General features: G+C 36.0%; 4 protein-coding genes and 1 non-coding gene across 6 annotated transcripts; 3 read left to right on the forward strand and 2 right to left on the reverse strand.

The window, feature by feature from the left end:
* Positions 1-4744: 4744 nt before the first annotated feature.
* On the reverse strand, positions 4745-4906 carry LOC129255152 (U1 spliceosomal RNA). The gene has a single exon (XR_008583848.2). It is a non-coding gene; the product is annotated as a U1 spliceosomal RNA (small nuclear RNA).
* A 1926-nt stretch (positions 4907-6832) lies between these two features.
* LOC129282840 (uncharacterized) lies at positions 6833-14285 on the forward strand. Its single transcript, XM_064095801.1, has 5 exons — positions 6833-7014; positions 8823-9221; positions 10073-10271; positions 10666-10734; positions 14030-14285. The coding sequence occupies exons 2-5, from the start codon at positions 8829-8831 to the stop codon at positions 14080-14082; spliced, it is 714 nt and encodes a 237-aa protein (XP_063951871.1). The 5' UTR covers positions 6833-7014; positions 8823-8828; the 3' UTR covers positions 14083-14285.
* A 536-nt stretch (positions 14286-14821) lies between these two features.
* On the forward strand, positions 14822-52035 carry LOC129254546 (copper-transporting ATPase 1-like). Of its 2 annotated transcripts, XM_054893009.2 has the most exons (20): positions 14822-14864; positions 15424-15792; positions 23498-23878; positions 26547-26713; positions 27556-27717; positions 28874-28953; positions 29674-29824; positions 34264-34497; positions 35578-35827; positions 36645-36769; positions 37654-37803; positions 38608-38805; positions 40644-40829; positions 41982-42138; positions 42684-42842; positions 43250-43392; positions 45493-45696; positions 47099-47216; positions 48325-48427; positions 48998-52035. In XM_054893009.2, the coding sequence occupies exons 2-20, from the start codon at positions 15687-15689 to the stop codon at positions 49038-49040; spliced, it is 3117 nt and encodes a 1038-aa protein (XP_054748984.2). In that variant the 5' UTR covers positions 14822-14864; positions 15424-15686; the 3' UTR covers positions 49041-52035. The 2 variants fall into 2 exon arrangements, with proteins under 2 accessions (XP_054748984.2, XP_063969648.1); XM_064113578.1 differs by lacking the exons at positions 14822-14864; positions 15424-15792 and adding an exon at positions 17617-18585.
* Positions 52036-53972: 1937 nt separating this feature from the next.
* Positions 53973-72769, forward strand: LOC129273556 (eosinophil peroxidase-like). Its single transcript, XM_054910615.2, has 13 exons — positions 53973-54342; positions 57785-57909; positions 58733-59399; positions 59726-59922; positions 60544-60711; positions 61202-61429; positions 62705-63079; positions 64414-64637; positions 66044-66156; positions 67414-67599; positions 68130-68305; positions 70349-70442; positions 71898-72769. Exons 1-13 carry the CDS (start codon positions 54308-54310, stop codon positions 72013-72015), a joined length of 2706 nt encoding a protein of 901 aa, XP_054766590.2. The 5' UTR covers positions 53973-54307; the 3' UTR covers positions 72016-72769.
* A 3765-nt stretch (positions 72770-76534) lies between these two features.
* LOC129282830 (glutamate receptor ionotropic, kainate 2-like) lies at positions 76535-103625 on the reverse strand. The gene is made up of 17 exons (XM_064095565.1): positions 103607-103625; positions 103186-103446; positions 101995-102200; positions 100815-100868; positions 98558-98614; positions 96643-96831; positions 95455-95616; positions 94488-94604; positions 93336-93440; positions 92674-92865; positions 92067-92225; positions 90246-90417; positions 88348-88825; positions 87748-88018; positions 84193-84258; positions 80282-80351; positions 76535-79618 (listed from the first exon to the last, which is right to left on the reverse strand). Exons 1-17 carry the CDS (start codon positions 103623-103625, stop codon positions 79605-79607), a joined length of 2592 nt encoding a protein of 863 aa, XP_063951635.1. The 3' UTR covers positions 76535-79604.
* Between the last annotated feature and the right edge of the window lie 40554 nt (positions 103626-144179).

Genomic DNA, 144179 nt, shown 5'->3' on the forward strand with positions numbered 1-144179 from the left:
CAGACAGAATGCTGCTAGAGAATAAGCATTTGCAGTTTTGCAGTATACGGTATCTGATAATGGGTCAGTATACAAAATTATTGATGCACAAATATGAGTGCATCGGTATAGGTTTTGTGAGCATAAGGTATTAAACTAAGGAACTGTTAAACGGGATCGGACTAGTTTCCATAGTTACTACATGCTCACTAGTCCTACCGATGCACGAAAAAACCTGTTTTATAGAATGGTGGAAATTTCGGGCTAAAAAATGGTTGCATTTTTTAAAACAACTATGCATAAGTAATTACCGACGCATTGCTATAGCCATGCATGCATCTGGTAAATTAGCCATTCATAAGTAATCATTACCTGACGAATGGCAAATTTACCAGCTGGCCATGCATGTGTCGGTAATTATTATAATGTGTGTGATATCCATTCTATAATAATTATGTAATGTGAATTTATCGGTGTTGATAAAAAAAGAGACTGTTGATTCCAAAGGTTATTCCCTTTTAAATTATACAGGAAAGGCTTACGAGATGAACACTTTTGGTTTCTATGGTGAATAAGTAGACATAATAATATTGGATTATTATTTTGTCCACTTATGATTTTACTTCCCCTTATAACTTCATCTCTAAATTAAATCGAGTCGGATCCTGCACACTATTACTTGAAGAGTTAAAAAAAAATATTGTTCTTAGAGTATACGCTGATTATCACATCTCATACAAATCTTCATTTCACTCATGTTTTGAAGTTAATTAGTTAATTATTGTAATGTTTATGTTTATTCGACAATGACATACCGTTGCATTTTGTTTCAATGTGTTTATTGTTTCGTTTATTAAATTTCATTCATCTACACTCACCCTAAAATACATTATTTTTAATTTTATCATGTACAATGTAACTTATATCTGTTCAAATGTTTGTACATGTATTTATTATTTTGTTCATGATTTATAATTTATTGTTTTATGTTTTTCAACTTTTATGCACGGACTTGCTGAAAAACAGCCTTGCGGCTGATAGCAGGTTTTTTATCCCGTATTTAAATGAATAAAACAAACAAACAAATAATTATCATACACAAGAAAACACACTTAAAAAACAAAAGCAAAGACAAATCATACAATATCACAATAATATACATCCAAAAAGTGTGGATTAGAAATTAATCGTATTGATTATTTCGTATTTTCATGAGTATGCATCCAATTTCTTCGCGTTAATCTTTCTTAACGATGGAAACTTATAATCTATTTCTTAATCTTTTTTTTATTTGATGAATATTAAGATTGAATTCAAATATCCCAGGTCTAACTTTTATTTTTAAATGTCTTTTCACTTTCGACTCATTTATTTATCAATTTGTTTATTTTATTCATTTATTTTATTCATTCATTAAACAAAAGGCAAACAAAAATAACAAATGAAATTTCCACTTGACTTATTATGGGCAAATGCCCCTCTTCTCATTCCCACGTTCGATGTCTATTGTGTTGAAAGTTGCAAGGTCATGTTAATGGGCCATAAAGGTCTTTACAAATACAACATTTTTTTTTTTTTTTTTTTTTTTGCGGGGGGGGGGGGTGCAAAATGGTTATGCTGACAGATATATCGAACTGCTATTGCAGGGGTCGAGGGAACGATTTCCTAAGAGTTGGTTACTGGTTTGTTAAGTAAAAAATTACAAGCTAAAAACCCACAGAAAAAGGTCCTCACTCCCGAATGAATTAAATTTTTGTAGAGAAAATTGTTAAGCCAAAAAAAAATGTATTCTCTCCAAAATAAAGGTGTTTTTGTCAAACCACTTTCAAAAAAGGATATGACCTATGTGTTAATTTGGTAACTGAAGCCTAATGATACATTATAACATACGAACAAAATTTCCAGGGGGTGCCGTTCACCTATAAGGTCCTCTTCTCAGGGCCACGTTCAAATGCCTGTCATCTTCTCAATTTTGTTGGCACGTTTCAGTAAGATGGCGCTCTTCACTTACGGTTCTGAAACTGGCCGGGTGCCATGGCCGAATGGTCTCAGGCGACCCACTATAATTTATGAAAGTCAGGGGTTCGATTCACGACACAGCCAATGGCCGATGCATTTTTTATCTACATTTTCCATTTATCTTGCATCAAATAAATGAAAATACTTAATGAATTAGTTACTGAAGCCAGTACGTGCGTTGTGTGTAAACGTCTCTCCCCTGTTTCATAGATGCAGGCTATGTTATAGTGGAAAACACTCCGTCCCTCGGATAGGACGTTAAATGGAGGCCCGTGTAGAGGAGAATCACCACCTTTGCACGTTAAGAACCCACTGCACTATTCGAATAAGAGTAGGGGGAAACCCCGGTGTAGTGGTCCAACTGCATTCCCCCAACCAGTTATATCGGGAGGAGAGACCTGCGGGTCACAGTTCTGTGTGCGCGCCCTTAGGCGACCCAGATTGGCTGGCTCCTCCAATGCGCCTTTGAATGTCTTTGACAGATATATGGCGCTATACAATTTGCTGTGCATCATCATCATCATCATTTCAACGTATGCACGTATATTTTTTTATTTTTTGTTAGTTGACTTGTTATTTGTCTGATATTACATGTAGCCTTAGACCGGACGGCCAGACCCGATAAACAAGATTATGTTTTTTCTATATATAAAGTAATATCATAACTAAGTGGTTTGACCCATTTATTTCCTCCATATAATCTATAATCAGGTTAAATCTAGACTATTGCTAATAACGACACGATTCAAGCCTTTACATGCTTTAGTTCCTTGGTAGCTCAATATGATCGTCCTCCAAAAACATTAAAAAAAAAAGTACTATACGCATGATCGATTTTTTTTTTTTTTTTTGGGGGGGGGCACTTACATTGACGAATGGATACCATGCGCGACCAAAAAACACGTAAAAAGGATCTCTCTTTTCAAGATAGGGCGCGTTACGTATACGTAACGTAATAAGGGTGTCAAAAACACTAAAGTAATAAAAAAGGGGTATCTATTTCGTTAGGAAAGCTACGTGTGTAAGGTCAGATTTGCGAGGGTATAAAAAAATAAGACTAAAATGTGTTAGAAAGGATGTACTTTTTGCCCCCAACTGCCGTGTTTAGAGTACGATTTGCGCGAGGTGTGGCAGATGGTGGGGCCGTAATAAACCCAATGATTTTAGGTAAAGGTAAAACCGACGACCAACGTCCGTGACATAACAATTAATATCGCTGTACTTGTTTAGGGGTTCAATTCAGGGAATATAATGTACTTGCCAAGAGTGTCGTTTTGTTTCCAATACTTGTTAAGGGTAGAGTTTCACACGCCAATACTTGTTAAGGGTAGAGTTTCACACGCTAATACTTGTTAAGGGGTGCATTTTTAGAATATGGAAAATACTTGTTTAGGTTGCTTTTCGAGATCCCATGGTCGCGCATGGTATCCACTCGTCTTGTGTCATTTTTTTGTGATATAATTCTTAGACAGGGGCGGCTGAGCGCAGTTGAAGGGGGGGGGGGGGGGGCACAGGGAAAAAAGGGCACCTTTTCTTTTGAAAAGGCACTATCCTAAAACAAAGAAAAAATGATTTTATCTACAATGGCGTAATGGGGAAAAATTTTATAATGAAAAATCAAATTTTGTGATAGATTGGGATAGATTTTGACAACTAATATTCAGAAAATGATATTATATTTCACCCTTCTCTCTTTCCTTTTCTCTTTGTTTTTCTTGGTCGTGAAAAATTTGGCGAGGCCCCCCCCCCCATCTATACGCCTCTGCTTTTCTACCCCACTCGTATGACTCATGAAGCTTAATGCACGTAGAATTATCCTTACAAGTTTTGTTATTGTACTGAGAATATTGTTTTCTTGTTTCGAAGGGGCACTTGCTCACACATAATACGGGTACTTCTCAATGGGCACAGAACACGTTCGTGAGGGACACCTTGCTTTGGTAAAAAGGGGGCTCTGATTCGAGACAGGGCACCTACTAGAAGGGACGGGGGCACTTGCTCGTCACATAAAACGGGTCCTTCTCAGGTGAAAGGGGCACAGAACACGTTCGTGAGGGGCACCTTTCTTGGGTAAAAAGGGGCACTGATTCGAGAAAGGGCACGTACAAGAAGGCAAGGGGGCACTTGCTCACACATAAACGGGTTCTTCTCAGGTGAAAGGGGCACAGAACATGTTCGTGATAGGGCATTTTCGGTAAAAAATGGCAAAGATTCGAGAAATGGCACTTTCTAACACATAAATCGGGTCCTTCTCAGGTGAAAGGGGCAGAACACGATCGAGAGGGGGCATTTTTGCTATAAAAAATTGGCACTTATGCAAGAAAGGGCACTTGGTAAAAAACGGGTCCTCCTCAGGTGAAACGTGCACAGTACACGTTCGTGATGGGGCATTTTTCTTGCATACTGAAAAGGGGACCCCAGGATCGCCGCCCCTGTTTATTAGAATTATTATGAAAAATATGCCCCTAAAAAGGAAGAATAGTTTTATACCGAAAAACAGGCTACCCCTAAAGAAGTACGGTGATTTTTCACATATTATTTGAATTATGAAGATAACAATACGATATTTCACGATAAGAATTTCATGAAGAAAGGAATAGATATTTATTTAACTGGAGGGAGTGATTAATGAAGGCAAGTACTCGGACCAGGAATTATTTGTACGATATGTTAAAATGTTTGAACTTTTATATCTTATGTGGTAGATTAATAAATGTTGCGGTATCCTTTGTTCAGTGGTTTGTTGTAGGAGATAGCGCGAACGCAGATCTCCGCTACCATAAATTATACGCCCGAGTTCCCCACGTTTGGGGGAATCGCAAGGTTCAGCAAGCCGGAGTGCAAAGGCAAGCCTCGCCCTGGGGGTGCATCCTTCTTGATCAATGCGACCCCTGCGCCAGGTAAGTATGTTTGGAGATGGCTTCTAAAATATATCAAAAATACAAATGTGTGCTTTAAAACAGTTACAAAAATGCATATGCTGACTTTTGAAACTGCTTTTGCATATTTGTCGAAAGGTTTTTTTATATTTGTTTTATGGTGATAATGTAAGCAAAACCTAATTTTTAACTCCTGCAGTAATTTAAACTTTGATTACTTGAGATTTACTGTTAAAAATACGAATTTACTCGCAAAATATGGTTCATCTTGTCGAAGAGCGTGCCAGATCAGAAAAGCTTTATGAATATTCATCACAAAACAATCACGTGTCAGTACTGTTCACACTCCCGCAGTGCGCGTCGCTCCAACGGATCCGATGGATATATTTGTGCGAACGGACCGTCCAACCCGGAAAACGTATTCATTATGAGCAATAGCCTGAAAGAAAGTATGGTGTGCTGGAACAATTTTATTTGTCGGGTTGGGCAACTATACTGATTTTACACATCAAAGCCGCCACAATGAAATAATTTTTTCCATTTTATTCGGATGAACGAAGTAATGCTGTACTGACTTTAAGGCCTTCAACAGTAAAAAAAATACCTTACAAGACACATATGCATGTAAAAAAATGTACCAAAGTCATTGTATAGATTACGTATGTACAATCCATTGCGATGCATGATCTAATAAATACCATACCACACTCAGGGGCCGCGGAACCGGGGGGGCTGGGGGGGCTTCAGCCCCCCCACTTTTTTCCAAAACCATGTACAAAAACGTGAAATTGACCATATGATTGTGATTTTTAGCATGGTCAGCCCCCCCCCACTTTTGGCTCAGCCCCCCACTTTGAAAACCGTTCCGCGGCTGTCACCATAACATCATACAGGTTTCATGACATTTGCTCCGGCGACAATTGCTCCGATGGAAAATATGCACATTAAGAAAAACATGAAACCTATAACTTCCTAAACCCTAATCCTAATCTTAACATTACTTCTGAGATATTGAGACCGGAGCAGTTGTTGCAGGAGCAGATGTCGTGTCACCATCAACAAATCTCTTGCCAAAGTATATATTTGATTTGATTTATTTATTTCCACATTCCTATAACAGAAGCATATACAACTAATACAAGTGTAATCATTTTTTCTTAGCATAACATATCAATAAGCAAATGACATAATTAATAACATATGCATATATACAATCTAATTGAAATATATTTATACCTGATAAATTTCTTTTTTTTATTATTATAAAAAATAGCAGAAAAAAATCATATATATACATATTTCGACATAATACATTTTGAAATGTGGGAGACCTTCATCTTAAGCTTAGAGCTTGAAATTGATAAAGGCCTCAAAGGAAGGGGAAGGAAAATCAGATAAACAGTGCAATAAAAGAGACTTATCTTTTATTGCACAAAATAATATACATATATATAGGCCTGGTGCCTTTATTGTTTAATCATTCCACCCCAATTAAAATTCTAAGAAATACTTGATATTGTTTAAAAACTGATATTATGATAGAGTTATTTGAACAATATAATATGAGTATTATCCTCATTATTATTACTATTATTATAAATGCTTTAAAAATGAAGAAGAAGAAGAAGAAGAAGAAAGAAAGAAATAAAGAAGCCCGAATGATTGGGGGAAATTCGATTCTAAGGGGGCTATATTAAAAATTGAAGAAAAAAAAATCTTGTTTCTTCAGTCGATTTTGTGAAATATGTGATCTATCAGGTTGGTTGGTTCGGGTTGGTTCATATCTTTGTGAGGCCATAAAATTCCAAGTAATCGATGGAATATGATTCGTAACGCTGTTCGTGTTTTAGTGTGTCAGGTGATTCATGTCAGGTGACCATACTGTGACGTATTTGAAGTCATGTGATAGATCACATGATCTGATGTTGACGTGAATTTCAGTTTCGCTCCGATCGATCCTGTACTGTCGGCATGCAATGCCAAACGGCGCGGTGCATTGTTCGTTCGAAGGCGTTAATTCTAGAAAACCTTTCGGGCGGCATCATCCTTCCGGACGGAATTGTGAATCAAAATTACGCATTCGCAAATGACTTCGGATTCTTAGAATTTTTCTGTGGAGAAAAATATTATCAAACAGGTATTTTAGAAGTAAATATTTAATAAAATTATCTGCAGTAGTCTAGTGTAATGTGTAAATAATACAAATTACAATGCAATTGTTTGAACTTGAAAGTTGAAGGACAAGGTTATATCAATTCTGCTGACCGACGATACTGTATCTGGCATTCTGGGGATGATACTGTTAGATATTGTTAAATAATCCCCAGAAAAGACATTAATTCTTGTCTGGTGAGGGAGACTTTCATGGACTTGAGTCTTTCACTCTTTGTAAGTCATTTATTAATAGTTTTAATTTAATTAATACTACTAGATCTATGGCTATGCTACATCATGTACATGTAATGTAGTTATAACTTATATGTGAAACCGATTTTTCATGATCATTGTATTTGTACTGGTACTTGTACTGCCTATGGTCATGTACCTCAAATGATGTTCGTGCAGGCTCCACTCCACTCCCGCTACACAACGCTCTACCTACCTGAACATCAAGGTCCAAAACTCGCTCTGAATACTTCGAGTGGAGTATTGCGCATGCAATGTGCGAGGGTCTGACTAGCCAGGCGGCTTCTAGAGAGTAAAAATCATTTACTAACGTAAGGTTACTCTCATACGAAGCCAGGCCTTCTATCTCATAGACCCACACAAAGGACCCACGTTGGGGAAGTACAATAAGAAACAAGATGGCGGCGTAAACATCGGGCAAGTCTCTTCCGTCTTTTCACAATATTTTTTCATTTTTTTGATGAATTCTTGTTTTAAAAATAACAACGAGAGCGTAGAAATGTCGGAAATGAAGTTTTATCCCATGTACATGATTTAGAGCTAGATCTTTTAGAAGGAAAGTAGAAATCTCGGGGGTGAAAGTTTCAGGTTTTGGCTTTCTTTGTGTGGGTCTATGAGATAGAAGGCCTGGCTTCGTATGAGAGTAACCTTACGTTTGTAAATGATTTTTACTCTCTAGAAGCCGCCTGGCTAGGTCTGACATCATTCCACGACATCAGTAATTTCAAAATGTGTTACTTGGCAGCATGATGTTTCGAAGAAGCCTTGAAAAAAGAAAATAAATTAAAGTCATAATATTGATCGAAATCAACATTCATTGTCCTTCAGCCATGTTCATGTATTTGCATTAAGATTAATCCAGGAAACTTGTATCAAGGTTAAACTTTATAAAGGGTAAACTTTATCAAAATGATCAATTAAAACATTTTCGTAACTGCTTTGGGAAGTGAATTTCCCAGAAGATAATTGTTTCCTGTCTGTCACAGGAAAGAAAACAGCATTGTTCAAATCATGGAGAACTTGGAAATGGAGGCAGTGTATTTTATTTTTATTCGTGCTTGCTGATTTCTGTCAAATCATTATTGAATGACTGTGGATTTTGCAACCTTGAAAGGGTAATTTTAATTCTTTCAGTGTTATTAACACTCTTTTCTGCACAATAGCTTTGAATTCTTTATTGACAAGATTGTTATAATGACACCATTCACACCATAGTAGAAGGTTAATTGCAATAAAAATGAACATTATTGCTATATATGATGTTAAACTGATGTATATGGTCTTTGAGTCATTCATCAGACAGGATGTGTGTGAATATTTCATATTTGCAAACGGGAAGAAATGAGAAGGGGAAATACCTCTCTAAATAAATGTTTTCCTCATTAATTTCATGTACAGTACTATTGCTGGCAATATTGTGTTGGATGTTTTATACTACTTTCTGTATACAGTTGATTTCCTCAGAAGTTATTCCCATTTTTTCTTAATACTTAATGATGGGATTTCATGTTTTGCTTTCCCTTTCATTTCTTTCCACAGACAAAGATGGCTTCCTCCATCGCCATTGTGAAAGTGCCTAACATGAACTGTGAGCTCTGTCGTAGAACAATTGAAATTGAACTTTCCAAGATTCCAGGGGTTAAAGTTGTCAAGAGTTCATTGCCAGCCAGGGTCATCAGAGTCACCTATGACGACCAATTGATTGGTCATGATGTCATCACTGATGCCATTGATGAGCTGGGTTATATAGTCGGCAAAGTTGAGTCTTTTGCCAGTCCAGTTTCAACCAATGTTCGATCAAGGAATGAGATTGCTCCTGCTTCACCTGTGTCTGAAAAACCCGATGATAAAATTTCTGCTGTAGCCAACTTTCAAACAGAATTCAAGGAGAATGAAGTAGAAGCACCTACATGTGACACATTTAATTTGATTATCAAGGTATGTATTCCCTATCTCGATGTGATGACATATTTTACATCACCTTATCAATTAGAAGTTTGGTAAGGATTTGGCAAAATAAAGTTTTAAATTTTAAATCTAACTGATTATAACCTTATCTCATTCTTTTTTCTTCTCATTGAATTCAGGTTTTCTCAATACAATATTTTCTCCATTTTTTTCCTGTTGAGTTTAGAATTTATAGCTGAATGTGATTTGTATATTTATTTTGTCACTAACAAAAAGGCTTAAAAAGTATAAGTCTTCAAGTGAAAATGCAATTACATAGTTCTTTGACTTTAGAACTGCTTGTAGCTAAATCAGTACTTTTTATTAGATGCCTTCTCTGGATTTGCATTTCAAAACAAAAATATACAATATAGTTTGTATTTTTTAATTGTTTATATTATAATGCTCCTTGATATTGGAAATCATTATGAAAAAAAAATCTATGTTATGAATTGTGCGTTTATTTTAATATGTCAGGACCGTGATGTAAACTTTGAAAAGTAATATGATTATCCTGATTTAATATGTTTTAAATCCTTGAATAAATAAATGCATAAATGAACAAATAAAAAAATATATATTATAAGTAAGGATTGATAAATGAATGGGTTTATTGAGTGATAGATAGTGGATAAATGAATGAAAATGAAAAATAATGAAAAAGTTAATGTGAATGAGAAAATGAACAAACAAATGATTAATGAATGAACGAATGATAGAAAATTTTGCAATTCAATAATTAGTATTTTATGAAAGTAATAGCCTACATCATACCGATAAGATTTTGAATGGATTATAACTAGCAGCTTGTTTACTTATCAAAATTGATATTGCTCCTTTAGGTTGAAGGAAAGGTCATAAGGGGAAATCAGTTGCCAGCTTGCATCTTGGAGAAGGTTCGCGAGTGTCCTGGGATCATGAATGCAACAGTCAACCAAGAGGGCACCCTAACAGTGGTCCATGATCCGGGAAGAAAGAGCATGAAGAAATATGTGATGGATCTCATTGCCAAGCTGGGCTATGGGTCAGAAGGAAGCATAGGTAAGTAGTCATGGGTAATCATAATCAAGCATTTTTGACAAAATGTGGAGCTCCTACCATAAATGCACATCCATGTCTCCTATCTTTTTTACATGTAGACTGATAAAGACTCTTTAGACTAATTTGTTCATTTAGTTTTCTGCTTAAATCATAAAATACAATTAATACAATTACTTAAATACAATTAATTTTGATTTCAGAATAGGTTGGGCAAGGTCGAGTTTAGGAGATTAACAGAGAGAGAGAGAGAGAGGGAGGGAGGGAGAGATGGACAGAGAGAATGAAAGAATGGAAGAAGGGATGGGGGATGCATGAAGTAAATACAATAAATACATTAAGATGAAGATTTATTTGAATAAATATTTGTGGCGAATTGCACCTACTACATTTCAAGCTGGCATGTCTAGACAGAGCAGAAGAAAACATGAGAAAGGAACGACTGAGGAACTGCAGAATTTGCTTGGTAAATTGATTCATTTAAATTTCACTATCAATGTCAGTTGATTTGTCATATTCCACCTGATGGAATTACACTCCTGATTTTGACTTTGTCTCCAGATCATGTCACGTCTTTTGTCCTGATAGTACACATACAGTATCATTTAGTATACGAGATGGTGTTATTTCTTTAAAAATATATTACAGTCATGTTATTCATGTCGATGTTTTCCAACTGGTGTTTTTGGTCACTAAATTTTACTCATTCATATTTTCTTCATGTTTTCATGTTTTTAAAATTGGGTTTTGGTGTGTTTTGGATTGTATTTCTTCATTTGTTTTTACTTCACTTTATAATTATGATTTTCATCTGTTAATTATGTTTTGTACAGTTTCAATTTAATTTTACTTTTGCTTTTACACATTGTGATATGAATGTTCAATATTTTTAATCAAGAATACAAGTGGCATGTTGGTTGTTTGGGTGTATTTGTGTTTCAAATGTAGTCTAGATTTCATGCATGGTTTTTGTGCATTTTTTTTAGGGCATACATATGAGAATGTTTGAAAATGCATAATTTTCAATTGAGGGAGAGTGAAGCAACCAGGCTAATTTTAAGGATTTCTACACTTTTGGTGGAATTTGTTACAAATTTGCAAGAGGAGTCTCCTGTCCCTGCTGTATACAGCCACAGTTTAGAGCAAAGTTTTTAAGAGGGGGTGGGGGAGGCTAGAATCCTGAATTTTTCTTAGTATTTGTGAAGTAATCACATGCATGTGGATAGTGACTAAAAAAAGGCTAATATATGAAGAGTTTCGTTCCAAAAGGAGCCTAAATCCACTTTTAGCATTTTTCTGTAAATCATGTTTTTTTAATTCACCACTTTCCCTTGTCCACAGCTGTTTTATTTTGATATATACACTATAATAGTACTATCATCTTAGATTAAATCATGTTTTAAAAAATCAAGCATTCAATATAAATTTTTAAGACTTTTTTAATTTCATTTTTCACGGATTTACATGTAGCTGCTTTTCGAATAAAACCTTAGTTGAAGGTTCCCTTTTTTGCCAATTTAAACATGTTTGATATTGGAAATTGAACACAAAACATAGATATTGGTAGAAGAGTACATTTTACACCACTACTACCACCACTACTACCACTACTACTACTACAACTACCTACTACTACTACTACTACTACTACTACCACCACCACCACTACAACTACCTACTACTACTATTACTACCACCACCACCACCACCACCACCACCACCACCACCACCACTACTACTACTACTACTACTACTACTACTACTACTACTACTACCACCACCACCACCACCACTACAACTACCTACTACTGCTATTACTACCACCACCACCACCACCACCACCACCACCACCACCACTACCACTACCACTACCACTACCACTACCACTACCACTACCACTACCACTACCACTACCACTACCACTACCACTACCACTACCACTACTACTACTACTACTACTTCTACTACTACTACTACTACTACTACTACTACTACTACTACTACTACTACTACTACTACTACTACTACTACTACTACTACCACCCAGAGGCGTCGATCCTGAGGGGGCAGGGGGGGGGGGGCGATCGCCCCACCAATGAAAATATTGGGGGGGCAAACATATCGTTTTGCCCCCCCCAATAATTCCGCATGTGTAAAAAATAAAATAAGATTGTAATGTTACACAGAAATCAGCAAGCGAGATCGAAATACACAACTCGTTCTTTATTTAAAATCATGCTCAAAATGTCCGCTTTTCAGATTGGAATATAACATTTTTCAGCTCGTGCTTTGCGCTCGCATAATTTCTGTAGCAAAAACCCATACTTTTCATGATTAATAGGTGAATAGAATGTCCCGTTTTCAGTTCTAAGCCTCAAAATAACTCGCGGTTCTATTTGCAATAATCTTTTGTTGGATATATATCTTGTTCTTAATTAAAAACGTCCATTAAACTCAATTTTTTTCTGATCAAAATATCAAAATTTTCAGCTCGCGTTTCGCGCTCTTATATATTGTTTTTTAGATACCCATCTTAATCATTGGTACCAAAAATGCATAGAATATTAAGCTTGCAGGTCAGAATATAAAGAAATTTCACCTCCGGCTCTCGGCACTCGCATTATCTGTGTAGTGAGATATGTATCCTCATGACAAACAGTCCTAAACAGGCACCTTTTTCCTGTTATCAGATCAGTATACAAAAAAATTTCAGCTCGCGCTTCGCGCTCGCATTAATTTGTTGGTGAGATATGTGTCTCTATCTCATGAGTCATATACATATTTATATATATATATATATATATATATATATATATATATATATATGTGTGTGTGTGTGTGTGTGTATAGATATATATATAGGCATATAAGGGTGTGTGTGTGTGTGTGGGTGAGTTTGTTTGCTTTGTGTGATCGAGCGCCTTTGGAAAGTTGATTCATGATTTTGCCCCCCCAATCTGAAAAATGGATCGACGCCCCTGCTACCACCACTACTACAACTACCTACTACTATTACTACTACTACTACTACTACTACTACTACTACTACTACTACTACTACTACTACTACTACTACTACTACTACCACCACCACCACCACCACCACCACCACCACTACTACTACTACTACTACTACTACTACTACTACTACTACTACTACTACTACTACTACTACTACTACTACTACTACTACTACTACTACTACTACTACTAATACTACTACTACTACTACTACTACTACTACCGCCACCACTACCACCTCCACAATCACCACCACAATCACCACCACCACCACAACCACCACCACCACCACTACCACTACTACCACTACTACCACTACTACTACTACTACTACTACTACTACTACTACTACTACTACTACTACTACTACTACCACCACTACTACAACTACCTACTACTACTACTACTACTACTACTACCACTACCACTACTACCACTACAACCACTACTACTACTACTACGACTACTACTAATACTTCTACTACTTCTACTACTACTACTACTACTACTTCTACTTCTACTACAGATGTATAGGAAAATGTACATGAATTACAAATTCGTCAAAACAAACAAACATCAGATGATAACAAGGCACAAAGTCCAGGTTTTGATATTCAGTTTTTAATGATTAGGATGTGTGGAGAATATAGCAGTGATGTTTCCTGTTTGGATGATTTCAATGATTTTTTATGTTTTAATGATTTCAATGAACCTTAAATTAATCTGCTGCAATTTTACAGTGTTTGGAAAACAGACAAAAAGGCTCTGTTTCTTCTTTCTGTTTCCTGATTGACAATGCGTATGTTCGGCGGAAATTCCAGGATTTTATGAAGACGACTCAAAAAGGAGGGAAAAAAATCACTGACGCAAACTCAAAAGCAAATACTGCTCCACCAATAATCCCATAGGTAAAACAAGCAATAAGGGTAATTATTTAAAATGGAATGGGGGAGGGGGAAAGGATTGTCAGAAAAAGTCAGGGCATAATTACAATTTTAGCTAGGGGGGGGGGGGTATGAACATGCTCCCTGTATCCCCTGGATTTGACATGAAAGAAAATGGATTCTGAAAAAATCTGAAGCTATGAGTCTGATCTTGTCTTGGTTTTATCCATCCAAAGAAAATTGATTTTAGAGTGATGTGTTTGCTGGATGATACAACTTGACGTCTGCAGAGTCAGATTTGACTCCAACACAAGGTGTCATCTGGGACTCAAGTCAGTTTGATTCAAAGCGTGGATGGAATTGACTTCCTGCTGGTGGAGTAGAACTGAGTTAGATTTGACTCTGTAAAAAATGACAATGAAAAGTGAAATTTTGTACTTTTGTTTTGTGTGTCCTTAAAAAACAAGATTCCTTGGAAGTTGGAACAAGCCCCCCATCAAGTAAAAAAAAATATGAAGAAACATAGATGTGAGAAAAGGACCAGCTGTGCCATTTTACTAAGACTAGTTTACTTAATTGATATGTGTAGAAAGAGCAAACAATGAAACACAATGTAAGAGCTTTTGGACTTGTTTGTTCAAAGGAATCAGTGGTGCATTGGACTCTGGATCTGTTAAGGCACAATGCACATGTAAGCCTTCCTGGAGTGAGTGGAGAGAACGAGCTATTAATTTGAAAAACGTGCCTCTATAGCTGTGCACAGCAACTTTAACATAGGACAAAACTAATAAAGGAATACTGGATTTATATTTGGACTTTAAGTGCTTTTTTCGATGATGGTATCCACTTCTACATTGGATGTGTGTGAAATACAGAATGATGAACATTTTGGTTTTAAGTATTTACCTGATGTGAGCTGAGAGTTATTAAACTGAATAATAAATTCCAATTTGACCTTTTATTTCTCATGAATAAGGAAGGAAGACAGGAAACCTTGCCTAAGTTACATTCTGTTTTTAAAATGTCGGCCATTCCATATTTTTAACAATGTGCAGCATTTTATGTAAACTAGGCCAAGTCCTTCATAACTAGATCAGGTCCTTGAGTTGAGGCATGGTTCTTATTTTTGAGTCTGTAGCTACTGCATACTGAGACCATCTTCATTCTAAAAGTCCAGACTCGGTCCATTAAACTAGATCATATCATTCGAGTTGATACATGGCTATTCACATTGGGTCTTCATGGTCTAGGTTAGGTCCAGGAGAAAGAGATCATTCCTACGTTCAGAAAATCCAGAACAAGTACTAGTAACTAGATCAAAATCTCCTTACGCTTTAGTAATAAATCCATAAATCTCTCAATTGTAATATTTCCAACATGACAAATAATGCAGCTAGTTGGTCTTGACCATGGTTTGTATGAACACAACTTAGCTTCGAAGTCTGATTGTGGCCATTCATGAACGTAAACAGAACACGGTGACAGTTTGTGGATTATTTGAAATTTGATAAAGATGCCCTTGCATCGGCAAGCCTGTACACCAGAGAACATTTTAAAGAAAGACAAAATGAAAACGAATACTCAGGGATATGTGACACTAGTTGATGTCAATATTAATGGTAAGCTGTCTCAATTTTTTGGATCAATTTTTGCAATCTCTTTTCTAAAATATATTCCTAGCATTTAATATGTTGGCAGTATTAAATGCTTTAATACATGTCAGTTTACATAGTAGGCCTACCTATATTATTTTCATGATTGAAATTCAGTTTATTGCTGGTGATATATATGCAATTGTTATGCTCTGATTTCATGATGTATGCAAGAAAAGGGATTTCCCACGTTATATGGTTTTTAATTTTGAAATTGGGCAACATACATATAGACACATATAAATTGCTATTTAAATACAATTTGTGAAAGCTGATTTTATGATATGGCCTATGTTACATACACATATATAACTGTCAAGTTATTTGAAGAGAGTCCCATAAATTTTTTTTTGCTCTAGACCGGGTAGACCAGGGATGGATCTAGGTAGAAATTGAATGCACATTTGGCAAAGTGGGTGGGGCACATACCCCCTGTGCCCCGTGGATCTGTGCATGCATGCTCCAGACACAACCAGATGCTCCAGGTTACTGAACCTGTATGTGTATAAATGTATATTCAATTCATTTATATGATGCTTACTGATAATGTGTAGATCATAGAATCATAAAGTTTGGTATTAGTTTCTGTTAAAGCATGACTAAAGCTTCCAAAAGTTCGATATTGGGACATAATTGGACTATCATCCTAATATTCCAAATATCATTTTCCATTAATTGATCCATCTGAAAATTTGAATTCAACAGTTGATCACATTTAGCATCCATGATATTTTGTATTTTGGTTGAGAAGTGTTTTATATAAGGAAAAACAAAACAGAGCTTATTCCAAAAATTTGCTTTATTCTTTCCTCAATATGTTTATCATGATGTATTTGGGTGTTGAAGAGATACAATTAATAGTGGCAATAGGGGCAACTCAACTCGTGTAAAATAGCATATAGCTAATGGTCATTACCAAAAATAAGCACCTCTTTTTTTTTACTTGCTGTATCGTACAAGTTCCACTCATTGTAGTCTGCAAATTCAAACCACTTTTAACAAACCAGAGGAAAATGCACCTGGGAGTAGAGTTTGATTGCCCTGATTTTCTTTGAAAGTGGAAAAAAGTTAATAGAATTACTGAATATGGAATTTTTTTTCCTGCATTGACAGCTGCAGTGCATGTGTAGGCCTGAAGTATAATGGGAACGACCCATTTCTCACTATCTCACTCAGATTTTTCACTAAATTTTAGGCCCTACAATTTCATGATATGCTTTGTACATATCATGGAAGAACAGGAAATTGGAAGCTTATAAACACTGAGAAGTGACGTGCATAGAATTTGCATAATTTTTAGAAAAAGGAATACTGGAGTCTTTACCTTTAACCTGTGGTTTCAGAATTTAGGGGAGGTGCGATAGCTCAGTCGGTAGAGAGGGGGTTTCGGGTTCCGGTGACCTGGGTTCGATTCCCAAGTGGTGCGCTAGTGCCCTTTGGTAAGGCATTTATCCTCATTACCAGGTCCCTCGGAGAGGACCTTAAGTTGTTGGTCCCCTGGTTGCTTGCTCACAGGCATTCGTGCTTTCTTAGCAGTCAGGTAAAAAACCTCGGTATAACAATACATGGAACTCTCACAGGAGGTAAGGTGAGAATATACTTTGATAACAGAAACCAAGGCGGTGTTTGGGGCAGGCCCAGGCTTTTGATTGGGAGAAACTTTATGCTTCTCAAGTTCATAGGTTAACTCGGGGAAAAACATAATCCAGTGGCACTACTTTCCCTCTCTCATCAGCTCTTTCTTTAGTTGGTCCTGGAAAGCTTTCAATCACCTCTTTCAAAGAAGTTCTCAGTCAGCAGGGGCTTGCAGGGAGAATCAAACATTCATTTGATTTTGGGGCAGTTGAGCGAAAAAATCGACCTCAGATGGTGCCTATTCGTATGGATTTTGGATGTATTTTTATGAGGTGAACTCTAGGTGAATTAGAGAATTCTCTGTCGAGAACTGACAATGGCAAGTTTGAGGTTGGACATTGGTCATTCCCGCAATACAATGGATACTGGAATATTATGAGTAAATGAGCAACTGATGGCTAGTAGACCAAAAGCTTCATTCTCTGTATATTGGTTGTTCCGCTGAACTACAGTAGGTTAGCACTACTCGCCAATGGGGATGATAGTAAAATGTCAGAAATCATTAAATAAATCTCCAGAAACGACGGTTATTCCTGTCTACTGATGGCTAGTGTATATTGACAATTAACGAAGGTCAAAATTCTCTAGTAATATGTATCGTGAGAACTTGATAAGTTCTATTGTTTCTACAGAAGAAAAACATCCTACAAAGCTGGAATTATGACTTTCAGTGTTGTGAGTTAGAGCTGCTTTTAGATGTTGACGCGTTCATATTAATAAAAACTGGGAACAAGAAATATATTGACAATAGCCCTGGAACCAGTATTTCATCTTATATTGCTGATATTGTGAGCTTGAATGCTTGGGAAGAAAACTTCTTGAGCAAGTTCTATGAGATGGTGACTCTTTCATAATAAAGATGCTTTTATCGAACTTGAACTTGGAAGTGTTAGAAAGCTCTCTGTTTAAGTTTATATGAGAGAAAAAAAATGCACTGTTTATCTTTCCAGAATTGTGTAAAGAATTATTTTTTTAATAGAGCTTTTGTGCATTCCATGCCATTGTCTACAACTCACCTGTGAGATTCATGTTTAAATGTTCCCCATTTATTGAAGGAATACCAAGTATTGAGGGTCAGCATGAAGAAAGCTAAAAAAGGATATGTTGCACTTGGTGGAATCAATCGTAAGTTCAACTAAAAGAAGAGTGTTTGAATGATAAGCTTTGTTTTCTTTTGATATTTGAACACTACTACTACAAATGTATTTAAAAGGAAAATGTGCATGATTTACAAATTCGTCAAAACAAACAATAGATGAAAACAAGGCACAAAGTCCAGGTTTTGATATTCAGTTTTTGATGATTAGGATGTGCGTAGAATATAGCAATGATTTTTCATGTTTGGATGATTTCAATGAACATTAAATTAATCTGCTGCAATTCTACAGTGTCTCTCTTTTGTTTGAGATGGAAAAACAGACAAAAGGCTCTGTTTCTTCTTTCTGCCCTCACTGATGGGGAAAGCTAGAGTGTGCAAAGCTTCAGTTTAACTTAACCTCGGCTCCTGTGAGTTTCGTTCTTAATTCAAATCTGTCATGTACATCCTTGTATTTTCTACCCCTCGCTTTTCCCCGAGTCTTTATTTTGTTGTTAGCATACATGTGTAAAGAATTATTTTTGAATAGATCTTTTGTGCAGTCCATGCCATTGTCTACAACTCACCTGTGAGATTCATGTTTAAATGTTCCCCATTTATTGAAGGAATACCATGTATTTAGGGTCAGCATGAAGAATGCTAGAAAAGGATATGTTGCACTTGGTGGAATCACTTGTAAGTTCAACTAAAAGAAGAGGGTTTGAATGATAAGCTTTGTGTTCTTTTGACATTGACTAAGAATAACAATGGCTTGTTTGCACAATCATATTTGTGACAGGGTTATGGAGGTTTAAACATCTCAGATTATGGAGTGGGGTCGTGCCACTCACCTCTACTTTCAAACAAAATTACCTGGGAATGTGTCTTTTTTGCTTTTTTCCTCATCCTTTCTTTGTCAGTTTTATCCCAAGTGTAGCGCAACTCCCTCAAGTAAGCCCCCAATCAAGAAATTGTCCACACAGAAATCTAGACCTACATATACACTCGGAAAGCACAAAGTTTGAACACAAAGTTTATGATTTTCAGGAATTTCTAGTAATTAATTTGTTCCTACTTTTTGGCTGCCAGGGTTGACAGGTTTGATTTTTTTTACATTTAATTTTGAAAGTGAAAAATCTATATTTGTTTGTAGGTCAATGTCTCCAATGTTTTTAACAAGTTATCCTGTCCGCACTCCAAATTCTGACACTCTGTACTAATCTTAAGGGATAGTTTTTAAACAAAAACAGCAACAAAAAGTATTCTTTAAAACTAATAAAAGGTCAGTTAATAAATACACTGGCACCAGATTTTCAAGATTGATAACAAATCAGGGTCTTATTACATAAGACTTTTTATAATAAAAGAATGCACAATTTCTGTAAGAAATATCAGCCAATCAGCTTTAATGATTTCAGTTATATAGCTTTTAACTGTTATTGCAAATTTATTGTTATAACAAGTTTTATGAAACAGGGCCCTGTTGTTCCAAAGCTGAGAGCTAAAGGAAGCAATTGGGAAATACCTATTTAACCCACAATTATGATTCTTTGGAAGTGATTGCACCTCCGATTTCCTTCCGACGAAACTGCAGTTAACCTTTAATAGGCCAACATCATGGAATTTCCTCTGTTGAAGATATATAGTTTGACTTATCAAAAGAAAAATAATATTGAAATCCTGGAATTGATATCTGACACATTAGATCTCAAAATTAAGTTTATCTGAGTGACTTATTAAACCCAGGGGGGAGGGGAGGGGGTGTCACAAAAAAGAGGTAGAAATAGGGTTTTTTTCGCGGGGAGGCATGGAATGATTTTTGCGGATGCTGTCCACTCTTCAATGGCAGTGCCCCCCCACCCTGTGCATTGATGTCCTGCTTTAAGATGTCCTTATAATATAATTCTGCCATTCTTTTTGTTGTAAACATGCACTGTGATAATCAATTTTAATTTTCTTTGTTGTGGGACACACTGTATACTGTCTGAAATGGAGGTGGAATAGAAAAGACTAATAATTGCAAACTGACACATGAGTGCGCACTGTGGACATTAATCTGAAGATTCTGAATATTCTATTCAATAATTTTCGATTTAGAATTTCATAAGAGAGCATTCAATGATTCACAATTGGGAATCCCCCTTGTTTACAGGTTGATGGCTGAAAACAGGAATGAGATAGAGGAAGAATGAGCTATCTCTGAGGAGGAAATACATGTTGGAAAGTTGTGGGTTTAACTTGATGACAATTAATGTAGGGAATACTTGTCAAATATTTGCTCTAGAAGGGAGTACCATGTGGTACTGACAGATGGAACAGTATAATCTGGAAATCATAGGAATCATGCCAAAGATGTTTGATGGCAGCAAACTGATCGAAAGTGATTAAACGCAAAATTATTTTTGAAATATCTCCTGATTTTTCCTGTCATTCAGACATTTGAGTTTTTTTCCTATATTTATTTCTGTAAAATCTCAAAGGATATGAGATCAAATCCTTTGAGATTTGAAAATCCTTAGGATTCAATGTAAATCCCTAATTTAATTTCTCCGTTCTTACAGTCAATCTGGTGTAATTTTTATTTTGTGCAATTATGAGTTCTACTGATTACACTATAACTGTAGCTGTGAAGAAAAAAAATGTTTAAGGTCCTTCCAAAACTATGTGCTCTAATATTAAAAAAAATGTTTTTGTATTAATGTGTTTATGTCCCTTTTTTATACTACTTTATTCAAAGTCTTTGAAAATTCTCCATTTAACCAATATATTGAACACTTCACAGGAATATGCTCTATTGCACTCTTTGAGATTTGTCATCATTGTTTTATTGCATGGTATTAGGCTTGAATCCCCACTTCCAGATTCACAATTTTAAAATAAATTTAGAATCATCAATATTTACAGTATGGTTTGCATGTGAACAGTTCTACAATGCATCTGTATTACAAATTTAAATGCACATTTATAATCTTCCAAATTGTATGATCATTTCATTTAGGTAAGCTGGTTCAATTATGGAAATATTTTGGTTTGTTAATTTTTATTTTATTTTGTATTACCCCCCTTTTTTTTTTGGGGGGGGGGTGTCAATTACAAATTATATTTTATGAATAATATTCAAAATGTGTACATGTATATGTATGTCATCTTTAGGGAGATTTTTTTCCCTGCAGCTTATATCAGAATTAAACATCTCTAATGATATAGAAAATATTTGAAGACATATTTTTGGGGGTATGAAACATCAATTGTCTCTAGTTATTTTCCCAAGAATAGAAAATAGAGTTTTTTTTATTATGAGAGAAACTCTTTTCTAGTGGAATAATTCCTCTTGTCAGAGTCATCTAATAATCATCCAGGAAACACCCCACAATTTTTGTTTTAAAATTTTTCTTGGTGACTTGACAAAATATTGTTCTACAACATAATTTAAAAATGAGTTCACAATTTATCATCCAGCCAATTTTGTAGTCTATTTTAACACCAAGCATGATAAGGTGTGAAATGGATATTTGTCAAGAAATTGTGAATGAAGTGCCAATTTGGGGTAGTATGCTATTCTAATATTGTATCTCATAAGTAATTTTCACCTCTTTTGAATTGGTTTAAAGAATGATGACTTCTTTATTATGCCTGTTTCTGTCATTTTCCTGAGTACATATTGGGTTTATTGAACATTATTCTTTTTATTTTACTCATCACATATGACCAGTCACTAAATCATGGCCATATGTACGATTTTCCTTGTGGGGTGCCTCGTATATTTTAAGTTACAAAGGCTAGGTGTGTGTTTTACATGCATATAAAGAGAGAAGATCCTTTATTTAAATTTGATTGTCATGTTTAAACATAGTTTGCCCTGGTATGTAGCATTACAAATTGTAATCAATGTTTACATTTTGTGCATGGTTTTCCCTAGACTTCCATTTACAATCAGTTATATATTTGATATTATATATACTGTTATAGGACCCAGGGTGTAACATACAAAAATATATAAAATCAATTGTAACTTTTTGCTTTATAGTTACAGTATAATCAATCGATGGTATCATTTATGTTATCTTGCCTTGGATCCATTAACTAGTTAATATACATCCCTTCATTTTTTGTTTTGGATTTCCCCTGTATACAAGCCATTTTGGACATATTTTTGTATTTTCCCCAATTGGATATTACTGTCAATCAGGAACGATACATGAACAATTATACTAGTAGTTACTGATCCATATGTATTTTTGGATACTAAAGTTCAAGTTAGGGAGAAACATAAGTACAGAATCATATGTTATGAACATCTATAAACATTAAAACCCTGCAGTACCTGTCACCATTCTTTGAATCCCTATTACCTGTTTCAACCAGAGAACAATAGATTTGGTCCACTGATTCTATTGTTCTCTGGCTGAAACAGGTAATAGTGAGTCAAAGAATTGTGACTGGTAGTGTACATGTATTCATTTCAAAATCATTATGTGGTGGGAATTGATAAAGTCCTGTCAAGGTTATTCTGAAAGATAATTTTACTTAAAGTGTTTTTTTTTTAGATATATACCAAGTAATAACATGGTAAAAAAATATAACATTCAAAAATATAATTAGAAATAGACAGAGACAACCAACAAGGAACTTGGTATCCAGTTTCTTTGTGTGTTGTTTCTGTAAAGAAGGTCGTAATTTCTTTCAAAAAGCTGGTTTATAAAAAGCTTTATTGCAACACTACCTCCCCCACAATTGATTATCTAGACTGGTTTTATAAACAATATCATTTTATGAGGATTCAAGCAGTTGAATTTTAAACTATTGAATGGAATGTATTGTTCATTGAATTAAAAGAATATGATGTGTTTTTTTATTGTGCAACTATTGAACTGTATTAATTTTAATTGGTTATCCCATATTGCCCCAAAATTATTAAAGCTGCAATTAATACAGTTTCTTTATTTCTTGTCATCATTGTAGATCCTTCAGAGCCAGCTGACAACACCCATCTACCAAAGGCAACAAGCGATTGCATACAGAGTTACCACAACCCCAGGGGTGGGGGTACCGATGACCACCCCGCCACCAGCCCCGCCCTCCCCAAACAGAAACCCACCTCTGAAAACCAGGATGAGATAGAGGCCCTAATAACATCCGGGGAGGATGCCCCGTCCCCCTGCTGCGCGGAGGAGAATGGGGTTAAGAACAGGGATGTCGTGATCGAGATGAAGCCGTGGCTGGGTTCTTCCTTGGTGAAGGATGCTGGGAAGGCTGAAGTCGGAAGATGTATGATAACAGTCATAGGGATGACCTGTGCCTCCTGTGTGAATACAATAGAAAAGACACTCATCAAGCAAAGGGGTGAGTAGTATCTCTGTAAAATAACAATTTTTAAACCATGAAAAAGGTATGCATTTGATGTAAAATGCTGGTATGATGGTACAGTGTACGTCCCCAAATAAAAGTTTATTCCTGAATAATCAGTACATAGTAGACATATTGGTCCATATTCCAAACTCCAGTTTAACTTAAATCATAGTCTGAATGTGAAATTAAAGTATGGGTAGACAAATGTGAAGCATATCTCTATAACTAGATGATCAATTTATCATCACATTCAGCACTCTATTCATTGCAAACCTTCTTAAAATTATTCTCCTCAATTCAAACATGAATAAGATCTTAAGATTACAAGAAATATACACTGCCCAACTTTGGCAAAAGGAAGCAAGTGACACATCAGTCAAATTTGAGTTATTGCGGTTTCTGAAAGTGAAACACCCTGTATGTTGCATGTTCAGGCAAAATGTGGGGAAGAAATGATCGTTCTATGGAAAGATATTGAAGAAAATATGCTATTAGATTGCATTGACGTCTATGTAAATGACAAACACACAATGCTCATTTACAACAAATGGTACATTTGTAACTTGCTTCCTTTTGCCAAAGCACGGCAGTACAGTGTTAACAAATAATCTGAGACTTTTAGCATCCCATAATTTCTGCGCAGACTTAGACTATGGTCTAAGTTAAATTGGAGTTCAGATTATGGGCCATTATGCCTGGTTATTAATCTTTGATTATTCACTATCTGCAGGAAGCTGTGTGCTTTTAATGCTCCTTTTTAATACCAGTTAGGCAATGCCATAAAACTGTATATCTGACCCCCTACATTGGGAATGTTCCTGAAATGATTTTACTCTGTTGCTCTAAATTTTTCATGGATCGAGCAGTCGTTGAATTGAAGTAAGAATGAAAAAAAAATGGACTGTTGGATGTACAAAAAGGTTTCTTGCATTGCTATCTCCTCAACCATTGGTCACCTTGAATAACTGGTCCTTCGTGAACACAGTTAGTGATTCAGAAAGCCAGGGTAAAACCCTTAGATAGTTATTCTAATGATGCATGATTTAATTCAGAATTGTGACATTGAATTTATGAGAATATCTCAAAAAAAGTATGCTAAGGATGTTAATATATTTGAAGAATGTTGAGAACAACATCATGCAAACTTCTGTTATCAGCTTTATTTAATGAATGGCAAAGGTGACGTATGGCATTTTCATTGCATCACTCAGATTATCTTATCTTATTTTATAGCCACTTGATTTCACATGAAGAGGAGTTTATTGAACTTACATACACCGTGTAAGTAAAAAAAAAATTGACACCTCACCAATCCTCAATTTAAGGAAAATTTGTCATGAACACATAATTTTTGTATATGGCCCGAAAGAGTATTTTCTCCCAAATTGAAACTACATTTATGTGGTATGTATTAATGCTTAGACGATCAGGAAGTATTTTTTTGCAGTGATTTGAATTTTGATTTGCGCCAAAAGGCTTGACGACAATGAATGAATCTAGATGTCAATGATGCCATAATCTTACAAGGGTTGCATTTAAATCCATTTCAACACATCTTTTTAGGAATTGACATTATCATTGTATTAAAAACACTTTTAGTATCAATTCTCAAGTGAATTTCATTGAAAAGGGATTTGCAAATATGTTTACTAACTCATGAAGGATTATGACATCATTGGCATCTGGGGTTTATCCATTGCAGTCATGCCTTACTTTGGTGCAAATCAAAATTTATATCACTGCAAAAATACCTACTGATTATCCAAACGTGAAGACATGCCACATAAATGTGGTATCAAATTATTTGGGAGAAAATACTCTTTCCACACCTATATATAGATTATGTGTTCATGACATATTTTTCCTTTAATTGGGGATTTGTGAGATGTCAATTTTGTTTTTACTCACACGGTACATGTACATGTTTGTCAAAGTCAGTTTGTTATCATTGAAATAACCTGGAAGAGATGAATTAAATGGTAGTCAATGTTCTGAATCCATTTGACCTTGATTTCTTGTTGCTTTGTCTGCCAAGCCTCTAACAAGGTTTCATTTTGTCATGAACATCCCCTTGTTGGTGTTCATTGCATTTAGGTCTACATCAGAATATGATAAACTTCTCAGCATGTGAAAAGTATTAAGGGGATAAAATAATAGTGGTATTTGGGAATAATCCTGTATCATATTGCTCCGCATGCCCCCCCCCGAAAAAAAGACATGTCTTGAATTGTGTGATGTGTTTTCCGTGGGTTCTGGTGAATTTAGTGTTTTTTTTGTCATAGAGGTATACAATATAAACTCAGCATTAGGCTCAGATACCTCTATGCTTACAGGTTTATGCGAGCAAGAGGAATTCCTACATGTATTGTGTTTACGTGTGTGCTACTATTTCAGTAGTCAATACTCAAGAGAGTTAGTGTTTGTTTCTTTCATATATTTCAGCCATTTCTGGAGTGAGTGTGCTCAAATAAATGATGAATATATATATGCTCTTATTTAGTCATTCAAGATCGTATGATGAACTCAGTTTCATTCCAGGTGACAAAGTAGTTTTAATAAAGTGCCATCTCTCCCAGTACTAACCTTCTTCAATATTATTTCTTCTTTCATCACTTCATCACAAACACATACGGTATCTCTATTTTCTGTTTCATTATTTTAGGTATTGAAAGTGTGACTGTTTCTCTGATAGCTCAAAAGGCAGAGGTGAAGTACCAGGTTGCCATGGTAACCCCTCCAGAGATCGCAGTGATGATAGAAGATATGGGATTCGATGCGGAGGTGAAAGAGGAACAGAAGGCTGATGGGGAAGAAACACTGACTCTAATTGTAAGTTTAGAATCTTATCTCTTCTATCCCTCCACCCTCACATAAGGTGGTTTCTGGATGCATTTTGATTTTCGGTCATCCGTCCGACCATCCCGTTGTCATTCCCATTATAGTTCTTGTGAAAACTTAAGAACTGTTTGATGGCTAAACTTTAAACTTGATTCAGGTATGCATATGGTAATAATGTCGATGATCAGATTTTTTGGTATCAGATTCGAAGGTCGAAGGTCATAGAAGACATTATTTACATTGAACTATCCTGATCTTTTGATAACCAAGCAAGTATTTGAGGGATCATCTTCGAACTTGGCACATGCACTGTATGCATAATAATGATAATAATAGGCATTTATATTGTGCCATTTATCTAGAAATACTCTATTCCGAGGCGCTTTGTTATTATTATACAAGGTTCTTGTTTATAAAATTGTATATGGTAGATGTGTATTGATTTGGCAATGGCATGTTGGTGCTCATGCATGATATCTACTGCGACAAAATTCTTTGTGATCCCTCTGGACCCCTGTTCCACAAAAGCAGCAAGCAATTGCTAAACCTGAAATGACCAATCAGAGATCAAAGGTCAATGTTGCATACTCATTTTGGTCAAATTACTGCCACGGAACTGATGAGGCTATCAGACTTATTACAAATTTCTAATTGATTGCAAATCTCTGTGTTACGGATGATCCCTAGTTGCTGATTAGTCTTCATATAAACAACGGGCTATGCCTACATGCATGTAGACCCTTTATATTTTGATGTACAGTAAATCTCCTTCGAGAAACAAATTAATATTGCAGATATTTTTCCTGTTTTATGTTGTTTTTACCTTTCATCAGATCAACGGCATGGAATGTGCTTCCTGTGTAAATAACATTGAGAGTCTGACGAAGGCATTGGACGGGGTCAAAGATGCGTCTGTTGCCTTGACAACATGTAAAGGTGTCTTTCGCTATGATCCGGCAATCATTGGGCCAAGAACCATCATGGATGCTATAGAGGTACGTGGGGTTTCTGAAAGCCATTGCAGAAGAAATCTTTGTCATGTGTAGAAAATGTGACCCTTAAAAGTGTCTTATGTCAATCATTGTAGCTCATCTTTCAAAATAATTTGTATTCTAATCTTCAAAGCGAGATAGAAAAGGATTTCGATCGTATCAAGTCTCATATCAGGCATTCATCCCTTGAAATGCCACCACACTGTAAAAGGCTGTGGGGCTACAGCCAGGGTAATAATATCCAAGTCCTTTGGAAGCGCATAAAGACATAATTTTGACATAATGTGATATGCGCTATACAAGAACTGTGTTATTATTATTATCATTATGAATGTGTGTGTACTTAGGGACTACAGAAATATATTCAGTGTTATCATACTAGGTAGATTCAAACAATGTTAAGATTAATTAAAAGTTTTAAACGGATGATTAGCCTATAATAATAATAATAATAATAATAGCGGTATATTTACCCAGGGTAGCCGCTTCAGTTCCGAAAACTGTTCTCCCAGCGGGCCCTGCTATTATTACCCCGGCTTTAGCTGGGCTGCCTAGGCGCTCAAGCATTCAAGGAATTAATCCTGCCGGGTACCCATTTACCTCACCTGGGTCGAGTGCAGCACAATGTGGATAAATTTCTTGCCGAAGGAAATTACGCCATGGCTGGGATTCAAACCCACGACCCTCTGTTTCAAAGTCCGATGCCTATGATTTTAGCCCAGTGAACATTAGATGCACTCAAATGTTAACAATCTTTAAGTTTAGTCAAAGATTAAAACCACAAGATTTTTTTTGGTTAACACTCTGTATTTGATGGTGGGATGGGTGCGGGGGAGGGGGGTTGGTCCCACTCCATAGTTTTGAGTTGTATGGATACGATAATAAAAGATCTCCAAATTTAGTTTCCTGAATTGCGCTGGACTTATAACTACTGGGGTCATCACGACTCTTCCGGTTCTGTGATTTGTTAAAATCACTTGCTCGAAAAGTAGATTTTACAGACTGGTTATTGTGTGCGTAATCATTGCACACATTGTTTAAGCGATCAGTTCTAATTAATGATTAGCTGCTCTATGAACATACCTAATTCTAAATTCTTGGAATAAGTAAACCAGGGATAAACTGATACATGTTTTTTTTATAATATTTATATTTTTAGGATGCTGGCTTTGATTGTGAGATCAGTACAGAAGAGAATCAGATAAACTTGGCTAATCAACACATGAAAACCATCAAGAAGTAAGTCCATTAAAATCTCCCTCTTGCAAACTATGGAGACTTGCTATTATTAGCACTTTTTTGTATCCATGGTCATATTGTTCTATGGAAAATAAAGAAACCACAAACTACACAGGGTTTTGTGTAGTTAGCAGGTGAACAAAAATGCAGAGCAAATTGCTGATATATGAAATTATCCTATTCTCCGATGATTGGAGACCCTTTGATTTCTATTCCTAAATCTAAATTCTTGATTGTCAGGGACACTTCCTGACTGATTTTCTTAAGTGCAGTTAATCTTCGGTCATTGTCTAACTCTGTGCTTAAATAATGTGAAGTTGAAAATGCAAAAAAAAAAATGTTTACATATTACATCATTCCCTGTTTCACTAAGTTTTTCCCCTTTATAATTGTGATTTATTTTGCTTTTTTACCTGGAGGACATCATTCCTCATTTCACCCATCTTTGCCCTTTGTAATTGATAGTCTTGTGATTTCTTTTGCTACCTTAGGTGGAGGATATCAATCTTCATTTCACTCATCTCTGCCCTTTAATATTGACAGTCTTGTGTTTCTTTTGTTACCTTAGGTGGAGGACATCATTCCTTATTTTACTCATCTTTGCCCTTTGTTATTGGTAGTCTTGTAATTCCTTTTGCTACCTTAAGTGGAGGAATTCATCATTTCACTCTTCTTTTCCCTTTCTTATTGAAAGTCTTGTGATTTCTTTTGCTACCTTAGGTGGAGGACATCATTCCTCATTTCACTCATCTTCGGTGTGCCAGCCATTACAACGATGCTCTACTTCATGATCTCAAAGAATCACATCATCGTCATCCCTGGACTCTCCCTGGAGAATCTCATTCTATTCATTTGTGCAACTATGGTCCAGGTATGAATGTGGGCTACACGTGATTCATATTTTGGTGTGTAATAGTCACCATATGTAAGAGCCAGATATGGATATAAATTGACGGATAGAGGTGGGAGCACAAGTGATGCGTCCCCCTCTATTTTCCAAGAATACCTCATTGAACATATACATTTTGAAACTAAGGAAATATGCACCCTTTTATTTTTAAAATTTGCTCTTTCTGCCCCTTATATTTCAAAATCCTGGATTGCCACTGTGCTATATTTTCCCCAAGTAATAAATATCACACATTGCAGAGATATTTTCACATACCACTTTTTTTCTGTTAGATTTAGCAGAATGGAGATTTGGGGATTAAATATTGGTTGGGGATGACATTTAATTGTATAACCCATTCCCTTGGATGCTGGTAAGTTGGATTGGAGTAATGTCTGTGTTTTATGACATTTCAAGGCAGGTCTCTTGTCTGGAACACAATCTCAACTGTTTATTGTATTGTGATAGGCGATATATTATGTACCCATTATTGTATATTCTTTATAAGTTGTAATGTTATTGTAATATTGCCTAGCCCTAGTATGAATGAAACATTTTCATTTGATTTGTTTGGCCCATATTTACAAAGGTATATGTGACCAGGCACCACCTACAAAAGGTCGCCAGGAATGAAATTTTAGTTACATGTAGATAGCCCTCCTGAAAGAGGAGATTCTAAGCTTTATAATGATATATAGCTCATTAACAATGATTGATCCTAACCCACTCAAGTAAGAGGAGAATGTTCACTACCATGGAACACTCCTTTTGAGAAAAAGGGGGATTAAAAATTTACTAGTCTATTGAAGAGCACTTACTCTTCTGCTATTGTGTATTGTCGACTAAAGGAAGATTAAAAGTCAATAGAATTTCAATGGAAGGAATTATCAGATTGCCTCCAAAGTTCACAAACTAATTAGGTCCCGGGGGGGGGGGGGGGGGGGGGGAGGGCCACTTCTATTGACGAGTGGATACCATGCGCGACCATGGGGTCTCGAAAATCACCCTAAACACATATTTTCCATATTCTGAAAATGCACCCCTTAAAGGGGAATCCAGCCTTGGCCATAAAATGTTGTGTTGGGAAGGAGAAAAATAAATTAAACAGAATGGTGGAAGTTTGAAAGAAATCAGACAAGCATTAAGAAAGTTATAGCTGCTTTAAAATTGAGATCACTATAAATACAATGTAGATTTCAAATTGGCAACTGGGTAAGTAAATTATGACAAGGGGCAAGGACAACTTTCCCATAGGCCATGTACTTTATTATCAGGGATTTGTGGTTTTCTATTAAGTACCCACCCCCCTGGGGAAGTAATCTAAATATAACCCAGGTAGTATATTGTTTTATGTCCTCATGAAAGAAAAATATAATTTGAAATAAAACTTTTGGGAAAAATGACATTTTAGCCAAAATATGTATTGGAGTATATTGAAGAGTAGTCCTTGCCTTACATCACTGACATCCCATATGCGGCCAATTTGAAGTCTCCATGGGTATAGTGATTACCAATATTTACAACTTTAAAAAATTCATAACTTTATTGTTGTTTGTCCAATATTGTTCAAACTTTCACCTATCAACTTGTCTGATTGTACTTTTCCTTATAAAAACAAGTTTTTATTTGGGTTGGATTCCCCTTTAACAAGTATTGGCATGTGAAACCCTACCCCTAACAAGTATTGGAAACAAAACGATACTCTTGGCAAGTATTCCCTGAAATGAACCCCTAAACAAGTACAGCGATATTTTATTGTTATGTCACGGGTCCGTCGGTCGTCGGTTTTACCTTTAGATTACACATTTGGTTTAGTACGGCCCCACCTTCCACAGCTCGCGCAAATCGGACTCTAAACACGTAGTGTTGGGGCAAAAAGACATCCTTTATAAAACATTTTAATTTTGTTTTATCATGCCCGCAAATTTGACCCTAAATACGTAGCTTTTCTAGCGAAATAGATAGCCTTTTTTCATTATTTTTGTGTTTTTGACACCCTTATCACGTTACGTACGTAACGTGCCCTATCTTGAAAAAGACATCCTTTTTACATGTTTTTTTGGTCGCGCATCAGTTTGAACAAGTATCAATATTAGAACTTATCCTGTTTTAAATTTATAGGGGTTCAAAGAGAGATGAATATTCATGAATATTCGTGAAAACAAAACATGATTATACAATTAACTCAAAAAGACAAAAATAGGTCTAATAAAAACACTCAAAAATTACACTTCAGTTTGATTGGTATTTTTTTGTAGTAAATATGGATGAGTATACTCTTTCAGAAAACACCAAAATTTGAAATTTGAAAATTCTAACCAAAATACTCTCAATTGGCTCAAATTGAAATCACACAGTGCAACATATTGTGGTGCTGGGTCACATATGGTAATAAATAATACCGGTAGGTAAATTCCAGTTGAAGTAATGATAGGAAAATTGATTCCAAGAGAATCCCCCAAATGCCCACCCAAGTGCATATATGGACAAAAATCATGTGGCTTATCCTTAACTGGTAGAATATAAGTAATTACTCAGTTAGTGACAAGGTAAGCATTATATAGCATTTTGCTAGTAGACGGGTATTGTACAACGCCTACTTAGCTTGTTGTACGCAAGCAAATGGGAGGCTGAATGTCAAACATTCGTACCGTTGCACACCAGACGTACCCTCCAAAATGTACCGTTGCACGGCTTTAGGAGGTGACATCACAATACAATTTTATTCATTGTGCTCAGTTAAAAAGGTACAATACGCGTATAAGCTTGCTGGCTAAATGCGCAATGCTGCCCAAGGTCATGTGCGCTTGTGAGATTTTGCTTTGCGCTTTCAATATTTTTGCTCCCTTTTCATAGATTACTACAGGGAAAAACTCTTGTTTTTTCATATTTTCGCTAAATTCCGAGGTGTTGTACAACACAAATAGCGAATATTATTATTTGTGCAATGGTGCGAGATTTCGCATTTGGTGAAAGAAAAAGACGCTCTATTCAACTCAGCTAACGCCTCGTTAAATAGAGCATCTTTCTTTCACCTCATGCGAAATCTCGCACCATCGCACTCATGCCTATTCGCTCTTTGTATATTGTTGCAAGCTATAATCAGTACATAAGCTGGTTATATAATAAGGTTTACTGCTGGTTACATAATAAGGTTTCCTGCTGGTTACATAATAAGGTTTACTGCTGGTTACATAATAAGGTTTACTGCTGGTTACATAATAAGGTTTACTGCTGGTTACATAATAAGGTTTACTGCTGGTTTATTAATAAGGTTTACTGCTGGTTACATAATAAGGTTTACTGCTGGTTATATAATAAGGTTTACTGCTGGTTATATAATAAGGTTTACTGCTGGTTACATAATAAGGTTTACTGCTGGTTACATAATAAGGTTTACTGCTGGTTACATATTAAGGTTTACTGCTGGTTACATAATAAGGTTTACTGCTGGTTACATAATAAGGTTTACTGCTGGTTACTTAATAAGGTTTACTGCTGGTTACATAATAAGGTTTACTGCTGGTTACATAATAAGGTTTACTGCTGGTTATATAATAAGGTTTACTGCTGGTTATATAATAAGGTTTACTGCTGGTTACATAATAAGGTTTACTGCTGGTTACATAATAAGGTTTACTGCTGGTTATATAATAAGGTTTAATAGCTTACATAAACTGGATCAGAACGTTCTAGATATGAATTAATGATGAGATGGTAAGAATTCACTGAGATTTTAAAGAATGTACATGCATATTCAAATGAATGCTCACTGCAACTATTATAGCTACACTGTAATCATGGTTACAAATCAAGACACTGGTCCAACACATCAATGAAGAGCAATGGTTTGATTCAAAATATAGTACTTTTCAGGGGTGGATCCAGGATTTTCCAAAAGGGGGGGGCACATTTTTCCCGAGGAAAAATTTGACAAGTTTAAAAAAAAAGTTTTCACTCTCAAAAGGGGGGAGGGGGCACACTTCTGTTTTAACAGCATTTTTAAATTTTAATTGTGCCTCTTAAAAATGGTGGGTGGCACAGGCCGGCTTTGCCCCTCCCCCCGGATCTGCCAGTGGTACCTTGTCAAAAGTCTGTGCAGCGTATTTTTGCAGGAATCCCGCTGTGAAGGCACTATGCATCTCTTTTCATAGTGTCTTTCCTGCATTCCCCATTGTTTCATCTATGATGAAGTGCAAAGATTGGTAATGAAAGGCAGCTTGCGTGATTTCTGCGTGAAAGACATGGCTCCGACTTTCGACAAGGTGCATGTACCTAAGCAAAAAGTCTTGATTATATTTCTGAAAACCTTCTACTTAGCCTAAATGTGGTGTATTACAAGAAAATTGATTGACATCCAGCCACCCCAAATGCAATTCTTAATTGTGTTTTCTAATGATGTATCCTGTATATTTTTTTAGTTCCTGGGTGGCCGGTACTTTTATGTGCAAGCGTACAAAGCACTCAAACATCGCACTGCCAACATGGACGTCCTCATCATGATGGCGACATCGACTGCGTACGTTTACTCCCTCATCGTTGTCCTCGTCGCCATAGGTCGTCAGGAGCAGGGTAGTCCGATGACCTTCTTTGACACTCCCCCGATGCTTCTGGTCTTTGTTTCGCTGGGACGGTGGTTGGAACACATTGCTAAGGTGAGCCTCATGTCCAAAAGCCTTCCTCACACCATGCGATTGGATGTGACCTCTTTTTTAAAGGGGAATCCAGCCTTGGCCATAAAATTTTGTGTTGGGAAGGAGAAAATAAATTAAACAGAATGGTGAAAGTTTGAAAGAAATCGGACAAGCAATAAGAAAGTTATAGCTGCTTTAAAATTGAGATCACAAATACTATGTAGATTTCAAATTGGCAACTGAGTAAGTAAATTATGACAAGGGGCAAGGACAACTTTCCCATAGGCCATGTACTTTATTATCAGGAATTTGTGGTTTTCTCCTAAGTACCCATTCCCCTGGGGCAGTAATCTAAATATAACCCAGGTAGTATATTGTTTTATGTCCTCATGAAAGAAAAATTTAATTTGAAATAAAACTTTTGGGAAAAACGACATTTTAGCCATAATATGTATTGGAGTACATGGAAGAGTAGTCCTTGCCTAACATCACTATGACATCCCATATGCGGCCAATTTGAAGTCTCCATGGGTATAGTGATTACCAATATTTACAACATTTAAAAATTCATAACTTTCTTGTTGTTTGTCCAATATTGTTCAAACTTTCACCTATCAACTTGTCTGATTTTTCTTTTCCTTATAAAAACAAGTTTTTATTTGGGTTGGATTCCCCTTTAAAGAAAATTGTATGCTGCACAATATTTATGAAGTAGATTTCTGCAATTTGATATCCTGAACTACTGTATGAGTAGGAATATCAATATTACCCATCTAGTTTGAAGACAGTGGCAAAGAGGTGAAGATATCGCAGTAACGTCACACCAATTTTATTGCTGTTGACTTGTGACTGGTATCCGATTCGGACCTTTCTCAGACTCAAATGCTCAAATTGAAAGCAATTATGATATTTATATTCAGATGACCTTTCTAGACCTCAGCTGAATTTGCTTATTTTGAAAGTCCTTTCTTGTACAACACACAGCAATCTCACCCTAAGCCACAGTCCTGTACTTAAATCTCATGCATTGGTGGTTTTTTAACTTGATGTCTATGCATTGTATTATTAATAACTTTTCCCATCTATCCACCATGTTTTTAGGCCAAGACGTCCGACGCTCTGTCCAAGCTCATGTCCCTCCAGCCTGCCGAGGCCATCCTGGTGGAACTGGGTCCAGAGAACCAGGTCCTGAAAGAGCGTCAGATTAGCGTGGAACTGGTCCAGAGGGGTGATGCACTCAAGGTGGTCCCGGGTTCCAAGATACCTGTTGACGGTGAGGTGGTTGATGGGATATCGTCGGCTGATGAGGCTCTGATTACAGGAGAGTCTATGCCAGTCAGTAAAAAACCAGGTAGGTGCAGATCAGACATGGCACTCCAAATAATAAAATTAAAGCCCATCAACAGTAGTGTACTAAGTCAAAGGGTTAAAAAAAAAGGCTTAAAAAAAGAAAAGTTGGAGATTCACAAGACATTTAGAAGCGGAAATTCCAAAATATTTTAACCAAACAGTGTATCAAAAGTATGCGCAAAATCGTTATTACCCACAGTTTCAAAGATAATCTACTCATCTCACAAGAAAGCGATTATGGTGGACATCAGGGGAGTGCTACTTGAAAGGACTTGTCGGATAATGCCACTTTTTTCTGCCAGTTACCATGGTGGTGGTTGTAGTGACTTTTTACTTGATTGTTAAGAAAGCATGAATGCCTGTAAGTAGGAAACAAAAAACCAAAGGCTTTAATAAGGTCCTCACCAAGGGACCTGGTAATGTGTAGAAATTGATTTCAAATATTTGTGTTGCAAAGCCTGGAATTACTATTAAATACTAATACTAAAGATGATTGATGTACCCATTTTCTAGTATCTAAGCTTAATCAGTGATTGATCGCAAATCTTTGTGATAAGTCCTGGCAGGTGTTTCACAAACAGCTAAGTGTGACTCATGCTTTAATGCCAGTGCGCATGTGATACCCAATGCGTAATCTGATTGTAGAATAGACGGCAGTGCGCGTCCCGTGCGCATGATCTGACCTATTCAGTAGTGCGTTATATACCGCACGCAATTTTAATTACTCTATTAATAAAGTCATACTTAAATTTTTTGAAACACCCCACAGGATTCTTGTTTATAGCCGATGGATGATAATTGGTATTTTTGTTTTCTAGGTTCCAAGGTTATTGGTGGCTCTATAAATCAGACTGGTGTTTTGATCATGGAGGCTACTCACGTTGGTAAAGACACAACTCTGGCACAAATTGTCAAATTGGTGGAAGATGCACAAACTTCAAAGGTAAGAGAGTAAAAACCACAGAAATGTAATGTTATTCAAAGATAATATACTCTTATTCTATGTGAATATGGTGAATACATGAGACTAAAGAGCCAGCTTCACTGTATGATGTAGAAACATTCAAACTTGATATATGTTTAAACATCGTATGAAGTGCCATTTAAATACTTTGAACTCTAAATAGACATTTTCAAGTTATCTCTCTAGCCATGGTTACATGGTAATCATTAAATATCTAAATTGGTTCAGGGTAAAAATTAATAGGGTTAAAAAGAGAAAAACTTTGAAAAGAAATCATCAAAAGTGCAGCTTAATCGGTCCACGGTATCGCTGTAAGTACTATAAACATGTAAATTACTTGTTTGTTTTTATTATATGTATTTGTTGAATTATTATGTAAATTATTAATGTTTTTTTTCAAATATGTATTGCTTGTACACTTGTAATACTCAATGCAACCATAATTTCATTGTTTGCTATGCATGTAGACTGGGGGTGGGGAGGGTGCTGCAAAAATTGTTTTTAAGTTTAATTTTCTCTTTGACCATGATTCTTTATATGAAAAAGTGAATTAACATGTATGAAAAAGTAATGTTTTTTTAGATTTACATATTTTTCATTGTTTTATTAGATAAAAAAACAAATGGAAGGAATGGAAGTTGATTCATGAAGATCTTGCAACAATCATCATATATTCTGAAGACATGTTTGTGATTGGTTTGAATTTTGAACTGTGTACCCATTGGCTAGTCTGCATGGCTTACTTCATTTCTATTTGATGTATCAGTTAATTTTTGATAAAATACAGCTATTTGCACGAATCCTATCCCATTTGCCAACCGACTCAATCACATATCTCATGTTCCGATTGTCTTCCACTTCAGGCACCAATTCAGCAGATTGCAGACAAGATATCAGGCCTCTTTGTTCCGACCATTCTCTTCCTCTCTATCGGCACATTGTGTATCTGGATAACCATTGGATTTCTGGACATTGAAAAAGTCCCTATATACTCCCCACCTGCTGAAAATTCTGTAAGTTTCTGGTGACAAATATCATGATCATAACAAATATTTTGATTACAGATAATAATAATAATAACAACGGCATATTTACCCAGGGTAGCCACTTCAGTTCCAAAAAACTGTTCTCCCAGCGGGCCCTGCTATTATTTGACACTAATTATCATTTGACACAGATTTGACACTAATAGTAAGAGTGAGAGTGAAAAATCTTCTTTGATTTGAGACCAAGTACATAGTAAATCATCGCATAGCAGTTAACAGAAATAAATAATGAGATATGTCAGAAACATACTGAGGTAATGCAGAAACTAATATGTGAATTCCAATCCTTACTCATTTCGAGATTAGTTACAGAATTAATAAAAAATAAATGCTAATTAGGCAATCCTTTTTAAGAAATCGAGACCCATTTTTCTGTGCAATTTGGTTTTTACCTCAATATTTTGAACTCTCCTTGCTCATAAGCTGCTTGGAATGCTATGAATCCAGTGACCGGGTAATAATAATTGTGAAGCGCTTTGAACAGTCGTAGATTGATAAAACGCTATATAAATGCCAATTATTATTATTATTATTATTATAAGTATATGCATGAGCCTTTCATATTATATTAGGTATAAAAATAAATAGAAAAATCTTCATTTTATTATGATCTACATGAATATCAGTAATCATTCGCTAAATCTGGAAAAAGTAAATGCACTGTATTGTCGATATCATATATCTTCATGGCAGAAGAAAAATGGTAGATGGTGCCAATTGGCTCCACCCACATGCTAAAAGACGGTCATTTGTTCTTATATTCATGTTCAGACCGAAGAGACGATTCAGCAAGAGAGGATGGAGACCATCTTCTCCTTTGCCTTTGAGCTTGCCATTGCCGTCATGGCGATTGCCTGCCCCTGCGCCCTAGGTCTGGCAACCCCTACTGCTGTGATGGTAGGCACCGGGATGGGGGCACGTAATGGCATCCTAATCAAAGGGGGCGAACCCCTGGAAATGGCTCACAAGGTACAGTCTTCATTTTTTTCTGTATTCTTTTGATTGGTTTTGACAGTTGAATAATGATAACTATGATTGCTTTTGTTAAGCTCATAACTCTTTCTTTATCAGGAGTCTCCCCTTAAGAGCTTTACAATAATGCAGCATAATAAACCTGACTTTAGAAGAGCAGCTGTAAGAAATACTTTGTTTCGAGGAATGTTTTTCTACCAGGTTCTCATTTACCTCACCTGGGTTGAGTGCAACATGTCTCTGTCATTGAAAATTCAGATTTTCAAAGTTATTCATTTTTCTGGACCTTGATCCAGTCCGCTTTTTAATGTGATTACTGGTAAGTGAAAAAAAAGTCATCTGATCCGTATCAGGGCTAGGATTTTTTTGCTGTTCTGTAGCCAAGGGGGGGGGGGAGGATTGATTGCTCCCCCTTAGATCTCGGCTACTGATCACTCAAATGCTGCAAAAAATTGTGCAATTGTAGTGTTTGATGTATTCTACAAAACTAATCATTACGTCAAACCCCCGTTTGAGAACGTACCGCAGTTCAGATTGCAAACTGCAGTATTTTACCCCATTTTGCATTTGAAAATCTAAAACATCATTTCCAAGCCCAGGGGGCCATTTCATAAAGCTGTTCGTAAGTTAAGAGCGACTTAAAGAGCGACTGGTGATTATCGCCAATTGTGTGTACCATTTACCGCAAGACAGGATCACCAGTCGCTCTTAACTTACGAACAGCTTTATGAAACACCCGCCTGATCAACCCCGCTTGGCCAGGTAATCCCCGCTGTCTCAATTTCACCTCCACAGGCCAGATTATGAGCGTTGAGCCAAGGACGAAATGATAAACAACAGCTGTGCTATTACGTAAGACTTCTCTGCCTGTAGTAGGACCTTCTGAATGAAATTATTGTATTCGATATTTAATCACGTTTTCAAAGGCATATTGTATTCAGAAATTCAATGTTAGTCCATTTTTAATTTCGAACGAAGAAAATCGACCTCGAAATAAGGAAAGTAAGCGAATAGAAATGACGGCATGCTTACCGGATCCGCACTCCGCGCTGCGCATGCATCCCATCGTGTGAGGCCCCCTGTTGTGACTGTATATGCCGGGCTGTTGTGTTATCTTCGGACCGTGGTCATGAAACAGGTGTTTTGATACTTACATTGCATGCTTGAGGCAGTAGGGTTTGTCGTACTTGGAGAAGAGAATTTATTGCAAGGGAAACTGGGGTATAGTGTTCTCAAATGGAGGTTTTTCGTCATGTATTGCACAAAATATTGAGGGCTGTTTTAGGGCAAAGCTAATTTGGTGAGATTAACTACACACACTGTTCATGTGCAGGTGTAAGTATTCGAAGATGAAGGGCATTGTTTTCTATGTCCATTCCAATTTTTCTCCATTCTTACTTCACATCTCAAGCTACTCAAACAATAAATTTGTAAGCGTTACAAGTTACATGTAAACTTGAAAACGGATACAGATTTAAGTGAATTTGAACTCTGTCAAGAATGCCCTTTACAACAAGATATGAATAACTTATTCTCGATTGGCCTTTATACTGTCACATAATTGTTGAATGTTCATCTGTGGTAGACTGCCATCTGTCTTCCTTTTGTTTCGACCTTCTGTAGCTCAGTCGGTAGAGCAGGGGTATTGGATTCCTATGACCTGGGTTCGATTCCCCACTTGGTGCGCTAGTGCCCTTTGGTAAGGCATTAATCCTCATTACCAGGTCCCTCGGAGAGGACCTTAAGCCGTCAGTCCTATGGTTGCTTGCTTACAAGCATTCATGCTTTCTTAGCAATCAGGTAAAAAAAATAACCACCATTTCTCTCTTCTACAGGTAAAGACTGTTGTCTTTGACAAGACAGGCACCATCACCCATGGTAAACCAAGGGTTATGAGGACCAAGCTCTTCGCTGCCGGGTTGGACACCATGACAGAGGAGGAATTCTTAGCCATATGTGGAACAGCAGAGTCTGGCAGTGAACACCCTCTTGGGATGGCCATCTTGAAGCATGCAAAGGAGGTATGGAATTTCTCAAATCCTTTTTGTGGGTTGAGGGTTGAAATCCCATCCATTGTTGTGTTTTATGTTCTTAATATAATATTTATCAAACATGGTCTTCCTGTAAAACAGCATATGTATGATCAGTAATGAAGCTACCCTGTATAAAAAATTAATGAATGAATAGCTAGATAGATAGATAAATATGTAGGTAGGTGGGTAGTTAGGTGGGTAGGTGGATGGGTGGGTAGGTAGGTAGTGTTTATTTCCTTCAAGATATTCAAGGTTCAAGGTTTATTCACATCAACATTTCACATTTCCAAAAAAATCAACAATTCAATACAGACAATAATATTATACAATACAAATTATCGTATATAGCATAAATAAATATCGTAAAATATGAATTGTATACCTAATATAACAATAGAAAAAAGTACTATAATGTATTCTTGTAATTGGTTCTAAAATAATGACAAAGAAAGAAAATGAGAGATGTGGATATGAGGGAGCCAAAAGTCAAAGCAGAGCTTGTTGGTTGAAGGCTCCAAAGAATATGCAGTGAGAGTACCATAAAAATATCAATACGACAAGAAAAATAGAGGAATAAATGAAAGAGTAAACTAAAAAGTAAAGAAAAAACGGGCGATACACAAATACATAAATAATGAGTTAAATAATAAGTGTAAAAGCAACAAATTGAATTAGAGCCTGAAGGAAAATGGAAATAATTATTGCTAAGAGTGGCAAAAAAATATTCGTCCACAATGTGTTCTATTTGACCTAGGTGTGGTATATAACTAGTAGCAGAGTAGTACGATTGTAAAATTTCAAAATCATAAATCATATAGATTACAATGCAATCACAAGCACTGCACACAGAAATATGCATTGGACTGCACACAAATATTTACCTCAACTATTTCAAAGGTTTTATGCCATATTTTGAGTGAAAGGGATTCTGGAAAACAATATTTTCCATTATACCGTTCCTAAATGCAATAAAAATTGGGAGCTAGCTCACAGTGATTGTTTACATCTTTTTCAAACCAGGATTTCCCCTTTAATATTAAAATCTATCAATACCTCTGTAATGAAGTGTGTCAGAAAAATTGAGACCCACCTTTCAGTCAGAGATATATTTACATAATAAATTGTTCTTTATGTGAACAGATGTTGCAGGCAGACCAGGTCGGTCGATGCTCAGACTTCAATGCCGAGCCGGGCTACGGACTCCGTTGCACCGTCAGTCACATCACAGCCATGTTGAAAAATTTTCCCACGATGCAATTGCTTGCCAACAAAAATGAAGAAATTGAGAAATGTGAAGGTGAGATAGTTGGCTGACTTCCAGCGGAAGTGGATTTATCTTACATTGATTGCTTTATTCTTTCCAGTAGGCTGATGTCAATGAACATTGGTGGTATGAAAAAAAAATTCCATAACATTATATATTTCGAAAATTGGTGTGACCCAAATCATAGTATAGTCAAACCTGATTTTGGTTTTAGCGTACATGTGGGGAGAGTTTCATGAGACAAATACTTCAGGCATCTGATTGGCTGAAAGCAGTCAGTCATTGAAAATCACTTGAAAACCCCTTCATGAAATGCTCCCTGTATGGATAGACCACTCATCTTAAAATTCCACTTACTTAGTTTCCATTGAAATTTTTTTTTTTTGAGTCATGTATTTACAAAAGTACGTTTTCATAAAGACCGCCCTTGTAATTAATCATATTGACCTTTTACCTAAGCCTTAATTGGTATCCAAGGTTCAGGATAGAGTGTTCAAGTTGAAAGGCCATTGTTCATCATGTCTGCCATCTTGTTTTCACTATCTCTAAATGGTTTTGTCTGTTTTGAATAATTCCAGAAATCCAGAAAGCTTCAATTCAGAAGAATGAATTCACAGTACTTATTGGAAACAGGGAATGGATGAAAAAGAATGAATTGACGGTCACAGACGATATGAATGATGCATTAGGTCATAACGAAGCCCAGGGACATACCGCAGTATTAGTAGCAGTAGATGGTAAGTATTGTTACCCCGTTGCCAATTTGCTTTAAAAAGTTTTTTTTTTTTAATTCGTTTCATTGTATTGCCAATTTAAGGATGATTGTTTGATTAAAAAAATAGTTTTCCGCTTTGAATAAACAAATATAGATGCAGTAAGTCTGGGCCCTTCCATTGTTGATTTTTTCAAAACAGTTAAATGTGTTTTGTGTTCTCTTTTATAGGGTTCTACACTTCCACTTCAAATCCAAAGTTATGGGACAAATACTACTAAAAATAATAAGGATGCAAATTATGAGCAAATAAAAATAAAATATTGACCGAACACCAACATCAAATGGTCAACTCTGAACTTGGGGTCAGCCATAGTCAGTAGAGCGAATGGCCATTGAATCAATGACAATATACCTCTTTTATTAATGCAGATCAAATTGTTGGGATGATCGCCATTGCTGACACCGTAAAGCCAGAAGCCCAACAAGCCATACAAACACTGAAAGATCTAGGTCTTGATGTAGTATTACTCACAGGTGATAACAGGGTTACTGCTAATGCTATTGCTAAACAGGTAATCTACTTTTAATTTACTTTTTAATCTAATCTATTTATTTTCAAGAGAAATATCCTACCTCTTTTTCATTTCCTTTTTCCTTCCCATTTTCTCTAATTTCCTTGTCCTGTGTGTTTTGTCTTTGATATTTCTCTACTTTGCAATTGCTATCTGCTATATGTTTTTAAAAATGTTTTTTTTTCTTTTTTTTTTCATTTTTAATCATCATTTTCTTGTTCTTCCTGTTTTTGTTCTGCTTATCATTTTCATATCATTGTCATTATTGTTATTATTATTATTATTGTTGCTTCTGTTATTACTATTGTTATCATTATTATTATTACAATTATTATTATCATCATTATTATTATCATTATTTTTATTATTATTATTATCATTATTATTGTCATTATTATTATTATTATATTCATTATTATTGATAATGTATACAGCTTATGCTTCTTTAATTCATTCTCAATCAACAGCATACTTTTTCACACACCTTTCCTTGTTCCTGCTAGTATTACTAAAAAACCAAACAATCTTTTTGGGGGTCAAGGTCTTGACCTTGAAGTGTGAGGGTCGGGCAGTCTAAAGTGGTGTGAAGTTTGGAATAGGGGTAACAATAGCAACACTTTAGCTTTAGCCAAGAGAGATTTCCGAGCAGCCTGGCACCAGGCTTTAATACTACAACTGCTGGCCACCTGGTGGTTCTCAGGACACTGAGGTGTGTGTTTAAACAGTTGTCATGCAAACGTGGGCTGTGTTGTATATGAATTGATTGCAATTGTATCAATTTGCTCGTTTAACAAATTAAATCAATTAGATTGTTGGTTATGTCAGGAAGTTTTCATGATTAAGGAAGGCTACATGTATATTTATGTAAAGTTGTAGAGAAAATATTATAATGTATGTTCTGTGATTGGATGATGGTGTTATTATTTAAAGTAATAAAGCATTTTTGTCAGATGTAGTAGAAATAATAGTAGTAGTAGTAGTAGTAGTAGTAGTAGTAGTAGTAGTAGTAGTAGAAATAGTAGTAGTAGTAGTAGTAGTAGTAGTATTAGTAGTAGTAGTATAAATATTAGTGGTAGTAGAAGTAGTAGTAGTAGTAGTAGGAGTAGTAGGAGTAGTAGTAGTAGTAGTAGTAGTAGTATTAGCAATAGTAGTAGTATTAGAAGTAGTAGTAGAAATATTAGTGGTAGTAGAAGTAGTAGTAGTAGTAGTAGTAGGAGTAGTAGGAGTAGTAGTAGTAGTAGTATTAGCAATAGTAGTAGTATTAGAAGTAGTAGTAGAAATATTAGTGGTAGTAGAAGTAGTAGTAGTAGTAGTAGGAGTAGTAGGAGTAGTAGTAGTAGTAGTATTAGAAATAGTAGTAGTATTAGAAGTAGTAGTAGTAGTAGTAGTAGTATGATTAGTAGTAATATGAGTAGTAGAAGTTGTAGGAGTAGTAGTAGTAGTAGTAGTAGTAGTAGTAGTAGTAGTAGTAGTAGTAGTAGTAGTAGTAGTAGTAGTAGTAGTAGTAGTAGTAGTAGTAGTAGTAGTAGTAGTAGTAGTAGTAGTAGTAGTAGTAGTAGTAGTAGTAGTAGTAGTAGTAGTAGTAGTAGTAGTAGTAGTAGTAGTAGTAGTAGTAGTAGTAGTAGTAGTAGTAGTAGTAGTAGTAGTAGTAGTAGTAGTAGTAGTAGTAGTAGTAGTAGTAGTAGTAGTAGTAGTAGTAGTAGTAGTAGTAGTAGTAGTAGTAGTAGTAGTAGTAGTAGTAGTAGTAGTAGTAGTAGTAGTAGTAGTAGTAGTAGTAGTATTAGCAATAGTAGTAGTATTAGAAGTAGTAGTAGCAGCATCATAAATACTTGTAATAACAATAAGAAGTGTATTATCATCATTCTTATATTTTTCATTCCCTTCCTCCCCTCTTACTCTCATTCTCATTAAGAATGCTTGTAGAAGTAGAAATGATAGTTGTAGTAGAGAAGGCAGCAGTAATATGAGTATTTTTTATTATTATTTATTATGATCATCCTTTTTATTGAGAGTAATAGTACTTGTATTGGTAGTAGAAGCATCAGCAGCAATGATGTGGAAGTGTAGTCTATGACGCGAGTTCTTTATTTCCCCTCACAGGTCGGAATATCCCAAGTCTTTGCAGAGGTTCTCCCTCATAATAAGGTTGAAAAGATCACTGAACTGCAGGAGAAAGGTCAGCGTGTTGCCATGGTAGGAGATGGGGTCAATGATAGCCCCGCCCTGGTGAAGGCTGATGTAGGCATCGCCATAGGAACAGGGACGGATGTGGCTGTAGAAGCCGGAGACATTGTTCTTATTAAGGTATGTCATTGAACGGTAGTGGTGTTTTGACGTGGACAGGGCTGGAGCCCTCACCAAATCAATCATTTTACTGTTCGACATATATAATTCCAATGGATTACCTTAAAAATCAGAAGAAGTATTTGTAGATCAGTAGAGGGTTATCAGACTGAACTGTAAGGTTAGGTATTCAAATGATGAGATATCAATAAGATATCAATAATCTTTTATTATACAGGTGAATCTGCCAAGGTTAAATCTCTTTGGCCCATCCAGGGGTGTGAGAGTTCAGATTTTTATCTGATTTCAGATTTTTTTGTTTTGATTTTCAGCTTAATTTCAGCTTATTTTTGGCTTTCCTCTGTACAAAAAGTATGGGAGCTCTTTCTATTTCAGACGTTTTCAACACTCTTCAGCTTTTTTCAGATCTTTTTATTGGTGATCAATCACACCCCTGACCATCGAAATCTATTCTGCAAAATCCTACTTTATAACACATAAATAACACATTTTACAAAATCTGTAGTCTGGAAAATTGCTCTTACTTGTCCGATTATTTGATTTGAGAGAGGTCAACACATTTAGCCTTGACCGTAATATACCGTGTGAGTCACAAAAAATATTGACACCTCACAAGTTCCCAATTTAAGAAAAAAAATATGTCATGAACGCATAATCATTATATATGGCTGGAAAGAGTATCTTCTCCCAAATAATTTAATACCATATTTATCTGGCATGTTTTCACACTTGGATAATCAGTTGGTATTCTTTGCAGTAATGTAAATTTTTATTTGCACCAAAGTAAGGCATGACTGCAATGAATAAACCCCAGATGCCAATGATGTCACAATCCTACATGAGTTAGTAAAGTTAGTAAAACCCTCTTTCAATTAACTTGAGAACTGATACTAAAAAGTGTTTATTGAACAATTATAATGTAAATTTCGAAAACATTTTTTTGAAATGGATTTTAATGCAACCCTTGTAGGATTATGACATCATTGTGATCTGGATTCATTCATTGCAGTCATGCCTTTTTTTAGCACGAATCAAAATTTACATCACTGCAAAAAATGAAAGTGTTTATTGAACAATTATAATGTAAATTTCGAAAACATTTTTTTGAAATGGATTTTAATGCAACCCTTGTAGGATTATGACATCATTGTGATCTGGATTCATTCATTGCAGTCATGCCTTTTTTTAGCACGAATCAAAATTTACATCACTGCAAAAAATGCCTCCTCATCATCCAAGCGTTAACACATACTCTTTCAGGCCTTATATGATAATTATGTATTCATGACATATTTTTTCCTTAAATTAAGGATCTGTGAGGTGTCAAGTTTTTTTTTACTCACACGGTATACTAGTACAAGATATTGAACAATGTATTTATCATTTACTTTTCTTAATCCAGAGTGATCTGATGGATGTTGCCGCGGCGATCGATCTTTCAAAACACACCGTCAGAAGGATCTACATCAACTTCTTCTTCGCCTGTATCTACAACTCAATCGGAATTCCAATTGCAGCTGGTGAGATTTTTCTCTCACTTTTACACCTCTTTATAATGCTTATTGATTGGAAAAAGCAGGGGCATCCATTCCTAAAGACCTGTCAAAATCTCAAGTTTAACTTTTATAGTATACTAGATTCAAGCTTTTCATTCACCCATTCATTCTTTAAAGTGATACTGCCAGAGGAAATAAGAAGAATTCATGTTCATTGTACAGATGTTATCAGCATAGGAAATGCAACAAGGGTGACAGACTCATGATAGCCCTAATCGCCTCTAAAATTACCAAATGGACTCCTTTGGTGCGACCATCTTTTATAAAGTTACCCCAAGATTGGCTACAAACGGTATTTAAAAAACATTTAGCAAATGAATATTCTACATCTAGTAGAGTAATCATATTTGCTTTTACAGCATAATTGTTGCTGCACAAAAAAGTAACCCTTTGAAGGAAAGAAATAGCTCCAAATTTCAACAACTTGCCTCATTGTGAAAAAAGAATAGCCACTAAGAAACGAGAATTATTTCCTACCCTGGGTGACAGGGTTTTGTGGAAATGTTTCTGGGCTGCAGATCGCAAGTTACAATGTTCATATTCTGCTGTGACATGTATGTAGTTTAGCAATGCATTGTTTTGCATTTTTGCCACACTCAACCCTAGGTGAGGTAAGTGGGTACCTGGTATTCAACGCTCAATCACTCTTCGCTAAATCCAGAATATTAGCAGCGGGCCACCAGAAATGTAATGCTTTACAGTCATGAGTGCTGTATAAATAACCCAGTATCCTAGACAGTGTATTCGATGCTTTGTTGAATACTCACTGGTATTTTTCAGAAAATTTGACTAATCACTTTTGTTTATTTGAAACACAACTGTTCAGAATTCTGTGACATCACAGAGTACTAAAATAATCCATATAGTAGCTATGCTATTGGAAATGTCTTACTTACTATTAATTAAAAAAAATGTAAGTGTAGATCTGCTACTACCAAAATTTCCTGCTTGATGAAAGAGAAAATATAAACCGGATGCTTTCTGGAACTGATTGGTCCCTGTCCAAAGCAAATGGGATTTCAGGATTCATTAGTCAATAGGCTAATTTGATTTGATGTTTGTTATTTTACAGGTGTCCTTGCTCCAGTCAATATTTTCTTACGTCCATGGATGGCTTCAGCTGCTATGGCAATGTCTTCTGTTTCCGTGGTGACCTCATCCCTCGTGCTCAAACTGTAAGTATCTATATTTTATGGTTTTCTCCCTCTTTAATGTTGAAAGTTTAATTTCAGATCTGGACCTTGTTATATATAGTTTTTTTTTTATAGTAACTTTGCCTTCCAAATTCCATGGCAACAATTGCAACAGCCAATTAAAAATTGAGGATTTTCATGGAAGTAGCCACTGAATGGCAAAGCACAATATTAACTTTTATGCAGCATGGGACTGACCATGAGATTTTTACTGCAAAGGACTGGCTCAAAGCAATTTGGAAAGTCGTCTCATTACCGCTTTGAGCTTGAAATAAAGATAACGCCGATGAAAATACAAACCAATGGAATCCGTAGATTGATATTTGGGGGTTAATGGAAAATTGATTCATTTTCTTGGCAATGTGGCTTTGCATGAACAGTTTAGAATCCATTGCATTTGAATATAATGTTTGAACTAATTCTATTGTTGCAGTAGTCACAGTCCCATTTCTGTTCACTGAAATAATGCAAATAAAGAAATAAGTGTGTAGAGAGATTTCTAAAAAGAAATGCTTTAAATTTGCTATTTCTCTTATCTCTTGTAATTTTCAGGTACAAAAAGCCAATGTACAATAGCACATCTGCTAAGGTTTGAGGTCATTACTATTCTCTGCTACCACACAACATCCAACTCTACTACAGTGCATTTGGGTGAAGCTAGTCATGCAGTTTTAACTTTCTAATAGGTCATTTAAGAAACTTTGCAAACATTTTATTTTCCCTTCAATGCGGTTCAGCATTAAGAATGATGATTTTTCCTCAAAGTTATAAACGTTTGAAATGTAATTTAATGCCATTTACATCAAGTGAGTGTTAAATATGTATTGAATTTTTGAAGTTCTTGATTGACCCTGTTAATATATACCTTCCTGTATTATCCAGATTAAATTCTCACAGATGAATTAAATTGGATTATTTTAGTCGGAACTAATTAAAATTTTTCTAGGGAAGTGTCGTTGAACTTTTCATGATGACTTTCTTACTTTCCATGATGGATAATTTTTTAAATAATTAAAGTGACTAACTTTCGTAGATCTTAAGATTGTATCCACTCAGTCTTCTAGCAGATGGTCAACACCATCACGGATAAACCCACTTGGTCTACTATAAATTAGATGTAACAATCACTTGGTCTCATAATCACTACTTATGCTTTCCGTCAATTAGTCTGATGTCTAAGTGATCTCGTTTCCACTCTTTGCATGTTGTCTCATGGTTCATAAACAGTTTATCTACCAAAAATTGTATAGACTAGGTGGTTTTAGGCCAAGTGGATATGAGAAGGATTGGTTACAGCCGATGTGAAAATTAGGAAGAATGATAAATTGCAACTACACCAATTGTTTACAGTTGAACTGGTTGTACATTAGTCAGAATTAGACCATATGGGATGAAACCTAACAAAAAAAATACAAATATGATGTAGATTAAACGGCAATTTTTGTTTCTCTAATGATCACTTTAACCTGACATGTGAGAAGCTTTCAAGATATTTATTGAAGCAGGGATAGATATGCATGTAAAAAGTATTTAAGATATATGAATTATTTATACAAACTGCAAGCAGAATATTCTTTTGTCCATGTTTGAAAATAGAAGTAATGTCAATATATAAGTGTCATCCTAATATGCAACCGCATGAAAATACATATATCTAGTAAATGTGTATTCAGAACTATTTTTTTTTTCATTACCATGCATATTTAAGTTCAAAGAAACTTTGAATAAACAAATATATTTATGAACTTATTTAACACAAACATTTTAAACTGGATTTATATCGATATTCAGTATCTGAGAAGTTGAACAGTGTATACAGTAATTGCATGTGTATGGAACATGTAAACTTGATAGTAATTGGGTATACAAAAAATGTTAATCACTAGGTAACTAAATCTGCATACTAAAATGAACAGCTATTGTAAGCCGAGTTCTAACTTGTTTTGATGGAAAAGTATGCATTTTTTTAGTATCTATCGTTGACCCTTTAAGTTAGGAACATGTAATATCGCTTTCTTTGCCAAATTGAATGTATTCATTATCAGTACTCGGCTCTGTCTCAGAGTGATAAGCATACATTGTATGTACAAGGACTCAAAAACTAGAGTCTGTTCCATTTCTTTCACCAATGGTGACCGTTTGCTTAATTTAACGTCCTTAGGTATCACATTCAGCGTAGTATCATTACATAATGATTGATTGCGAATCTGTTAGCAATGGCTGTTTCCATTGAAGTTATTAGATGCCTTGTGTATTAACGAGGCTCATTTGAATTCCTATATGATTTTCTGATGTAGTCTCTGCCAATATTTTAGCAATTTTAGAAGTAGCCTTGTATGTATGTTTGATCTTGCCACAGTGACTACTTGTAAATTTGAAGACGGCACAGTTGGTAAAAACTATGGCACAAATGTATGTTTACTTTGTAAATATGTCTTCCATTTTTGTTGTATCCATTCCACTATTATGTTTTGCTCAATGATGTTTGTGACAAATGTTAACTTGTTTGGAGACAAATACCACAAGAGGCTTAAGGCAAGTGAAATAGAATCGGTTTAATGTGGCAGATCAGGGCCGCATATCACAAAGCTTAATAATTGATTGTAGAACTTTTTTTTAATTGATTGATTGATTGCGTTTTACCAAAATGTACACTAGCTTTATATCAATCAGCTTAATTATTTGCACGCTGAATTAATTTTTTTTTTGGGGGGGTAATAATGACAATTGTTTCCATGTTATTTTCTTTAATTCAAGATATCCATATTGCACCATTGATACTTATTATTATATAGATATCATCCAAGAACTATTGCCTTTTATCAGCTTATCTAATTGGAAGGTAGGGGAGAAAACTAATTATTTTAATTGTTGAATTTAATTGTACGAATGTGCAAAATTGCAACATCAGCACGCAAAGGGTTAAAGATGATTGGTAGCCAAGACACATGTAGCATTTCTACAAATGTGATGATTGTCTACAGTACATAATTTCAGCAATATTCATCTTGGAAGATTATTCTGGAATAATTTTTCCCCAGTATGTGTTATCAGTCTTGATAGTCTACATCATATCATTGATCATGATAAATGTGAATCACTTTTTTAAAGTTATAGAATATTTTGTGTATACTTTATTTAGTTAATACTTTATTTCACAGTGTACACATTACCAGATTCATTTGCAGAGAAAACATTTCAGAGCAAATGGGGGGGGGGGAGATGATGAGAGGGCACTTAAGTTGTTGCTGTTGATATTAGAATTAACATATCATCTGTTCGTGTGAAACTACATGTAACTCCTTGTGAGAGTATAAGAAAGTTTCATTCTACCTTCAATACTAACTGAAGATTATTAATAACAATCTTGTTGATTGTTTCAGGGCATCTATTTTCATCCATTTCAGGCTTAGAAACTCTATAAATGAGTTATTGTATTTCACTGAACCATTATTGGAAATGGTGTATTTTTAATGTAAACTTTGCAATGTGCATATGTATCTTTTGTATTGTATTGATTTTTGAGCAGCAGAGTATTTTTTATTTTCAATATTAAATCATGCTCTGTTTGCATGGATTTTTGCCACAGATTTCCTTGTCTCTGACTTATTTCTTTAGCTTAGTCTTATATTAGGTAATTTATCAAGGTCAGATATGACCTTGTGGGTGCGTCTCATGGTCTAGTGGTTACGACTCTCGCCTTTTTAAACAGTGGGTCGTAGGTTCCAATCCTAGCCATGGCGTGTTTTCCTTCAGCAAGAAATTTATCCACATTGTGCTGCACTCCACCCAGGTGAGGTGAATGGGTACCCTGGAGGATTAAATCCTTACATGCACGAGTGCTGAAAGGCATGCAGCTTGAGCTGCATGAAGCCAGGATAATAAAAATAATATCAATGCGCCTTGGAATAGATAACCCTATACAAATGCCTGTTATTATTATTATTATGATGATGACCTTACTGTGGTGTCAACATCAAAATTTAACCAAGGTTAATGTTTGTATTTCCATTATATTCATACTCCATGAACATTTCTTATACTGATATTAAACATTTATTTCAGAGTGAATGAATGTAAGTTCTTGTTACTAGGCCAATATAAAAGGTAATTCTGGGATGAAAAAATGCTATCATATTAAAAAACTAAATTATTTTGAATAACAAAAACAAAGAAAAAAGAAATTGAAATCATAAACTTGAATTTAATGTTTATTAGCTATCAGAAATTGCATAAATATATATTTCAGGTTGTTTGGTCAAGGTCAAATGTCCTTTAGATGAATTAGCTCAATAACTATATATTTTGTTAGTTATTTCAGAAGTATTTAATCAAATTGAATGAAGCTGTGAGAGGGGTTATTGGATATACAAATTATATTGAATGATATGTTAAAAGTCAAGGTCAAAGGTCATGTGAGGTCAAATAGAAATATCCTCTAAATTTGAAGAATCATTCTTCTTGTTTGTTTCATATTAAGCTTGTATGTAAGAAATAAAATGCATCAGTCATTCTATGGGTGAATCAATGTTGGATCAAGGTCAAAGGAAAATATCTGCTGATGTATATACATGAATATTTGATACAACCCTGGCCCTTTGCTTATTAAATGATATATTCAAGTAAATGTTTGGTAAATGTAGGCAAGAGACAGGGCGTCCCACTTGTATAATTAATTATCATATACAGTATATATATGTTTTTTTTCAAGGTTTTCATGATTTTCAGGGTTGGGGAAAAGAGTGGCCTATCCAAAAAAGAGGGAATCAATACATCTACCTTTACTTACAATGAAACTTCGAAAAGAGAATTAATTCTTACTTTGTATTACATTTTACGTTCGTTTGGCTTTCCATAGCTGATTATGAAGTTGCATCATTGTGTATAGAATCTTATTTCTACATTTTTTAATCTTTCAATAACCTTGAGTTAAATCTGCGAGTTGCCCTTTTGATATGATACTTTAACACAGATTGACTAGAATCTGCAATGATTTCACAACAATCTGAGTCAAATTAAAGGTAATGCAGTCATCGGAGTCACTTTGACTCTGAATAGAGCTGACTCCCAGATGACGTAATTTCGAGTCGATTTTACACGGCCGAAATAAGATTATAGTAGCTTGCCTCTTGCAGCGATTGTTCCGAACAAGAAATCCTCGCCCAAGCCATTGAGCCGGTAATAACTGTGGCTTCAAAGAAACACTACATCATGCCCACGAAGCTTATGGTAATACCATGAAGACGAACTGGCTGTTACGTCAGTATTTAAAATTAACTAACTAAAAATTATTAATATATTAACCAATTTTAACGAGTGAAATTTAAACAATTTTGGTTCATTTTACCGGAAAGAGGAAAGTAGCAAGTAGGAGCCAAACACTGAACCACCTGTCATCTCTCACAGTCTGTCGTCGAATTGAATTCCGTCATTCCCATCGCAGTTACAGAGCTAACCAATCAATATCTATTTCATTGGCACTTGTTATCTGCACATATGTCACAATCTCTATTGTTTGTGTGCCGACACCGTGACCTTTCATAGCCGCCATTTTATAAAAAGAGCCAGTTAGCAGAAGGTGTGAAATTGGAATAACTGTTCGATTTTGGACGAGACTCTGATGAATCGTCTCACCGAAGTCTTTTCTAAAAACCGTATAAAATGTGGGATAAAATGATGCTGATGCGTCACCCCACGTCAGTCACAGAAAGTTGTTCACAAAGTGAGTTTGTAATAACTGTGTGACTTCCTAGGATATCAAGATTATTTCGTTTTGTGGATTCGTATTTTTAACTCAAAGGAAGGTGAAATTGTAGTTTGTTCTCAAAACGGCCAGTTTGGGCCTTTAAACCGACTCTCAAAATGACAGGAAGAGGCCATTTGATTTTGTTTGTCAGGTGTGTATTTTAACCTCAAGATTCCTACCTTTTAATTTGATTGTAAACTGATTACTTTATATCAAATTTAAAATCTTTCGAACCCTCATCAGTTGTGATCTTGATACAGTTGAAGGAGTACTCCAGATTTAAAATTATTTTATTTGAACGGATAAAGTAAAATAAAATAAAACACTGAGAATATCATCGAAATTAGACAATTAAGGGAGACTACATTGCAAGGATTTGCCTAACCAGGGCAGCGGAACGGTTTTCAAAGTGGGGGGGGGGGGGGTGGGAGGGGGCAAAAATATCACAATCATATGGTCATTTTTACGTTTCAGTTGTACACAATTTTAGAAAAAAGTGGGGGGCTGAAGCCCCCCAGCCCCCGCCTGTTTTGTAACAAGGGTGACATGTGTTACACACATCTGTGAAAATGTGAAACAAATATTATTTCAGGTAATAAAATCATTTTGAAAAAAATGCAACATGATATCAGCCCATCTGCGTAATCATGAAACATTGTCGAACTTTTCAATTCAATAATTCAATAGTTGACCTATTTTCATAAGAATTTCAGCGTCTTGCTCATTAATTGTTATTCTACCTTTAATTATAATTTACAGCCTGGTTTCCCCTTTCAGTTCATTCTTGGTAGAGATAGAGCATTGGTTCCAAACCTGTGAAGGAAAAATGCCCTCAAAGGGTTACTCCGGGCTGAAAATATTTGTATCTAAATAAATATAGCAAAATTTACAAAGCAAAATGCAGAAAATTTTATCAAAATCAGATATTAAATGAATAAAGTTATTGAATTTTAAAGTTCAGCAATATTTTGTGAAAATAGTTATACATGTATGCATGTCATCGTGAATATTCATTAGGTGGGCTAATGATGTAAGACCCTCACTTTCCCTTTCTTATGTTATTTTATGAAATCACAATTGCATCATTTTTTTCATACATGTGTGAATATAATGTGTCTCCTTTATAATGAAATAAGTTGCAGCAATGAATATCTAATGCACTAAATAAATTGTCAATCCATTTTTTTTAGTTCTTGGGATAATTTTTTTTGAATGAACCTTACAGTACAAAGAACATGTGGCGATATGACATCATCAATTTGCTCATTGAATATTCATGAAGATATGCCTAGAAAATAAAAATGTTTAACCGGAATAAAGCAAATCTTTAAAATGCCCTAACTTTGTTAATTCCTTGTCCGATTTTGATCAAATTTTCAGTGTTTTGTTTGTCTGATTTTTCTTTATCTGTTTAAGTCATCTTCAGCTCGGAGCATCCCTTTAAGCTTTAAATTGTGATATTGGTGGTGGTGAATGATACATGGTGCGGTGGTGCATGGTGCCGTGGTGTTCGATGCTGTGGTGGTGTTTGTCGTGATGATACGGAGTTTACGGCTTCCAAGACGCATGATGGATTCAAGAACGCAGTAAATGTATTGAAAATGCTCGTTAAATGACCCCCCCCCAAAAAAAAAAAAAAAAAAAAAAAAACTGGGAGGTCTTTGTCGAAAATTGGTGATCCGGAACAGCAGTTGGCCACCGTTAAGGCAACTCTGTATACGCTCGACCACCGCTGATAGTCCCTCCTACCGCTCCAATTGAGCTGCACAAAATATTGCGAGCGGTGAGGAGCGGGCAATTTTTCGCTCCTGCAAAGTTCAACCCCGCTCCAACAACGCCCAGTCAAAAGTGTGTCACCACTAGACGCAAGTTCATGGACGCTTTGGTCCGCTAGGCAAACGCAGAATTCTTAAAAGCTGTACCACCGCTGCGGTGATTAAACGTTGCACAACTTTGGTGGTAGAGCGGTTGTATGCGTTTTGTGAGCGTACACGGGATTAATGGAATGGCGTTGGAGCAGCGATCCATTGCGGTGATGAACTTTGGTTTGGCGTTGACATGGAGGTGTCACCGCTAAACCAACGCTCGCTACCGTTAAACCAACCCTAAAACAACGCCGGCTTCAGCGGTGCACCGCTAAGACAACGCCCGCGTTTTCGATTATTTTTCCATTTTGCGCGCGGTGACGAGCGTTGTCGAAATTCAACCCTCTCCCTACCGTTCAGTTCTGGCGATGTGACCACTACTTAAGTGTCAGAACCGTTGACAAATTGCAAATATGTTGTTTGTTCAGAGTCAGGAACGAAATTGCTGTTTTGATTCAGCAATTTTCGACAAAAAGACGTTGTTTCAAGAAGAGCATTTGACCATTTATTTTTTTTGGTTCTTGAATCTGTCGTGGGATTGCAAACTCCCTGATGACGATAACGATGACGACGGCGAGGACGAGGCCGACGACAAAGATGATGATGGTGTATGATGGTAAAATAATTATATAAATGGTTGTTGTGCAAGATGGCGGTGACAATAATGAGGTTGGAGATAACAGGACTGCAACGAAATAGAGAGTGGTGATTACGGTTATCATTGTGTCTGTTTGTTTGCAAGCTTTTATTTAACCATTCAAATAATTATAAATACAATGCGTAAATTATGTAGAGTATGTATGTGATTAATGAAGTGGTGCAATACTATGTGCGGGTGCAGGTGGCAACAGTTGAGCAGAATGAGAGTAATGAATGATGAAAATGATCGAGCTATGCTAATTTGGAGTACTTGCAAATGACTGTATGATGGTTCTTTTGTGAGAGGCTTTCAAAGAATTAAGTTTGAATATAATTTGGTTTGTTCGGGAAAGATTTTTTTCAAATAAGTTGACCATTGTGTCGAATTGATTTCGAGATAATTAATTTTTTATCTTGGTTTAGTGTGATAAAAATTGGAGATACTAGAGTTGGGTATAGATGGACAGAGCTAATAAACTTATCCAAGGATGAAAGTAGATTGTTTGTACAATTATTGAGCATAATGATTGTATGAATTGTATATAAGTCGGCAATCTATCTTGTCATCTTTGTTTGAAAAAGGGTCAATATAATGGCAAGTAATGCATTTCTATACAGAGGCGGATCACTCTCTGTTTGGCTTTGTAGAACCATGGCTTTCCCCCAAAATGGTTGCAGTAATTTATGTATATGAGAGTACTACCGAATCATAATCTACAAATAGTGTTTTATGAGGTAGAATCTGAAATTTGACATCATTCTAGTACTTTTGGCAACACACACTTGAATATGATGCAAATATCTATTCGAGGTCAAAGCTTGACCAAACTTCGAGTTACTTTCTGTTTCAACGGTGAGGATTGGGGAGAATTCAAAACAACAAACAATTTTGGAGAAAAGGGATAATCTGTTGATGATAACAGTCGTTGCGACAATTGTTGAAAAACATGAAACTCATCGATAAGCCCAATCCTGGGATCATTATCCTATATTAAATAGCATATTATCAATGTTCATGATATCTTCATTTTTAACAATGACATACGTATATCAATTATTTTCCACGATTTGACGACACCACGAGTGCAGTGTTTGGATGGCAGTATGTTGTATCTTGGAGCAGACGACAGCTCAAGTTGCGAATCTTGAAGATAACATACAAGTAGTCCAGAAGAGGAGTCTAGCCAGAGATGAAGGATATTACGCTGAAGATGGTAATATTCGATTTATTCTATAACTCTATTATTATATGTCAGGGTTATACAACATTCCTCATAATAATAATGATTGGTTAAAAGCAATAAATTCACTTTGGTATGTCATTCATCTGGTTGCATCTTCGAAAAAAATGCGCTTCCTTGTGTACAAACGGAAATAAAAGGGGGTGGGGAAACAAGGAAGAACAGGAGATCGAATGATTTTTAGGAAAACAAATCTGGAAACTGGACATTCTTTTAGGCTTTCTCCTGTATTTAAAATTACTCACCCGTTGAAAAATTATTTCCGACACCTTTCATTCCTTCAAATAATGAACATTTTGCACCCTTCTTTCTCTCGCTCGCACATTAATCAGACCAATATGTAAGTAAGTAGTTTATATAGGCCTAATAACAAAAACTATTAGCCCTACATCAGCCATCGAAGAAAAATCGTCAGATATCTTAACTGCCATTACAAGTATTGGTATATGATAGACCCAATATTATACACTTTTTATGTATCACTGTATTTACATAGGCTTTAATGCAGGGATGTCCTCAAAATTTTGAATTTTCAGCTCAATATAGTTCTCTAACCTCCACTGTTTGGAACAGACTTAAGCAATTGGTCTAATTGGCCAGGATGATGAAAAAAGTTAGATGTCTTCCCTGAGAAGTTATTAATAAGCTCTTGGTGTGATTCCATAGAACTGACGATCGAGAAACTCGTTATGACTCATTAGACGTTACTTTATAAAAGTTGGATAAAATTGAGCAATGGAAAACGTAAGTGATGATCGAGTTAATTTATTTTCGATGTGATTTTGTATAAATCTAGAAAATCTGGAAGATGTGGCAGATCGATGGAGATTGGACCCACTGGATCTGCTTCTGCAGTTTAACAGTCGCAAGCGACGTGAAGCCATTGGAAAACGAAACACTAACGATGCAGATGGACCAGCAAACGCCGCCCTGGTCGAGGATGAAGTCGTACACGGCGACAGGGTGAGACGCCAGGGACCCGCAAACGCCGCCCTGGTCGATGATGAAGTCGTACACGGCGACAGGGTGAGACGCCAGGGACCTGCAAACACCGCCCTGGTCGATGATGAAGTCGTACACGGCGACAGGGTGAGACGCCAGGGACCCGCAAACACCGCCCTGGTCGATGATGAAGTCGTACACGGCGACAGGGTGAGACGCCAGGGACCTGCAAACGCCGCCCTGGTTGATGATGAAGTCGTACACGGCGACAGGGTGAGACGCCAGGATGATGACGCCGAACTGACGAAGGAGCTGAAACGTCTTTTGAGGGAAGAACGGAAGAGAAAGAAGAAGTTGTTCAAGGAACTGAGGAAGGAGCGGCGTAGAAACCAGAGAAGACTGAGGAAGCAAGCTGCAAAAAAGAGGAAACAATTAGCACGGAAAGCCAGGAAATTTAATAGAAAGGAATTCTCCAAAGCCATTAAGGATGGCGACATGGCAGTTCTGGAACGAATGCTAAAGTAAGCTCGAGTTTTTGTCAAGCTTTATGCAGTGGTAACTGTACGTCCAAGAAAGGAGAGGAAGGGGCAGGGAGGGAGGGGGGGGGGGGTGGGCGGGGGGGGGGTGTTTTGAGGGGGTGACTTGGGGAGGAGGGATGGGTGGGGCCAAGACCCCTTCGCCCTCACCCAGATCCATGCGTGAATTGCAACCTAATCATTAAGTGGGCAATGATTGCTTGTATCGATGGCGTTGTCCATGTTGTCCATGTTGACCATTTCGACAGCCAGAAGTTGTGTAAAATGTCTATAACTTGATTGCTTGCTCCAAATTCTGTTCACAATCACAGCATCGAGATCGACGTGCAGATTAACATGGACGACATCTGTAAACACTCCCACGACCACAGTCACGCAGATGTGACCTGTGACCCGGAAGCTATCTACCGCACCTTAAACGGCTCATGTAATAATATTAATCATCATAGCTGGGGGAGTACGCTGGAGCCATTGGTCAGATGGCTAGACGCCAACTACAGCAGTCATGGTAAATATTGATGACGATAATAATGATGATGATGATGACGATGATAATGGTAATGATGATGATGATAATGTTAATAATAATGATGATAATAACAATAATAATGATGATGATGATAATAATGGTAATGATGATGATGATGATAATAATAAACATAATGATGATGACGATGATGATGATGACGATGATAATAAAAATAATGATGATGATAATGGTAATAATAATGATGATGATAATAAGAATGATAATAATAATAATGATGATGATGATGATGATGATGAGAATATCAATAATAATAAATAACGGCAATGCCAATCGTCACTTGTAGCAACACAGTGCTCACTTTCTACATGCTTAGGCATATATTATATCCATCTTAAATATGTTAATTTCTCAGAGTCATAGGCGATGATTTCATGAGGTTTTGGTCGAGGGGGGGGGGGTGGGTGCGACCTTCTCCCATAAGCAACTGCACATCATTCGAAAGTCGGGAGGGGGCCACATCCCCATCCCCGCCCGGATCGCCGATAATCCTCAGAATACAAAGAATAACCATACAATCAAAATGTTGTGATAGAAGAAAACATATGAATGAGTTGAGAATATTTCGATCTTTCTTCCCAGGTCACTTCCTTCCACGCGAGTACTTCATCTCCCCTCGTGACGTATCGACGACGTTTGTTGAGGCCGATGACGGCGCGCCAGACAAGGCTCAACCAGGAGTTAGCATTCTTATGATGCATTGGGGGCAGTTCACTGATCACGACATCACACACACACCAGCTGCTCATGGTAAGGGGTAAATGTTAGTCTAATGCCCAGTAGGTTTCCCTTTGTTTGGTTCCCCTTCGTCTAATTATATTTTACCTTGTCAAATGACAATTCGGTTCACAAGCAGTTCATTTATACCAGACTAATGGATATTAGACGAAATGAGTAAAGCCTAAATGTAGATGAGACATAATGGTAAATAAGCTACATCATACCAGGGGCGGATCCAGGATTTTCCAAAGAATAAGTATATTTCGTGCACGAAAAAATCTGACAAGCAAAAAAAAAAAGAGAAAAAGGGTCTTCACTTAAAGGGGGGAGGGGCACACTTCTGCTTTAACGGCATTTTTACATTACAAATTTTAATTGTGCCTCTTAAGGGGGAGGGGCGTGTGCCGGCTTTGGCCCCCTCCCTGATCCGCCAATGCTTCATATAACAAGACAGTTATTAACAGGAAGGAACAACACTAAAATTACAACTTTAAAATACCATTTTTGTCTCTGTTTTCAGACGAGTGTGATTGCAAGACTTTGAACTCATCTTGCTACCCACTTCAAATCCCACAAGACGATGCATACTTCCAAGGCCGGGAGTGTTTCGAAGTTCCCCGGACCCTCTCTCACTGCGGTGACGAAACCAAAAGAGAACAGTTCAACGAGATCACGGCGTTTGTGGACGCGTCCAATGTGTACGGATCAACCCAGGCAGAGTTGGATGAGCTTAGGTATTATCCTCAAGGTTGGTCGAATATAACTTATTTCTTGAAAAAAAATGGTTCTCAATCACCAGCAGATTCACGATTTCGCAACGTAGAGGAATATGGAAATATATAACAATCGGTCGAAAGTAGAAGAAAAAATGTCTATCCCGAATATTTGACACGAAACCTCCGGCTTCAAAAGTTACAAAGAACCTCACCATTTGTTGGAGCTGGTGGGGGGCAGTGTCCTCTCTAGTAAAGTGAATACACTGATGGTTCTTCAAAGGCTTCCTAGGGACCGTTCCATGAAAGGACTTGCCAGACGTTTTATCCGACAAGTCCTGTTTTATACGACAGTTACCATCAGTGGCGTATCTAGGATTTTCCACAGGGGGGGGGGGGGGCAAAATCGGACGCCAACAAAATTGACAAGCAAAAAAAAAAAAAAAAAAAAAAAAAAAGGTCTTCAATCAAATATAAAGGTTATTGTACCAGAAAAAAAAATTGAAAAAAGTCTTCAAGCTCGTCAGGGGGGGGGGGGGGGGCAATAAAGGTCTTCAAGCTCGTCAGGGGGGCATAAAAGGTATTTCAAGTTCGTCAGGGGAGGCAGTGATATGTATTTTGTATGGGTTGTTGCTCGTCAGGGGGGGGGGCAGAGGCTCCTGGCTTAAAGCCGGGAAAACATTGCTATGTATAAAACATTGCTCTGTATTGTACCCCCCTGCCCCCCCGTAGGTACGCTAGTGGTTACCATAGTAATATTGCTTCTCAGCCATTCAAAATCAAAGAACGTTTTCAGATCTGACAACTTGTCAAATGTTCATGAAACGCTCCCCTGGATCCAACAATGTGCTAGATACGAGAAGCTTAAAGAGTGTCTTTAAATTTAGAGGGAGGTTGAGTGAGAAAGTTCAAGAAGAAAAGCCAAGATGAAATAGTGTCAAGGTTGCAGGATCCTGAACCTCTTAAGGTCGGCTTCGTCAAGTTGAGAAGATTTACAAAAAGAAAAGAAATTATATACCTGCTTGAAAATTATCAAGTAGGCTTGATAACAATTGATAGGTAATAGCATGGTCCTCGTCTATAGTTGACTTCTTCAAGTAGAGAAGACAAGCAGACGAGACTCTTCATGGATGTTGTTAAGTTGTCTAGAAGAAAAGATCATGGAATGATTTGAAGTAATGAGGATGAGAAACTAAGAAGACCTGCGCTCGGTTGACGCATTTTCTTACATTGAGACAAAAATAATAACGATATCCAACAGTTCTCTTTTTCCTTTTCTTCTTCATCCTTTTTAAAATTTCTAAACACAGATGGCATACCAGATTCAGAGAACGTTGCGTGTGGTTGGATGCGAGTGGATGAGATCCCTGGTCACGAAGGCCAGGGTTCCCTCCTCCCCAATCACGGTGAAGTAACTGGAAACTGCTTCGGCGAGGACGAAGAGAAGAAAATCTTTGCTGGAGAGGCGGGCGATTTTCGCGCCATGGAACAACCGGGTTTGACGAGTCTCCACACTTTGTGGGTGCGCAACCACAATTTGCTAGCGGACGGGCTGAGGAGCCGGAATCCTGGATGGTCTTGCGATCGTGTATTCGAAGAGGCTCGGAAAATCAACGGCGCCATGATGCAGGCTATCGACTACAATGAATACCTTCCAACCTTACTAGGAACAACTGAATACAGCAGTATGTACATTTTTACTTCTCTACCAACAGGTTCTTCTGTCATGTTCTGTGAAGTCACAGCATCTTCCTCATATATCAAAAATAACTAACGGCTTAAGATGCAACCGTGTTTGGATCGAATTCCAACCCCGTTCCCCAAACTCCGGGCCTGGATAACTTTTTAATCCCAAAGGTATTATGCATCTTTAAATCAGTAATGACAAACGGAAAATGCAACTGCGTTTTGAATCAAGCACCATACCTGTTTCCCCCCAAAAAACGCATTGATAGAAAAGTTTTATTGAAAAGTTATGATTTACATACATTAGGCTTTTTAGGAGAATCTATTCTAAAGTACTGATAGGGGATCACATCATTATACTGACTTTCATTAGGCCGCTCCTGACCCAGCACTCTTCTCCTAGCTGTCGCCCTCAACCCTACTACCGGTTTTTACATCTGTCATAATAAAAATAATAACGTTTATTTACCCAGGTTGGCCACTCCAGTTAGAAAACCGCTGTTCCAGCGGGCCCAGCATAACATGACATGGTACTCATGTTTCTACTACCCTTCTCCAAATTAAAATGATGACGGCATAGCTGCTTAGCAAGAAGGTCCCATTTTTATAAGTCCTTGGTATCATGATTCGGCAGGGGAGCGCGCTCACGACCTCCCGTTCTTGAGGCGGGCGCTCTACAACCGAGTCACCATTACACCCTTCTCCCCTGTATCTTTCTTTCCATTATTGGGTAAATTGACGATTGGTCTACGCCCGCCTCATCTTCGTTCCATTTTGTCTCATCCCATTTAGGCTAAACCTACTTCATCTTCAACTAGTTCGTTTACTGGTTACCATTCGGTTTTATTGACAGCCCAATTTGTCCGATTTCCATGGAGGCTGAAATACCCACTCCCCTTTATATCCACCTGGTCCAACACTACTTAGTGGACCACATCAGTGTCAGATTTTTTAATTTTTTAAAACTAAAAAAGAGGTTTATTAAACAAAATGTGGTTGCATAACCTTATAATTTTGATACAAAAGCCAATATGCGTCGCTGATCACGAACGCATAACATGGTTGTCCTGAAAATGGCTTGATAATAACATATGGCGCCTAGTGAAATTGAAGCACTACATAAAAGATGATATAGTTATTGCCATCAGTCTATATTTAAAGCAAAAACATGCTCGTTTAGTATCTGGAGATTGTTAGTTGAAATGTATATGAAAAAAACATCTCTATGTCGTTTCCATTCTATGTCGAGAAAATACAAGTACACCAGTATATACAATAAACTTGATTATTCAATCAAATCTATTTGTGTTTTGACCATTCCATAATTGTTCAGATTACATCGGTGACTACACTGGGTATGACCCCGACCTTAACCCGTCGATATCTAACGTGTTCGCAACATCGGGATATCGTCAGGGGCACAGCGCTGTTGACACGGTGATCGAGCGATACATTTATAAAAACGATGCCGATGGTGATGAGGTATTGAAGCGCCTCGACCCTCTCCCAATGACCGAAGTGTTCTTCAACGCCCGGTTCATGTACGACTTCGAAAATGTAAGCTTCATATTATAGAGATAATGCCAATCATAGTTTAAGAACTATACTTATACAGGATTAAAACGATTGACTCTGCATCTTTTATTTGATTTTCTTTGCTGTTTGTTCTCATATAAATTCAATTCACATTTACTATATTTATCATGTTACTTTACAAAAGTATGTGTTTATTTTACATTAAAGATTTTAAAAAGCACTTGTAGAGGTGCTGTGGCTCAGTGGATAAGTCTCCGGGCTTTGCACCACAAGGTCCGGGATTCAAATCCCACCGCAGCATTCGCGTCCTTTCGCATGGGAGTTTATCTGCATTTGCCACTCTCCACCCAGGTGTCGTAAATGGGTACCCGATAGGAAGGAATTCCTTGATCGCTCGAGCGCCCGATCAGAGCAGCCATGCTATAATAAAGCCCGGGTGATAGTATGTAGCGCTTAGAAGTATTAAGCGCTATATATTATTGCATATTATATTATTATTATTATTATTATTGAAATCTTAATCGTGATTATACCGTGAAGTATTTCATAAATATTTGTTTAATTATAGAAGTTAACTGTCCTTCATACATATTCAAAAGACATTTTAATGTCAGTGCCATGTACTGCAAATGTATAAGAGCCAATCCAAAGACACTTGGATTTTTAACAACTCACTCAGTCCTTAATTCATCATTCGTGCTGTTAGGCGATTGATGCGATGACTACTAGCTAGGCATTTGTACACTAAGCACTGTTTTCTTCAATTCTGATGATAAATTCTCCGATAAAGCACACGGCGGGCCGTTTCATAAAGCTGTTCGTAAGTTTAGAGCGACTTTAAGAACGACTCGTGAACCTTTCTTATGCGCTTAACCATCGCCAATGAATATACCATTTACCACAAGAAAGGATCACCAGTCGTTCTTAAAGTCGCTCTTAACTTACGAACGGCTTTATGAAACACCCACCAGGTCAATGTAAAGCAAAAACAACATAGGGGACAAAATGTACCCTTGTTTCACCCCGGTGTTGATGTTGAAGGAACATAATATATAGGGAACACCACTATTATGGATAACAGTGCACTCAAAGTCCTGATACGCATGTGCGTTCACATCCACCCGATGACACAGACTCTGGGATGTTCGTTGAGAGTTTGCAGTGTACTTTCATGGAGCTAATCTTGTCAAGGTAGTGTAGCGGTTGATTTGAACCACACCTCGACAAAAGCTCCGGATCAATTAAGAAAAAAAAAATTCTGTAACAACATCAACACCGAATTACTGTTTGGTGTGGCCTCACCTCTCCTTTAACGAGTGGAGTCGAGTGGATTTTCACTCGTTTTTTGTTTACATCTAGAGAGTATATACTGCATTTACATCTCAAATAGCGTTTTAAAAATGAATAATTTCCCCCTTTTCTTGCAGGGAAGCGTAGATGGATTCATGCAAGGAATGATCAGACAACAATGTCGTAAAATTGACCGGTTCATGAGCTCAGCATTGCTAAATCATTTGTTTATTAGCCCCGATGCCCCATCGTAAGTTTACATTTTCATTCGCTGTGTTTCCGATATCACACCATTATAGTACATTCATTGCAGTTAACTGCTTCAGTTCTGTTAATGGGGTTATTATCTCATAACCGTACTCTAAAACAATCCCCTGTACTACATTTTAAAACAAAAACGATCGAATGATATGGGGTAAAATGAGCGGAGACCGTTTCATAAAAGTTGTCAACACTGACAAGTTGTCTTTCTATGACAGTTGCCATAGAAACAATCGGAGGCCAGTGCCTCGATCTCAGCCAATCAAAATCAAAGATTTCAATGAAATTGTAAGCACTGACAACTTTCATGAAACACCCTCGGATACTTTTTAGATTATACACTCTAAAAATATTGGGTAAAAATAACTTGTGTCCAACCAACATTGGGCATTTCTTTTGGGCATATTTAATTATCCAGTGTGATGAAAATTTTGCCCATTCTAAAGTAATTGTTGCTTATTTTTAACCTTACTGGACAATGTGCTTTCCACATTTGGTAAAATACTGCCCCAGATTGGTTGGACACATAATTACCCTCGTGCTGGTTAAAATTTTACCCAATATTTTTTTTTACAGTGTAAATGATATTGATGACTCTTATTTACCCGGATTGGCCTCTTAAACTATAGTTGATCTTACCTTCTTCATTCCCAGAAGTCGAGCACTGATCCGCTCTACCACTGCCCATAGTATTACAAAATATATATATATAATTGAAACCACCAAACTGACCAAGCATAATAGTTTGCAACCATTTACTCCCTAATCCTTTATACTTTCTTTGGTATGCTTTGTAAAATGGTATGTTAGCTTTGTGGTTTTGTTTCTAGTATCTGTTTATCAACGTTTGTTTTGTTTTTCTTATTCTACTATGTATTTCATATAAATTGACTGCTTCATTACTTCGTAAATTGCATACGATGGTATTTTTTCTGAATGTACCTACCCTGTTATTTCAGATGAAAAATAAATCAATAAATTACTATATAAATAAGTGCAGAAAAGGATAATAGAGAGATAAATGAATATATTTACAAATAAGTGTAGGAAACTTATCTAATCTTTTAAGACCACATACTGTTCAACCTCGGAAAATTCCGTCCTGGAAGTTATAACACAACATGTGTTGCATAATCTGTTATTAATAGTAATTGCTTCGACATGGGCTAATATTTTGTGGACAGTGGACTTCTACAAGTTTCATTTAAAGTTTGATTACATTCCGGGATTATATTCCTTGATTTAGAAACACACCGGGCCTGGATCTCTTGTCCTTGAACATCCTCCGTGGTCGAGACAATGGAATTCAACCTTACTTTCAATGGCGAAAATTCTGCAAGCTGTCTGAAATCACAGGGTGGTCTGATCTTGCAAAAGACAATTTGATGACAACAGAAACGATCAATAAACTTAAGGAGACATATGGAGAGGAGTAAGTTTTATGTCACGGTTATGACCAATGGTATCCCATTGAAAATAATGTAGTAGTTTGGATTGATCTTCAATCGATTTGGTTGGTATGGCTACATGCGACAGTATACACTATGCCACTCTAGTAAGTCTAATTTTAGCCATGAAGCTAAATTTCTTCGGTTAGAAATTTGTTTCAAACAAAGGCTGAGGCGGATAAATAGTTTTTAATCTATAAATCTGCCTCGGAACATTTCTATTTTTATTCTAACATACTAGTAGACCATAAACGTTTACTCTACTTTTGGATACCATTTGATTTGGTTATTTGAGGGTGTTTCTGGTAATAAAAATATTTATCATTTATATTATTTTTTGCCTAGACTTACTGTTACGCTTAATTTGTGCAATCGAACGTATAATTTACTACAAAGCTCTGCTCTAATTCATTAATATTTTCAACGCTTTTTATGGACGCGCTTGCTGTCAGAGACCGTCTTCAGTGGTCTCTCTGAAAATGTTTACTTTTCTTTCTAAATATGACCCCCTCAGAGATATTGATGTGCAAAGAATCGACCCATTCATTGGTTTCATCGCCGAGGAGCCGTCCCCAGGAGGGACCCTAGGCCCTACTCTATCGTGTATCATCGGTGACCAGTTTAGAAGACTGCGGAATGGGGATCGGTTCTTCTATCTCAATCCCGAAGGCGCACAGGCTTTTACTGAAGGTAACTTTATTAATTATATTTTATTTATAATCTATATAAATGACATCCAGAACTCCTCTGAAATATTATCTTATGGCGCACAGGCTTTTACTGAAGGTAACTTTATTAATTATATTTTATTTATAATCTATATAAATGACATCCAGAACTCCTCTGAAATATTATCTTATGTCCTTTTTGCAGATGATTCAAATGTACTATACTCTCATCCTAACCCCGATATTTTAATAAATGTACTGAACACTGAACTGGATAAATTGGTACAATGGATTAGGGCTAACAAATTGTCAATTAATGTACAAAAAACGAAATGCATGCTTTTTAGCAATTCTTTAGAACAATTGCCATCTAATATCAAATTGGACAATAAAGACATTGAAGTTGTTACTACGACAAAATTTTTAGGTCTCATAATAGACAACAAATTATCTTGGAAAACACACATTGACTTTATATGTCGTACAATTTCACGCAATATTGGTGTTATTAACAAAGTCAAATTTTTTCTTCCAACTTCCTCCCTAAAAATGCTTTATTCAACATTAATTTTACCATATTTAAATTATGGAGCAATTGTTTGGGGAAATACACACTCAACCTACCTTGATAGAATATTACTTTTACAAAAGAAGGCATTGCGTGTTATTTTCAACTTGTCCTGGAGATCTCACACAGATGAGTTGTTTTTTAACAACAACATTCTAAAAATAAAAACACTGTACCAATATAACTTAGGTCAATTCATGTATCAGTTAAACAATAATATGTTACCATGCATATTTAATTCTTCATTTAACAAAAACAAAACTCTTCACAAATATCCCACACGTCAATCAGATGAATTCCATTTACCACTACCCCGGACCATCCTTGCAAAATCTATTTTTACTTTTGAAGGCCCTAGACTCTGGGGAACTATTAATAAAAACATCAAAGAATCACCAAGCCTTAATTCTTTCAAATATAAGTTCAAAAAATTTCTCCAAGATATCCATTGAATTTAACTCTTCATCACTCAAACTCTTGTATTTTTTTTTAAATCAAACATGATTATCATGTCACGTACGCTCTTACATCTCTTTCGTTTTCCTGTCGATCAACGAGGTCCGTCTGTGAGTGCTGGGGCTGGATTTTGGAGACCTTTAATCTCTCTTTTTCTTATTTCCTTTTCTATTTTAATTTCCCCTATTTCCTTTTAATTTAACTGGTTCATGCTCTAGTTGTTATTTTGATTTTTATATGTTATGCAACTACAAGAATATTTATTAGGAGGCTGCACTCTACAAGCTCCGCTTTTTAGCAGCCTCCTCCATTTCCAACCTGATATGTAATAATCTTGAATATAATTTTTGTACAGGAATACTTGAAATATGTTTTGTTATTTATAAGTTAAAATGTACAAAATAAACTGTAATTGTTGAAAATGGAAATAAACGAAATGAAATGAAATGAAATTATTAATCAATTCTATTAATAATTAATGTTATTAATAATTTATAATTACTTTTTTTGATAATTAATGATTAATTTTATCAATTATTAATAATCAATATCAAATATTGCTAGTAATCTTGCCCCTTTCAAAGAGAAACCGATGTTGCTACCCCTGTGTTTATCAGCATATAATAGTATGGGCTGATAGTAGTTGAAGGGTCGATGAACTTAGAAAGTAATTTCTCACATAGAGTGTCCGAAACGATAACGAGGAGCCTGTCAAAACTATTTCAGTCGTGCAATAAGCCTTTTAGTGATTCGGGCCACGTTGTTTCTATCATGGTAACCTTACAATCCAATAGTAACTACAATGGTTACGCTGATCAACAGCCAGTCGCAATCAAGGATTCCACGCAAGTTACCATTGCATCACCATAATGGTAACTTTTAGGCAATGTGGCCCTGGGACCCGTTGAGATATATTTTTCAAAATGTTTACGATGAGGTGGGGTTTATTGGGTAATATGTCATATTCTAAGAGCACTATGTTTCAATTAATTAGTTTTCCATATATTTTTGTTTTTCATTTCACTCTGCTTACCATTAAAGCTCAACGAGAGGCCATCCACAAGGTGACTATGGCCCGTGTGCTTTGCCATAACTTGGATAAGCCCGTAGAGTTCCAGCTTAATGTCTTTAAGCTGTAAGTATAAATTTCATACACATTTTCTTTTTCATACGTGTCGGTGAGTGTTCAGAGCCTTATTTTAACACTGGAAACCTCACAGAGGCCCAATGGTTTCCCATTTGACGTAGGGACCTTTCCATCGATACCTCTTATTCTCTATCCACTCACAACAATACCACCGCTTTGGGGATCTTGACGGTGTTTGTCGGTGATTCCCAAAGGCAGATCATTTCTGTCATGTCCTAAAACTCACATCCTATGATGTTCCCTAACCAATGACTGTTCTTTTACCTTATGTTTTCCAAATAACTTTATTCCCTTACACCTACATTCTCACAACTCTGTAAAACTTGCACCTATATATCCGTAAATATCCGCAACCCTATACCCATTCTTCCATAAACTTATTTATGTAACCTTAAACGTGTATTCCCAAATCTCCGTGATTCATGTTTTCAAAATGATTTTGCTCCCTTTATGGACCCCCTACGAAAAACAGCATTTGCTGATAGGGAGTTCTATCACACGAGTGGTAAATAAATAATAAAAAAATAATAAATAAAAGGCGAAATCATCGTGCCTCTTTTGCGGTATCTAACTTCCTAAATGCATGTGTTCCCTAAACCTATCAGGTTAAAAAAAACTCTGCGTTACCTTTACCTCGAAGCCCTCTGTGGTTCCAAAAGTCCTGTGTTCCCCGAAGGCACGGATTCTCTTTACCGTCTTCTTCCCCGAAAGCCTTGTGTGTACCCTGACATGTGCCCAAAGCCCAATGTTCCATTTGGCCATAATGTTTCCAAAACTCTGTTCTTTTACGCTTATGTCCCAAATATCTTTATGTCCCAAATCCTGTGTTCCCTTTGCCCCTATATGGGCCTAGAAGCCCTAGATCCTGTGTTCCATTACCTCCACTTCCCTTACACCTGTGCCCAAAGCCCTGTGTTCCATTTCGCCTGCGTCCCCCAAAGCCCTGAGTTTCCTTTACCGCTATATTCCAAAAGACCCTATGCTCTTTATGTTCCAACAATCGCTTTGTTCCCTTATCCGGGTCATTGTTTTCCAAATCAGCTAACTAACCTACTACAATTCCTTTATTTGAAAGATTACAAAGTGTCTTTAATTGAATCTTGACAAACCATACGTGTGCGTGAGGGTGTGTGTGTGTGTTTGTATGTATTTTTCTTATTTACTCTCTAGATTATCATTGTATATATTTTTCATCTCATTCTTGCTGTTCTGTACTGTATAAGGGGCCCCTCTCACAAGCTCTGCTTCTATGTGGTCCCAAACCTATCATGTATTCTCATTTCCTGTTAAACTATGTAATATGTCTCTTGTTTTGATTGGTTTAAATAAACTTGAACTTGAACTTGAACTAGTATCACATGCAATTTTGTTGCAAAAGCTGTGATAATCATGCCGTTTTACAGAATGCATAATTAACGAAAATTTCTTTAATTCATTTCATAGTCCTGATGAAGACAACCCTGAGTACGACTGTTTCGCCTATGACACCATTCCTCCGATTGATCTAGATCCGTGGTGTGAGGATCCGGACCAATGCGTCGCCAAAGATGAAGGCATTTAATCGTCGCAGTTCAGAGGTCAAAGGTCATTGTCAATCTAAGCGTAAGAAAGCATTTAGCAGATTTTCATCAAGCTCTTTTCATCGTAGCTACTGACATGGCTGACAAGGATAATAAATAATTAATATTTATAACTTCGTTGTGTAAATTTGCTTGAGAAAAGTATTAATGATTAAAAAAAACAGTACGTATTTTTAAGAAACAGATTTAAAATGTTCATAATCCATTCTAATTTTTGTTGATACTATAACAGCAATAAAGATAGAAGTGACCTCTTATAGTTTCATATCGTATGGTAACGATCATCAAGTGTTTTCGGCTTACTGATTTTTCTATTAATCATAATTTAATGGGACTGTATGAAAAGTGTCTAACTTTACTACAAAATATACTTCATTATCTTGGTTAAGTTTGAAATGTATATTGTTTCCATGTTAACAACGGATACTTGAACGCAATTCAAAGTTTTTTGTGTATTTATTGCATAGAATATAAATAAGGATGTGTAGATAATGATTTGGACCCAATCAACATAATTTAGGGCGGCATACACATGGAGGTTTGTTTGGTTTTCATTGGAATTAATTTTGGAATTTTCTTTTAATTGTTATCATTATTGTAAGAATGGTATTGTGGTAGATATCATTAACTAAAATATAATATTGTATAAGATGACTATAAAGATCGATTTCTTTGACTTAAACGCTCACTTACTTGCCAGTCTTTAAAAATACATTAAAGTTGCCAAAGCATGAACTTTTTAATGTATATTTGTATTTTTTCGTAATATTTCGTAACAATATTAACTAAAAATCTTTTAAATTTCATCACGCTCAATCAGAACGGTTCAAAAATCGTATTTTATATAAATTTATATTAATAATGAGCCAATAAAATGTAGACAAACTGAAATACTCAACGATACTCTATTATTTAAGTATGAATGATTGTATGATTGAATGAATGATTGATAAATGCTAATACAGAAAAATAATAATTATGTCTCTCATAGCATTTTGTACATGTATATAGGGTTTAGATATTGAAGTATTAAAAAACATTTCACAAATTGAAGAATTATACACTATTTTACAGACTAAAGAACACAATAAGCTCAAAAGTAGTCTATGAGTTTTTTTTACAAAGACGAACTCAGTATTTTGTTTTAATGACGATTTGAAAGTTATGCTTGCAGTACATTTATTCTGGCATCATGATATTATATGGTTGAAAATTAAAAGATAGATTTTTTTGTCATATACATTTAAAATAAAAACTGCATGAAATACCATAATACGCTCATACTTCATATTGTGACATACATGTACGATATACATTATAATATTTAGAGCAATTGCATACGAAAAGATATCTAAAGTGGAAAATAAGTTTCAATACTTCGGTGTTTGTCCCCCCCCAAAAAAAAATCATTTTAAAAAGGATCAACTTTAAAATTAAATGTTCATTAAATTATTCACACATTTATCATTAGATTTAGATAATCACAGTGAACTACATACATTATGATTAATTAAAAAAAATCGAGATGAACTGAATATGCGACATAATTATATGGTAACAATAAATTTCCCATGTATTAGGGTTAAGAAACACAATGATAACAGAGTTATAAATTACCTCTGATTATACTTTTTTTTACATACACATAAAATTGATATTATGAAATGAAAGTTGCCTGAATTAGTCCTTTAGTCTTAGCGATATTCATTTTTAAGGTCATTCATTCTTATTGTAAAAAACAACCAGCAATCATTTTTAATCGATTTTTCGTAATAATTTCGTTTTCAAGCCTTACAGAACTTATCATAAACGTCAGCCTTTCAGAGAATGAAATGTGTGATTACCATGAAAAACCTGAAAGTGGAATAGATTTACACTAGACTATGGGCACAAGAAGGCCTCTAACTTCAAAGTAACCTTTTAAGCTCAGAAACTAAGAACCAACATTTAGGATGAATAGTCCACCTCCTTTTAAATCATATGGGGGTGGGATTAAAATGGAGGTGCGGAGACAGAGTGGTGTAAGGCGCCTGACCAGACACTTGAAGTCCTGGGTTCGATTCCTGGCCAATCCACCTAGCCTATACCCCCTCGAGCAAGGCATTTCATCAACAGTGCTCTATTCTCCAACATCAAATTGAATTAAAATTCTATAGGCACTACGAGTAACATGTGGTTATTAAAAAATAATTTAATCTTTCTTGACCATTAGTAGTATAAGTAGTAGTAATTGTGGTAGTTTAGAAGATGGTGATGTAGTAATAGTCATAGTAGTAAAAGTAATACTCGAAGTAAAAAAATGTCAGCAGGTTAAAAAAAATCGCTAGTAAAAAAAAAATCCGCATCAAGTACCACCTAGTTATCAGAATGATCAGAGAGCAGAGTGTGAATAGAGTAACTGTGCTTTAGTAGTGTAGCTGTTGTAGTTAGATTAGTACAAACGGTGGTATCAGAAGTTAAATTAATAGTATAAATATTAGTAGTTGTGAAATCAATTATAGTAGTAACAATGATATCAATAATAACAAGCAGTTAAACTAAGTCCATAGTTGTAGTAGTAGGAGGAGAAGAAGTAGTAGTAGTAGAAGTAGTAGAAGGAGTAGCGGTAGTAGTAGTAGTAGTAGTAGTAGAAGTAGTAGTAGTAGATTAGTAAAACAGTATTATTATCATTTTGATCATTATTATTAGTATTATTAGTAGTAGTAGTAGTAGTATTAAATAGGAGTAGGAGTAGTATTAGTAGTAGTAGTAGAAGTAGTAGAAGAAGTAGCGGTAGTAGTAGTAGTGGTAGAAGTAGTAGTAGTAGATTAGTAAAATAGTATTATTATCATTTTGATCATTATTATTAGTATTAGTAGTAGTAGTATTAAGTAGTAGTACTTGAATCAGTTAAAAGAGTATAGTAGCAGTAACAGTGACAGTGACAGTAGTATTACGAAGAGTAGGACTTAATAGTAAGTACAATAATTGTTGTGACAAGGTAATAGTGATATATTAGAAGCAGTGGTTGGTATATTGAAAACGAAGAAGAAGAAGAAAAGAAGAAGAAGAATATGATGAAAGAAGAAGATGAAGAAGAAGCAGTAGTGATAAGAAAAGAAGAAGGTGAAGAATAAGAAGGACACAAGAAAATTGTGGCGAATAAAAAGCATATTTAGTTGTGATAGATAAGAAGTGGATGTTGTCATATTAATAACAGTAGTATGAGAATCAGAACAGTACATTTGTGGTGGTAGTGGTCGTCATCGACGCGGTTGCAGAATATTGACTTTGTAAATAACAGTAGACATGGTGGGGATCAGTGTAGAAATATATAATAATTCAAAAGTAGTGCATTGGTTATGACGGTTGTGAAAGAAGTAGAAATCAGCGAAACTAGTAATCCGATGAGTTCGAATACCATAATACTGTAATAGGAGTAGTAATAAAAAAGTAAATGAGATATTAAGAACACAGTACTTACATCACAGGACTGTTCTAAAGTAAGATAAATGTCATACAAATTTAACAATAGCAGAAGGTGTATAAGTAGAAGAAGTAGTATGTAGTAGTAGTTGTAGTAGTAGTAGTAGTAGTAGTAGTAGTAGTAGTAGTAGTAGTAGCAGGTAGAAGTAGTAGTGATATTAGTAGTGGTAGTATTAGTAATATTAGTAGTAGTAGTAGTAGAAGTAGTAGTAGAAGTAGTAGTAGTAGGAGTAGTAGTAGTTGAAGTAGTAGTAGTAGTAGTAGTAGTACTACTACTACTACTCATATTAGTAGTAGTAGTAGTAGTACTACTACTACTGCTATTAGTAGTAGTGGTGGTGGTAGCAGTGGAAGTGGTAGTTAGTAGTAGTAGTTGTAGAAGTAGAAGAAGTAGTAGTAGTAGTTGTAGTAGTACTACTACTACTACTACTACTACTACTACTACTCCTATTAGTAGTAGTGGTGGTGGTGGTAGCAGTGGAAGTGGTAGTTAGTAGCAGTAGTAGTAGTAGTAGTAGTAGTAGTAGTAATGGTAGTAGTAGTAGTAGTTGTTGTGGTGGTGGTGGTAGTTAGTATAGTAGTAGTAGTATGGAGTAGTAGTAGTTGTTGTTGTTGTGGTGGTGGTAGTTAGTATAGTAGTAGTAGTAGTAGTAGTAGTAGTAGTATAGTAGTAGTTGTGGTGGTAGTGTTAGAAGTGGGGGTAGTAGCAGAAGTCGTCATCATCGTCGTAATAGACGTAATACCGTAGTAGAAGTGGCAATAGACGCAGCAGTAGTAGTAAAAGTAGTGGTAACAGTAGTAGAGTAGTAGTAGTAGTAGTAGTAGTAGTAGTAGTAGTAGTAGTAGTAGTAGTAGCAGTAGCAGCGTAGTAGTAGTGGAGTAGTACTAGTAGTAGTAGCAGTAGAAGTATAAGCAGCAGCAGCAGCAGCAGTAGTAGTAGGAGGAAAAGGAGGAGGAAGAGGAGGAGGAGTAGAAGTAGTAGGTAGTAATGGCAATGGTATGATTCTTGAAATAATGACAAATAAGAGCATGGGAAAAGGACTACCCCTTTTAATATCACTTGATAAAATGTGTGGCGTCACGTTTACATGTAGGTCGTCTCGCCCCTCCTATCAAAATATTCTGGCGCCAACACTGGATGTGAAAATCCAAAAGCTGCTTCTCCACAACATGTATACATCATATACAATGCAATTCATCAAGTATCATCAAACATTGAAACAATAATACATTGTAATCAATTTGACTTCGCCACCACTCTTAATTCATTATTTTGTTTTTCAATTTTTCGTAGCCCATATCAGGAGCCCGCCTGATTGCTGAAAAATTGAAAACAAAATTGAAAGCAAGATCTACAAGCCATACATCTGTATACAAATTTTAATCACTAGTGATGACCTGTACATTGATTGTGTGTACAGAAAATTGATTTGATTACATTTGTGTTTTTACTGCAATTCTTCCTGTCCGGACCAGATTGTAAGATGCTTCGAAAAAGAAAGTTATTAAGAAAAATTCATCCCTTTATTGTGCAAAGACTTGTATCTCCTACCCCCCCCCACGGAAATGATGTTTATCTACTGACCAAAAATTGTTACATTAATAGACCTCATCGTAAAAATGTGTGTTTAATTGATTAAAATACACACACTTATACACACTCACAAGACCGTCAAATTATTTCGTAAGAGGAAGATTATTTAATACTAAATTTCTGTAGTTAAAGATAAAGCTAGGGTTACACCGGAACAGAATCACCCCGCGTCAGAGACGAATAGGTCCGGAATAGGTCCCAAATCAGAGCAGAACCGCCAAGAATTGACCACCAGAATAACTGAAATGCCTCCCAGAATCATGAAAATCCAACCGAATTCAATTCGAATACGGCCCAAATTAAATTTTTCGTGACAACATTCGGGAGTACTTTGGAGGGAGTTCGGCTGGTTTTGAACATTTCAAAACAAGCCAAATCCCTGCACAAATTTTCTCGCATTCGGGGAAGGAGAACAGAATAGGTACTCCCGAATACGTGTACTCTGATTCGGGGAGCTCCCCGAATCAGATACGAATAATAGGTTCTGAATCCACACAGTTCATCCGAGTCAGGCCGTATTCTGGCTGAATCGGTCCGAATTTATTCGGGAGAATTCGGTTTTGGTGTTACCCTGGCTTTAACCATGGCCTCGATCTGGTTGTAAATACCTCTATCATGAATTCACCCTCAAAATCCGGATTAGCATAAAAATGACGTTCATGAATTCAAAAATAGTCCGCATTATTTTATACGAATGAGGCGAGGAAATAGTATGACTAAGCATGTTTTTTTTTAGAAACTTTGTTTACGTGTTATACCTTATGTTTCTTTAAAATGCATGCAAATACTTCAATACCGGAGTTTAGCAAACTCTCTACTTATAATTCCAAATAATTGTGAATTATCAAATAAATCAAATATCTGCGGCTACGTATTTTGTGTAACATTTGGCAGCCCATTTATACATTTTTGGTCAAAATCATAGAGTAATTGTCTTCCATAAAATGGACCTATAAAGATTTTGTCACAAGCATAAAATGAGATTTACCTACGGAAGAGGACTTTTGACGGATTTGTGCTGCAGTTACACCAACGAAATTGACTCAAATCCAATCGATGGTATGTCAATGGTATTAACGTGAAACTTCGTTCGATCAGGGTCCAGTTTCATGAAGCCTTGTTATAACAAAATAACCAATCGGATTGAAGGATTTCAATAGCTTTAACTGTTACAGCGAATTTGTTATCATAACAAGTTTCATGAAATGGGCCCCTGGACCTGGAGTCCGTTTCGCTGATGTAACTATAAGCCTCAATCCATACCACCACGCTCCGTACTGACGTGAAGATCTGCTCATATAGTGTTCAAATGCCTCAATTTAGCTATCATAATCATAAATGAAATACAAAGGAAAGACATAGATATCACGTGATACACAGACAAGTTTTATCATAAATTAAGACACGCCACGTATACAGAATTTGAAAGGGTATATCATTTGGCAATCATTCCACACCGGCGTAAAAGAGAACAGAATCGAACGCACGTTACAGTATAGATCTGATAAATATTAGCAATACAAAACTATTCATATTCTGATAAAAAGGAAACAATTTACAACGCATATATATATTGCATCATATCTGTGTTGGTTATACAATTCATTGATATATACGACCGTTTTTAACCGGTAATAATACGAAAAAGAAAAAAAAAATCATCCTTTAATCACGTTAATAGCATTTAGAGGGTTACAATCGTGGTAGCAGCGTCAAAGCCAATATGGTTCACCCTTACTCCACGTCTGAGTACGAATTCAAATATCTGCAATAATAATTTCTCCATTGCAAATAACACTGCATGATCATCTCAAGACAAGGTGTTCTAAAATTTCGAGAGACAAAAATATTCCACATGCTGACTTTGTGCCGCTTCTGAGCTTCGAGAATGCGTTCAGATTCGTGGATAGATGTCTTTCTATAGCCCTTCCCCATTTCACGCATCTATGAAGACTGCAGAAAAGTTGATTCCATCACTGCTCTACACATCGAGTGCAAGGAATTCATATTAGATAAAAGTTGAAATATATAGTGTCACCCATGCATCGTAACTTACACCATAGGAAACACCATCCCAACCGTGATATGATGCTGAGTGCAGAATTCAACGATCGGGAACCGTATTCAAATTGTCAATCAAGATCGCTGGTTAAAATATAACTAAAGATGTCCAGCTATCTCTGATGAACTCATTCGCTGTTTCACGATACTGATGCTTCAAGAATATATAGAAAAATATGGTTAACCTTCGTTGCATGAAGCCTTCAACTCAAGGAACCCTTCATATCCGAGTTCGAGCTCCTTCCGATTCGAATAACCCCACACAATCATGGACATATTCCAATAAAATGGCTTCTTGCAAATTTTCCACTAAAATAATCACCATTTGGCTTTCATTGCAATACTCGCATTTATAAAAATCTTGTCCAATGTAGATTCATCGGAAATGTTTGATTTGTCGAGATGTACAGTTGTAGCTATTATTTTGTGCAGTGTAGTCAAAGATCTGTGTTAGCACGAACTTTCTGTTAGGATATAAACAAAGAAATATGATATTACAATAGGCTCATACGGGGACATGAAAATCAAAAAGTGTACATTTTCAAAACATGTGAAAAGACACATGATAGGAGAGCACTTGATTGATTCTTCGGAAAAATGAATGAATTCTTTTTAAGATAACCAGATGAATAGAATTTATTCATCGAGGAAATAGAACTTCATTTAAAGAATTAAAGTTTTGGGTAGAATATTTGGGAAGACAGTGTTTAATGTTTAGTTCTGTTGCATGTTCAAGACAAGTGAAATTCATTAAGTAAGTAACACCACGCCCAAATTCACGTTTTCGCGATGACTAGTTATGTAGTAAATTGTTAGGCAGAGTAACATATGTGTTTTTCATTCAATCAAAATCTGCAAATTCACATTTTTCTTTATAAAAGTGGGGATTTATTTAATCGCCAAAAGTCTAAGGGATGGGGGAGGGGGCAACCAACACAAGAAGGGGCGGCGCTAGGGTATAATGATAGAATGGGTGCGGTGGATAACATGCAGATGACTCTTTCCCCAGCGCGTTGACACTTATAGTTAGACTTAAATCTTTGTGAAATATCCTTAAATCTTGACTCTTTTTGTTCATTTATTTCATGGATACCTGACATATTTGGGAATATTATGAATCACTTTACCTGTCGTGCTCCATGGTGTTGGTCTTAAAGGTTGTAACACCATACTCTCACTCTCTTGTACAACCATATGCTACATGGGAAACAAGACAAAAAAAGGTAGGATACTTCATTGCTCATAAAAGCATTGATTAATATTGATTAATATTCAGATGTAAAGTAAAAATGTCTTAATCATTATTCGTGTCTTTGATATTGTGTAAAAATGAAACCCTAAAAAATTGCACACCTGAAAATCATCTGTTAGTGCCTCAAAAAGTAATGTGAAAGAGAATTGCAATATCATCCAATCTTTATCATAATTATATACAAACTGTGTTATAGTTATTGTCTCCAGTAGAGAAATTGACTGGTATTCAGCCACAGATGTCTTTAAAAGTGTTTGTGTCTTTTTCTTCCTAGTTTATTTTCTTTTTCTAAATCCATATGAAGAATCAGCGTTAATGTTTCTAACAATTCTTCTGAATTGTTAACAAATATCAATATATTCAATGAGAAAGTGAGATTTAACAAAATTATCATTAAAAGTATCAAATCACTGATCATGGAAATGCCTTTCTAAGAATATGAATTCAAATCAATCGTTTCTTAATAGTTCCCTCCTTGTCATATTTCATACAGCAGTAAGGTTACACCTGACTTTACACCTGGCGAACAACTGCAACCGCGAATTTCATGTTTACAAAACAATTTAACAAGTTTAAAAACGATCGTAACGACACACATTTAGGGGCAAAGTATAATGTTTGCCGCACATTCAATCGTGAGGTGCAGTCGTCATATACTGGTGGAATCGACATGATAATAATAATAATAATAATATAGGGTATTTATATTGCGCACATATCCACCTTGTTAGGTGCTCAAGGCGCTCCTATATTACCCGGCTAAGCTAGGCGTTCATAGCGCACACAGCTTTTTAAGGAATTACTTCCTACCGGTACCCATTTACCTCACCTGGGTTGAGTGCAGCACACTGTGGATCAGTTTCTTGCTGAAGGAAATTACGCCATGGCTGGGATTCGAACCCACGACCCTCTGTTTCAAAGTCCGAAGACTAATCCACTGGGCCACAACGCTCCACATAATGAGGGGGGGGGGGTCATAAGGCACTGAACCTCATATTCCAGGGCCCGTCTTACAAAGAGTTACGATTGCTCCGATTAACCTAACATACAGTATATGGAAATCCAACAATGTCATATTTCTTTCTCCAAGAAATTTGAACAATGTCCTTTGTAAACTAAAAGAAGCGCGCTGAATTTTCAAGAAAACAATTGATGCATGATTATACGTCATATCTAGAAAACATTTTGAACAAACATGCATTTTAGATGTAGACGTTGCGGGCTTTCCATAGTTGTGATTGATCGGATCAATCGTAACTGTTTGTAAGACGGGGCCAAGTTGTTAAATAATGCATGTCTAACTTCACTAACAGTTTTATAAAGTACCCACGCTCGACTGTAGTTGACAATTATATGGGATACCAGTAATGACTATCAAACAAGAAGGAATGTGGTTGAGGATTGGCCGAAATCCTGAATGACTGCCGTAATTATTTCAAAATCTAATGGGCATTAATTAGGATGATGTCTTAAGAAAGGGAAAGAGGGGAAAGGGTTGTTTATTATTGCATTGTTCTTTTTTATATTAGAAATGGTTTAATAAAAATATATTGTGAAAATAAAAAGTGAATTATTTAATGTTAATCAATACAGATACATTTTTGTTAATACTCGGCTTCCATCAGGAAATTTGATATTATCCGAGGATTAGTTATTTATAAAACCAAGCAAGTGGGTTGGTGCAGTGGTGTCATTTTCTTCAAGGTGTATTAGGTCCGCATGCAAATAAAATGGTGCTTGTCGTTGAAGTGGTGGAAAACAGAAACAGGATAGTCAATCCGAAAAGACCAAATCAACAGAGATATAAGAAGAACTGGTAACTGTTGGACAGGAAATAGAATAACGGACAGAAAAACAGACAGCAGAATACGGACAGAAAACAGACTAAGAACTGATAAACGACACAAAGTTTGAAAAAAAAAAGAACTAACAAATGGAGCGCCTCTGGCAGTCTCACCTGCATCGCGCGATTCAATATAGTAGCAGTGCTGACTTTGAAAACTACTATAAAATAATTATTCACAAAAAACACAATTCATATAATGATACAATACTACGTTCATTGACAAATGACGTTTGACCTTGATCATGCGACCTAAGACTTGTTAGTCATACTTGATTACCCCTATATCAACATTTTATAAACTATATCTATAAACTTTGAAAGTTAATACAGCAATCTAATAATTACCTCACAAATGGCCAAAGTTCAATGACCTTAAATGACTTTGACCTTACTCAAGCGACCTGAAACTCGCACAGAATGTTCAGTGATACTTGATGATTATTACTAGATCCATACACTTTCAGAGTTATGATGGTTATTCAACAAATACCCCTAACATGGCCAAAGTTTATTGACCTTAAATGACCTTTGACCTTAGTCAAGTGACCAGAATGTTCAGTGATACTTGATTACTATTACGTCCAAATTTAATGAATCAGATCCATAAACTTTCAAAGTTATGATGGTAATTCGACAGATACCCCAACATGGCCAAAGTTCATTGACCTTTGACCTTGGTCATGTGACAGGATGTTCGGTGATACTTGATCACTGTTATGTCCAAGTTTCATGAATCAGATCCATACTTTCAAAGTTATGATGGTAATTCAACAGATACCCCGAACATGGCCAAAGTTCATTGACATTTGACCTTAGTCATGTGACATGAAACTCGCACAGGATGTTGAGTGATACTTGATTACTATTATGTCCAAGTTTCATGAATCAGATCCATACACTTTCAAAGTTATGATGGTAATTCAACAGATACCAGAAAATAACAGAAATTAAACAAAAATGCCCTTCATTTGGTATTGAATTATTTATTTTTTGTTTGTCAAATATTTCCTAGACCTAAAAATGCCTTTCATTTTGTATTAAGAACCTTTTCTTTCTTTTTTTATTCATTTTTTTTTTGGTTGCTTGCCAAATTTAATCCAGCACCCTCGACTAAACAAAAATAAATTTCCAGTGCCCTGACCGACACTGGTGAACAGTCTAAGCTTATATTGACCCTAAAAAGGAAGATAATCGATATTTATAGCCAATATACTCGCCCAGAACGACACCATTCAGTTTACCGAGGATATCCAATATGATAAAGAAGCGAATAAACCAAATAACGAACAAGTTAGAATAAAAATGTCTGTGTTTAAGTGATAATAATATTGCATTGGCCTGTGGAATCACATCGGGTTGTCGCGTCTGGTCGTATAATCGCGTACCCTGACCATTCGAGAAAAGGATCCCCTAAATTCCCGAAAGGTCGGATCCAGTTACCCGATCCTTTGTACATTCGGCTCACAATATTCACAAATCATCGGGTAAATTGGACCCGAACCATATTCCTCTCCACTGGACTCCTGAATGGAGAAGAACGAGGGGCCAAGACCACACGGCGCAGAACAGTAGAGGGAGAACTAAAAAACCTAATGCATGGAGAACTTTACAGATCTTGGCCCAGGACCGACAGAAGTGGAGGACATTCGTTGCTGCCCTATTTGCAGTAAGTAAGCATATTTCGAGAAATGTTCACAAGCTTTGGGTAAACGGTACCTTGACTTTTACCGGAATTTAGGTGCGTGTGTGTGGGGGGGGGGGGGCTGCTCTCGAATCGTCGGGTTACGCGATTGCCGACCCGACGCGATAACCCTAAGTGATGGTACAAGCCATATTGCATCCACTCACAAAAAATGTTTTAACAACACGAAACAGAAACGATATTGAGAACAAATGGAATGGATAATGGAACATGAAATGGAGTGAAATTTTAACTGTACCTTGCTATTGTTTTCCTGCATAGCTGAACCATTATTTCTTGATGATGGAAGTTTTTCACTCCAATCCTGTCAAATATACATTAGCCATGGCAACCATAGTAAATATGAATTAGAACTTATCAATACAAAATCAAAATGATAAAAATACAACAATTCATTGATAGGAGTAGAGAATATTGACGATGCTATTAATTTTACAGATAATATTAAAACGAAAAAAGGAGAAATAAAACTAAATTTCAAATGACATTGCTTCATGAGCATCATGCACGAATAATAACCTTCAAAGTAATTATATTCGAGTCAACCCCTGAAAATTATTTTCACAAATTGATAATCCCATGATAAATGCTTTTTCACTCAAAATTCATTTCCTGATAATGGCTTAGACCAAAGACTCGCAATACATGGAACTCAAAGTTAATGGAAATGAAGAAAAAAAATGGTTTGACTTATGGAGTTGAACGCAAAAATGTGTGCAATGTGTCACTGAATTGACTTGCAATTAGCATGATAGGCAACATGACGGTATTTTGTTTTACATATTGCAATCTAAATTGTAGGTTTTTGTTACATTACTGGATTATTAACAGGTTGAGATGATACGAATACCGCGTAAACATGCAAGTACAAGTGCAGCACTGATGTTTATATGGACGAAGTGCGTATAAACATATTAACATACACTTTACAAAAGAACACAGTAAAAAAAGCCTGTCACTCTAACAAGTTGTTTAAACTTTTTAAACAACTTGTTAAAAAGTTTAAACAGTTTAAAAAGTTTAAAAAGCTAAAAAAAACCCAGTTGTTTAAAAAGTTTAAACAATATTTGTTAGATTGACGGGCTTAAACAACGTGCTTAAATTTTAAACAGCGTTTTTACAGTGTATAACTCATAAATTTACAATTTCAAAGACCCTACATGTATAATAAGTAGATCTATTTCATCCAAATAAGAGTTCTTTTTCAATAAACTTATTAAAACATTTTTTAAAACTATCTTTCTGCTATCATTTTTCTTTGTGTTTCCCATGTTGACCCATTTCCCATCTGCTTCTTATTTTGTTTTACTCATTGCATTTATGGTTACTCCGAATTTAGTGGTCACAATTACCGTTGAATATCATCATCAATAAATTAATCATTATCATCGTCATCATCACAACGATCATAGTAAATTATCCGTATTATTATTTCTTTATTATTAGTGTTATTATTATTATTATTATATTTATTATTACTATTATCAATATTATCATTATTATTATCAATACTACTATTATCATTATTTTATTATTGTTATTAATAATAATATCATCATCATTATTATCATTTCATTAATTATTTGTTTTTGGCGTTGCGCAAAAAAATGTTATACGCTTAACAAAAGAAACAGAATAAAAGCCTTCCCTGCAAACTATATCATGAATATTCAATTTCACGTGTGACTTACTGACTTTGAATCACAATATTGAACTACACGACAGACAAGACAAGACAAAAGACAGAAATGATGAAAATTGATTTAAAAATATCATACATATGATATATCTGAAATTCCCTGTGAGTACAAAATAAATAAGAGATTATTTCATGAGGGACAATACGTTTAAAATATGTTTAGGTTGGATGCATGGAAAATAGCTAAATGATTAAAAATAAATTACATAAAAGATGTTTTTTTTTTCAATATTTTACAATGAAAACATTTTAGGTATTTTTCTCAGAATAGTAAATGAAATATTTATATATTTATATTGATATTGTTTACTTGGGAAAGAAAATCCTCTCCAGTATTCAGTTACAATCTGTTGTCTGTATTATGAGTCTGGACATAATGATAAACATGTCCTGCCGACTGAATTGAAGACTTGCATAAATAATGCAAAACAATGGCCTTTTCATGCATGCTCATTTTATATATCGAAGTCAAAATCATTTGCCAAAAAAAAAATCAAATTCTAAAATAGCATTCATGCTTTGGTGCAGTAAATTATCTCATAATCATAAATAATTACTTCAATGCTTGACATGCAATGTTAGTATTGGCAACAACAGAGGGGCATGTTCATATTTGACAGACCAAGCAACCAGTAGAGTACGATTTGAACTACTACTTGCGTTAAAGTGACAGCAAGCACTTACAGATATGAACACCACTTTGCGCTGTTAGTCAAGAGATGTAGTGACACGAATATTAGTAACACAACACAACGATGAAGAAAAAAGAATTAAGTAAAACATGAATATTAATTTCTAGTAGCACTTGACAAATGCTTGAGATGTAAGCAGGCGCAGATCCAGGGAAGGGAGATTGTGGTAATATGGAACGTGATTCCCTATTACGCAAACTGATATTATGTTTGTTTATTATGATTGTTTGGTGTTTTTTTTTTTTTTTTTTTTTTTTTTGGGGGGGGCCTCTGAGAATTTTTTTCCTTCCTTATAAGGAAGTTCAGACGAGTTCAACTCACTCTCATGTTAATTATATGTATTTATGAACCCTGGATCCGCCCTGTATATAAGGTTAGCATCGAACTTGAGTGTTAGTTGTTTTGAATACAAGTTATGACGGAGCCGTGAGCTTATACAATGACACATAGTTATGGGATATTGTTGGGGAGGGGTAGGGAAAGGAGGGGTGGGGGAAGGAGGGGTTGGGAGGAGAGAAGGGGGGGGGGAAGAAGGGAGGGGGAATGGTTGGGTTGCACTGGTTTTGAATGGGTGTTAGTATTATATAATGTAGAAATAATGTTATAAAAGTATATGGAATACGACTCTTCAGCATCATTTGAATAACATTGCTATTCGGTTTCCGCTTAATCCTTTTAATCCATTTTTGGTTTACTGTGCGGTATCCCATTTTAGAGGGGGAAGGTGGGGGTATTGAGGGATTAAAGAATCTTTTAATTGGAGGAGCAAAAAGGTTTTGAATAAAATTAGCTCTAGTCTATCCGATTGGATAAATAGCATAGTTATTCGTGATACTTATAGGTCAACAACAAAGCAGTTTGTTATTTAAAAAAGAAGCTCGAATGCACAAAAATATCTCACAAATATTTTCATCATAACATGGAAAGTTCAAGTTGCAATATAAATCTAGGGGTACGATCAATGGAAGTTGCTAATTTCTATATCACGATGCGAGGTTTTAACAAGTGAAAAGTCCATCAAAGAAGAAGCAAAAATTAGAGAAAATTACTCTCAAGAGAAAAATGTCATAGACTGAATTTGACAGACGTTTTCCAAGATGCTAAGTAATGTGACCTAGAACTATAAAAGATAAGCCTTCTGTGAAATTATAGGAATAAATTTCGATGTACCTGACATGAGCACATATAATAGGGGATATTTAGAAAGATTTATTAGCCAGAATTGCTAATCGGGTCTGATATAATTGGTGTGATCTTGTAATAACATATCATTAGATTCTGTTTCAAAAAAAGAAGATAAAATAGGAAAATTTACATAGAACCTGAGTTTTTGTCCAAGGAGTGTCTAAAATAATTTAATTTGCATTCAACAAGTTCGAGCGGGAAAAAACATGCAACTAACCTTTTCTTTGGCTTTGCGCGCCTCCATCTGTCGCTTCCGCTTGTAGAACGACGGCGGCCGATGCCACATGTGCTCGACGATGACGGCGATGAACGAGAGAACAGCACCGATGATGAGGACGTAGAAGGCTCCTGCTATCTTGGAGAGGCCGATGGCCGAGGCCTTAGTGTTGGGGTTGTTGTTGACAATTTCCTCAGGGCAGATTGATTCCCTTTCGAACCACTTCTTGCGGATTCCTTCGAGGATCCCTTCTTCCTGGAGCTTGAGGATACTGTCAAAGAAAGCGAATGGGTTAGGTTGGAGTGAAAGGTATGCCGTGTAAAGTGATACAATATTATGACCAATTGTGGTCTTTTCATACATGATTTGCTACAGACTTACGATGAAATACTGACCTGATGTTCAGGAAAATTAAGTTATTTATTTAAGGCCTTGAAAAGATAACTCCTGTCTTATTCTATTTCAAGTTGTTGTTCTTGCGTTTCAAGTTACAAAAGCTGTACATCTGAAATTCAAATTCACCAAAGTAGCTAAGAAATCTGGAGTAGGTAAATTAACTGGTGAGACGTATTCAACTTGATCTCCATCAGAGAGACTTACGCAACGGAAAGGTTATCCCTGTAGGCCGCCCCCTGCGGCGTGGCAATGCCATATCCCTTGAGGTTGAACGGTTTCCCAACAGTCATGAGGTCACACTCTGTCTGCTTTATGTAGTCTAAGATCGGTGCGTCCCAAAAGAAGGCATAGTCCTCGTTCTGGACTCGTTGGTAACCTGCCTTGTCCGAAGGCACCCAAGGACTCACAGAACTCGATGACATGAAGTCCCACATCCGCTCGTAGGTGACTTGGTTTTTCCTCTTTTCAAAGAACCTGTGAAGGCTACTGTTCTCGATGGTACCGTAGACAATCTTGTTCTGATTAGCTAAATCCTCCAAGGAGTTGATAGGGTTCTCCATCCGGGTGACGGTCAAGAAGGCCGCAAGGTTCGCCGTGTAGGTGGCGATGATGATAAGGGCGAAAAACCACCAGAATGCACTCAACATCCGACCCGATACTGACACTGGTGTATTGTCACCTCCTAATCACGATCAAGGGAAAAATGATAAAAATGATAGAATTATAACCGTCCTATTTCATCGGTTACACAATTTATTAAGAAAAAATCAAGAAAGACCGCACTTCCCCATTTCCAGGTCAAGTAGAGTCTTCAAAAAGTGGCACCAGTAGCCCTTCCAAGAAATTCTCCAGCCAAAAATTATTTTTTAAAGTTTAAAAACAACTAATACAACTTTTACCTTTTTATGTTAGAATTATTTTCAGAACAAATCGAGCAAAAAAATTTCCTATATTTACAGCAATGTCACAATGTGACCTGTTTGGTTTCCTGCTCCATCAGTTCCATCAAGGAGCTTGGTCCCACTTGTTCAGTCTCATATCATTCCCACAAAAACTCTACTTACATAATTAAGGGGTTTCTAAAAAAAAAAATGACAAACTTGACAACCTCAACAATTTTCGTCAGTCTATCCACATTCTTCCTAAAAATTTCATAAAAAATAAGTAATCTGAATTTCAAATGTGGTTACCACAATTTAGAAATATGCTTTAAAAAGCTTTCTATCTTTGGGAAAGAGAATTATGTCAGATATGTTGCTAAATAATACGATTGTCAATCGTTTTTAAAGATGAAATCATCAACTTACTGGAATGAAAGCACCAACAGAATTTATTGTGATGTTAATTACGTTAAAAGCTGTGAATTTGAACACGTTGATATTGTTTCATTTCGTTTTGAAGATCAGTAATCAATATTTTGTGAGACGGAATTCCCGTTCCCAAAGATAAAATTCCTTCGTACATCCTACTATTCTTTGTATTTTTTTGAAATTGTAAGAAATAAATAAAGTTGAGAATTTGATCATATTTGCCTTCGACAGGATGATTGGTTCTCACATTCCAGTAGGCTGATGAACATGATATGGATGGAGAAAGAGACAAGAAAGGACAATTACCAGTCTGTTTGAATTATCGTAGAATTTGGTTTTAAATATCAGCTAATAACGATTAATTAATGTTCGATATTTAAACTTTAATGTTTGAATTTTGCATACATATTTGATTCAATGAGGTGTGAACATACATGTACTTGGTAAGATAAACTAATTACCAACCGACGGATAATTTGGTGTGGATTGATGATTAGTAAATGCATGTACGTAACATGGTTAAAATAAATTGAATTCCCACCAAAGCTACCTTTGTACGCCCAGACGTGCGCTTAATTCACTTTAGCTACCAGTAATGAACGAATTACATTATAATTCCCGACTACACGAAGAGGTAGGAATTATGAGCATCATCATCATCATTATCATCGTCGTCATCATCATTTTCATCACCATCACTACCACCACCACCACCACCACCATCATCATCATCATCATCATCACCATCATCATCATCATCATCATTATCATCATCATCATCATCATCATCACCTTGCTGAAGACATGAAGCGAAGGCAAACCAGAGACTGTTGAGAAGGTTGAAGTCATCTGCTTCATCGCACTCGGGACCACCCTTCCCATAAGCACTGTATGGGCTAAGACGATCTAAGATGAAAATGAGGAATCCGACCACGAACAGAGACGCCAGGACACAACCCCAAACCTACAGGAAGACCAAGGTCAAAGGTCAAAACTTCAAGACGTCTTCCGGCAAAGTTTGGACATAATGCCACAGCCATACCGGCGAAACCAATCATTACTTCATGGACAATTTTGGACAAATGACCTTTCATTTCTTTCATTAAGATAGGCAGATTTCAAAGCAAGATATTACGTATGCATGCCTTACATAGCGCGATGAAGAAATTGAATAGACCAGGTGACTAAAATAGCACATCAACGAACACTCTATGAAGGTATTTGTTGCATTTCTACTTTGAATGCATATTAGAGGATGTTGTACAATGTACTTGGTAAAGTGTGAAATATACCAGTCATTCGTGGACGCATTGTTTTTTTTTGTGGATGTGAATGAAAAACACAATTCAAAAGAATATATGAATAATCAAGACATCGAAGTTGGTGCGTATCTCATTAAATTTTAAACCACCATGTCACTTTAGTACAAATGACCTTCCTCTGATCATGCGCAGAATCTTCTGATCATGCGCAGAGTGGAACTACGAACTGGCTTATTATGTGATGTCCATTGACACACAATCAGTCGGCCAGGGGGGCGTAACACAAAGATTAGTAGCGATCAATCGCTAAATGAACTGACCAATCAAGATCATTGTTACACGCGTATTTGGCTAAAAATACTGACCAGTAAACAAGAAGCGTTCTTTCATATTTGCTTTTCATCGCAAAGCTTTGTGTTACGGGGCCATGAAGTCTGTTTCTTTGTTGTGACTGCATTATTAAGAAGTTTTGGCACCACGACACACAAGGAAATCAAGAACACAGTAAATGGATTGAAAATGCCCGTCAAATGACAATGAACAGCTGGGAGGTCTTTGTCGAAAATTGGTGAACCAGAAGAGCAGTTTTGTTCTAAGTTTCGGAGTTGACTAAATATTCCATATATGTCATATTTTGACCAGATTCGAGGGCGTAACTGCTGTTTTGATTGACCAATTTTCGACAAAGACTTCTTGGTTGCTATTATTTTCTATATTATTGAAAGTGTTCTCCGTCGCCGTGCGGAAACTCGCTACAAATTGATGGACACCTACTTCCTTCCATTCGATGTCAGGATTCAATGTCACCTACTGCCTATAAATGCACTTCAGAAGGACAATAGACACGAGAGACGGTCGGTTGCGTATTATTTTGTATTGACAAAAAGGCCATATGCAGAAAACAACAAATATCCTGGTAATTGTTCAAAGAAATGTTTTTAATATGCAATTAAAAAAAATATAGTTTACAGTAATTTCATATCATGTTGATTTATCAAGTTCGTCAATATTTCAAGATAAATTGTATAGTTGTTTCTCCTCATTTTAAAGCCTTATTGGTTGTATTTTGACGGAATGATAGCGGTGACAAATTGATGCCATATGATTCCAATCTGATAATGCTCTGCGTTTCCAAATCCCACTGCTGCCACCATAAGTTTGATTTGTTGTAAGTTAACGGAAATTCAAACATACGAGAGACACTCACATATCTGTGCAGTGCACGAAATCGATTTATTAGAGTGTAATCATCTTTCGCCCTCTTTGTTTCTTAAATATACCTCACACATATATAAAGACATAATACATATCTCACATATTGTAATAAAATGCAAAAATCAATCTTACTAACCTTTATATCAAGTGGTTCCAGAAAAGCAAAGACATTTGATTTCTTCTGAGGTTTTCTTAGTAATATTCCGACGCCGTAATTCATGTAAGGCTTTGTAAAATCAACGACGTTTTCTCGATCAGAGTTAATTACCATCCCAGCAACCGCCATGTCTGCTTTCTGAATGAGGGCAAAAAGGAGGAAAATGCATATAAAATTTAATTATACTTTTTATCGGAATAAAAAAGGGCGACTTCTTTGCATTTCGGAATAGAATCTGCCATTTTTATCTCAGTCTTAACTCAGATGTGAATCTAAATTTAAAATCTTTGAACTGTGGATATTGTATTAAATGCAGATTGTTTTGTGACAGACTATATAACGAACATGTTTCCGTATTTGAAAGAATGCGGCAATCGAATTCATTTATTCAACCAAAATTCAATAAAATGAATAATAACTAATAAAAAGCTATATTACATTAACATTTTTCATGGCTTTATGCGTAGTAAGAAAAATAAACGAGAAACTTCTCAAGAATTTAAGTGCACAGGTATTAAAAAGACCCCCTCCCCCAATAAAAAACCCCAAAACAAACAAACGAACAAACCATCGATTAGGTTCTTACCCCGTAGTATACGTCCCCTACCAATCCGTTCCATCGCCCATCTTCGTTTCGTCCGCCATATTTGTTATCAGATACGAGGTATAGATTGTATTTGAAGTTCTGCTTCTCAGCAATCTTTTCTAACATATCGATGCAGAAGCCTGTGTACTTGGGCCCGTTGACAGTTTCCTCTAGCGTTACAAATGGCGCTTCCTAAAAAAATTATAATATTTTACTCCACTTCACACGTCAAGACAGTCGTATCAGTTGAATTTTCATCGAAGATTTTTCAAATATATTTTTCTTTGCAATATTTGTTTTCCATTTACGAACGGTTCAGCGAATAATTGTCTGTTATATCTATTTCTCATGATGCACCTTGGAGTGTGAATGTATCATACTGTTTAAACGCCTTGTATTTCTCACAAGCGTGCAGTTTAGTAATAAGTTTTTATTCGGGGGGGGGGGGTGCAGCCAAAAAAGGAGAAGCGGTATGGTACTTGGATCATTTCCACAAATCTGATAAAAGGAATCAACGGAATAAGCTGTGTTTGGCAGAACTGAAATACCGCGCAATCATAATCATACACGGTTGAAGAAATGATATTTAAAAATTCATTAAAAATTCCCCACCGTGATCATGTTAATGATGATCGCGATGACTGATTTTCCCTTGACCTTACCTCAATAGTTACGATGTTAAATGTTTTGTTGTGGAACTCATCATATCTTCTGATGAATGGGAACTGATCCAGAGTGAGTTTCGACTCGTAGTCCCACGATCCAATCTAATTCATAAAATAAAAACACTTTGACTCTCTGGGAATTATTGAAATCCAACACGTTCAAACAAGGTAATAATGATATTCAATGCTGACTATATCTAAGCCCATGCCAATTTTTAAATTACTATATCTATTGATTAATTGATTAATGAATTAAATAACTAATATATCTTTTCTCTATTTTCACTTTGTATATTTCTATTCATTTGTTAATTAATTAATTTCTTTGTTTTTTATTCCATGATTCGTTTGTTCATTAATCTTATATAATTCCCATTTCAGGAGCAATAAGTTCAAATGAAAAAAAATCTACTGTGAACTTGTTTAAAATTTATAAAAGAAATGGAAGGGTTAGAAAATTAATAACGATCTATTTGTATGAATTCAATGATCTACGAATTATGAATTACAAATTTAATTTGAACTTTGAATTGCATTAGCTCACTATGTTTGTAATTCATATGTCATATCCAATTGTTGAAATACTTCACATTTATTATCACTAAAAAAATGTTATGCATATGAATGATCGACTGGGGTTGCCACGCAGTCAAGCTTAGCTTATAGTGACAACCCCTGCAACCTTCTAAAAATCTATATGTATTAATAGAAAATGCAATTTTGTTCAATGTTTTGCTTGTCAGTTATACGTATATTATTATTGAATTTTCTTTGTTAATGTGTCTATGAAAAAGTGTTGCCGAAACCAATAAATGAAATGAAATGAAATTTTAAAATGCATCTAATCTTGTGTATGGGGATAAATATTTCCCGTATTATTTTAAACAGGAGTATATCCCCATCATTGTTATCATACTTAGTTCATCACTAATGTGTTAAAGGTCTGGTACAGTACTAATGTGAAGACTATCTAGCTATCTATGCAAAGTGGGTCCAAAATACACAATTATGCACAATAAACATGAAATGCATGAATCAAATCGCAACATCTGTTCTCAAAGGAGAAGTCCACCTGGATATTCGTCAATCCGTCATATCTAAACTTCTATGTCAGACTTTTCCTTTAAGTAGGCAAACTCTTCAGCTCACCTGCCACGCTTTGGTATCGTTGTTTCTTCCTTCCACGCTGATGATATCAATAGCGACCTCTTCGTTGTAACCTGTTCGATTGAACTGAATCATTCCCATCATGCCTTCCGTTTCAACCTTCAAAATTGAAAAAAAATCTCACTCAGTGGCAATTAAAAAATCTGGAGACATACATAGGACTTTATAGTATATCAAATTTCCCGGGACTCCTAAATTTCGAACTTCATCATTACAGCTGTCACGCATCATTGCCACGTAATTCGTTACCATTCTTATTTCTTTGATAGATAACATCAATTTATTGGATGGCAAACCGTTCCCCCAGACTAGGAATGGCCGACAGGTTCAAGATGCACTGTCTGTATACAGGTCGATGATTTACCTGTATCGTTCAGTATGTATGTGAACATTAGCAAGCCTCTGAGATCAACTCAGTGGGTTAATTGTCGCATATTCGACGCACATGACGCAAGGGATGTCACAATATTTAAGTGGCTATCAGCGCGATCCCAATACTCTCGTTTTCAAAATGGTAGAAATGTGTACTAGTATTGTGCGTGTTTTGGATGCGGTGTCACTAGTTTACATGTGAGGGGTTGATGGACTGCTACGATGTATTCACTATTTATCATGTTTTTGTTGATATACGTAGAATTCACATTCAGTGTTCAATGAGTAACGCTAAATATGAAAAAAGTAAGTTACAAATGTGAATGTAATTTTAACAAATCGCAAATGATTAGTTCAGTTTAGAATATATACAAGCAGGTTGAAAGTGGAGTGACCTTATAAAACATTAAATCATGTAAATATGAATAAATAAAGGGAGAGTCTTAGTTTTATAACAATAAACTGCATTAGCGTCATCCTTCTATCCAAATTTAGTTACTTCCCCTTTGAATCAATTTCGATTTTTTTTTTTTTAATTGCGGACAACCCATACACAGTGTATGCCCTTTCCATTTACCTTATTCAATGCCTTTTTGAGACGGTTAGAGCCTCTTGTATTTCGATGTGGGTTTTCATTGCAACGATAGATTTCGGGTTCAACAAACCGTCCCCTGCTAACCACATCTGAGATGGAAACAGCCAGCGCCCTCACAGCATCGTATAGGTAGGCTTTGTGATACTGTTAAAATAAGACATTTGAGAATGAGAAAAAAAAATAAGTTGCTTTTGAATAATCAGCAACTTAAAAAAAAAAGGATGACTAGTATTCTAAAGTGAAGATAATATTAGGCCATGGTCTAACTCTAAACTAAACTTATGGGAGCTGAAAATGTTAAAACTTTTTTTACAATATTGTGCGTGATGTGTTGTTTCCGAGTACTTTAATGGTGAAGAAAAATTAGTTTAGTTTTCATTCTCAGACACTTATTAATGAATTAAGTAACAGAATGTACTGATATATGGGGCCCGTTGCATAAAACTTTTTACCTGAGAAAACTCTGGTAAAAACTGAAAACTAGAAATGTGTCACTTTTGGTTGAACCAAAACCTTGGACCAGAATTCAGATGAAACCCAAGTTCAGAGTTTGGACCGTTGAATAGAGACACACTATTATAACACTTATCGATGTGTTTTGTGTTGATATTAGTGATACAATAAGGTAAAAAAGGATCCCAAATTGAGAATATTTGTAATACGTATATAGATTGTTATTCATGTTTTCACAACCATGTTTATTCAACAAAATAAACTTGTACTCAGCTACAAACAATTCCATTAAACGTCTTTGTCAACCATTTAACTATAATCAAGTTTGATGACTGCAACCTCAAAGCCTCTCTTACAGTTATGGTACACCCCATCCCCAGTGCAATATTTGGATTGTGCATGTATTGAAATTGTTTTGGAAAGTGTGGATGATCTCAAATTAAATGTTATTTTTGTTTGAAATGTTTGATTTTGCCAGCGCCATTATGAGGCTGCGATGAATGCAAGGAATGCTCCCCAGGGAGTGGAAATTGTGCACTTTTCGTGCGGGATTGAAATGAATCCAGTGACCGGGGTAATAATATGCTGTAACGCGTTTTGAGCCATTCTGGGAAAAGCGCTCTATAAGAATTGGTTATTATTATTATTATTAATATTATTGATTTCAATACACATGTCAATGTTATCGTATTAAAATTGTTTAACGATGACGATTACCTCGATGGGCTGTAGATAATCTGGCATAATTTCTGTTGCGTTTTCTTCAAGCTGCGCTTCAAGTTCCGGGTCAAGGGTCAACCAAGCTTGGTAGAAATCTTCCCGTGTCGGATCAATTTTTACTCTCTGTTTTAGCAGGGTCAAGATACCCCTGGAACCGTTGAAGAACTTGAACTCGTCAAGGGGTTCCTGAAAAGAGCAAATGTCAAAGATTATTCCTAAAAAGTATTAATTCATGGCCGGGTCAAGTGTCAACTGAGCTTTGTCGAAATCTACCTGGGTCGGATTAATATTCACACTCTGCTCAAAGGGTGTCAGGATACCTCTTGAAGCGTTGGGAAAAGTGAACTCATTGAGAGGTTCCTGCAGAATTTAGTGGGTATCTGGAAACGGCAAAGGTAATAGATGATCTGATGTATCGAAGTATCATTTCATGCGCGGGTTAAGGGTCATGGCATGGTCTGGATGGAACCAGGCCAAAAAGAAAATTCCTTGATGGGATTCATCTTTGCACTATGCTTCCAAAATCACTATAGGCCTACATAAGTTATCATTGCAATACCGGAAAAGAAAAGTTCTGGCAGGAGATAGAGATCACAGATAATTCTAAGAATTATTTCAAAAGTACATTTTATGACATTACACCTGTACTGGATACAAATGATGCCGATTGGTACATTTTTTTCCTCCACATTCGGAAATGCACAGAGATCTTTTTTTTTAAATCCTAGACACCATTTAAATTCTCAAGATGTTTGTCAACTTCACTTTTGTTCTATGACAGTTACCGTAGCAATAATCAAACACAACTGCTCCTCAGTCAATAAAAAAAAAAACTTATGTCAGAGCTGACGGTGTGCAGGAATGTAGATTGAACAACATTGGTCTAAAGACACTCCCATGTGGTATTCCTGAAATAATTCATGACCAACCATAAGGATTCTGTTAGTGACATCATTTAGGATTTTTGAATATGAGGAACCCGTCATATAATACTTTTCTGGTATCTTGAGAATTTGTACAAGATAATTTCTTACTCTAATTTATTGCACGAAACAATTAATGTTTGCTTTACTTTGAAAAAATCGACAGTGATCACCTTTTATTAAAAAATTAAGTTTAATTAGGAATTCCAGATAATAATTCTTTAACGAAGCGTATTCACCTGCATGCTGACATATTCAACCTTAACACAAAGCTAATCACATAACCATCATCATAACCCTTAAAAAATTGGTTTTGATAATGACTCTGGTGATATTAAATATCATCTACATAAAATTAGACTTCCATCCTCAGAGAAGAAATTGAAAGTAAATGTAGCATCCATTAAAGTGTTTTTAATATCTTGGTTATAATGCCAAAGGTTACTGCAAAAGGAAAAGAAAAAAACCCTAAACCTAATGACCTTTTTAACGAGTAGAAATTAAAAACCTTTCATATCTTTGCCGTCGGTACAATCTTCTGATCGTGTTTAAAGGGTAATGGACGAAAAGCACAATGCACCTTTGCCATTTCCTTTCTTCTAATCAAGCTAGTTTGGGGTTTCTACAATTACACTTTCTCCTCTCTCTATTCCACTCACTGTTTCTCCCCTCCCCCGTCTATACCTGGTTCCTCGATCTGTATCTATACTGCCACCCCTCTCCCCCTCTGAAATGGAATGGAATTGGCATTGGAATTCGTGCTTGTGGTGTTTGATATTATAACCAAGATGTTCGTATATATACAACCTCATGTCAAAATAGGTAAAAACTGTGAACTTATTTGTCGTCATGAACAAGGCTTAGTAATGGATAATTGTAATTTCTAAGCGAAAACTACAACCGCCGACCCTTAACGATTTATTTACCAGCAAGTCTCAATTATTCCTTTGTATTTCTGTTAAATGCAATTTCTTAAATGTGAAACTCACCTCATTGTATCGAATGAACCTCTCCGCAAGGGGCTGACCGAATGCATTACTCCATTCCTAACGTTCAAATCATACAAAACAGTCAATGTAGAACACGATAGAATGACAATCATGATTTTCTCATAGTTGTAAACGATCTTTTTTAAAATTAAGCTGAGCTTTTAAAAATCATAATGGTAAGCTCTTGCTCACTGCAATACCAGGCTAGTAAAATGGTTAAGAAAATAACTTAAGCGGATAAAATAAGCAGATAAAATTCAGTAAATAAAAAAAGCACGAAAAACTTGCATCGCGTGTTAATAACTTTCACAGTTAGCTCAACAGAGATTTTGATTTGTTACAGCAGCGCACACCTTTATACAGTGCGAATGGACATAAGCAAATGATAAAGGGCTTTAATAACCACGTCAAATAAAAATAATGCTCTAAAATTCCATGTTAGCCAGAATGGAAAGCTGCTGAAAAGGTAGAAAGGTTACTGTTTAAAAAAATCTAACATCAGAATTAAGAATACTTTACAAATAAATACGTTAAGAATAAGTTAAAGGAAGAAAATAAACACGCAGAAGAGTTAATCACTTTCAAAGAAAAACGGATATTAGACATGCAGATAACAAGGCCGAAGTAAATGGGGAAGGCTCAAACGCAAATTATATGATTATTTGAAAATAATCAGGAATAAACCGGAAAATAATGAATAAACCAACCATTACGTCATCTGCATATTTTGAAGATGGACTTAATATGTTCTGTAAGGATGTCAACGTAAAAATAACACCACGTGATCACAAAGACAGAAACGAGGATTACGTCGTAATAATACTGATTTTATTCTTAAAACCAATACTTATAGAGAGCTGACTGACGTATCAAAATGACACTTTTCCACTAATTTTGGGATTATGAGATTATAAGTCATGTCAGTTACCTTAATAGGGAAATTCATCCTGAATAAAAACAAAGGTTTGTTGTAAGAATAGCAGAAACAATAATAAAAAATATTGGTGAAGGTTTGAAGAAAATCCATTAACGATTAAAAAAGTTATTAGCATTTTAAGCTTTGGATTTGTGACGTCATAAACGAGCAGCTGCCCAATATGTTATGTAATATAAAATATATGAATTCACTTTTTTATGGTTCGTGATGACTTATTTTTTTTCTTTTAAGAAACAGGTGTGAAATTATTTGTTTATTAGATTTACTGAAGGTACAGTAAGGCCCACTTAAATTTTCTGAGAAAATGACATTTCATTGTTTTTTGTCATACGATATGTAGTAAAGCTGCTCTCATATGACGTCATAAATCAAATAATTAAAACTATATTAAATTTCTTTATTATTTGATGGATTTGTCTCAAACCATCGGCAATATTTTTCATTAATTTTCTGCTATTTTTACAATAAACTTTTTGTCAGGGTGAACCTCCCCTTTAATATATTTTAATTAAACGCTTGATAATGTCATTATCTAAATATTAATAGGCAGGTGTTTAAGGACTGAAAATATAACGGTGGTATGATTATCATTATAATGATAATTTCTTTTAATCATCAAAAAATCTCCTCACAGAACTAACAGCATGTAACTTTTAAAGAAAAATCATAAAACATTAGAACAACAATGTTGAACTTTTAAGCAATTAATATTATAAATTCCTAATGCATGATCATATATATATATATATATATATATATATATATATATATATATATATATATATATTCAAAAGCATCTTGTTTGGGATTATACAAAGCGCTTTCAATGTGGACCACTCTACAGTGATGAAACGTTATTTTTATTGAAAAAAATTATATATTTTTTTCAAGCAACCTTTTGAAACATTTTACATTCTGTATATAAGGCTTTTCTACAACTTCTTTAATAATAAAAGCTTGCACTTGCAAATTTCATTCTGCGATATATATCATATTAGGCCTACATAAATATGCATCCATTAAAAGGTGTCAAATATTAAACACAAGCTTAATATTTTGAGCATTTCGTACATAGTCAAATTATATTTAGAGAGGTGGAGATGATATACATTTTTAGATATTACTTATAAAATCTACAATAACAATCATCACTTTTCGTACACGAGATTAAAATGTCGATTTCCAGATGTTTAATTTTGTTAATCTTTCACAAAACTGGATCAATATGCTACAATATTATGTTGCAGATGATTCCATATGAGCACAAATCAAAAGTCACTCGTCAGCAATACTCCATATACATAATGACGTCATACTCACGTGTGATGCAACTATCCAATGATATTCTCCGGTGGTCATCCCAAACGTGGCAGCCTGTTGGAATTCAAATCCACAGAGGTATCAATTATTTATAGCTACCCGGGAAACATTAGTAGGCCTATCGTACGAGTTACATATGAAATTACCATCTCAGACTAATTCATTCTGATGAAAACTAAACTTTATTGAACTGGGCAAAAATCCTACAATAGAAGAGTCTCTGATCAGAATACCAGACCCGATTGAATTTTTTTCATATAATCTCCTTTTTTCTGTATTAAACTATTTTCAAAACATGGAATGGAATTGTAATTTTAGCATTATATCTACTATAACAGTGTATAATTACTTTCTGCCCTTTGCCATAGCATAGGACTACTCAGTTATAACTTGCAATAGAATATTTAGTTATAATCAAATATGAGATGAGTGTTTGAAGGGGCGTATCAAGTGAAATTGATGAGAAAGGGTGATCCATCATTTTCAAATCTATATTAATATATCGTCTATGTTTCTATTATTTCTTTTGCTACTAATTTTAAAGCAAACACAATTTTAGGATGGACTTCCCTTTAAGAAAGCGGTGTGGGGAAGCTGAACAGAGTCAAGCTTGCCCGGTGGGTCCTCTTGCAAAATTCAATTTTGACCACCTACTGCCTTTTTGGAACATTTCTGCTGTATGTTTAACTTCTTGGAATGATCATGGACCTACTAGGTCCATGGAATGATAGAGCGTGTGAAGAGGGTCAAGGGTCGAGTTTACCCCGGGCCTTGCTCCTTGTAATATCCTCACACCCCTATTCACATTAGAACATTCATCATAATTTTATTAAGCCATCATTATTACACCATCCTATTCACATCAAACTTGATATTTATTCATTCATCATACCGAGTATGCTACCATGGTCAAGGTCTTAGAACACCTTCACGTAAAGCAGTCAGAACTGACAATGGCTGTGCTTTCTACAACCAAAGCCCTATTCACATTTGAAAAAAAATTACCTCTCTCCACTTAACTTGATATAATTCATGGTACTAAGTATGCTACCATGCTAAATGTCTTGGCACTAGATTTACGAGTGTGGAGGTGGTCTCACGTAAACCAGTAGAAACTGCAAATGTCTATGCTTTCTACGATAACCAAAGCCCCGTTCACATTTGAAAGAACCCCACTTACCTCTCTGATTAACTTGATGTTATTCATGGTACTGCAGTATGCTACCATGTTAAAGGTCTTGGAATCTTTGACAGTATGAAGTGGGTGGACAAAATCAAGCTTGCCAGTGGCCACGTTCTTCTTGAGACGGAACAACCGGAAGTGAGGAGGGTAAGTTTGAGTCAGTGCCGCCGACAGAAGTAATAAATCTTCAACATTCTTGTATGCTGTGATACGGGAGAGGAACAACAAAGACAACGGAATATGACATTTCAATATGTAAACCTGAGATATATGAGTTGCAAAATAGCATCTCTAGACTAGATACTTTGAATTATTTTAACTAAATGATTTCGAATGTGTATGTTTTGGCCAACAGGGCCAAGTGTGTCGCAAGTCCTTGCAATATGGGTTTGTACAATCAAAGTATACTTTTCTCAAGGAAAAGTCCTTCTGTGCATCTTAAAATGAAATATGTGTCCTCTAATCCCAAAATTATGACAAGGGTTTGGGCACTATTTTAGCGACATGCAAGACGAAAGGAAAATATTGAAATACGCGATGGCCACAACTTATCTGGCATTATAGGACCAAAATTACTGTCCCATTTCCCCCCCCCCCATTTCGAACCAGGGCATTTGTGCATTTCTATAATATTATTTTACCAATCAGAATTAATTTCTGAAATGCAATTGTTCAAAAACTTAAATCTCCTAAAGCTAATGCCTATTTGATTTTCCGTGCCTCTTAACCAAAAATGTGGCAATTCTGTAAAAAAAAATCATCTCCGAATTTGGAATTTTAAACATAGAAATCCATCGCACGATCAATCGCTAATTCCTTAGTCACATTTGCTCGTGGCGGCGAGTCGAAACAAAAAAAATGTTAAAACGGCTGTTTTTGACTCGCCGTACGGCCGCCGTAGAGCAAATGTGACTGAGATATAGAGAACCGGTTCGGTAACATTTGCTCCTGCGACATTTGCTCTCAGAGGGCATAGGGTTAGAGTTAGGATTGTAACACATTTTTTGCTTTAGAATAATGTAAAGACAAGATAAGATAAAGATAAGGTTGAGTTAGTTTTGGAGGTTAGGATTTATGTTTGGCTTAACGTGCAGATTTTCCATCGGAGCAATAAATTGTCGCCAGAGCAATTGTCATGGAACCGGTCATGAAACCCTTGGTTGACGGGGTCTTTGTTCATAATCTTACCTGTGTCTGAGTCGTAGAAAATACTAACTTGTTTCCATCCGAGTCGTAACATCAAATCCAACGTGGCACGACTAATATGCGAGTAATCGGGACGTATGCTAACACTAAACCCATTCTGGCGCTCAACGGCGCATTTCTCTCGCGGGACCTCTACGTGAGGAATTTGAAATGTCTCTACTAACGACTGTACTGCGAGGCTAGTCTCGCATGAAGTGGAAGACAATACGGCTGTGATGTTCTCGGGAAACAAAATGTCACAAACTGGAATAAGTAAAAACAAAAGAGGAAAAGAAGAGAAAAGTTAATCAATATGGGTTCGAACTGAAGGTTACGTTAACCTACTGAATGTAGATTTCATCTAACACATTTGGAATATAAAAAATGTAATATCCCTATTGTTTTAAAGTACAATTAAGTTTACCTTCCCAATATCCTGCCATGATAAAACGCCAAGGGACAGTCCATGCATAATTCATTTAATTTTTAGTTAGCATAATATAAAAAAAACATAAGAAGGCACATTTAAGCAGTGAAAACAAGAGGGATTTCAAACTAGGAATTGGATGCTGAAAAAAAAACCAATAAATTTCCGTAAGAAAAAAAAAGCAAACAGCATAAATATTCAGACCCTTGCTCACAGATTGATATAAAAATTTTAAAAACTTTATTAACGATTTTGAAATGTAATATAATGATAATAGAATATTAATATCTACGATGACCGGACGTGAACTCGTTAATAATACAAAACTTGTCGTAAAGTCGTAGAAAGTGAATTGCATTCTGAAAAAAGGATCATTACTGACCATCTTTCCTTTGCAGCTGTGTGATATAAGCAATATGGATAGATGAAAGTAGGCATAACGATTAGTATGAAACAGCTGATGGCATGTCGTACAAATCTTTTTCCTTGAAATCAGTGACACCCTCAAAATGCAAGAGCTTTGGAGTGCACATTTATTTTTGGTCAATGCTTGCGATCGATAATCCACGGGTGCAGGTGGTCGAAATAATCTGGCCTTAATTCATACGATATAGCACTGCAATAGTGACGTCACCATATAGTGCGTCAATTATATTAGCTCTAATTATTGAATTTGCTAGGTCCTCATGTACATTTCAGCCCCTAAATATGATTAGTGCCCGGGTACTGTTTTTACAAAGGCTTAGAATCCGGCAAGGCTACTTTGTCGAGTAACCTAAGAGACAATCTCTTCCAACCTTCGAATAAGAAGAAGATGGATCCTTCATGTCCCTTATCATCTTGCTGGATGTATGGAGATTTTCGTCATTATCATAGCATAGGACTTGCTATAGAATATTTAGTTATAATCACATGTGAGAGTGTTTGAAGGGACGTATCAAATGAAATTGATGAGAAAAGGAGATTCATCATTTTCAAATCTTCATTAATATATCGTCTATGTTTCTCTGATTTTTTTTGCTACTAATTTTAAAGCCAACACAATTTCAGGATGTATTTCCCTTTAAGAAAGCGGTGTGGGGAAGCTGAACAAAGTCAAGCTTGCCCGGTGGGTCCTCTTCCAACCTTCGAATAAGAAGATGGATCCTTCATGTCCCTTATCATCTTGCTGGATGTATGGAAATTTTCGTCATTATCATAATTATAAAGGAAATGGTGATAATGGAGGGGAGTGGGATAATCTTTTGCCAGACCCAAATCTTTACTCTTACTAATTAAAGAATTGCAATACGTATTACTTTATCCCTTTTCTTTTGAAAAAAATCTATAGTGGTTTTCATCTATTTCGTGAAGATTTATTTCAATTGCATATCTGCAAATCGATTGGATCGATTAGATTTTTCAATGGTCGACAAACTTTATTTTCATTTCTCCCTTCTTCCCGGTCTTTGTTTTCTATTTATTTGTCTTCTTCTTTTTTTCCTTTGCTTCCACATTCTTTATAGTTTTGTCTTTTTCCTTCTTCCTCATCTTTTTCTGCCATCGTTGTCTCACTGTACTCGGTCCGGCGTCGTCCTTTTCTGATCAAAGACATGACACGCATTTAGAAAATGAATAGTCGATCCGGGATTTCGTTTTACACATCACAATGTGTCTGCAGTGTGCTTTCTGAATAATACTTGATGTCATGGGTGGGCGCCATACTCAGCCATTCATCAGTACCCGTGACTTCCGAAAATAGAAATAAACATGAATGTAAAAGTCTGGTATAACTACAGAAGTGCTCTTTGTCAAATAATAGAAAGACTAAAGGAGAGTGCGATCTATTGATTTTTTTTTTGTCTCCGGGATTTTGAGATATTAAACAATGTCTGGTCTGGCGAATGTCATGTGAAATCAAACTGCGCAACATGTCTTCTCTTTGAGAGAATGCAAAACACAGACATGTCGCCAGTGGATGTAGAAATTCAGAGAAAGAAAATGGTCGAGAATGAAAATAAGCCAGCAGTGGCGTACCGTGGGTCACGGCATGGGAGGGGGGCACCAGCAAAAATTTTGAGTCACTTAGTATACCTGGCAACTGACCTAATAGAGACATTTTAAGGACAGTGCACTTAAACGGATATGTATATCACTGATCAAATAATGCAGATTTTTGTAATCATGATACGTACCTGTCTCGTTAAACAAACAATGCGAGCGCGAAGCGCGAGCTGAAATTTTTGTATATATTGACCACAAACAGGGACATGTTAAGGAATATGTTTTATGAATCCATTAAGAGCATACATATCTCACCGTAGTCATCTAATGCGAGTGCCAAGGGCTTGCTAATTTTGTTAGAATTACATCTAAACACATGAAGCAATTGTAGGCATTGTAATCATGATTAACATACGCATCTCACTAATCAAATATTGCGAGCGCGAAGCGCGAGCTGAAAATTCAGACCTGAATAGGGGCATTTGAAGGCTTGTTTGTAGGAATGCACTAAGACAATACGTATTTCACTACCAAATGATGCGAGCGCGAAGTGCGAGCTGAAAATTTTTGATATTAAAATAGGAAAAGGGATACCAATCAACTAATGCGAACGTAAGCACGTACAGGAAATGTTTTATATTAAGACCTTAAAATGGGGCAATCACTTTAAGTAGTCATGAAAAAGAAGCATATGTCACTACATAAAACAATAATAACTCGAAGTGCGAGGAAATATATTTGGTGTATATTGACTTGAAATTGGGAGGTTTTAGTCCAACAGGATTATCTCGTTAAACAGACAAGCAAGCACCAGGAACAATGAAGACATCGGCCATGAGCAAATTATGTTTAATAAAGCGTTTCTTATGTAATATAACGTAACATAATATAACATTATAATGAACAATAATTTCTTCCTTTCTCCCTCTTTTTCTCCTTTTCCTCGTTTTTTTGCCAGCCGATGGGGAGGGGGGGGGGGGGGGCACGTGCCCCCATGCCCCCCGTAGTTACGCCACTGTAAGCCAGTCGGTCAGAGGTAGAATCTAAGTGAATCTGATACAAATCAATTTAGCAATATTAGACGGTATAGAGTAGCTAAAGGTTACGGACTCTAGACTATTATTTTCATCATTATTATTTTATCATCTGGTAATTATTGTAATCTTTCCAGTTTCTCTCGAATCATTAAATTTGTTTTAATCCAAATGAACAACGAAATTAATAAATATGCCACCTTGCAAGAATGGGGTAAATGGTCAGACCACGGACCTACAGGTCCATGGTAAGACATGGTAGTAGACGGTGAATTTCATTTGTGATATATGAATGATGATTTGGTGTGGATTACTTTGATCTCATTGACCAAGCACTGACCGTTGCAGGAAGAGATGCAATCAAAGTAAGGAAAGCTTTAAAGTCACACACATATAATTAGAATAATTCACCTATGGATTGAAGGCAACTCTTTTTTGCAACGGCACTTGAATATCATTTCATCCCATCCCCATTCACTAATCAACCCAATATCTTCAGAAAGAATGAGTATTTTTGGTTATCCCTGGGTTAAAGGAAAAGCGAGCAACCCCTTAATCTGATCCAACAGACTTGAACCCGGCAGAGCATTTCCTTGAAACGGACATTAATCTCTTCAAAATGTTCTCCCCAAAACCCCAGGATTGAGCACCTAATTAGGCAGGTAAAAATCAATTTGTGGAGTGCTAATGCCAATAAGTGTCAAATAAAATGCGACTACCGTGATAGCCTGTGGCGATCTAAAGGAATCCAAATTTTGTTAAGCGCGGCAGCTGTACAAAGCTGATCGATCTTCTGATCGGCAAGTGAAAGGCGAGCAGAAATGGGTGAAAAGAGAGAAGAAACGTATTCTGCATAATTTCTAATAGTCAATAAATCTGATACTTCCTTTTTTGGGGGAAAGGTGCACAATAGTGATGCATCAAAAATGTTAGTAGGGATCTAAATCATGAAAGCCTATACATGTACTATAGGCAATTGTGCGTGTGTGTGTGTGTGGGATGGTGTGGGTGTGCATGCGTGTGTGTGTACGGTGGGGTCCTAAATATCGCATCGACACTTATGGCTTCTAATTTCTTTTCGTGCGCAAAAAAATAAAGAATCAAGCAAGGTTAATGTTGTTAGTGTTAGAAGTTTTAACAAATCAAAATGGGTTTTGCGGTAATCCAAATTAAGATTTTATTTTCTATTTAGATTAAAACTTCAAAATTATGTTATATTTTTTGCTAACTTTTGAATTTATTTTAGAAATGAATCCATAGAGAGTATATCGTCAGGCACTATGCTATATATTGAAATGTGAATTCGGAAGATGCAGGCTACGCTAGACCCGACCGATGCTAATAGATTCACCACTGGCCTGGTTCTCTCTTTTTCGTTGTCATGGTTGTTGGCTATTCTATATTTCCTTTGTTTTCATGACGCACTATGTAGCAGACACGTGATTGAAAATGGATAGGACACGGTACAGGTGCGCGAAGAGAAAGTTGAAGTACATGACATACAAACATGCAAAGAATGTGGTCACAATGTGGCGTTGAAGATCGTTTGTTAAAAGTAGATTCCACACCTGGCGAACCATGTCAAACAATTCAAGAAAGTGGTCTTCAAAAGACACACTTTCAAAAGTGCATGTGGGCCGAAAACCAGGTCAGCCGATCAGTTAACAGTCTGCCTACATATTTTGTTTTGACTATACAAAATGTCACATTTCACCAGCTCATTGATTAATTCAAGCCTAGATTACATACACAGATAGGTTGGTATATTTATAAATATAGATATACATAGTGCGTGGTTTATCAAACATTATAATATGTACGGCAAAAACTAAACTATTCCATGCAAGAACTAGTTTGTCTCACCAATGCATTGTTGGATCAAGTGATATTTGTTATCTTGTTCGTAAATATATCCCGATGTAACTTGATTTTTTTAGGACAAATTGAACATGCATGCATGCCATTAATTTACTTTTGAAAATAGTTATGAATTGTTTGTTCATGCAACAGACGTTCCCTCCTCTTCATCAACTTCTTCCTTTCCTTCTTTCCTTTTCTTCTTTCCCCTCTTTTTCTCCTTCTTCAACACCATCCTTCTTCATCTTCTTCTTCCTTTTCTCTTCTTCATCTTCTCCGTCTTCATCTTTTTCCTATTTGTGTTCTTTTTCTTCTTTCCTTTATTCTCCTACTCCCATTTTCTTTATCCTTCTTTGTATACTCAAATATTTGCCATGAAATGTCGCCAAAAATATTGTATATGTGAATGTATAGAATGTTCACTACTGTACTTATATAACTATTTTTGAAAATATTTATAATGTTCTTGGTTTTTGTCTCCTCTTTATTCTCTCTGACCTCCCTCTATTCCCCCCTGTCTCATGTTTCTCATTCTGCAATACATTTCTACTTCTATCCCCTGCTCCCTCACTTTTATTTCTGTTATCTATCCTTTGGTATTAAAGAAATAAATATATCTCCATGTAAATTGATTCCATAATGCCATTCAATCATTATTAAAGCCAAAAATTATATTTACTGTACTTCTGTTTTTTGTACTTTGTATTGATATTGTAAATTATCCATTCAGCTCTGCTGATGGTCAATTTATGTGCATATACCAATAATTACAAAAATAAATTATAAAATAAAAAATGTATTCTACTATGCAACATTTCGTTATCTTATTTTACGATTTTTCGTTTTCTCGCTCGAATTACAAGCGCGCAGGCATTCATCCAGATTTCGAAAGTTATTTTTTGAATAATTTTTTTAAAGAATGTTACCTATATGATTATGTATAAATTTCTTCTGAAATTGAATATACACGGTCGCTAATTTTCGAAACATCTTACGATCAAAGTAATTCGCATCCAATGATACTTGAAAATGAAAGAGTATTTGTGCATAATTTAAAAATCATTCTACCCTTGACCATTTTTTAAGATAGTAAATTGATGTCGGTTGATTGTGGCTGTTCTAAATTTATCAAATTTATTCTTATTTTGACAGAAAATGAGGTAGACTGGTCAGTAGTTCATCATCTTATCTATACGAAATAATATGAAACGCCCTTTTGATCAGATAACCTGTAATAAGATTTGAAACCTACATTTCACTGGACAACTTCATGTAATGGAGATCTAATACATGTAAACTGTTTCAGACATGCTATGGCTCCAATTCTTTCCCTTTTTTTAGCTATGCTAAATTCGCTTTGTCAGCATTCTTAGCCTCGTTGTTTTAACGAGAGACGATAGAAAAATATCATATAGACATGTGGAAAATTATTGTCCATATTACACTGTACGAATGGATAACCCCTAACTTAAAACTTGGAACTCTCGAACCCATCGCATTAACGTTATACACGACTTTACTTCTTATCTTTATTTTCAAAGACCACATGCAGTTTATGTATCTGCAAAAAAAAATGTGTTACAAAAAATGACACAGTTATATTTCAACCTGGCTATTGATTTTTTTCTTAAAGGTTTGTCTGAAATAAAATGACGACACCTTCAGAGTGTCATACAGAATCCTTCGATACCTAACCAGTTAGGTCTATGATCTAACCGTAATAATGACATCAACTATTGCCTGCTTTGGAATTCCTCTCACGTATCAAGCCTACAGTCCCACAGCAAACACAATTAGTAATGGAAAGGATCAAACATGATCAAGTCTAAGCCGTGGTCGAACACGTGTTGCACTTGGCATCAGATTTCTCCCTCCTTCAATGAAATGCGATCGATTCAATTTCGATCTTTCATGTTTGATGAGTCGTCTGTCAAAATGTCATACAGTCCATCGTTTGATATCGATTTTCCCTTTCTTTCTTTTTTGGCGGGAAACGTTAAAGCTAACATATCTTAAAACACTGACGAGGTCCTCTGAGTCTGAAGAAGGTACTTAGTATAACCTGTACCAATATTTATGCAGCGTTAGGATATGTTGGTGCACAATGACAACGTACTCGAGCCTTGCTCGCCGATAAGTGTTTGATCTTACGGAGATTTGCGTCCAAATTGAATTTCGATCCTTTTGCAATCGGGCATGAAATCGATAGTTTTTGCATCGAGACGTGTTGTGATTCTATGATTATTACGTGAACCCTAGTGTGGTTAGTAACCAGTCATAACAGCAGGAGAGTAGAAGGACTGTGGTTTAATAATTGTATAATCCTGCTGTAAACTATAGAAGGTCACGTATATTCAAATCCCAGGTGAAACTTAATGATTATCATGTTGCCAAAAGAATGACTACATAAACATAACAAAATAATATCCTACATCACTCTATATTAATTACTGGTTTAAAAAAGAAACAATCACTTCGCCTAAAAAGCATTGCGATGCTTTCATATGATTTAATTAGACCGGTTTCGGGAAGAAATTCCATAACACGTTTATTCCGACAATCTTGTATAATTCACTCCCTCGTGTCAGTCCATGGCACAGTTTTCTTTGCAAGATGAATATTACTTTGTAAATGTATACAGCATGAACATTCGGCTAGGAAATTCAATTCAATTGGATCGGCGGTGTTCTTGATGTTACAAATGGACATAGAAAATTAACTCAGTGACGTTTTCATTGACCTACGAAAAGGGGGCAAAAATGGATTTGGAATTCACGAGTGAAAAGTAGGTCGGAGAGCAGTGTTTCGACACTCTTTCAACCTAAATGCATGAAAAATAATATGCGAATAATATTAAGCATAAAGCGCATGTGACATTGCGCTTTCCAGGGGGTGGGGAGACCCAACAGAGAATCCCAACTAAAAATAAGTTCGTAACCTGACTCTATGCCAGTTGTATAAGGGTTTATGTTTATTAACGAACCCTGCAGGCGAAATCAATTTAATCGCAAATATTAATGATAGTATTTCCACACTAACGAGATATATGTAATGTGTTGTATATTTCTTGGTTGGTTGATACCTATACGCATGATAACATTTGGTTGAAATAGGCCCTATTCAATTTCCTTACGATGTGTTGAAGGTGAATCAAGTGAAGCGGTGGTCCTGACTGTCGCCGTTCAGTCAGAGGGTCGTGGATTCGAATCCTACTACAGGTGTTAATTCCTTCATCAACATATTTCTCCACATTGGGTGCTCTCTACCCAAGCGAGGTGAATGGGTACCTGGTAGGAATTTTTTTCCTTGAACGCTTTAGTGCGTAATCATGACGACTCAGTTTTAGAGAAGGTAATGGTACGATACCAAGTATATTAGATTGTATCTGCGCTTTCCACATTTTGATAAATCGCAGTTTGGCCCGTTTATAAAAACATAGACGTTGTATATTTCACTCACCGGTCTAATCAATTCACATTGCACCTTTATACAGATTCCCCCGAAATAAAACATGTATTACACTGTGAACTATTTTCGAGGAAATTGTATCGTAATATTCAAAATAATACTACTTGGTACTTTAATATCTACTGTAGATAGCATGTGTTTTAATACTGCCCTTCCACATTCATAGATTCCAAACGGAAAAAAAAGATTAATTACGTGATCACTCTTAGCCAATCAAACTGCAGCACTTTGAGTATGTAGGATATATCAGAACATAGTATGACATGTTAACATCTACTCTAGATAGTAGACATGTTATTCATTCGGATATTTTATAAATCTTGAAAATTCATATATTTTGCTGTCATATTTCAAGACGTAAAGTAAGTCGTTGATCCGTTACTCCCAATGGTGTTTTAATTGCTCTTTTAAAATATTTTTGTTAAAGTGTATACATGTACATCTAACTTTGATAGAAAGTTTGTATCATATTTTGATAAAGAGACCCTATAATTAAAAATAAATAAGGGGACAGAGAATAAATAATCAGTTATTCTCTTTTATTATTTGATCAAGGACGCCATAAATTCGGGGGACTTTAGATATTAGATTCGATTATTGTTTCATGATAATCTCATTGATCTCGTTTTTTTTCAAATTGGCTGGTTTCCTTTTTGTAAGTCAAGAAACTTCAATAACAGATAAGTTTTAGAAGAAAGACAAATTGTACGAACCCAAAACATCAATCTTTCTTGAAGTGATACCAGGTCTAATACAAGACATGCTTAAATGAGAATAATGCATTGGCGACACTGATATACCTGATATTGTGCTATTACTAAAGCAATACTTAAGTAGTATTACGTTTCTTCTTATTCATCTATTATTATCTTTCTCTCTCTTATTCTTTATCTCTTTCTACCCCCCTCTCTGTGTGTTTTATGTCAATGCATTATTCTCCTTTAAGCATGTCTTGTATTAAACCTGATATCACTTCATGTCTTTATGTCTCTCACTCTTCCTTTTCCTTTTCTTTTCTTTTTTCCATCTCATCTAACAGCTATTCCAATTTTTCACTTTGTAAGACAATACATGGCGTCATTAAGCGCACGTCTTTGTCATACAACTCTGAAGGTCACGTTTAAGGACGATTTGTCAGAAAGATAATGGCCCGTGCACGATCCGGGTACTTGTCTCTTGATATTTCAAGTGGTTATCAATTTCACATTATCTCCTCTTTCCGTTACGCCCCATTCTCCGTGTACATCCCACCCCGGCCTTGCCGTGAGAGATGTGTTAACAGTCTGCGCCCAGATCCATTGGGAGTGCTTGCTGTTTATCTTTTACGCGGGAAAATCTCAATCATGAATATTCAAGGCGCAGACAGAGCTGGAAGGGGGGTGGAACGCATCGATAAATAGACACACGAATGACTGGGATTTCATACAACCTCAAGGTACTTGGACTATTATTTTAGAGGCCTTCGCGCCTAAGAAGGTCGACGGCCATTGTATATTATTTCTGAAAATCCCATCTAGACTCAAGGCGAACTATCAATCATAAAGGAAAATAAAAGACAGGAAGAATGAAGTACATAATTTGACAAAAGCAGGTGTCATCGATATAATGTTTAGACTTTCCTGTCAAAAATTTACGATCCTCATCTCCTCTTCAGAATTTTTTTATTTCTTAATGAAATTTAATATGACAATAAGGCCAGTCGAACGTTTTAATCATTAAATTATCAAGGGCAGCACATTCTACTAAATAAGTGTTTTTATGATTTTGTCAGTCCCGACTCTTAGAATGATTTGTAACAAAGTGATGGCCAAATTTGATTCCCTTTTTAAACCAAATACAAAATGATTTAACTCATTACAATTTCCTTCCATTGATCAACTGATTTATAACACATGAAATATAGTTAACAAGTAGGCCTACTCTATAAGTTTAGAGTAGACTTGTAGCTAGATTTCGAACTATTTGTGAACGATTTGAATTTGATAATTTAATATGTTGTCAAACTTCACAATACTGATCACTCCCATTAACAAAACATTAACAAACAATTATGGAAAGGAAATGCGACTGCACTTATGTTCATTAATTTTGGCTAATGACTTCATATTTCTAAAATGTTTTTTTTTTATTTCTAGACATATATTTACATATTTATTTAAATTGAGATTTATTTTGTATATTCTCTTTTACTGGTATTTATTATGTGCCATCCCACTCTTATATTTCCCTTTACAGCTTCATCTATCTTTTTTGTTGTATTTCTTTTTCAAATTCCCTATGGTCACATCGAGTTACCAATGCCGTTTTTAAGTGGCTGAAATAACAAGTGATTCAGGCGCAGCTGAGCAAGGAGCTACCCGTTCGCTTCGCCGAAAGTGTCGGCATCGACAACTTCAAGCTCAGGCCTCACGCGGCCATCTAAATCCAATTATTTACCCACCAGAACGCTCACTCAAGGTTCTTATTTCACACTTAACTGGTAGGTAAAGGAGCGATTTTGTAAGAGGGAGGGGTGACGAAGGGGTAAATGAGTGGTGCGAGATGTTTGGTTAACACCAGCCCTTTTACATGTGTTTTAGTACGACTGATTGTGTTGTAGAGCATCTTCGTTTCGTTCTGTCACTCCTCACATTAATTTACTTACAGTTAGAGCCATACACAAAGATATTAAACAGTTAAAGGAATTAATTTTATATTATTGGTATATTTCCCATTCTTCGGAGGTCGTTTAAGAGAACGTCGACAAAGGTGAATCGGAAGTTGGATTGAAGTAATAAAGATGGTTTTGAATGAGGAGGATATAGGCATGGGGGGGGGGGAGAAAATCAGACGAATATGGGGCTACCCCTCTTTAAACAAGTTTGTGCGTTCTCGAATATTAAAGATAATAAATAGTCTTGAGACGATGAGAGAAATCACTGGAAAAGGGGTAATTAAGAGAGGGGAAGTCTCCAGTTTGGCGTATAAAAGGTATATATTTTAATTCATTTTGAAATGACTAGTAAACTAATCCGTTATCTAGAGATGCCAAATTAATTATATGTTAATCAACTTATTAAAAAAGTCAAAACTTCTATTGTTTTTGTAAGTCAACATAGTGTCATTCATTAGAGATGATGATAAAAACCATGCCAAGTCAAATATGAATTGCAGTCACTGGTCGAAATGGCGACGATCCGCGACATTAAGCATATATATTGCCCCGACGGGATACATTAAATACGTTGCTCTTTAAATAACCATATTGATATGATTCTTGAGGGCAATATATTTGATGTTCCTCCCTAGGCCAGACAATATCATATAATTATTGTTGTTTTATTATCATTATTTGTTTTTTTGACAAATATTGCAAATCAAAATTATATAAACTACTAAAATCGTGCAGTTTGATTGGTTGAATTGATATTTTTGAGAAAAAAGTTAGTGTATGAAAACAGCACCCATCCTGACAAGACAGGTGCAACTATTTAAAAACTTAAAGCTCGAAAATCGAGGCAGACATAGAGAGAGAGAGAGAAGGGAAGGGGGAGAGGGGAACTTTCCCGATGGAATTCAACGAGGTAAACGATAATTTCGATCTCATGACTCATTACATGTTCAGTGGTTCCGCTGCTTCCCTCTAAACAATCAGTGAGGCATAACGTAACCTGTTAAGAAACATCATGGAGTAGCATCCAGTTCCTTAGGGTTTTGTGCAGTTCATGATAAAGGATACATAGCTTTAAGCTGAAGCATGTTTTATATAATAATGTAAAGTTAGATAAACTCCCCGTTTCCGGAAATTTGGAATGGTTTGTGGCGATAAGTTTAGCTAACCACCTCCATTCTCACACGTTACTTTTTTACTGAACAATAAAAATCCATGCAATGCTGTAAAAATGCGATTCAAAAATGAAAAAGGCCTCCGCCTGAAGCATTTTTCAGTTTTAGCTTATTTCACCTTTTGGCAAAAAAATGATATGAGCACAGTATTGCATGGATCAATTTCTGTTGATGAGCGTTTTATGGATAGCAGAACTCTGTAAAGCTCTGACTTCGAAAGGGTATACATCGGCGAGGAGTAGCTCTTCGTCAAGAATATCAGTGATGGAAACCCTTTTAAGGGCTGTAATTAAACTGTTTACGAGTCTTCCTGAATCAACTACTCCTGGTCGCCATCGGGTGAAGGAGATATCTTCCTTTTATGCCATTGACGACGATGGAAGATGGAGGGGGAAATATAAATGAAGGGACAGAATGAATACACATGAACGGAGGGAAGAAGTATGATGCAGAATATAAGAGATGGAGAATGAAAAGGGAAAAAAAGAGTTAGGAGTGAGAGTAAGATGGTAAATGAGTGAATGATGGTGATAATGAAAAAAAAAGGGATAGACATGAGTTAAACAGTGAGAAAAAAAGGATTGAACAGATAGAAAGTGGGAGCGAGAAAGAAAGAGAGAGCACCCTAAAAACAGAGAGTGCAAAGTTACCCAATATTGGATAGAAAGTGAACAGGCATGTTTGCTGGGTAATTTTTCCCCAATATTAAATTTCAACGGGACATTGCGTAAAATTTACAAAATATTTAGTATGTTTTTACCCAACGAACAAGCATGTTCCCATTTTACCCAATATTGGGTACAACTTTTTTTAGAGTGAGAGAGAGAGAGGGAGAGAGAGAGGTAAATGGAGAGAGATGGGGGTGGAGTGATGTTTGATTGTGACACAGAAGGAATTATATTTTTTTAGAGTTTCGTTTTGCTTTAAAAAGGAATATACAATATTCTACCGTGTGAGTAAAAAGAAAATTGACATCTCATAAATCCATAATTCAAGGAAAAAATATTCCATCAACAAATAATAATTATATAGAGCTGGAAAGAATATTATCTCCAAAATAATTTGAAACCACATTTATGTGGTATGTCTACAGGCTTGGATAATCAGTAGGTGTTATTTGCAATGATGAAGGTTTTGATTTGTGCCAAGTAAGGTGAGATGACTGCAATGGATGAATCCAGATGCCAATGATGTCGTAATCCTACATGAACTTAAGGATTTATACTAAAAAGTGTTAATTAAACAGTTATAACATGTATAATGTAAAATATTGAAAAGGTGTTTTGAAATGGATTTTAAATGTAACCCTTATAGGATTATGACATCATTGACATCTGAATTCATTCATTGCAGTCATGCATGCTTGACTTTGGCACAAATCAAGCTTTACATCACTGCAACGAACACCTCCTGATCATCAAAGCGTTAAGACTTACAACATAAATATGGTATCAAATTATTTGGGAGAACAAAACTCTTTCAGGCCATATAATAATTATGTGTTCTCGACATGTGTTTTCTTAGATTGGGGATTTATGATGTGTCAATGTTTGTTTTACTCACACGGGTATAATCCATGAAAGCGCATACCCATAATTGAATATTTATATTTATATATATAACTCTCACTCGTAAGATTAGAATGTTAATTAAAAGCCAAAGGAACAAAACAAAATAAAAAGGCGAATTCTTTACGCGGTTCAAGTAATCTACAGATTTCCAGAGTTCAACCATATTTGCGTTGTATCTAACATGCACTACTTCATTTATTACTAGTCTACTCTTCTTTCAATCCTCATCTTTCTTATTCTTTTTATTTTCTTCTTCTTCTTCTTCTTTAGGTACAACTTGTTCTCCTTCTCCTACTATCTAATTTTCTTTATCTATCCTATACTCCTTTCGCACCTCTCGCCCCATTTCCATCCCTCAACGCTGCTCAGTATAACCGATCTTGCAGGTTCCACCCCTTTCCCCTCTCACTCTCTATATACAGAGTAGACCATCGCATACATCTTCATCAGCTACATCAATCGATGGGAATGGTTTTAGAATCGGGTAAAATGAAAAGAAACCGTCGATGTCCAAATTGACGTTGATAAATAGCGATGCCGGAAATGATGACAACGGCGTGCGGTGGATCTAAAGGAGGGGTCACCGACATCGACACGGTTTGTTACATCGGTATCGATGAGAACTAAAAAAAAAATCACATTAAAACAAATCTTACCCCATTCCATCTAACAGGGAAAATCCATTACATTGGGAGAAATGTAAAATAAGCTATTTACCCTTTAAGCTAAAATTGTACGCTTTATTCCTTCATATTCAACTCTCTCTTAATATTTTTCTTAAGATTTATGAACATCTTTTTGAAAAAAGTCAACTGCCCTGTGATAATATTTACCTATCACAGTTATCACTTTAAATATGTTATCTGAGCACATGATTTTAACTACCTAAACAACCCCAGTCATAAAAAGTGGTATTGTATATTCATATAATGATAATCAAACACAGTTTTTGTAATAATAAACGATTTTCTTTGATTACCTGATATAATAAGAGCACTGAATACCAACTAACATATAGATATTTCATATAAATCTTGTTTATAGAACCTCAACAATATAATTTAACAGGTATTTCAGCAATCTGATCGATATATAAATGTATTTTTTCCACAAATATTTCTGCAATAATCATATCGTAGAAACCCAGTTGAAGATACGTTTCACAACAAGAACCCCCACCCCAATAATTATGAAAACAATATCATAAGGACCATTACTTTAACCTCTCTTTGAATAACAAACGTAATAAAACAGTTCAATTCATTGCTGGAGAAAATAATCCCTTCTGCATGGTTTAGAAGGAAGAAATCACCCGTTTAATAAAAAGCAACAACAACAAAAAAGTCACAAATATGTTAAAACCAGAAACCGTGTGCCTCCGGAACTCGACAATGCAAAGTATTTAACCTTTGGTGCTAAACATTGTTATTCTGATGCTGTTCTTTGTCTATTCACTCCTTTCTCCGCACTCCTTCCTTGTCTTCCCTCTTCCAACTTTTCTCCCTCCATCCTCTCTCGCTTTCTCTCCTTGTTTATCTCAAGGACACAGGCAAATAACTCTATTCAATTTTGAAAAATTAGGCGTCAGTCTGCATTTCGAGAAGTGCGCTCGCGTGTTTTACCGAAAAAGGAGGAGATAAAATGTTACGATGGAGGATATGTCATGCAAAACGAGGCATCTTGACGGATAAGGATCAAAATTATACAGGTAGAGAGAGGTTTCATATTGAGAATTTAGATACAGGGAGCAGTGGCAAGACATGTTAATACCCATGGGCATTTGGCACTGGCGTAAATCCTTTCGTCACACCTATTGTTCAGGGGGAGATGATCTATTGTTCCACCCCCATTGAATAGCCTGACATCACCGATTTACGCCCGTGGCATTTGGAAGCTGAAGACCACCCCACCATCCAAAAAATATACATATAAATTGAAAAATAAAATCCAAATAAATAAGTAATAACAAATCCTAAAACATATTGATTTCAATGCAATGTATTATAAACATATGAATTAAAAAACAAAACAAATAAATGATAATGAATACATTTTCTGTGATGTAGAAACATAAAGATTCTAATTCTAAAATAAGGTTATCATGAACCACGTACCGGATTTTTGCACCTACCTGTTATTACAGCAGAAAATGGATCCGAGGCCGGCACCCGACCCCGCCTCGGTTCTAGTCTTGTATTTGGAAGAATAGTGTCATCATTGTTTATGTGGTTGAACGCCAGCTCAATTATATCCAGATCCTTTTGCGATGGATCCTCCAATAATATTCCTTAAGAAAAGATGATAAGAAAAGGGTGTGGCAATACGATTATCGAAATGGTCTAGACAAAACGTGAAGATACCTCTTTGAAATGTATTTGGATTTCATCTCACTATCCGCCCTTTCACATAGTAAAAAAAAATCGTAATTTGAATGATGATTCCAGTGAAAAATAAGGCTAATGACGAATTTTAAGCACGTGTGAAACCAAACCAGAACATGATTAATACACCGAACGCTAATCATAATCACGAATTCTAATTCGACTCCGGAGGTGAATTCCAGTTAAGTTTCACTCAAATCACAGTTTTCGAGAGTGTGAAAGGTCCGATGATTCTAAAGACGAGCTGCAATCATCATTACAATGATGATTCAAGATTCACATGTGAAAAGGCCCTATATGTCATGGATTGCTGGATTTATTCATTAATATCATCCATTTTGAAGAATTATTTCTCTAATTTCTCTCTTGTGGTACCCCTCTATATTTGTTTCCCCCCTCTCTCCAGGTCTCACCCCATTTCTCTAAGTTTTTATGTCCCCCCCCCCTCCCCTAACAGCCTCTAAAGACACTACGCCAGGAACAAGTCTTGTCTGAAGCTGCCAATGTATTGCATTGTGATTACACTCACATCCTTGCGTTAATGGAGTGACCAGTGTGGACATGCTGGGCCTCCAATTTTACGAACCTATAATGGGCCGTCATTACAAGGGACCTTACCCTTTCATGTGTGAGTATTAAGGGGCTCCATGATAAGATGTGAAAGATGTTTGTGTGTGTGAAAGAGAGATAGGAGAGAAAGAGGGATAGAGGACAGGGAGAGACAGTGATGAGGGCGCCAGTACTTACATTAGGGGGGAAAGGGCAATAGAAGGATTTGTCAAAGGATGGCAAGGGGAAAAGAGACTTGTATGATAAAGAAGGGAAGTGAATGTAGTCATGAGAAAAAAGGGAGATTATATAGGCAATAGGGAATGATGTAAAATTCATAATTAAACAGAATGATAAATTGTCAATTTTAAAAAGCAAAATCATACTGGGCGACTTTTTTCCATGGAGATATTATCCTTTCCCCGTAAAGATATTTTATTAACTCCATGATTTTTTTTTCAGTTTGGTTTATCTCCAGTATAAAGATAGGGTGCGCGCTGTCGTCATGTTGAGTAAGAAAGGTAAAAGATTGATTGCAAAAGAAAAAACCCTAAAGAGCGACGTTAATGCTTTCAGATGCAAGTTCTCATTTATTGTATAAAGTTATAGACAGACCATAACTTAGAAACGAATCCCTTTAAAATCGCTACACCACTATATCGTTAAGAAAACTCACAATGCAACCGTCGGAGATTTTTCCGCCATAAAAAATATAAAATCTTTCGAATGTGCCTAACCTTTTATAGCAAATAACCTACAGACAACTTCACTGATTGCAATTTTTCCTCACCCCTTTCTCAAGTCATTCCGATCGACATTTGACGTCCAAAGTGGATGAGAAGGGTAGCTGTCGGCTTTTCCGCGTAAAATAACACTCAAATTGCAAAGGCCTTGATTTTTACTGCTACGATGAGGCCCTATGGCTCGTCTGCTCTGGTCGATCAAGAACAGACCCCCCATCCTTCTCATTCGCTGTCATATGTATCTCTCTCTCATTTCCCTGTCGTTCTCTCTCTCTCTCTCTCTCTTTCTCACACACACATAGAAAGAGATGAAATAATTGTAGAATATGATGGAATTTATAGATTTTGTAGATTAAAAAAAGATATATATATATCATGGCCTTTCATTAATAGTTTTGCATTTATTAAACGCCAATGGACATTTTGTAATCAAAGATAAAGATTTTGACCAGTTGGCGAGATATTTTTATAAAACCTTTTAAGACTGGAACATTGATTGGATAAATTTTATGATATCCATTATATTGTCCTTTAATCATGTTATCCACTGAGTGGCCGCTCCTCCTCCCCTATACTCCTAGACGAGGCTTGTCATTTATTTTGACGCATCTATTGACCCCGGAGCTATTGTGACGTCACTAAATCTATGTTTCCTTAACATCACGATACTCGAATGCATTTCCGGCGGTTATTTTCGTTTTAAGAACCGTCCTCACGTCGGTGTGTAACACGAGACGAAACTTCTCAGAACCTAAAGCTAGGTCGTGGTCTGCTTTTAATGGAATAATGATTTCACAAGGCCGTTTATCTGTGCCATTTTTGCTTCTACATCTTTGACCGAGTTTGGGGCTGTTGAAAAAGAAAGATCGTGCTCCCACTTGAGAGAAAAGGCGTTTGCAATTCAAATTCCATTAGACCCCTCCCATGTGTGCGTAGGGGTGAATAAACACACCTAGTTCCATTTTTAAAATGGGGGTCTTAAGCTGTGATCAATAATTTGTCCGGGTGACTGTTTAAATTTCGTTAAAAATCTCAATTTTAAAATAGTTGACTCAGTAAAGGATCCTGATCAGATTTCTTTCACGGAATAGCAAATCGGAATTTGTCATTAGATTTGATACTTACTGCCATTGAAATATACATTTATTTGCGTTTTCCTTTGTTGTTGTTTTTCCTTTATAATTATTATCGTTTCAAAATCAACTCATTATTAAAAGTTTTTAGGAGAAAGCTATCAAATTTTTTTAATGTTCAAGAGTTGGTCGCCTCGGTTATATTTTGACTATTCTTCACTGGTGAATCCAAGCGACGGTGACAACGGCGCGCACCATACAATTTTCTTTGTTCTTACAATACATTCCTGATATCAAATTAGTGTTTTCTATGTGTCATTTGATACATGATACTTTTTAGAACGAAAAGCAAATAACGGAACACGATTCAATCCCAAATCCTCCTTGCATACCTTAGGACTCACCTCTTTCTAAATATGGGCTTGTATTCAGACTCTAATACAGATGATTTCGACGCATGCCGTATTTTTAACTCGTACCTTTTACAAAATTTCTTCGAATATCTAAATTTTGGGACAACTAAGCTAGGAGTTAAACAGTTTGAACTACCAAGCATCTGTTTCGTGTATTCGATATACCTTTTTTTTTTTTGGGGGGGGGGGGGGGTTAAATCGAACACATGGAATGAAAGTACGCATAATATTTTGTTACTTGATCTACAACTACGTCATAGCGATATGATGGTGTACATCTATCTGGATTCACTCACATATATGGGTACACTGTTAAAAAAAACCCTGATTTTACAGAGAAAAAAGATTTTGCAGAAAGCAATAACAGAATCATTCTGTAAAACAGGAATTTTCCTGCACTTTAACAGAACAGGTCTTTTTAAAAAGGGGAAAATGTGTTTTATTTAAGGAAATTTGTAAGGTTCCATACACCAAATACCAATTTCCTGTAAGATTACGCAATCTGGTAAGATTACAGATGTTCTCGAGACTCTGCTGCAGGAACTTATTTTATTTTAAGGATAAATTTTCGAACAGTGTATGAAAAAACTCTTTGTAATGTTACGAAACACTTTACGAACGACGCTGACATGGAACGCCCAAAGTGCAAACAAAAATTTGAAAATTTTCACAAATTTTCATAGTAGTCCGTATGATATTCCTAAACTGAGAATTACATACTCTATAAAAAGAAATAAGAATAACTAGATTCATAACAATACTACAACATATTGCGACTGATGAGTGGGGTCATATTTATCTTAACCATTTTTATTTGTTGTGTTTTAGAAAAAAAAAATGACTGGAAAATGTGATTACAATTACAATTGAACTCACCCGGCCCTTTCATCAGGGTCCTCTTTCATAAAGACCTTATAATAACAAATGCACAATATCTATAACACGTTTCTATCAGCAAATCAAATCGAATGATTTTAGTAGCTTTGAACTGTTATTGCCAATTTGTTGTTTTAACAAGTTTTATGAAACGGACCCCTGGTCATTGTTACTTATCTTTGTTTTTGGAATGTATACTTGGATGCTATATATTCTATTCATTCGTTAAATTGTGATTAACTTTATGTCCATCTTTAAGAAACACCAATTAGGAATATGGAACTAGCACTCTATCACCTGGGAGTCAAATGTATCTGGTCAATTTAAAAAACGGGTTAATATTACATATCGATACATTACAAAATCAAGCTGACTTCATACAAATCAACTTCCATCCATGTCCTATAGCAGGCTGCCACTGTGAATTTCATTTCGTTATTCCCTAAGATGGAAAATGAGAAGGATGTCTGAAATCTGCTCTCGGCGTCACCAAGACGTTCTATTCCCCGCATCACGCGCTCCCTGAGGGGCACAACGCATCGATTTTTACCTCTTTGATCCCCCTGGCCTTTAACCCCCGCCACAAAATCTGTTCTGAGTGTGCTCGTTGGAAATTTATGCTTGGGAGCACGTTTTCATTTACTTGTTTAGCCTGTAAAATCTTATCATATCGTGACTATTGAAGGTTAAAGTTAAGGAACTGAAACTTCAAATTGAGCGGAAATCTAAGGGAAGATAGTTCGCTGAGTCGATGTTAAGTGGTAAATTCAAAACCAATTACCCCAAAAGAGTGTTTGACCAATAGTTATGGCGATGGTGTCCAATGTTAAAGTCTGAAATGAGAGACATTGCGAATTACAACTATAGAACCTTGCAGTAAATGGAAATCGACAATAAAACTATATAATCAAGAATCTTTCTATTAGCTTTTGAATAGCATAGGTCAGTTTCAAATAGTATGATTAACTAACTTTGAAATGAACGTTGGAGGCAATTTCGCCATACGGATAAGACGGATGGAAAGCTATAGTATCAAAATATAGAAATGAGATGTTCAATCAATGAAAAATTGGTATCCAAGGCTCAGGTGATTATGTTCATTGCCATTCGCAGTTGGATTTGAGGATGGGTGGAAGGTCGCCCTTCGGAAATTTACTCTCAAATCCCACTTCAGATAAATCGAGCATTATCACTGATTTTGGATGACATCCTAAAAAGAGTTGGCACTGATTTATGATTTTAATGCTTTCCTTAAAAGCTGAACTTCCAGCTATTTCTTCAATATTTATATAATGTAGAACGTATTTACATTTTACTAAAAGAAAACAAAATATAAATACGCCCTCTCTGATGATGTTAAAATATGAAATATCATACAAAAACAAAAACAAAAATTGTCATTGTTAAAGTAAGGCATTCTTTTATTTTCCGCAGCATATATGGGTGATTTCAAGTCCGATGTTGGCGTTGGTGTTGGAATGTTGATTGTTCTTGGCATAATGAACTGATTTAGTCGCATATTGGTACACACAATAAAATTCCATGAATTATATATAGTGCTATAGTATGGAACAGCATCGCTTTTTACGCATTGTCAACGAACCATGCACGCGGTGCTCTTCGCTTCAGCAAGCAAGAGGTAAAATAAAGTGGCCCGAGTTGAGCCGGTACGTGTGATCTCATCATTCCGCTTCATCCCATGTCCAAATTTTGACACAAAACGCATGAACAGACAGATTTGGATCGTCAATATTGGCTTGAATGATCGCTTAGTGATTTCTTGTTCAGCTCGTTTCTTTTCCAACAGTTCTGTGTTTTTTTTTTATGTTTTGGAGATGCGTCCACGCAGGTCAAAAATGATGTAACGTAAACTAGTTTGGTTACAAAATCATGTTGATGTCTTTATCATGAATGCGATGACTGATTTCAAAGAATAATAGCCTTAAAATTCACTGATTGTGGGATGGATCAATTTGCATATTATCGCAGGGACACCATTGGATCATGTAAGCTGCTTTTAATGAGCTATCTAAATCCAATTTTATAAAAAAAAATAACCGAAACAAGAATTGAAACTTCCTATATAAACTCATATCATGTGTGTATATATAGGACACACGTTGATGCTCGAGTGCTCTTAGTTACCTTAAAAAGTCCCTCGGAGAGGACCTTAAACCGTCGGCCACATAGTTCCTCATTCACAAAAGCTTTCAGAAATTCTGGACATTTCAATAAATATCATGTCCAACGAAATGATTCCAATCAATGAATCATTACGAAAGGCGTTTACATTATTATCAATGGTAGATGTTAACGTAGTATCCAGTGTGATTCAAGAGATGTAAATTTTAGCATCTTTCATCCAATATACTTTTATAGTTTATAATTATAATGATATTTCTCCTATAATGAATTAATCCTTGAATATGAATAATCCTAAGATTCATCAAATCTTTATACCGAATAGTATCAATCTCTCAATGTTGATGCTGAAATTGACTTAGTTTTAGTTCCATCGCATTATTACTTGCATACCTTAAACCTTAATAAATCGTGTTTAACAAAATCGTTTCTATTTATCTTTGTTAGATATGAAAATATCCTGCTGGGGCCCGGAGATTTGTTAAAACATTGAGATAAACAAAATCAAGTCACGAATGGGCTCCTCTGATTGGTTAAAAGAAAAATTACGCTTGATGTTTAAGCTGCTTTAATACAACTCTTACGGACTTCTGTAAAAAAAAAAAAAAAAAAAAACGAAGCAAACACAAGAAAGGGTAAAGTCTTATAGATTGAAATGATAGGGCTATACATTGAAAAAAAAGAAAAGAAAGTGAAAGCCAGTTAAATTAAGTTGGAATTATTAATTAAGTTGAATTAATATTTGCGGGATATTAGTTAATCAAATACTCTGTATGCGTCACTTATATTCATTTTACTTTCATTTTAATCAAAGTGGATCCGATGCCGTCACCTATTATGTTCATATCAATTCTAATAAAGGGGTAATATTACACCAACGAAACACACAGCTAACTGACTGAAGGTATGCAGCAATTAAAAAATACCATCTTAGCCTGATTGGCCTTGGACCTGTTGCATAGAGAAGTGCAATCAAAATTAACTTTAAAAATCAAACGCAATTTGATTTTCAACCAATCAAAAGCACGTATTCAAGACATGCGCTTGATATTGCGTTCAAATGCAACTCTTTCTACAACTCCCCTTGGAGTTGGCTTCGTTGGTGTAAATGCGACACAATACGTTACATTGGAGCTAAAAGACGCGTCTGTGTGTCTGAACCTTATAGAATAAAGACTAATTTCTTTTCCGGTCATGTGATCTGCCTCTTTATGGAGTTTTTATTGTACTTAAAAGCATAAGAGGAAACGAGATATTAAAGAATTACGTGTATGTGTGTGGGTCTGAGGAGGAGGGTGGTTCTGTTTTGAAATTTATAGAGGAAAGGGAGATAGAAAGAGAGAGGGGGGAGAGGCGTGTGTGTCTATGTGATAGAAAAAAAAGAATATAGATAATAAAAGAAAAGCAATATACACAAGTTTTCCTTAAAATTTGAGATGAAATAACGAACTCATCAGGCTCATGGTAAAGTGTGGCATCGTTTGAGTGAAAATTGATATGAGCAGGCTGATGATGGAATTTCCATCTTTGTCTTTCGTATTTTATCACATGAAATTACTTTCTGATCCATGAATGTACTTGTTTAATGTGTAAGTACATAATTGCTGTAATTCATTTCGTAACGAGGTGAAATATTTTGTATGACAAATGGGGAAAGGACACTGATCAATGATTGCATTTGTTCCATCATGGCATATTCTTGATGTAGGCCTTATTCGTTAAAACTTTTCCACCGAAATGATGAAAAACATAAAAATACAAAAACTTCGTTATTTTATCCCATTTTGATTATTGTTACTTTTCGGTGGGTACTTCTTTAATTGTACTAAAACAATCATATCATTTCAGTCTTGAGTCACCCTTTTCAACACGAACACACTGTCTAATTAAAACATACATGCTCAATCAATGTTAAGCATGTTCAAAACAAGTAATATTTTCACCGCCCGTTGAATAACCTAGTATATGGGCCCTGTCCTTCGTTCTTCATTGTTGATCAACATTGAGGACAGCAGGATATAATAACAACCATTATCATAACCATCCCTGTATAGACATACACCATCATGCTGCAAATCAGACAATTTGTGTACGATAATGTTTATGATTGGAGAGTCAATTAGCCATGAGATGTCTAAAATGGAAAGCCATTCTCGAGCAAATTGGATATTATAAGGTGAATGTACCTGCAAGCATGCCAATTTGAGGGGTTAAAGGATGCGTTCAATGTAACATTGGACTCTGTTATTGAAGTGTTATGCTTCGCTAGGCTAAATGATTCGACCTGCTTGACGGGAAATTGCAGGGTTGGAAAATGTGCACGCGCTTGAACAATAATATGTGGGCAATGTTTCTAAATATACATCGTAAACCCTGGATTCCAATAATTCTAGGCATAATGGCAGAGAGAACGTTTGTTTAGATCTATTTTTTTTCTTCAATATTTTACCTGTGAGCCTATACTTCTGAATAAGACACTTTCACGTACCTTGTAATGCCGACTACACGCTGTCAATTATATTTGTGTTATTGTATATCATATTCAACATACCGGTATTTTGTCCCATATATCATTTCATACACAAAGGGAATGCACACCTGCGCTCACACGTTTAGGTAGACTGTGGCAAGCCGTTTTGTTAATTCTAGTTAAACAAGGAAGAATTTTCATGACTATTGTTAACATAATGCAATTATTGTTATTAGGAATTTGGATTAAAGGACAAAACGACTGACCAAGAAATTACAGTACGTCATGGCTAAAAAGCACAGGTGAGTGTTCTAAATAGTATTCCATATCAGTCTGTTTTCTTCAAATGAGCATATTAAGGAGGCATATTTTATTTACATCAGCTGAAAATAAAGAAAATGTGTTGGAAATTGGTACACTTATAAAGATTAAATGAAATGGACGACTGTTCAGTGCACACTTTCTAGCACTTTTCAGAAAGGGATGGATAGTGTTCCAGCGGCTTACATGTAATGCCCCCACCCTCCCCAACCTTCCATTTCACCCCTTCATCGAGAATGAGCTGGTTGGACTGTCAAATTCCACTACTCTGTTCGTGTTTCGCCCTGGTGAGTTTTCCTTCTCAATTACGCCTTCTCCAACAGATTGATAACGCTCGTTAGATGAGTGACGTCAGACGCCGTTCCCTGTTAGAACAGCGGTCTGGAACTTATGAGGAAAGATGCCGTTGTACCCTATTTTTATATCACTTTTAATATCTCCCTATCAGCCGAGACAGGGTGATGTAAATCACGGAATGGGTGTTTTTAATCTAGAGTCCGGAGATTGGTATTCGGTGGTCATGGTGGTAGAGCCATTATATGTATAGGACAGAACATTGTAGACCATCGTTAGAATAATGGGTACTGCATAATAATTACAACCATGATGAAATGTGGAATGTGCAGTGTTCAACATGATACACACACAGAAGATAATATGGAAAGTAGAGAGAGAGGGAGGGAGGGGGAGGGAGGGGGAGGGAGACCCAACACCTCCTAAACAACCTGAATGAAATGGTGAGATGTAAAATATGAAGTATGGCTCATTTGGATGTCATTTTGCATCCATTGACACATTTTCTTAAGTTTCTTATTGAGCAAAGCGAGCAAGCTAAAAATCAATTAATTTCATACAATTGTTTCATTTTGTTACAGGTGAAGTGTTTAAAAAGGGTGGATTCGCCCAGATATAAATCTGATGAATGCTTTAATGTTGGAAAATGCAATGGAATTATTAAGGTCGAACAAAAAATATTACATTTGCAAAGTTTCGCTTGGGCAGACGCACCACAAAATGCACAGCCCAAAATCAACTCGCCAGTGATCATAAGAAAACAAAGAAAGTTCTACGAACAAATTTTATTAAAAAAGAAACAAAATATTTTTTCTCATTTAATCATCAATTTCTCACCGGTGCTTTAATATCTACCGCATGAATGCTGCCGAATTCAATTCCTTTGTTCTTGTTCCTTTGTTCTTTATTCGATTTCCCAGTCCACCTGAATAATAAATCATATATTCAAAACACAAACACCGCGCCACGCCTTTCATAAAATAGCGACACGAACACGCCGTCCTTATACCGAGATTGTAAATTAATATCTGCGAACAAAAAAAAACTCATTCACTTCACGAATTTACAATCTTGTACCCGCATTGTATAGGAGCAAATTTTGCCGCTCATTTAGCTCGCAATGCGGGGTCAATACCCTTACGAGAAAGGTGGTATTCCGTAGCCGACATCTCAATGACACATCCCACATTTCAAGAATATTATTACACAGCTTCGATCCCAAGAATTTGTTGGATGAAATTATCACGAAACCCGGGTTCCATTTCGATTTTCTAAAGTGGGTTTTTCTGCTGCACGGTGTTGCGTGATCGATCTAACTTTTCCTTACACTCCTACGCATTTTCTTGGTTATGATCATATACACTGTGAGGAGGGTGATATTTTGTCAACGGTTTAGTTCATGAAAAATCATTAACGTCCTTCGGCAGACACCAGACAGTGATTCAAATCTGGTAGGACGATTGTTCCTCACCTTCTTTTTCGATTTTCCTTTGCCCTTTGTATAAGGAATGCTTTCTCATCATATAAGATGCGCGAATTTCAGCAGTTTTTGACAGTAATTGTCATTGGCATTCATTTGATAGAAATAGCTCCAAATGCTTCCCATACCTGTTTTTACATAGAAATGCAAGGTGGTTCCCTACTCTTTTTTGTTTTTAACGTACGATGCGTCAAAGTTTGATGTATAAAGATTAAAGAGGAAAACATTTCAAGAGGCTGGATTTTGGACAAAATTCCAATATTTCGGAAATTTAGCGAGCGAAGGAAAACAAGTTAGCAAAAATCCCCATTTATATTATCAAATTCAATATGTATCATTAGTGGTGCCATAGCTCTGGCTTTTTAAGATTATTAAATTTGATAATTACCAATGTTTCGTGTCGAAAATAATAATGCAGTAATTCAACACAATTATATATATATATATATATAAAAGGTACTACAACAGCCTTCCAACCCCCAAGTGCTCCAATGCTATGGAACGAAATTAATGATGTTGGCTATGATTATATTGTTCAACCAAAAACTGCATTGTAAACATGCAGTTTATTGTACATAAAATACAGAAGAAAAGTGACCGCAGAACGACATATTCTGTGTCTTTCTGTTAAATTTAATGTATGCAGTCACACCAATAAAAAACAACTCCGAACCGATCGACGGTCATTGAAAATAAAATAGTAGTTTTGATCAGTCAGGACTCAGGAGGTTGTTTTTGTCGATGTGACTGGGTATTCGGGAAGCTCTATGCAATGCATCCAAGCACTGGCGGATCCACGGGAGGGGGGGGGGGGCACATTCGCCCGTGTGCACCCCCCCCCCCTTTGAGAGCCTGAATCATAATTTTAATTGGAATATATCGCTCATACAGTGGACCTTTTTATTTTGGCTTGTCAATTTTTTTTTTCGGGAAATGTCCTGGATCCGATCGAGTTCATTCTGCATGTATCCAGCTGGGCAGGAAAAGTTTCAAGTGTTTGGTTCAATTTCAGAAGGCGAGGGTGTACCAATCACTTAATTCAAACATGTTTTCATTTTCAGCTTGAGCCTCTATAAAGATGATATTTTAATTCAGTCTCTAGGTCCTACACGGTTTCCAGGAAATGTGTTAAAAGGTTAAATACATTGGAATTGTTAATCCCAGCGAGAACTGTACGCGAATGTTGGTCACAGTAATAGATTAAATATTATTCAGCAATTTAACAAGAGCAATCGGGAGAGTATATGAAATAGATCTCAATCCATGTGCTACACTTAATAAAAAAAGGGTATATCATGAAAAGAAAACCAATTCTCTTGTCATATACATATTTTTCCCCAATGCTATCATATCAAGAAACTCCCTTCATCGATAAACTTCACAGTTCTTGACAGCAAAATAACAAAACTATCTTGACAGAATTTGATGACTTGTTCTGTTCTGTTATCAGCAAGTTTTGGACGGCTAGTTAGGGAAGTTTAGTTGACCTTTGACCTTTTGGGGTTTTTTCCCAGATTTTTTTACGAGAAAATGCTTCCGAGAATGGTGACTTTTTATTGTCAGAAATTTTTTCCCATCCTGACGAAGCTTCCCTGGTACACGACAGGCCAGATGGATGGAAAAAACGGCGTGTGTCATTACAAGTTGACTAAACGAACGAGTGGAAAATAATAGGCCTATCTTTTTTTTCTATGTGATTTATCATTTCTGATTTGAGATGAAATTGACCGTCAAGAAAAATGGCATGCATTTGTCATCATTTTAGTTAGCACTAAAAAAAAACTCGTGTACGAGATGGAAAGTTCGTGGCATAAAATGAACTTCAACAGCACTTGCAGAATAAGGTCAGTCATCAGTGTCATTTGTTAGCGTGTGACATATGGTCTGGTGTATGATAATGAACTTATATATCTAAAATGAACGTGATCTAGTTTTAGCTAAATATTTTCACTGTGACAAATAAACAAATTGAGAAGGTTTTAAGATGTTGGTCATGCACTTAAGCCTCCATTACGCTCTCGAAACCGAAAACAACATGGATAAAAAATGGGTCATCGCAATTTTTGCGAGACATTGTTTTGATGACTTTATTAATGTCGTTCTACTATAAATTGAAAAAGGAAGTATTTACGTTTAGGTTTAATTTATCATGTGGATATTGTCTAAATTGAGACCGAGACGTTGTGATTAATTTGAATTACTTTCGGTTGTAGAACTGCATTGGCGATTGTTGACATTAAACCACCAGAAAGTCAGTCTAAGGTTTAACTTTCATCAGACACAGACAAAGGTTTCGCATGCATAAAATCACAAAAATAGGCGTGTATATGTGTTTGTTGGGGGTCCTAAAATTGTTCTTAAATTCGACTAAGGCCTATAACCATGAAATGGATGACAGAAAGATCTATATTTTAAAAAATACTTTTAAAAATAAACGCTCACCTTAAAATGTAAAACATTAAACATTCTAGAAATCGATAATCATTTATTTCGACATCTAGACGTTTTTTTTTTTTTTTTTTTTTTTTTTTTTGGGGGGGGGGGAAGTGGGGGGTGTGTGGTTCATTACTCTATATTTCTGTCCTGAACATGATTGTTGTACCTACCATTGCGGCCAGACTTTGTATTTTAAAATCAGGAGCACGTTCAACATGTTCGATATACATGAACATGTAATCCTATATGGGGTCGTGTATTCCGAGTATCCCGAGATAGTCCACATACTAAGAGTATGTAGACTATCTCGGGATACATTGGCTTTTAGTGCACGTGCCCCTTAATGCAGTGTATTCATCCCAAGATGTCTTACTCAGATAGAGCGGCGTATAACGAGGAGAGGCACATTGGTCCAATCCAGTGGCGTACTTTGAAAAGTCATGGGGGGATGGGCAAAAATTTCTGACAAAATGAGGTCAAAGGTCACCGTAAATTCTGTCAGCACTTTCCTGTCTAAGAATTACGACAATAAAAAAGAAAAGGTCATTCAAATTTTGCAAGATTTTACTCTTCCCCGCTGCCCCCCCCCCATTCGGGTGCATTAGTGGTACAAACTTAAACATAGAAAATGGTAAAATAAGAGAGAGAAGTGGAGGAAAAAGGGAATACGAAACCGTTAACTCCTTCCTTAATAAAGCTTAACAAGATCTGTTGATTTGGTCATATATTTATCAGAGTTTAAAAAGACATGTATGTCATTGCTCTTATGTAACCATACATTTAGTTAAACAAAACACCCAACGGTTTAGTTGCATTTTCAAAAATGCATTTTTAGTTTGCTGCACCTCTCCCTAGTTTTACCATCGTACTATGTTCGTATGTGAGGCATGTGATTGCATCCATGTCCCACTGTAGATGAGTACATTCTACCCTCTAATGTTACTGATTTATAGAGTAGATCCAGGTTCTTTTTTACAAACTCATGTGCTTATCTGTCTACTCCTCTTAAACCTGAACAGAGTCCCAGGCAAGTCTAATTGGAACAGGATTGATTTACCTCTGATGAACGAACTCTTGTCACAATCACTAATAGTGGTTGTAATTCTCTTGCAGGATTTTAAAAACTTTTCAAAGGACCGCCAGTTTGGCAGAGAAGAAAATTCAGATAGATTAAAATCATTAAACAGGTGCCCATGTCGCGTGTCGGAAATATATCTGTAATTAACCTGTCTCTTTTGATTGAATTGATAGTCATTATTATTTGATATATAATTTTTTTTATCAAAATGCCTTTTTCCCCGGAGGATGGGGGTTGGTACAGCTTACCTTTCCCTTCATCGTTCTCCTTCTTTTCTTTCTACGGAATACATTGAATCGACGTCACATGGATTGATAATCCTAATACCCAATTAAAACTTTTTTTATTAATTGATCAATAGGGCCATTTGATTATAAAGTTACGAGACCCAAATGTTTTTGACAACATCACTTCTTTTCTCTCTTTTTTCTTCCTCTTTTTGTTCTTTCCATTAAATACTTGAAAATTGTAGGGTGTGTTTGCCCTACCCTCCTTGTGTCACCGCCCCTTTAGGATCACCCCACACAACAGTATTATTCAGCTATTGCAACCTTGACAGAATGTGGATATGGATCATAAGAACATCCAGTGATAACACCACTCAATCAATGTGGTCTAAACTGACATACCAAATTAGATTGCCTCTTCATTTCAGCTTAAAGAGAGATGGGTCGGTGCAGGGTATAAAGTTTTCATATCAACTTCCAATTAAAAAGGACTTATGAGCCATACTATCCGTGGCATATTTAACCTTCAAGTATGGAGTTTGTGTGGGGGTGGTTGGTGGTGGTGTCCTTGTTCATTGCAATCCATACACACTTGAAATGTTGGACAACGTATACTGTCCACTGTATTGGGTAATGTATGTTGGTTCTGGGCAATTATCATCCAATTGAGCGTTTTAGTACCCAATTGGACAGATTTTAACCAATAGTTGTGTGGACAGTATGTTGCCCAGGGTTGGTTAAAAGTTGGGCATTTTTGCCCAACTATTTTAAGTGTACAGTTCGCTTTTAAATAGATTAACCACAAAAAATTGTAATATGAAAAAATACAGATTTTTTGCTTTTGAATGTAAATTTCACTTATCCTTTTCTCTTTAAAATGTGTTACAGTTATACTTTTGATGCTGACTATCGACTATTTATGAGATAATAAGCAACCTATTTTTTTGCACTTTGAAAACTGTGTTTATGCTCATAAATTCGACAAACCGCTAAAAATATAAGACGGCCATAAGGCAAGTAAACTAGATTGGAGGAGGGAGGGGGCACATGTTCTATTATTGCCCCTTAGTTGTACAGAAAATCATATTGTAGCAATTTCCTTTACGTTTGGATCCACTTTTGGAGGTGAGAATTACAATATGGCCTTCTGTGGAGTGATGACCTTTTTATTTTTACAGAACACTTTCATCAGTTGGGGATGATTAATTAAATATATTTTAAGCTTCGACCAACCTTTAATTTACATGGGAGAAATATACGGAGATACAGACCACCACAGGCAGCAAACTTTGTGACTAATCAATTGGCTTGAGAAAGTCCATAGGAGTGGACGAAAGCTCGCCCCATATAAATTAAAGGTTGGTTGAAGCTTAAAATTTATTTAACTTTCTATTTTTGTTTCTAAACCAAAGTCGCCAAACAGAACAAAAGTGCCCCCACACCCTGGATCCACTCCTGTCATTCATGTAAACTATCACTTTCACTATCATACATTTTAACTATTCTTATAACACACACAATTGGAAGCAAATTTTATCATCTCATCTAAAAAAAAACAGTATCATCAACAGGGTCAATTTGGCCCTTCTGTGCATCCTTCAAGAAACATTAGACAAATGCATTAGGCAAAAATCTATTCTAAGGCAATAAAGTATAGATAGTCATATGCAAGCACATGGACCAGATGCTGATGTTTCCGCGGCGAAATAGGTTATTGGGCGACTCACGGACCCTGGATCAACTCCTTCCGGAGAATGTCCGGCGAACGTGATAAAGGAAGACTATAGCGTATACATCGCTGAGATGTAGAGAAGAAAACAACATACGACATTTAATCTTCCTCTCAATTACTACACTAACTGCATGGTATAAGGCAAGCACGTATAGTATAGTTCTCCTTTCTCTTTTTTGTTTTCTTATTCGTAGCAAAGTGCGTCATTACATTGTCTCATGACCCGCGTTTTATTCCCATTTTTCTGTGGCTGAGGGGGCACAAAGGGCTTTCCAAGATCTAAATAATTTTCTTTCTCATTTTATAAAAAAATGTTATACAGTCAGAAAAAACAAAACCATTAGCGGGATCTGGCAGGATTTATATGTGCCGCGGGTTTTGATAATGTGTTATGACAATGACCAATAACCCCGTTCCCTTTCTTTCATCGAGATAAATAGAAAGGTATATAATACATATCGTAAAAAAGACAGAAAGAGAGGTAGATGTATCACTAGATAGATGGATAATTAATAGATAGTGAGGTAGAGGTTGCGGTCATCTCAAAACATCGACTAGTGTTTTTGGACACCGTATTTTTTTTATCTATATCTTAGATCGATGGTGCATACGTATTTCCCTGACACGGTCAAACACGAAACCATTATCATTTTGAAAAGATGATAAAAAAGTACTTGACACACCAAAGTTAGCCGGAGACATTTTGTTGATTCTTTGATGGTGTTTCAATGGGGGTGATTATCAGAATGATACCAGCTTTCTTAAACAGGTGGGTGTTTCATAAAGCTGTTCGTAAGTTAAAAGCAACTTTAAGAACGACTGGCGATCCTTTCTTAGGTAAATGTTGTACACCTAAATCAAAAAAAGATACATACTAATTAGTATATACATCTCTATGACCTAAATGTTCACTGGCAATGGTTTAGCGCATAAGAAAGGTTCACAAGTCGATCTCAAAGTCGCTCTTACTTACGAAAAGATTTTTGAAACACCCACCTGACATGGCGACATGGTGAATGTTATAGCGCCAGATATACAGGACGCGATAAAGAACCACTTCAGTATTCTCTCATATGGTATAGTACGTGTAACTCTTCAAGGAAAATTAGCAATCAAATTCACTATGACATATATTACAAATAGACAACCTTTATTGAATAAATCAAAGATACATGTACACTCTACTTGAATGAAGTAAATAGCTGAATGTGTAAATCGAACGTATGAAATAAATGATGAATGTAGATTAATAATAAAAGACTCATAAATCAAAGAAAATACATTATATGTGTAAAAAAAAGATAGTGTATAAGCTAAAGAAATACCGTGCATGTAGACGATTATACATGGTCAATAGTCATAGTCTGGATAATAAACAAGACAGTATCTAAACCACATTAAGAAGAAACCACACCATAACAGCATGCTTACAAAATGAAGAATAATCTTTGATATACGACATCCCCATTATCAAGAAAATGTCATACTCGCGTAGGCCTATAAGGATCTGTAAAAAAATATATATAAATTGACGATCACCAAGTGATCTGAAATCCAGCATCCATGAAAATGCTTGAATTGAAATTTGCCAATCATTAAGTAAATATGTAACATGACATTTCATTCGGTATATAAATATTTTAGAATTTTTTTAAATACAAAAACAGTTAATATAACAAGGGTCAATTTTTATACCGAATTGCGAAAATTTTACACAGCGGCATTAGACGTTATTTCACCCAACAAAATGCCTTTTACCTCTTTATACAATTTCAGTTAAACATTGTTGAGGGTGTTTGAGCACTACAGCACTACTGATTGGATAAGGTGATATTCTTTTTCATGACTGTACTTGACAGTATCTGTACAAATAATTATGAATAGTGATGCCATGATCATAATTAGAAACGACTCGAACCCAGGGGGAGGCTTGTTATTAAAATACCGCGGCCTCCCATGCTGTTCTACATATTCCTACATGGTCATGTTCCCATTGCTATTTTTTCCCGACTGGAAACTGTTTTTTTATATAACGATGATTTTTTTTATTCTGGTATTTTGAGCGATCCTATTTCATTTCCATTTATATGCTTATTGTATCCTTTGCTGTAGTATGTTATCTTATTATTAATATATTCCGCATATTGGCGATTGATTGCTAGTTGCAGTCGATCGGGATTTGCAATCAATTGCAACTCAACTTTCTTGCAACGCCCCATAAAGAATCTTGCTATAGAATTTGTCAAAAGTCAATCACGGGATAAAGGGTAATCATATTAATAAAGCCGATACAAGACCGATACAAAATGTTATTTCAAATACTATCGATCATTATGGAGGCAAGTTTATTAGTGTTCTCGGTGTGACCACGGTGTTATGGCAACTCATCTATACCAACAAATTTCATTCTCGTCATATCTTATATATCTTAACGATCTTTATTTGTTTTTGTTTTTATTTCTATTAAATTTTCTGATTTTCTCCATTTTCAAAAGTGCTATTGATGGGAAGTAATATGGCATTTTTAGAGCGGTTCATAATAGGCTAATCACCTTAGTAATATGAACATGAAAATCACAAGACTGGATTGTTACTTAATGTTTCTCAAGAGTGACACGAATTATCTTATTCCATGACCATGATCACTACAATTTTCGCACATGTCGTTATCAAAGATTCAATATCCATGAACAGCAATATTTATTTGGTTCATGAATGATCTTTTTTTTGTGTAAACTCTGATTCATACTCGTGATGTAGGACAAATGCGGGGTCAAAACTATTTAATCATGCCGATTCAAAATACAGTTCCAGTAAAATAGTTCCGTCAATGCGAACGGTGCTACGTGATATCGTTATTAAAGGAATGGTCACCGGACAAGGCTGTTAACCCTCATTTCATTCAATGTTTGTAACGATTTTAACCATGACGTGGATAAAAAGACCGTGGTAAAAATTAAGTCAATGCAAGGTCGTTTTAACAGCATAAGTGACAGAAATTGATTACAGAATGTGGTGAAGAAATACATGTATATGAATTAGTTCGAGTCCTTCGTGAGCGTGGCGAAGGGCTAGTTTGATATTAAAATGGAACGGAGATTGTAAAGCGTTGCGGAAGTGAAAAAGGGATGTGAGGGTGATTGCTTACAATGGCGATGATACGGGCGATGATTATAGTTGCCGTTATAAATCATAAAACATCTTTCAATATATATTATGTTTGAAGTGGTGTGTTGGGCTTTAATTGTTTGTATAAAAGACCGTGCATCAGATCAAATTCTAGGCAATTCATTCCAAATAAATATCTTAACAGTTTTACAATTTTTTTCTTACGGAAAATCGGAAAAGAAAAGATAGTAGGTAAGAGGGACAGTGAAGAATAACAACAACAATAATGAGAAGAAATGTAGAGGAGAAGAAGATGGATGAGTAGGAAGATAAGATGAAGAAAAGGAAAGAGAAGAAAAGCAAAGAAAGAAATGAATGGAGGAGGAATAAGAACATGACCGTTATGGTCTGTGAGGACGGCGCTGCTGCTTCTGGTGATGATGATGATGATGGTGGTGGTGGTGATGATGATAATGATGATGATGATGATGATGATAATGATGGTGGTGGTGGTGATGATGATAGTGATGATTGTTGTTGTTAATAATGATGATGATATTTGAGCTTGATATTTTTGCTGGAATGCTCCCAAGTAAGGGAAAAAATGACATTACTGAGCTGGCAAGCTGAAATTCAATATCCGGGGAAAAGACATTTCTGTAATGGGCTTAGAAATGTTCTCAAGTAATAAAAACGGATTATTAATGGAATTATTTCGCTTTCTATCTACTTTCTAAATAATTTTGAGTTCGTAAGTCAAATTCTTATTTGTAAATGTATCGACTCTCCTATAGTTCGCTTGCAAATTTTCAGAGTATACCGTATACAATGCTCATTCATCCTTCTATTTCTTTTCTTTATCATGCTCCTTATACTAATCGGATGGTAAATGCGAAGATGACGCTTACACTCATGGTAACTGCCTTGATGACCTTAATGCATTGTCCACTGAAATTTCCCTCTTAATTTCCCTCTTCCCCGCCCCCATATAAACCAGCCCCCTTCCTGACTCCATGACGTATTTTGGTATTGGTTAATTCAATGTGACAGATCACTGCGGTGTTAATGGAACAATTGTTTACCCAGGCAACCGGAGTCGTGTTCTCTTTTAATGTGTTTCCTAGACACTTAATGCTTTTCTACAAATTATTCTGACCGGGGTCTAGCGAGGCCTATACTCCATCCAAACAATATAACCCATGGTAGTTAATTCTGTTTCATAGGGTATATTAAAGACAGTAGTTTTTCGTAATCTGATGTACTTAAAGGCCAGTATTCTGAAGTCGGGTTTAATTTAAACTCTGGTTTTAAGTTGTGGTTTAACTATGGAAATCCAGTTGTTACATAAATCTCTAACAGTAGAGGTTCAATGTATCAGCTCATTTGACTCCCAATTCCCAAAACATTATTAACTGCCTTGGAAGGATAAGTATGACAATTGTCTTCACCATTAAATAATTAGTGAAGAGCACAGTTAACCTGAGAAGCATTCACTGTAAACAACATTTTGAAACGTTTGGTTTCCCATAATTTTAGCACAGAGTTAGACCATGGTCTAAGTTAAACCCGACTTCAGAATACGGGCCAGTGTGTCCTGTTCAGTACACAATAAGAACACGCCGTTGCACAAATGAAAACATGTTTTAATCAAATCAAAATAAAGAATAAAACAAAGAAAATACATGTCATTGACAAGCATAAAAGAAAAATGCTACCCTCACAAATTTGGCAAAAATATAGGCACAGTACTCCGTTTGTATGGACGCAGCCGGGGGGGGGGGGGGTTGACATAGAAACAATTTATATTTCCTTCCTTAACACTGTTAAGGACAAATACTGTCCGACATGCAGCCCCCAGTAAAAGTATTCATCTCCTTTACAAATCCCTAGGAGAGGGTTTTAACTATTGGTTTTCTGGTTTCATATTCGGAAACTTTCCTAACTGGTTATTAGGTTATAACAACATCCAAGCACATCCGTTGCGTGATAAGACTGTAAATGATATGCCTAGATTAGATTGCTATCTTTGTTAGATCTGAAACTGTTCATTGCCGGTTCTCTACTTTTACATAATCCTTCGCCCTTTATGATTCATTTCCTTCCTTTTTCTGTTCCCTTTACAATATAAATCTCCCCTCATCTGCACCCTTTGCTATTTCTAACCAGGTCACGAGAGGTATCCATAAAAACATAAAAGAAACAAAAATGAAGTAGTTCGTGATGACAGACGTGGTGAAAATTTTTCATTTTCCTGATCACCATTTCCCTTGACATGCATCAGCCCCCTGGTAATATTGCGCTAGGTATGTCAATGTCAGAGCTAATTGTCAGTTTGCTGGATGGGATACCCTAATTGCTTCACTTTACTTTCTTTCACTTTCCTTTCCCCTGTATTCAAGCCCCGCCCTTCGCCTCATTACCCTTTCGTCCTTTACCTATATCACCTGATTTACTTATGCTGATGGTTCTTCTTCCATTCTTAAAATATTTTAACTTGAACACTTTTCTCTTCTCTCTCCTTGTTTTCACTTTATCAACTTCTCTATCCAGCTTCGCTCCATCTCTAAATTATGTTTTTTCTCTCTTTTACTTAATGGGCATCGCAAACCAAACACGTTTTGTCAAATAAAAGTGATCGTTATGATATTATCTAATCTTTTCCCGTATCAAAGCATATTCCCTGTTACTGCACAGTCACTTACAAAATCAATATTTCTTCCCAACCAAATATTTTGAGAGTGACGTGAATTGAGGAGTGTATTAATTCATTCTGTTACTTTGTTCTAACTCTATTTTTATTAACCTTCAACAGTGTCGAATACTTCTCAATCAAAGGTATAATTTCTTGTTTTTGTCATGTTACAGCCGCAAACCCCCTTCCCATCAAAACGTTGGAAATATATAGGAAGGTTACCCAATACCTCGCGAGCACCCTCGCTGTTTATATAACGAAATGTGATTAGCAGAATGGGATTTGGAAATGAAATGGTAAAGGTGGTTCTGTCATGTCTACAAGCCAATGGGGGAAGAACTGCTCCACCCCATTTCTGAAAGTCTTTGACGGTGCAACTTTTCCATAATAAAAATTAAAATTGCACTGCTATGACTTCGGATTAATGAAAATATATATAAGTGTTCAACTCTTACGTGTCAAGAACTCTTGAGCTTAAATATGAATTCCCCTTAGAGTGTTAAAACAACAATAACAGTATTTACTTACGATAACAGTTAGCGCGCTCCCTATATCCGGGTTTTTACCAAAAATATTGGGTAAAGAGACACATTTTATTCAACGTTGGAAAAAGAAAGTCCACTCAACATTTTTAAAGAGCACCGTTTGTGCTGTTTAAATGAAACACAGATAATGGATTATAGGGGGGGGGGGGGGCTTGAATCCACCTTTTTATCCTGCCTATACAAAAAATGGGTTCGTTTGATAGGTTCACTGAATAAAGATAGTCATCAAGTTTATCATGCCAGAGCGTCTGGCTACCTCTGAGATATTCAGTGCGTTGCCTTTGAAGGTTACACAAACACCGATTCTACATCACGAATACGTAAACCTAATAATTTTGACACAGCTTAAGATGGCATGTTCACGTTCTTTGGGAGAAGATGCCTCTTAGAATTGACACTTTTCTTTTTTAGAGGCACTTCTTCATTTGAAGGAGTTGTTGTTTCATGTGAAGGAGGTGTTGTTTCAAATGGGAAAGACATTCAAGTCTCGAGTCTAGACATTCTGTATCTCATCCACGCATAAGTATCATTTCGTGAAGTAATTTTTCCAATATTACATGTAAGGGTTTCTTCTAGATGAAATGCCTGTTCTATTTAAAATGTGATTTTCCTGTGTTTCGTTTTTTTCGTTATTACGTTTCATCATTTATTGACCGTCACGTCGAGAAAACCAATAATACTAAACATGAATCAAAATATGAACCATAGCAGTTTGTTTCTTTATAAAAAAAGAATGGATGTTACTTTTTCAATTATATCGTCCATTTTGTATTCGACTCTCCATAGCTCTATTGATATGCACATCAACGTTTTGGCATTTTCATGATTGGAATTATTTTTCGTTTCATTTTCTTTATGAGAACAGAAAGTTACGAAGTATATAGAAGAAGAAACTGACTGGGCAGGGTAAACTGAACGAGTCGACCCTAGGTATTAAAGACTCCCTTAAAATCGAAATGTCTCGTTTTCACTACAGGCTTATGTTTTGGACGGCATGGATTTCTAACGTTCTTAAAACGTACTATTTTTATTCTCAAATAAACATTTACTTATGGTAACTAGGGGAAAAGGTGGTATTATATGTATTATTTCTACACGTATATTGCATGGTTAATGTCCATTTACAAAATCTAGTAAGTATCGGGCGTTTCATCATAAATGGTATTGAACAAACTTTGGAAAACAATGTTTGCATCACTTTGAATATTCAAAATGACAGATGATATAGTTGTGACACTTCAAGAATCATGAAACTACAGAAGAGTCGGAATTAGGTTTGCTTAAAGAGTGTTCGCAAAAACCACGCGTGGAAACGATGTGCTACCCACTGCTTCGCTCGTGTAAAGGATTCGAGTTGGAAGCAAATATGGAAAGGTTGTTATATCACGAGGGACAAGGACCGCAGCAGAGAACAAATCCTCAATATCAATGTACCAAAGAGAATCACAATATGGATCATGAAGGATATACCAATAAAGGGTTATAATCTCAAGGGGTGGCTCTGTGAGGATCGAAAGTAGGGCAATAGTATACTATCGCCCCGGTTCTAGTCATTAATACGAGCAGCTGTATCCACTGGTGCGAGCATTATCCATCTACATGTGTAAATGTCAGAAGAAGATATCATCTGTGCACAACGTGCTATAATCTCATGACGAATTATCGAATACTTTTCTTGCATTTTTTTGCACCAAACTTACCAAACATGATATCTTTTTCCAGCACTGTAGGGTCCACTATGTGTGTTAAAATGACATGGGCAATTCCATAGAATATGTAAGTCAGATCTGTTTGTGGGACCTTCATGAAATTTTCTTTCTCTGATTTCTGGTTCTTTGACAGTCTGTAATGCTCTCAAATATTGCCTCCCATGACTTGGTCAGTATATGAAGTGAAGTAGAAAAATGGGGGTCGGATGTACGAAAAGGTAGATTATTTTACGGAATTGCCGATATTATATCTTATTTGCAGTACAAAATGATTATTCAATGAATAAGCCTACATAATTACAGACACACTAACAATATCCTACACTCATACGACTTATATGATTGCAGACGCACGCATACGGCGCATGATTATACAAAAGGTGAATATACGGCCATTCGTACCACGTATGGATATACGTCATATCAATCGCAACTGCCCTTTCGATCTAAACGACGTAAGATCATTCAAACGTTAAAAAATCTTATAAACTTGTATACACAATCCTATATACATGCGTCGGAAATCAATGCAAGAACAATCTCGTCTGGAAGATGGAGGGTGG

This window comes from Lytechinus pictus, chromosome 2 (assembly GCF_037042905.1).
Source record: "Lytechinus pictus isolate F3 Inbred chromosome 2, Lp3.0, whole genome shotgun sequence".
Taxonomy (NCBI): Eukaryota; Metazoa; Echinodermata; class Echinoidea; order Temnopleuroida; family Toxopneustidae; genus Lytechinus; species Lytechinus pictus.

Coding starts and splice junctions, on each gene's coding strand:
- LOC129282840 (XM_064095801.1), top strand. CDS start 8,829: ATGGCTTCCTCCATCGCCATTGTGAAAGTGCCTAACATGAACTGTGAG. Junction 10,272..10,665: donor TGGGTCAGAAGGAAGCATAG/GTAAGTAGTCAT, acceptor CTACATTTCAAG/CTGGCATGTCTAGACAGAGC. Junction 10,735..14,029: donor GGAACTGCAGAATTTGCTTG/GTAAATTGATTC, acceptor GCAATTTTACAG/TGTTTGGAAAACAGACAAAA.
- LOC129254546 (XM_054893009.2), top strand. CDS start 15,687: ATGCCCTTGCATCGGCAAGCCTGTACACCAGAGAACATTTTAAAGAAA. Junction 40,830..41,981: donor TCTTGAAGCATGCAAAGGAG/GTATGGAATTTC, acceptor TTATGTGAACAG/ATGTTGCAGGCAGACCAGGT. Junction 48,428..48,997: donor TCATCCCTCGTGCTCAAACT/GTAAGTATCTAT, acceptor TGTAATTTTCAG/GTACAAAAAGCCAATGTACA.
- LOC129273556 (XM_054910615.2), top strand. CDS start 54,308: ATGACAGGAAGAGGCCATTTGATTTTGTTTGTCAG. Junction 59,400..59,725: donor GTTCTGGAACGAATGCTAAA/GTAAGCTCGAGT, acceptor TCACAATCACAG/CATCGAGATCGACGTGCAGA. Junction 59,923..60,543: donor CGCCAACTACAGCAGTCATG/GTAAATATTGAT, acceptor CTTTCTTCCCAG/GTCACTTCCTTCCACGCGAG.
- LOC129282830 (XM_064095565.1), bottom strand. Junction 102,201..103,185: donor TTTCTACGACTCAGACACAG/GTAAGATTATGA, acceptor CCCGTATCACAG/CATACAAGAATGTTGAAGAT. Junction 80,352..84,192: donor TGCAGGAAAACAATAGCAAG/GTACAGTTAAAA, acceptor TTTCCCATGTAG/CATATGGTTGTACAAGAGAG.